At 38.8% G+C, this 144,179-nt stretch overlaps 1 protein-coding gene across 1 annotated transcript; it reads right to left on the minus strand.

The window, feature by feature from the left end:
- Window positions 1-9,191: 9,191 nt before the first annotated feature.
- On the minus strand, window positions 9,192-102,761 carry ZNRF2 (zinc and ring finger 2). The gene is made up of 5 exons (XM_032401853.1): window positions 102,305-102,761; window positions 53,172-53,267; window positions 27,054-27,159; window positions 19,033-19,112; window positions 9,192-15,597 (listed from the first exon to the last, which is right to left on the minus strand). The coding sequence occupies exons 1-4, from the start codon at window positions 102,759-102,761 to the stop codon at window positions 19,055-19,057; spliced, it is 717 nt and encodes a 238-aa protein (XP_032257744.1). The 3' UTR covers window positions 9,192-15,597; window positions 19,033-19,054.
- Window positions 102,762-144,179: the final 41,418 nt, after the last annotated feature.

Consider the following 144,179-nt stretch of genomic DNA (forward strand, 5'->3'; position numbering starts at 1 on the left):
CATAGGGAACTTTCTGTGGGTAATGAACTGATTTCTATCTTGTGTTGACGGGTATGTGAGCACACACATTTATCAAAATTCATACAACGGCACACTAAAAAGGGTGAATTTTACTTTATGTAAATTATATCTCAGTAAACTTTAAAAAATGACAATTATAGTAACCAGTCTATGTAATCTCTGATTTCTGTTGATTCTCATTCACATTCAGGTTGTTTGCATAACTTGCAAGAATCTTTGTTTGCTGCATATTAACCTTGAGAAAGCATTAAAGGCTTGGGATGAGCCTTTGTCCAAAGATTGTTGTGCTTCTGCCAAGCTCAGATCCTGAGAATCTTGGCCCATCCAACTATGCGTATTTAAGGAGCTAATCTTCAGGAAAGCAAATCTGCACAAAACTCCCAGGAAAATTGCCTTTTCTATTTCTTTTCCTCACCTGCTCCAAGAACACCAACACAGCCCTCTTTTACAGATCACAACTCTTGTAGCTTTGTTGTTCCAATGTTCCATTAACCCACTTGGTTACAGACTTTCCTCCAAAAAGTGACCTGGGAGTTTCTATTTTTTCATTTATTTTTTTTAATCAACATTAGTCAGCCATCACCAGAAATTGAAGTCCAAAAATGCTTTTATTACTTAAGTAACTGATGTATATGATAAAAATTCAAATCTTACAGAAGAGTCCAAGAAAAAAGGAAGCCCCTTCACTGCCCCATCCACCCGACTCCAGTCCCACCCAAGCCTACACCTTGGAAGTCCTAACACTCAATGGTCTGATTTGAGTTCTGACGGTCATAACCTCCATCCCTCCAGTGAATATCCTTATATCCCTGCTTCTTGGTTCATAAACTCCAATGTAAAAAGATAATATTCCTTACACTAGATTTGCCTCCGTGTCACACTTCCCCAGTATGTCAGTCTTATCATTTAGCTTCCTGAGAGCCAACTATATGCCAGGTAGTGTTTTAGACCCCATGGATGCAACAGTGAACAAAACTAACGGACTAATCTGACTTCGCAGCACTTATATTCTGGAAGGAGAAAGAGTGACAATAAATAAACAAAGTTTGTCAGGTAGTTGTTCTAGAGCAGGATAAGGAAAATAGGGAACGTGGGGATGAGGGCAGATCAGTGAGCTTTGCCTTTATAACGCTCTACAAACTCCTGCTAGTATACTTTCAAATTTCTGGAGCCAGGAATCCTGATATTTGTATTCATAATTTCAAGTTCAGTTACGTACCACTGGTTTGCTCTGGGGCAAATCACTTAGTCTCCTCAAGTTTCCTCATCTGTGAAGATGAGGATGAAAATCCCTTTCTGATAGGGTTGTTGTAAGGATTAAATGAGATAGTTGTGCTGAGCACAATGGAAGGCACTCAGAGAATGCTCCAAATACAAGCTATCACTTTCATTAGAATATCCTAACACAAAACCTTGAACAAGATCAAAAGGCTGATGTGACTAGCTTAGGTGTGGTCAACCTATGCCCCCAGCGTTAGATGACTGCACAGTTTCATTTTATATTGAATTATATATATTATATATTTTTAATTTCTAATTTCAGAGATATTGGTGGATAATTTTCTTTCACACATCTCAACAAAAGTTAACACATCAAAAAATTACCACAATGATATACTTTAAAACACTGTCACCGACTTAAATATTTATTGAGTGGTTACTATGCACCAGAATCAGTTCTAGGTTCTGGGGATATAGCAATGAACAAAACAGAAAAGATCCCTGCTTTCATGGAATCCACATTCCGGTGGGAGAGTAATAAGCACATATGATGAGGTCAGACAGTGCTAAGTGCTATGAAGAAAATTAAACAGGTTGGTAAGTATAGTCACCAAGTATTAAGGGTGATTATCTATCTACAATGGGATTTGAGATAATATTACATTTCCTTTGACTGTGTAAGTACTTAACGTATTTATTTTTGGAACTTTCTCAAAGAAGGATTTTTAGAAAGCTATATACTAACTTGACAGTCAAATACTTAACAGCAACCATCAACATGGTTTCAGTTTTCACCCCGCTATACAAGGGAAAGGGCAGGAAGGTGTTTGTAAAGATACTGTAAAGCCAAGATTATGATCAACTCGAATAAGGGAAAAATGCCCAGTTGAGAACTTTCCCGTTATTTGTATGACACCATCATTTAGTTTATGCAAAAATGTAAAGCTACCCTAATATTTTACAAACTGGCATTCCCTAATTTTTAGTTCAAGTGACATGAAAAACTTCCATTTCTAAGCCAAAAACACTTCCCCATTCCAAAACATATTACAAATATATAGTTAACAAGATTATAGTTTGGTACTGGCACATAGACAGACAAAGATCAATGGAAGAAAACTAAGAGTTGTGAAATAAATCCATACATTTATAGTCAATTGATTTTCAACAAGGGAGGCAAGATACTTCAATGGGGGAAAGAAGAGTCTTTTCAACAAATGGTGCTGGAACTGGACATCCACATGGAAAAGAATGAAGTCGGACCCCCACACCTCACATTTTACATAAAAATTAATTCCAAATGGATCAAAGACCTAATGTAAGGGCTAACATTATAAAACTCTTAGAAGAAAATAGGTGTAAATCTTCGTACCTTTGGATGAGGCGATGGTTTTTTAGAGACAGCTAAAGCACAAGCTAAGAAAAAAATTTAGATAAATTGGACTTCATCGAGATGAAAACTTCTGTGCTGCAAAGGTCCCTATCAAAAAAAAAAAGTGAAAAGACAATGCACAGAATGGGAGAAAATATTTGCAAATCATGTATCTGACAAAAGTCTAGAGTTCAGAACATATTAAAAAAATTCTTAAGGGGCACCTGGGTGGCTCAGTCAGTTGAGCATCTGACTCTTCATTTCCGCTCAGGTCATGATCTGAGGGTCATGAGATGGAGCCCTGTCAGGCTCTGTGATCGGCGGGGAATCTGCCTCTCTCCCTTTCCCTCTGCCCCTCGCCCTGCTCCCATGTGTGTGAGCACACTCATACTCTCTCTCTCTGGAATAAAGAAATCTTTAAAAAAATTCTTAAAACTCAATAATAAAAAAATAATTTTAAAATGGGGAAAGAATTTGAACCAACACTTCTCCAAAGATAAGACAAATGGCCAATAAGCACATGAAAAGATGCTGAACATAGTTAGTCAGGGAAATGCAAATCAAAGCCACAATGAGATACTACTTCATAGCCACTAGTATAGTTATGTTAAAAAAGACGGACAATACCAAGTGTCAGGTGAGGATGTGGGGAAATTAAAACCTTTACCCACTGGTGGTGGGAATGTAAAATGGTGCAGCCACTTTGGAAAAAGTTTGTCAGTTTCCATGATGTTAAACACAAAGTCGCCATACATCCCACCCAGCAATTCTAACCCAAGGTAATTGGAAGACATTTGTTCACAAAGACTTGTGCACAAATAAATGCTCGTAGCAGTATTATTCAAGATAGCCAAAAAGTGTTAACAACCCAAATGTCCATCAACAAAATGTGATGTATTCATACAGTGGAATAGTAGTCAGCCATTTAAAAAAATGAAGTACTGATATGTGGTATAGCATGGATGAACCTTGAGAATATTACACTAAATCAAAGAAACCAGACACAAAAGGACACATATCGTATGATTCCTTTTTAATGAAATGTCCAGAACAGGCAGATCCAAAGAGAGACAAAGTAGATTAGTGATTCCCAAGAGCAAGGGGAGAACTGAGCATGACTACTGACGGGTATGGGGTTTCCTTTTGGAGTGATGTAAATGTTCTAAAACTAGACAGTGATGACTGCACAGCCTTGTGAACATTCTAAAAACACTGAATTGTACACTTCAAAATGGCAGATTTTATGGCATGTGAATTAAAAAAATTTTTTTAAAAGAATGATGGCAAATTTTTTGCCTAGCAATTCTACTTCTAGGTACTTACCCAAGACAAATGAAAAAAACCTATGTCCACACAAAGACTTGAAGTGGATGTTCATAGCAGTATTATTCATAATGGCCAAAAAGTGGAAACAATCCAAATTTCCATCAACTGATGAATGAAAAAATGCGGTATATCCATATAATAGAAAACTATGCAGCAAAAATAAGTAAAGAATTACGTATGCATGCTAAACATGGGTGAACTCAGAACACTGTAAATGAATGGATTTTATGGTGTGTAAATTATACCCCCACAAAACTTAAACATAATGGGATAAAGATTTCAACAGACCTTCCACCAAAAGAATGACAGGAATGACAAATGTTAAGATGTTAATATCATTAATGGTTAGGTAAATTCAAACTAAATCACGAGATACCACTACATACCCACGAGAATGGCCAAAATTCAAAATACTGACAATAGCAAGTATTGGCAATAATGTGGGAAAACCCTCACACAGCACTGGGGAGAATGGAAAATGGTACGGTCACTTCAGAAAACAGTTAGGCAATATCTTAGAAAGTGAAACAAATATTTACCAGAGGACTCAATTATTCCACTCCTAGGTATTTATTCAAGAGAAATGAAATCACATGTTCACATAAAGATTTATGTATCAGTGTTCGCAGCCACTTTATTCATAATAACCCAAACTGGAAAGAGCCCAGTGTCCCCCAACAGGGGAGTGGCTAACAAACTGTAGGATAGTCATACAATGGGACACTACTCAGCAACAAGAAAGAACTGATTCAAGCAATAACACTGATGCTGCTCACAGATATGCTGAGCAAAACAAGCCTTACACAAATAAAGGACACACTGAATGTTTTCAGCTCATCTACAGTGACACAAGCAGATCAATGGCTGCCTGGGGTGGACGGTGGATGGGTGGGAACGGGGTGTAAAGGGGCTTCGGGCACCTTTTGAGGGGTGATGGAAGTGTTATCTTGATTGTGGTGATGGCTGCATAGGTGTATCTATGTATCCAAACTCATCAGACTACACTTACAAGGAATGTTTTTGTTGTGTGTAAATTGTAACTTACTGGAGTTGCTTTTAAAAAAAGCTGTGAAGAAAAAAATCTGATTAGAAATATATCACCATTCTGATTGAGGAACCAGGCCTCTGAAAAATGGCAATGAGCTAACAAATCTGTCTGCCTCCCCTGCAATCCTAGTGTTTGCAGAACCTTCATCTGTTCTCACCTGTTTGCGCAGCACTGACACATACAAGGCCGGCACCAGCATGAAACTGTCAACAGACGCACAGTCACATAAAGTGTTTTCCAATGACTTTAATAATCTTGCGCCTTGACAGATCTGACACAAATGCTTATTCAAGAACTAGGTTTCACACACCATGTTATTTATATATTTGCTATGCCATGCCTCATCACCAGCCTTTGCTGAAAATACTGAAATCGTAAGCTCCCTAAGGGTAGAACCTGTCTTTTTTCCACATCAGCGTCCAGGCAGTGTCTCACACAGTATTGTACTTCTATCCAATGTTCAATAAATATGTGCTAAATGAATGAACCCACACTTCAGTTCACCCTGCGTTCCAGTTCAAGTAACTCCCACACATTTTCCTTCAGGCTGAAAAGACTTCAAGATTACCAACAGAGCTCCGAGAATGAGCATCACACAACAGCTACTCACATACTCACAGTTACCTCTAGTGGCTTTCTGGTGACTGCGGTAGGTGGAACAGAATGCTATTTCTGAACTAGTAACTGCCGCATTTTTCATGCCTTTTGTTGCTGGTGCTTAGCCACTCACTCAGTGACTCACGGGCAGCTGCTACTTCAGGAGGGACAAACAAGAATCAAAAGCAAGACATCATTGCTCAACTTTGATGTCAAAAGCTTTTTTTTAAAGCCAAAGGAAGAAACATGAACCTGAAAGCTAAAAGGCTTTTGATTTATCAGAGCCGAGTTCTGGAGGCAGAAAGGGCTTTTAGCAATCTACAAACTTCGGCGTGCAAAATGGAAAAAAAAAAATTTTTTTCAAGGACCCCAGCCTGGCTGACACAGGCAGTTTATTCTATGAACCACGGAGCTGGAAGAATAGGTAATGATATAGGCACGGTTTTCGCAGTCAAAAAGAACCGTAAGTTTGAGGAAAGAGAACTGGAGGGCATGTAGCGAGATGTTAGCGGTAAGGTCTAGGACATGCTTGGCGCTCCCCGCCCCCCCTCCCCCGACCCAAGGGCTGACACTCCATTTGGGGTGTGAGAAAACCCCAGATAAAGTCGTAGACTGGCTGTATACACACCACACACACAACAATGAACTCAGAATCTCTGGTGTGGGGTAAAGGCCTTAACATTTTTTAAAAAACTGTCTTCCCTTCCTACCTCCCAAGTTGATCTAATCTTCAGACAAGTTTTAAGGATTACTGACTTGCAGGGATCCCAAAGTTGAAGCGTGCAATATACCTGTTTTCCCATGGTGTAGCCATCCTTGTGGACAAACTCCCTGGCAATTCTACCCCTGACTCCTTTTAACAGGGCGCTTGAGCACAGAACTCCCACACAAACCAGGGAGCAGCTTACTGAAGACAGCTCAAACTTCACCACTGGTGACTCTCAAAGCTAAGGATTTGGAAGAGTCTCGGTTTGTGAATGAGGGTCTGGTGGACAAGTTTAGCAGTTTAAGCATGGATGTGGTACAAAGTTGACTACTGCTAGAAGGCCTGAAAGTCACGCAACTGTTCCCACAGGGCTCTACACAGGGGACACCTCGGACTAGAGCTATTCCTCAGCACTGCTTACAATTCCTGTTGGTCACCACAAACACACCAACTCCTAACTATAACACTGACTCAGTTATTCAGAGCTTGTGCATCTTTACCAAAACTCTGTAGTCATAACAAAGCCAGTGACATTTGTGAAAGCAAATAAAGAGGATTCCTTAAATCATCAACCTTTTCAAGGTATTTCCAGTCTCACTGAAAAAATTAGGGAACTCTGACTCAGTTTAGTAACAAAAGAGGATTAGCTCTGGTCACGCATTGTACCTAATTAACTTTCAGAGACCAAGGTCTTTACCAAGTTTGAATTATAGGACCTTCAAAAATATTTAGGTGAGGATAGATTAGAGTGGAAAACCAACCTCCCAGAGTCATCTAGACCTATCAGCCCCTGGTCACATATGGCTCTCGAGCACTTAAAATGTGGCTATTTCCAAATACAGATGTGCTATAATATACATCAGATTTCAAAAATTGAAAAAACATCTAAAAATATCTCATTGACAATTTTTATACCAATTACATGCTAAAATGACAATAGTTTGGATATTTAAAGACCTAGGAAGGCCTTTAACCTTTGCAATGTTTGAACTCCAACAGTGATGAACTGTATGCTGTTTGACCCCCCTTGATGGATATCCTCTATTTGGATAACAAATATCCTTAACATTTACAGATTTAGTAACACTTTAATTTATAAATGAGCTACCTTAAAATGTTCAGGACATCCAGTTATTTGGTATTTTTCTGAAATATAAATCTGCATTGCTAACAGTATATAGTTTGTTTTCAGTTACCCAGCTACTAAATTATCAAGCCAATCAGAAAGAATTTAAGTCTTATATTGACTTTGTTGGGAAGTTATTTTTTGGTCAGGTACTTTTTAACTCTCATAAAATAATGAACACTGAATTCGTTAAGTTCATGGAAAAGAACCACACGAGTAAGGCACTATATGGCAGAATTTAACAACGGTCTTAAAATTATGGCATCATTAAGGTGTTGCAGAAAAAGTATTCTCACTTTATTTTACATGAGAAGTCAAATCTTAAATCATGCAATTATATTTTTGAATATAAGGTTTTTTTGTTTTTTTACATTGTAGGACAATTCCCTCTAAGGTGTTAAGTTTCTATTATTCTAACAGGCCTTGCTTTGTAGGAATTCCTGGTCTAGGAAGTTCCAAGTTATCTACCGGTGCATCTTTGAACCAATTCGGAGAAACCTGTGAAAGTTTGGTGTCCCCACAGATATGCTGTATTAGATGAGGGAATCTGTGAGGAGAACGGACTACCTGACCTAATATAATACAAGGATATCCCAGGGTTTCTGCTGCTTTTCCAGGAACTAAATATAAGCTTATCAGTCCTCTTTTTCTGTCCTTCACTGAACAAAGATAATCATGAAGCACCCACTGGCAACGCATAGCCTTCCAGAAATTAATAAACCTCTTCTGGTCCTCCTCTTGCTCAGCCTAACTCACCTATCGCAAAGTAGCATCCACCTTTCCTGTATACCAAATTCTACAAATACTCTACTTCCAGTAATACCTTCCTTCTGCTGTGAGTGGCTGAGAAGACGAGCATAATGCAAAGGGTCTGGGACAAAAGGACCAGAGAGAAAACCTCATATTTCAGAATGCATGCATCTTAGCATTTCACCACGCAAACCTGAGAAAACATGGCCCTATTCCAACAGGCATCTGAAGTTAAGGGGGAATGTGAGGGTGGGGTTTTGGGAGAGGTCCAACTCAACCAACCTAGACGTCATTGTACTGGTGCAGCGTACCCCACTTATCAAGCACTTACTGACTCTTCTAACAGTGTTGGCAACGTTTGTGGCTAGACAACTCCTGAACCCTTACAGCACCCCCCCCCCCCCCCCCCCCCCCCCCCCCCCCCCCCCCCGTATATTCTTTTGCCTTCTCACAACTTGCCAACTATTCCTGTCTGGCTTCTTTCTCAAGGCTCTGCCTCCCATTTCAGATCCAATTTCTTTATGTTAGAGTTGGTGTTCTTTATCTCAGGTTCTCCAGGAATATTTCTGACATAATCAGCTTTCCCCAAGTAGAGATATTCTGTCCTTAAGACTCAACCCTTCACGATGTGGAGAAAGTACAGATGGAGTTGTCCTGGTCTGGTCTCTCATCCCCCCACATGTAAATGATTACCAAGCTGAGTTCATTTTCCTCTCTAAATTTTTAAGTTCTTCATCTTTCCTTTCCCTATTGTCATTCCTTTAGTTTTGCCTCTATCTTGCCTGAACTGCTATCCATTTTCTAACAAAGTCTCTCTGCCTCTAGTTTCATTCTTCTCTAATCTGATGAGTAAATGTGACTGTCTTTTTCCTGCTTAAGATCCTCCAATTGTGGGGCGCTTGTGTGGCTCAGTCATTAAGCATCTGCCTTCGGCTCAGGTCATGATCCCAGGGTCCTGGGATCGAGCCCCGCATCGAGCTCCCTGCTCCACAGGAAGCCTGCTTCTCCCTCTCCCACTCCCCCTACTTGTGTTCCCTCTCTCACTGTGTCTCTCTCTGTCAAATAAATAAAACCTTAAAAAAAAAAAAATCCTCCAATTGTAGTTTGGCACATATATCCCTTCGTGCTTTGCTATCTGCTTACCTCTCTAGACATAGCAAGTCTCCTAGAATGTCCTGCTTGTATGCGCTATGCTCTCTGCCTTAGGAATACCCTTCCCAAACCTCCCACTGCACATGTCCTTTTATCCATATCCCCTGGAGTTATGTATGATCTGTTCTTAAAAACTTTGTTTCATCATTCTCTTGCCTAATCCAGTGACCTTCCTCACTACCCCTACTATACCTTGCATACATGTCCATAACAGCAATTACTACTCTTTATTATATGCTTGCTTACTTATTTGCTTCCCCCACTAAAGATTAAGGTCTTAGAGGTTAGCTAGCTTAGATTTCTGTTATTCTTGGTCCCTAACAGTCCACAGAACCAAGTATGCTTAATACAGAATTGCTGGGACAGTAAATCTCTAGATTTTAGCAAGAAGGAAGAACAGAATCCACAATGTCTTCTATTATATACGGAGGTTTCTTAAACGCATCAGCTAAAGTCTAAGACATTGCTACCTCGTGACTGGAGAGAATAACAAAAATTATTTATTCATAGATGGGCACAGATATTTTTATTGTCTATAATAACCCCTAGTATTATTGTTTACTGTGTGTCTGGTGCATACATGTACCTTCCCCATTAAGCCTCACAACAACCTTGAGGTAGGTAGTAGTTTCTTCACCTCTTTTTATAGGTTTATAGGCAGAAGCAAGGCACAGAGAAGTTAAGCATCTCGCCCAATGTCAAAGAGATAGCAAAACCAGGCAGTCTGGCTCCAGAACTGTGTTCTTAACCACTCTGCTACAAAGCTCAATACCTCTTACATCATGAAAACTGCGCTTCAAAAGATTACTCCTCTTTTTAAAACATAATGTAACATTACCAAATACAATCTAAATTTTTAAAAGTTATGATTACATATTGACAGACCATCCCTCCCAAAGCTTAAGAGCTCTACTACAATCATATTTCAATTAAAAAATGTACAAATAGGTTTCACATTAGAAATTTCAAAGTACATTTTTACTTCTGGTTATGGTAATGAAGACCTCTTTGTTCATTACCACCATAGTTGTTTCTCAAGCTATTTTAGACGTTTAACTTAATGGGTATACAAAAATAGATAAAGAAACAGTTAATTCATGGTAACCTTTCAGCAATCAGATAATTCTGTTTTATTGTAATATACTGTCAACTTCTAGACATTACAGCAGATATGACAAATTTCCTCGAAAACATTCTATTTTCTATTTCTAAATAACAGGATAATTTGGCAAGATCATTTGGAAGTTTTATTAAAATGGCAGTAATTAATTGTTCCATTTTAGTTTAGAACATACTAATACAAGTTGTTCCTAATACACTTTCTATATTTCTTGTGATGGATGCTTCTGATACCTTATTTAACAGGAAAGTACTTTCTAATAGAGGAAAGTAAGAGGTATTACAGAAGAGTCACTGTTGAAACCATGAACAAAGCAATGAATATTATTACTGTGATTTTTCTAAGAAACTGATACTCAGTCATTGCAAAGAAATAAAATGTAATGGATTTCTGTAATAAAGACCAATACCATCATCAAATTCCAAAATCTCTTTTTATCTCCCCATAAGGTCTGTTAACTGTATCATATGCACACAGGTGTCCAAAATGCTATTGACTAAAATGTAACCTTTTCAAAATGCTAGCACCAGGTTCACTGGAAAGAGGGCACAGGCAAACTGTAAGCTTATAAACATTAAACCATTGGTACCTATCAATCTCAGCATATCAAATCAAAAAGGAAGGCATGAAAATTTATAATAGGAGAAATCAGTCACATATTCTAAGACGTGGGGTCCTGACAGGTGCCTCACAGTCCAGGGCAGAGCTAAGAAGCACAATGTTGGTTGACAGATACTACAATATCACTTAAAAATTTTTCCTTTATTTCTGGGATGTGAGTTTATGCCATACTGCTCTTTGCTTCTCTATAAACAAGCAACCAACAATTTATCTTATTATTAGCCACTGGTCTAAAATTAATGATGCCTTAAGTATCTGAAAATATACCAACCCCCCTAAGTATAGTAATGTTTCAGCTAAAACTTAATATTAACATATCTGGTTTTCTTCAATGCGTTTAGTTCTTTCCAGAGAATCAGCTGAACTTCAAAGACCAGGTATTTCCCATTCAATTCAGGAGTTCTGTGATTTAAAAAGAACATTCAGCTTCCTAACTTAAACACAGCACTCACAGAACATGGCACTCAAAGTACTGCCTGGGTAAGTTATTACCAAAAGTTGTACCCATTCAGCTGTTCCCCAGTAAGAATCACTAGTAGCAACTTCCACGTAGCAACTTCCTCTAAAGAAAACCAAGGAGCAATTTAGTTTCAGAATGAAAAGATCTGGATAGAGAAGAAAAGTAGACAATAAAACAGATAATTTAACTACTGTTATTCACAATATAGCCAAAGAAAAAATCAGAAGTTACACACTTCAAAAAAGGGGTTGTGGGGTGATAGGCCAAAGACAAAATACCGGCATGCTGGAATTTTTTTTTTTTTAAACTTAGAAAGTATCTGTACAAGAACAAGGGACACTTCACATTTAACACATTGTCAATATGTATTGAGTTCACCTCAGGATAGATCCAACTGCAAGAAAATGGCCCCAATGAACCAGAAGATTTCCCGCAACTAACAAACTGTACTCACAATTAATAAGCAACATTTACCTCTATGCAGTTTTACAAAGTTCTCAATAATCTGATTTATATGGAAACCTGCTCTGTGGAAAAAATTAGATGGTTTGGATATTATTGATGCATAATATGGATTATCAACCAGATACGAAATTCAATTATTCTTGAATTTTTAGAAAGAGTTTCATGCTTTGTTCGAATGTAGTAGCTCATTGTTAGGAAATTTCCTTTCTTCAACTCTCCAAGTTAGTATATAAAATTAGGTAATATTTACATTTAATTTATTGTCTTTTTCATTTAAAGAAATATCTCTTAGTCTTGCTATATAGGAAGTTAATTTAAACGACTGCTCTTAAACTTCATTATACCCAAATTTAGAAAGTAAAATAAGCTTTGAAAAGGAATATGCCATTTTCATGTATACATTTTTAACCTGAAATCTTTTCAAAATACATATTGCAAATATGCTAACAGTGCCACACCCTCAGGCATTTTGGGCTACATTCTAATACAGTGTTTAGTGGGTGAGAACTGAAATAACAGTATAACATTTAAAAGAAATATAAGACTTGCACTAAGAAACCAAAACCCATATAGCATGCAGGTTAACAACATGGCCTTTTAAATGTTGTTCAGCTATCACAAAAAAAATCAGTTATAGAAACCATTATTTATATTTCAATCACAAACACTGCTCTTAAAATACAATCTATATCAGATTTATAACCAGTTCTGAAAAACAGAGATTAAGATGAGGCTTAGTCTAATTTCTCTGGCAAAAAGTCAAGAAGTAAGATAGAATCATCTTACTATCTCTTATACATTCTGGCAACAACAACAAAACCCAAAGAGCCAGATCAAAGTAAAACGAGGAGTCAAAATTGGCAATAAACCCATTATGAAGAGTGGCACTAAAGTGAAATTTCAGAACATATTGCTTTCTAAATATGTAAGTGTGATCTTATTGGAAAATATGTATTTACAAAGATTCTAGAAAGCTACCACCAACTTGGTGTCTAGGTTTTTTATCTTTATTTTGCCTCCATAATATTCAGTTGTCAGTAGTTTCAAGCTACGTACTTAAATATATCTAATGTGATTTTATATCCTACTTACACTATTCCGTGTCCACGTACAGATTTACAAATATTGTAAGCCACATTATGTAGAATATTGTAATATTTTCCAGAGTAGCAACTTTGACTTTGAATAAAAACCAGAGTATCTGGGCTATAAAAACATTTTCTTTTCAATTTCTCTTTTAGGGAATCACTGATGGAGACTGAACTTAAAGTAAAAAAATGCTAACCTCTGTCAATTTTAACAAAAAAGGGATTGCTATAAACAGATTTTAAGTAAATACTGTTCTAGACAAATATAATAATCAAATAGCACTCGGCACAAATGAACACTGAACTTCCTTCTACAGCATGGGCTCCCACCGTAGCAGCTGCCGCACAGGACCCTGTGACAATCAGAGGCTGAGCGAGAGACCGAGAGCACGGTACAGACAAACAAGGAAAAGAACATAAGCTTAGGAAATTAAAAAGTCCATGAGTAAATCGTATCTGAAAATCAACTTCCAGGAGAATATTAATAGGTAATTACCATAGCCAGAGTTAATCTCTGCCTTCAAGAACGGAAGACAACAAAATAATTCTTACCATAACAATATACCAGTAGTAGAAAAAAATGAATCATTCACAGACTATTCTTTGAGGCTTCTCCTGGGGGGGAGTGGGTATGTGTCTATGTGTGAAAGCTTTCAAAATTAAAAATGTGAAACAAAATGGATTCGTATTAAGATTTCATGATAACAGAAAAAAATTTAAGGAAAGAATATTTTCCTTGAGGGAAGAGTATTTCCCATAACTGGTTTAAAAAGCACCTATGAAATCATGCTGTCCGTGGTCACAACTGAGGTTTTGGATGCTTTTGTCAATTGCAGCATAACTAAAGGCATTTCACAGCATAACTTTAGGGAAAATGTTATCTGGTCTAGGATCACACAAAAAGCAATGAAAAATTCTTTTAATTGCTTCTAAAACACCAATTTTTCTGGGTAGCAGCAGTTGCTCCTGTACATGCCCTTTCAAAAAAATATGAAACAGAAGCAGAAATAGGGAAAAAATTTGAGAATAAGAGTAGCAGCATTAAATAGAAAAGCAAATATTTAAATACAGTTTAAAATAAGGAAACAGTACTGTGCAACTTTCAATTATACCAAGTAAAGTGCACTGCTTAAATGTTCACTGATAACATTTTCCCTATATGATGAAAATATGAAATCTACTTATTGGTATCTTTTTATATTAAAAAAAAAAAAAAAAGACATTCACTATTGTAGCCCTGATTGCTCTCTTCCAGTATTTTTTAACCATCCAAATGTATTTTGTGGGAATATTTATTCACATAATTTTGCTTAATACATTTTCCTTCTACACAAGACTGAATTTAAAAGTCTCTATAACATTTTCAATTACAGTAATAACACATTAATAAATTATAAATTAACAAAATCTTCATATTTGCTTTAAAAAATCATTTATCAAACACTAACCTCCAGATTATCTGGAAAATTAAAGATGCAAATTGCTATAAATCTGGCATCCCAATTAAATTGATTTTTAAAAGTATATAAAATGTCCCTCAAATTATTCCAAGTGCCATTCAAGAAAATTATATTTTACCCTTTTCATAAGTTACTAAGTTTACAACCTGCTAAACATTCTACCCAAATGTGGGAAAACTGGAGATGCAAAGCACAATAAAATAATTACATGAAAAGAACAAATAAAAATACCCGTTAAAACAAAGTTATTATAGCTGGCAGCACTTAAAATTGGTAATTTGTATTTTTTTTTTTTTAAAGTTGCATAGCTGCAAGATGATTCATTACTGATTATTGAGCAGTTTTACTTAGGAGGAAATAATACATTTAATAAATCGCAATTCAATTTAGTTCATTAAAATGCAATTATGTAACTTGATTTACTCTTTGGACTGCATTCTGGTACTGTTACACCTCTCATTTCAAATATTAACATACTTTAGCTCTCCTATGTAGAAGTCTATTTTCCACTCTTGGGGGAAAAAAAAATTGAAGAACTTGAGATCGTGGTCTACATTCAGACAATGTTTTACTGCTTGATTACATTTCTTGGTTTCACATTTAAGACTTTAATTTATAAGAAGTATGTTATGTGGTCTTCAGTTTAAGAATAGATGAATGCAGAAACATCGTGTTGGGGAAAATAAAGTGACCCCCAACTAAAAAACAAGTCAAAACACAACTAGTTGCGCGGCTCTACAGAACTTAATAAAATCAACTTCTAAATCAGTTAACTTTGGCGTCTGAATACAAAATGTTTATCAGTGTTACCTATGTAGATGACTATTAAGGGATGTGCAGCATTTTCAAAATCCCTGTGTGTCCTTTATATGCATGTTTGGTACACTGAGTTCTGTGGCAACTGTCCTCTCTTCAGCAGGGTTATCCCCCTGTATGATTGATTGTCCATCTCTCACAGAACTCAGATTTCTGGCTGAATATGCCTGCAGTTTTGTTTTTCTTTTTCCAAAGACAGATCCTCATATCCTCTCAGTTTTTCAAGCATCTTGGAAAGACAAGAAAACCTGTGTAGAAGCAGATGCATAACGTTTAAGCAGTGGTCCATAATACTAATACAAATCAAAATACAACACCCATTTCCCCAGGAACACTGCTTTACATTGCTATACATTTTCATACACTTACTATTCTAAAAACTCCTAAAATTAGTGTTCTGCAAAAGAACAGATTAAGGACAGAAGGACCAATTAAAGCTTAAAACAGTCACAAAAAATAGCCACCACGTAACAGTCATTCTCCCTCCACAATAAAGACCACACCGAAGTACAGAACACACACAACACGTAACACCTACACACCTATTAACCTTCCCCTAAATAACTAACAACCTCCAATAAAAATAGTAAACAATTTCCTAACTAATCAAAACCTTAGATTGTTATGTGTATCTATTTTGGGCTGTCCATTAAATTCTTAGGCTGAAGAACATCAGAAATGCTGTATGTGCTGCTATATGTTGCTTTTTTTTTTTTTTTTTTTAATGTTTTAACAACCGGGACGCCTGGGTGGCTCAGTTGGTTAAGCATCTGCCTTCAGCTCAGATCATGATCCCAGGGTTCTGGGATTGAGTCCCACATCGGGCTCCCTGCTCAGCGAGGAGCCTGCCTCTCCCTCTGCCTGCCGCTCCCCCTGCTTGTGCGCTGACAAATAAATAAAATCTTTAAAAATAAATAAATAAATGTTTTAACAACAATAAATTCTCTTCAAACCCACATGTTTAATCTAAGACAGCAAAAGGGATGGGAGGAATTTATCATTTGACAAATAAGAGCAGTCAGCACAGAAGCAAAAATTTGAGTTAAGATATTCCATGTCTGTACATTTGTAAAAATGACTCTTCAAGACCCATAGAGACAAATTCCATTGATTTTTTTAAAATTTTTTTAAAGATTTTATTTATTTATTTATTTATTTGAGAGAGAGAGAGAGAGAGAGAGAGAGAGAGAGAAACAGCATGAGAGGGGAGAGGGTCAGAGGGAGAAGCAGGCTCTCCACTGAGCCAGGAGCCTGATGTGGGACTCGATCCCAGGATTCCAGGATCATGACCTGAGCTGAAAGCAGTCGCTTAACTAACTGAGCCACCCAGGCGCCCCAGATTCCATTGATTTATAAGATTTGTGAGACCAGCTGCCACCAAACTAAGGTTCTATATATTAAAAAAAAAAAAAAATCAATAAAAAGATAACACTGATACATAAGTAAGGAAACTGAAATGCTGTTTAAGACCAACATGTATATTGACTATGAGATGAAACACATGTTCCTTATACCCCATAAGCTCATTGTAACACTAAAGGAAAAATTTAGCTGATTGGATCATGAAATAAAAACACTTTTATGACCATAAAATCCCATCTCACATAAAAAAGTTTACTGCCTCTAAAAGACATGTTTTATCTATAGGTGAAAACTTTAGACATATTATCTTGGTATGTAAAATACTAAGATAAAAATTTCATTTTATTAGCACGAGTTTTTAGTACTTCTCTTTAAATGCTTCTATAATTTTAGCTATACTTTTAGTTTATTGGCCCAGACATACGGTTACAGTGAAGATATTCCAAAGCATCCTCTTCAAAACACCCATTCACCTTGAAATAAAAACATACCTGCACATATACTCAAAATATCACTCCATCGCCACTCTTCTTTTATACAGAAATCTTATCCCAATTCATACTTCCAGTGTGTCAAGGTCTGCTCTGAATCACCTCATGGGAAAAGGTTCAAAAGCTGACAGTCTGGGGTGCCTGGGTGGCTCAGTCGTTCTGCGTCTGCCTTCAGCTCAGGTCATGGTCCCAGGGTCCTGGGATCGAGCCCCACGTCGAGCTCCCTGCTGCCTTCTTCTCCCTCTCCCACTCCCCCTGCTTGTGTTCCCTCTCTCGCTGTGTCTCTGTCAAATAACTAAATAAAATCTTTAAAAAAAAAAAAAAAAAAGCTGACAGTCTTCTCATACCCTCCAGCTTCCCAAGGAGTTCCCATTTCCCACGAAGAACCCTACTGTAATTGTGACAGAGGTCTCACTTCGTGCTGCATTCTTACTTCGGTTGCTATAACGGCTATTCAGTAATCTCAAATCTCCTCTGTCAATACTCTAATCTGCTGCTATTAAATTATCCTCATTAAGGGCAATGATCCGTTTCAGTTTCCTATCTTTAGTCTTAGCCATTCAGAAAAGACTGTTGGCGGTTACCGTCTTAGGTCTCTGAACACAGAGATTCCAACTCCTGAAACAATTCCTGGATTGGCTAAAATGTTCTGCCTGGATGTAAAAACCCAGTGCTTTATGTCATTTCTGCAAGTCTTCTCATAAAAAGCTTTTCATATATATGAAGATATCAATTAAATTAACTACTTTTTCAAAGCTAAATGATGTCATTTAACTCACTTCATGGAATATGGAAAAAACAATAGTGAGTTTATCATTCAATTCACTGAACATTTTCAGATAATGCAGGATAAGCAGCTAAATCAGCAGAGCAAAACAAATTCTGTATTTGGTTTAAAATTCATCTTTTTTTTCGCTTTTCCTCCTACTGTATAGACTGGCACTATATAACATGTTGAGGATACTAAGGTGCAAGATTAAACTGAATGAATGAGTACATGATGCAACTTTTTGAAGAAAATGCTCCTACCTAATTATAGCAAAATAGATAAGAACACAATCTTTGCAGCCAATACGCCTAGGTTCAAGTCCCAGTTCTACCAAGGAACTAGCTTGACTAGTCAAGTTCTGTAACCTCTAACTTTGTTTCCTCATCTGTATAATGGGAAAAGGAATAGCAAGAGTCCTGAGCTCAAAGGGTTGTTACAACAATTAGATGAGTTATTAGTAGATGTAAAATGCTTAGAACAATGCCTGGCGCATAATAATGCACCATAAATGTTAACTAATTATGATGATTAGAATTATAATATTATGTTGCATTACCTAAGAACATACCTGTCAAGTTTGGAATAAGAGTACAGAATTTGATTCTGTTTACTAAATGCATGCCTTGGACTATTGTGCATACTGCTTCTTAAAGTTATGAAATTAATTACTCTGGCCTTCAGATTTCTTAGTGGTAAAACAGGGTAATATGTACTGATATGTACGTATGTGCAGTACACGTATGAAGTTTATACAAACCATATACTTCATGGGTTTAAGCACTAAACTAAAATTAAATGTGTTTTAAAGTACCAAGAATGGAGAAGTTACTCAATATATGACTTTCTTCTGGAATCAATAAAGTTGCTTTCTATGTATCTTTTCATGTGAGTTTTTTACACAGTAACCTAACACAATGTCTGGGACACATACACACACACACACACACACACACACACACACACACTTCAATAAGTAAATGAATGAATTAAAATGGTGGCTGAGAATGTATAACTCAAGTAACAAGCTTAAAAGCAATTAAAACAGAAAAAGGGAGAATTACCTATAAAACAGGAAGTTGATGCTTAATCTGAAGGGTGCTCAGGGCAAGATCTATTTACTTCAAACCATTCATCTATGCAGCTAGAAAAGAACAAAACCAGAAAAATTGAAACACTTATTGTTTAATTATTGATATCATGACAGCCATAATAAAAATTCTTACTTCTTGACCTTAATATATATTTACAGGAAAAAAATTTCAATATTTTAAATGAGTATATTTGGCATATGTAAATAAAAGATAAGGATCTGTTTATTACATTTTGATTTTTTTTTTTTTTTGTAATCTCTACACCCAACGTGGGGCTAACCTCATGACCCTAAGATCAAGTGGCATGCTCTTCTGACTGAGCCAGCCAGGCATCCCCCATTTTGATTATTCAAAGCAGTTAAGGAAATAACCGTTGCAAAATTATGCTATAAAGTACTTTAAAGTTTAAGTAGAACAACCATTACCAAAAGAGAATCTAAAGAACTAACACTTTACCAATATTCAAAATTACGTGACAAATCTGGACAGATATTTTTCTCTTCAAAATATTCATTCATGCAAATACAATCTGTTCATGTACCTATCAATGTAATCAAAAACAGCTTTTAAATTCTAATTCTTGACAGTACTGCATCTTTTAAATGACTATATTTCAATACTCACATATATAGCCTTTTAATTCTATCCCACTCTACAATACATATACATACACAAATAAAAATACTATCATCCAATTGCATTTATATTTTGTGATTTTATTAGAAGTTAAATATTAGGGTGCGTATAATTATCCTCATTTAGATCTGCACTGTTCAGTGCAGTAGCCACAACCCATATGTGGCTATTTAAATTCATTATGATTAAATAAAAGAAAAATGCAGTTTCTCGGTCACACTATCACATTTCAAGTGCTCAAAAGCCACATGCACGGCTATTGGCTATTCTACTAGACACACAGATATGAAATATTTTCATCACTGCAGAAAGTTTTAGTTCATTGTGATAAATGGTAAGGCCTTGATAAGGTTAAGTAACTTGTCCAACAGCTAGAAAGTTACCCAAGCAGAATTCAAACTGCTCAACATTCTCATTGTTGACAACTGTCAAATCAGAAGGCTTGGCTAATATGCTTACAGGCAAAATTATTATGTATCCTTCTCATATCCTGATAGGATAATTTGGTGGGTAAAAATAATGGATGAAATTAAAAGGAAAAAAGGTAAAGTATCTCATCCACACAATATTCTTTCAAATATCTTAAAATAATTTCTGTTGCTATTAAGACTTTTATTGTCTAAATAATCATGCCCAAATTGGCTTCTCAGCCTGCTCTCTATCCTACTTACTTGGCTCTAGTGGTCCCCTGGTCTACTGAAACATCCCTTAAAATGAAGTACTGAATTGGGGCGCACGGGTGGCTCAGTTGGTTGAGCGTCCAACTCTTGATTTCAGCTCAGGTCATGGTCTCAGGGTTGTGAGACCGAGCCCCCCATGGGGCTCCGCACTAGGTGTGGAGTCTGCTTGGGATTCTCTCTTTTCCCCTCTCCCTCTACCCCTGCCCCCCCCACCAAAAAAAAGAAGTACTGAACAAAATTCTCCAGATATATTAACAATTCACAGTACCTATGGGTATTTATTTTATAAGCCATGTAATTTTGACTCACACTGAGAAATTATCATTGTAATATTCCATAAATACAAACATATTGCAATTTGTGTGTCCATTCCTTTACTGATGGACACTTTCAATGATGCTAGGAACATTCTTATACATGTCTCTTAGAGCTGTGCTACTCGAAGAGTGGCCCACAAACACAGTGCTAATCCATGAGCTGTTTGTTACCAGTTCTCAATGAAATAAGGGGCTTTTGAGCCAGAATACCCATTTATTTTGCTTCTAACTACACTGTTTTAACTTTTTAAAAAAAATTTAAATCACTGCAAGTCAAGCTCCTTTATTTCATCCTGGACCTGCACACTGAGTAGCAGCACCGTCCTAGAGCACAAGATCAAGAATTCCTCCAGGGCTTATATTTTGGAGTGGAATGACTGAATTGTGGAATATATACAGTACACAGCTATGATAGAGCTATTCACTAAGTATACCAATTTACATTTGTATGTTTACTGACCATTTGGGGTTTTTTTCTTCTGAATTGACTTAATAACTTTTGACAAATTTTCTATTTTGTCTTTTTCTTATAGGTTTATAGGAAGTTATTATCCAAATACTTCAGCTATAATATAGTATAGACATTTTTGATGATCCTTGCTTTTTACAAAATCATACACTAAAACTAACAGGGCTTATGGGAAAACCCATGTTAAAGGCAGACCACTCAAACAATACAACCTTGTAACCAGAACAAAGCTGTGTTTGTTCCAGATAAATAAAATACCACTGTAAATACAGGATTTTTTTTTAAAAAGGGTTAAGTTAGCTTGACATAAAGAGGACTAGGGAAGAGGGTGCCTGCTGGCTCAGTCAGTGGAGCAGGGAACTCTTGATCTCTGGGTTGTGAGTTCAAGCCCCATGTTGGGTATAGAGATTACTTAAAAAAGAGGACTAAGGAAGGATTAATATTAATATGGGGACAAAAGCCTAATGCACAAAATTTGAGAACTATGAATGAAGCAAGCAAGAACTTCCAAAATAAAGCCTGTGGTCTAACTAAACTGGGTGTAAGAATGTTCAGTGGATGGGTATTCTTACAGTATCAGGCACACCTCATATCCTGGGGTTCAGTTCTAGACCACAGCAATAAAGTAAATATCACAATAAAATGAGTCAAATAAATTTTTTGGTTTTCCAGTGCATACCAAAGTTATGTTCACACTGTACTACTAAGTGTGCAAAAGCATTATGTCTTAAATATATATACACACACACAATTAAATATAAGAAACAGGGCAGAGGACCATTGGGGAAGGGAGGGAAAACTGAATGGGAAGTCATCAGAAAGGGAGATAAACCATGAGAGACTCTTAACTATAGGAAACAAACTGAGGGTTTGCTGGAGGGGAGGTGAGTGGGGGGATGGGGTAACCAGGTGATGGGCATTAAGGAGCGCACGTGCTGTGATGAGCACTGGGTGTTATACACAACTGATCAATTACTGAACTCTACATCTGAAACTAATGAGGTACTATATGTTGGCTAACTGAATTTAAATTAAAAGAAAAAAAGAAAAAAATATATAATTAAATTACCTATATTTATAATAAATTTATTGATTTAATTAAAAAATACTTTATTGCTAAAATAGGCTAACTACCATCTGAGTTTTTAGTGAGTCATAATCACTGATCAGAGATCACCATAACAAATAACTAATGAAAAAGTTTGAAATATTCTGAGAGTTACCAAAAAGTGACACAGAGACACAAAGTATGCAAACGCTGTTGGGAAAATAGTGCCAATAGACTTGCTCTATGCAGGGTTGTGAGAAACCTTAAATTTGTTTAAAAAGAAAAAAAGGGGGGGGGCTGTATCTGTGAAACACAATAAAATGAAGCACAATGAAACAAGGTATATCTACACTGTATTCTCCCACGGCCTGTTCCCATATATACTTTCATCTGTTTTTATTTGATGGAGCAAACACTAGTGCGCTGAGAAATATTCTTTATGAACCAGTACGAAGATCATCTCATTACATTGTCACTGTTCTTCTACTTACCAACTGCAATGAGCTAACTGCATTACAGAAAGCTGCTGAAGGAGAAGCGTGTTTCAGATACCATACCAACAAACTGTTGTTACGTGTACTGAAAAGAACTCAGCCTGAGGTCTAGTTTTCTTTTACTTTTTCACAAATTCATGATGCAAGAAAGTTTTAAATTTTAATACAGTTAAATTTATCAACTTTTCTTTCGAAGTTGATGGGGGGGGGTATGTTAGCCCTAAAAATATCTCTTACCAAGAGGTCAAGAACATTTCTCTACATTCTTTCCGACACTTGTAAAGATTTTGATTTCCACAGGAACATGATTAGTCAATTGGGAACTGATTCTTATTTCAACTATAACATTTTTCTACATCAATAACCAACTGATCTCAGTACCATTCACTGAATTGTTCATTCTTTCTCTACTACTGTAATACCACCTCTGCCAAATCAATTTTTTTATTTATTCATTTACTTAACAAATATTTACATAGTAACCTTTATGTGCAAGCACTTTCTAAAATTTAACTCATTTAAAACCTCCTAACAACTCTATGAAGTTGGTACTATCGCCTCATTTTAAAGACTGAGGGAGGGAAAAGCTAACTACAACTTGACCAAGATCACACAATGAATTAGTGGAGGGGCTGGGATTTGAATCTTGGAAGGAAGGCTTAACTTCCAAGAATCCATGCTTTTAACAACCCCGTGCTATGCTGTCTCTCATATGCACACGAGTGTTTATGGAATCTATTCCTATGCCCTTTCCACACTTGTCTTAATAATAGTCTTATAATGTGTCTGTACAGGGCAAGTCCCCCAGCAGTTTTCTTCTTTGTGAGTATGATTGTTCTTGCCATATGGGCTCTTTGGTCCATGTGTATTTTAGAATCCACTCATAAAATTACATGAAAAAACTAGCTGAGATTTGAATGGGACAATATTAACTATGTAATCTGGGGTTAAGTGACATCTTTATGACATGGAATCTTTCTATCCCCAAGATGGTATACCTCAAATTTTAGATCTTCTATATCTTTCAGCGAAGTTTTAAAATCTTGAGTATCTTTTGTAGGATGTATTCTTAACACAGCTTACAGCCATTGTAGGTTTTGTGGCTGTTAATGTTATTATTCTATAAAAAAAAAAAGTTATGTTTTCTTTTTTCTTACTGGGATATGAACGCAACTAATTTTCATGTTGAGCTCCTATCTGGCAACCCTGCTAAGTTCTTAATCCCTAAGAAAGAGAGCAAAAGAGAGAGCATGCACGTATGTGCGCAGAGGGGGAGGGACAGAGAGAGAAAATCTTAAGCAGGATCTCAGGGAGGCCTGATCTCATGACCCTGAGATCATGACCTGAGCCGAAATCCAGAGCTGGATGCTTAACTGACTGAGCCACCCAGGTGCCCCAGTTCTTATTAATTTTTTTTCTAAAGATTTTATTTATTTATTTGAGACAGAGAGAGCGAGTGAGCATGAGTCAGGGGAGGGGCAGAGGGAGAGCCCTCTGAGTGGGGAGCCCAACAGGGGTCAGGCCCTGAGATCATGACCTCAGCTGAAGTCAGACACTTAGCCAACCAAGTCACCGAGGCACCCCTCTTATTAATTTTAATAATTTATCTAACATCTACTCTTTGCTTTTGTTTTGAAATCAATTCGTAAGTATAGAGTTATACTGTTTTCTCACATTTATTGAGATAATATGGTCTTTCTCCTTTGTTAATGTGGTGTACTACATATATAAATTTTCTAATCTTACAGTGTCTTTACATTCCTAATAGTCATGAGGCATTACTTCAGATATATATTGATGAATTTGGTTTGCTAATATGTGTTTGGATTTTTTGCATTTATGTTCATAAATAAGAGTGCCTTCTAATTTACTTTCCTATACTTGCCTTGTCTGATTTTATTTATTTTTTTAAAAAATGTTATTTGTCAGGGAGAAAGAGCCAGCGAGCACAAGCAGGGGGATCGTCAGGCAGAGGGAGAAGCAGGCTCCCCGCTGAGCAAGGAGCCCAACATGCAACTCTACCCCAGGACCCCGGGATCATGACCTAGGCCGAAGGCAGACACTTAACCGACTGAGCCACCCAGGCGTCCTACCTTGTCTGATTTTAATATCAAGTTTATACTATTTTCATAAAATAAGTGGGAGAACCTACAATCTTTTCCTACTATTTGGAGTGTTTACAATTGTTAACATGGTGTTCTTTGGATGTCTGGTAGAACCTGCTGTCAAACCATCTTTGTAGGCCTGTTTTTAGGTTTTTGGGTCTTGTTTTAATTTTTAATATTTGTTGTTTTTCAAGGTTTGTCTTAATAACTACTTGTAACAGTTATTAGTCAACTCAGGTTTTCTATTTCTTTTTGAATCATTTTGGTAATTACTACATATAATATACAATTAATAATATATAATAAATATATTTATATATTATATAAAATATAAGATAATATATAATGAATTGGAAAGATAATATTCTTAAAGAAATTGCCTGTTTTGTTTATATTTTTAAATCAAAGAGTGTAAAATTTTTCACAAAATTTTCCAATTATTTTTAATTTCTGTGTCTGAAGTTATGTGTCATTCCTATACTGTTCACTTTTTCCTTCTAGAGACAATCCTGCCAGAGGTCTATCTATTTTATTTGTCTTTAAAGAACCAACTTTTGGCTTTGTTGATCTCTACTCTAGTGGGTAATTTTTTTATTTCATTATTTTCTTCTCTCACCTTTATTATTTTTTTGCTCTATTTTGTGTTTCTTCATTTTTCTAATTTCTTAAGGAAGAACTTGTTTAATGATTTCCAGTCTTTCTTTCCACTCTAACACAAGCCTTCCAAGGATCACTCTAGAAAATGTCAAAAGGGTTTTTCATTATTATTCAGTTTTGAGTATTTCTAAGACCCATTATGATTTCCTTTCTTTTTTGGGGGTGGGTGCGTGGGGAGTGGGCAGAGAATCCTAAGAAGGCTCCACTCTCAGTGTGGAGCCTGACAGGGGGCTTGATCTCAGGACCCTGAGATCCTGACCTGAGCCAAAATCAAGAGTCAGACCCTTAGCCAACTGAGCCACCCAGACACCCCTCCATTATATTTCTTCTTTAATCTACAAATTACTTAAAAGTATGTGTGAAGATTATTCATCTTTTATTACTGACATATAACTGGCCAGAGAACAGCTAGCTTTCTGTATGGCACCAATTTTTTGTAGTTTGCTAAAACTTGCTTTATGGCCCAGTACACCATCAATTTCTGTGTATTTCACATGTGCTTGAAAAGAAAATGTACTAATTGCTAGGCGCAGATACACATACATCCATTAGACAAACCTGTTAACTGTATTGCTTGATTGTTCTAGGTCTTGACTCATTTTGTGTTTATCTGCTTGACTCAATGAGAACTATGTTGAAATTTCCCATTATCATGACATTTTTGTCCATTTCTTTCTGACAGTTCTATAAATATTTTACCTTGAGACTGTTCTTAGGTTCACCAAAAACTGAACTTTATGTACCTTTATCATATCATACTAGTAATATTTTTGTTAAAATTTATTTTGTCTCATATTAATTTAGCTTTGTCAGTTGCTCGTGGTTAATATTTACCCGGACATAATTTTCTATTCCTTCACTTTCACATTTTTCTATATCCTTATGTTTAAGTGTTTGCTAAGCAACAGCATATCTCAATCTTTCAGTCTGCTGTCAACTGATGAGTTTTATTTAGATTTATTAAAATTACTGATATTGTATTTATTTTTGCCTCCTTATTTTGTATTATTTATTGTGTTCTCTATGCTTTTCCCCACACCCACCTTTAAATAAAATTCTGCCTTATTCCTTTTATGGGTTTAAAATGTTATAGTTTTCTATTTTTTTCTGTTCACCTTAAATAATTTTTTTTTTTTTACCTAAAAATTGTCCTGTGTTGCTCTGAAACTAAGAATACTTTATGAGAATCTAGATGGATGTTGGAGTCAAACAGACATGGCTAAAATCTCAGCTCTTCCATTTACTAGCCATGTGACCTTGGAGAGACTTCCTATGGTCCTTCGGCTTATTCCCTCAATTATAGAATGAGATTGTTACAAGGTTTACATGAGATAACCTAGCTAAGCTGTTACGGACAATACCTGGGTAACAGGAGATGTTTAGCAAACGGTAGATTTTTGGATACAAACAGATCTGGGCTTTAATCTTAGTTCCAGCAGGTAAAAAAGGCAATTATTTTTTTAAGAAACAGGGGAAGGGAGTTTCAATTAAGAAGAAAACTTTTCAGCCCTAAGGACAATGTTTGAAATTTTGAGAAGCATCGCTTACTCTACTATCAACTTGGTTAACATAAAAAGAAACTTACCCTTTATGATATATGCATAGACAAGGCAGTCGTGCTATAGTATCTCCCTGCTGCAATTCTTCAAGGCATATTGCACATTCCCCAGCATCTTTACTCAGTACATCCTCTGAGGAAAGAGAAAATGAATTCAGGACAATAAAACTGAAAGACGAATTATAGGAACACTAATTTATAAAGAGTGGTGACTGGCATATTTTGTCAGAAATACATAAAACTCAGCACCCATATTTGAAATACTATTCATAAGTCAGTGAATAATATTTACCTTTACTCACAGACAGCATCTTATTTCCATTTCCATTTCACTGAGGCATTACAGTAAGCAAGAACAGTGCAGAATCCTCCGACTTGCAAAGGATTTTGCTATAAAACTTCATCAGCAAGTCAGTTACTTGCAATTTGGAATTCATATTCCTTCTCTTACTAATCAATATTAATTTGATGCCCAGGATAGTTCAAAAAAATTTAGAGTGTAATGTGGCTGAAAAGACATGAAAGTACTATTATATTTTTAAAATTCTAAAATAACAAAATTGGATAAGTTAAAGAAATCACCCTGAATATGGGGCTTCTTAAAAAGGTCTGCTTAATTCAAGAAAATCCAAAGGTAGATTAAAGTTTTGTGTAGATTCTGAAAGGGACTTTTGGAAACTTGAGGATTTCAGATAGGCAACAATTCTTCTTAATCCTTTTCCAAACAATACCTGGCCGACACTGGGCAGTAATTAATTAGACTGGCTTCCAGAGGGCCCTGCAGACTGTTTAAAATACTGCTATGGTAAAACCCTTTACAAAGTGAAAATTCCTTTCGGGGGGGAAAAAAAAAAGGTTCTTTCAATTCATGTTTTATACTGAATATTTAAATATTTTATTAATGTTAAAGCTTAATTTTTAAAAGGATCTTGCCTAAAACACAGATATTAGCCAGATAAAATGACTAAGAACTAAAACATGCCATTGCTGTAAAGTATGGAGAAACTGCCAAATGTATGAGAATGTATACTCAGTAAGTGTCAAGAATGGAAAACTAAAGCAGGAACATGCAATATGAATTTATACCACAAATAACTAAATTACTGTCTGTAGAAATAAAAATCAAATAGGCTAAAGAGAAAAGACTACACCAATCTCTATCTAAATGCTTAAAGACAGTGCAAAGTAGGGAAGTTCCTAAAATTATTTGCCGGGTACTCCCACACCTCTTATAAAAAACCAACGAATTTAATTGTGCATTTATCTGTAATCGTTCCTTGTAGAAAAATTCATTCTCTAAGAAGTAGTTCGCCCTTCAGTTATTCATATTGAGATAGCACATTAAGAGGAAACACACACTCTATTGGGTCTCTTCCAGCAGACAGATGATTTACCCGTAAGGCTGGAGGGGGTAACAGGGCAACCTCTGCGGAAAAAGGCCTTGGCATGAAAAGTTAATGTGTTCAGAATCTAGGGAATATGGTGGAGATGATTTTAGCTAACTACTGGGAAGTTCACAAGCTGACATATCACAATCAGAGACTTGACCAGGATAAATAAAGCTGCGTAAATGGAAAATGTTCTCATTAACAACCCCCTCTAGTGTCTTATCCCCATTTTTCCCTTCTTCACTCTGGAGGTCCCATCCACTACCTCCACTCCACCCGCCCTGAGCCCGTCTTTCCTTCCTTCTCTTGATCTCCATTTTTTTCTTATTGTTCTGGATAGCTTTCCACAGATGGGAAACCAGTCTAATGTAAAAAAACCTAATTAGTGGTATATATTGGAACCTACAAAAGGAGGCCACTCCAGCGGCCCCACCCATGTCACAAATCTAAACCTAAATCATCCTGCACTTACAGAAAACACCTCACTATCAAGGCAATGTAACACCAGTCACAATCCTCCAACTTGGCTTTAGCTAGCTTATGTTACCCTAGAAAACAGGTCCTTCTAGCCAATCAGGCCCTGCTTTTGGGCTGCCTCTTCGAACATTATATAAAAGTTGCTCTTGAAAAAATACCTTCTGAAGTGCTCGTGAGGCACTGTACTCCCTCAATCTATGGATTATTTTCCCTTGAATAAAATACAGCAAACTCGTTACTGAATTGTTTTAGTTTTGCCATTTGACACTGGGATGACAGGCAGTGAGAGGATGTGAAGGAGACACTAAAAGATCTTAGCAAAGGTCTGTAACTCCAAATAATACAGTATCTTCTCACAGCATCTATTTGATTTCTTTCACCGCAAAGATATACCACATCATAACAATGAGTCTGAGTTCTACAACAAACTTCAAAAAAATCAACCATCACTTTTTACCAAGCCTAAGACATCAATGATTATAACATGTACCATTAGTTTGCACATAAGTAAAACAAACCCCCCCAAACCCCTCAAAAACCCACCATTAAAATGACACAAATCAACTTTAAGATGCATCTCATTTTCCAGAGCTGTTAAAGTATGAAAAGGAAGTGTGTCTTAGAATTGGCGAAACATGGTATCACATTTTCTACCTTTTGGAATACATTAATATTGCATCTAGATTTAAGTCAAAATGAACCATATAATCTCCATTATCTTATATTAAGAAAATGAGATAGGCCAGCTTTTAAAAAATAAGGAAAAAGCACTGCCATTATTTTTTGCCATATACTACTATGTAACAGATTGTCAGCACAAAATGAAAAGAACTAGAATCATTAAGTATAAGCTTCTGAATGCACTGTTCACAGAAAAATAAGTGTCTTAACAATACTTTCATGGTGACCTATGACCAAGTCTCAATTCTTTATTACAAAAGGTTTTTAAAAATCTCTGAGTTGGGAAAATTTTAATATCTTGAAGGCCTTGGTTTTACCCTATTTTTAAGTAAATTTATTTACGGTACAACAAAGACAAATACAATCTGCATATAATTAACATAATGATATTTATTTTAAGAAAATAATGTTATGCTTTGCAAGTACTAAGTTAAAAAAATCATTTTAGTTTAATCTAAAATGCCGTATTAAAGTCAGCCATTTAATCATAAGCTCCCTAAGCCCTAGTAATGAAAAATAATCAGAACTATATATTCTATGTTAAGAAAGGTGCACCTATATACAAGAACATTCCAAGCAAATTGCAATGCAGAAGCAGCCTATATTCACTGTGAATAGCTTCTAGTGAAATGATCTCTGCTCAGAAAATTAAAAGGGCAATGTTAACATGTTATAGACAGACACTACTCAACTGCATTTTGATAAGCAACTCTGAGTCAAAAGACAGTTCATTCACTGCAAAACCCGTTACTGTCTCAAATAGCAAATGCGTAATTTGAAAATTCACTATGCAACACAGTTCCTTTTTGCCTACATGGGGGTTTGCTAGAACGTTCCCCTCTACCACCCCATTATGACAGTGTCCTTCCATTCAAAGGAAAGTTTTGAGCTTGGTAATGGGAAACATTCAGACTTAAACATGGTTGGGAAAAACCACTAAGTCCAGGATACTGAAGCATCTTCAAGACAGCTGGGGGAAAAAATGTTAAAAATCTTTAAAAATGTTGAAAATCTTTAGCCAATCAATTGAAAACATTCACAAAGATACTACTATAAGCAATATGGAGTCAACATTTTAGGACTGCAATACATCGAGGGCAGACTATTAGTAGCCAAAATTGTTATTAGAGAAGCAGAGAAAGGAACACTAAGAGATTAACTTCCATAGTTAGCTAGTCTGACTGGATTCCTGCTCTCCACAAGCACTTATAAATGGAGAGGCACTGAAGATAGTGAACAGAAACTACTATTGCTTTTTCAAGTGTTGCTGATGTCCTACCTAAACATCTGGAACACTACAAGTTAAATCAGTGTACTGTTTATCAGTCTCGTTTTTTTTTTTTTTTGTCTTATTCATATGGTGTATGCATTAATTTAGATGTACTGATACAGGAAAAGAAGAATTAAAGCAGGAAGAGAGCAATGATTTTCTAACCAGAGGTGGGAACCAGGATCACTTGGGTAGGCATTCTGTCTCAATACAGAAAATAAATTACATGTACGTGGGCCCCATCCCTAGAGATGCTGAAATACACACCTGTCTCAGAAACACAACTGCTATCAATTGAACAGCATGTCGAAGTAGAAAGAGTGTTAAGATTTGAAGTTGAAAATAGGAATCTCCATCCTTTCAGTTAGCTATGTAATCTCCAAAATGTTGGTCAACTTTGAGTTTCCTTTTACTCTTCTTTAATATTAGTATAATAAAGGTACCCAAAATATTATAGAGATGAAATTTTAAAGAATTATGTGAAAAACTTTGTAAGTTATCAAAACATTATACAAAATATTCGTTTTTATTACCATTGTTATCAGAAAGCACTTTTTAGACTTCTCCAAAAATAAAGTTGGTCATTTTTCTATCTCTTTTTCTCCTCATTCTGGTATTCTAGCTGTTTCAACTTCACACGGTGTCATAAATAATCCCATGGCCACCAGAAACTTCTACAGAATACTCTTGACCTAATCATTTCTAGAGACCTATTATAGTTTCAAGGGTGTGAACAAGTCCATGCAAACAACATTGCCTAATTTTTAAATGTTTTGGCTTCATTCTATATTTAAAAGTACTATAAATGTCCCCTGTTACATATCTTTACATATAGTTAGTGTTATTTATTTATTAATCCTATGAGGTAAGGTAAGTAATGTTACCTCTTTTTTACAGATAAGGAAACTGAGGCTCAAAAAAGTTAAGTAACTTATCAGAAGTTACTAACCTAAGTTAAGTTCTGGGATCAGGATTCAAATGAAGGCTAAGTCGCTGGCCTGTTTATTACATGAATTTTGCTATAAGAGATGGCTACATATTTAGAGGAAGTATGCTCAAGACTGCTTTATCTTCTGGAGTTGTCAAGCTGCTGTCAAAACTGGTATCAGAAATGAGCTTATACTTTACTGCTTACTTCCTTCTATTGGACAGGGAAATAGCCCTGTCCAATCAGAACTTTCTATGATGACAGAAACAGTCTTTTTATCTGTGCTGCCTGAATTGGTAGCCACTAGCCACATATGGCCTGAAAATATCACTTGAAATGTGGTCAGCACAACTGAGAAACTGAATTTTAAACTGTCCTTCATTTTAGTAAAATGCAAAACCTGAAAATATATGATAGATAAGGAACATACATTTATAAACTAATTAAAAACTTCTGTAGATTGCTATTTCATTTATAGCCTCAAGCTCTTAATTTGCATTGCCCAAAAAAATTATTTAAAATTCAAGCAGCCAAATATGCAAAATTAAAATATTTAGCAAGTACAAGCACATATCCATATAGTTATTGCAGATCAAGACATGAAAAAAAGCAGACAGCCAAAAAAAAAAATCCTTTTGAAAAGAAAGAGAGTAAGACCAAATTTGTTAGAGGCAGCCAAGAAAACTCCATGCGAAAATTTCATAATCATCACAACTTTTCAGATCAAGCATCCAAACAGATATATGATCTTTTCAGCAAAATACAATGCCAAGCACTACTATGGATCAGGCATGTTACCTGAAGACTTATTTTTTGTTCTTGAACCCTCAATGATAGCAGTAGAAAACAAAAGCAGCTGAAATGTGAAATAATCCCTAGAAAAATCAAGAATTAAAAAAATTCATAACATTAGTAAGAAGCAATTACTCAAAGAATGAAAAATAGGGGCTCACAGGGCTTATTAATAAATACTTTCAGAAATAAATTTATCTCTAACGGACTTAAAAGACAAAGTTAACATTATAGATCCGTGAGCTGTTACTGTACTTAAATATCATAAGGGGGACTAGAAATGATACTTAACAGAGGGAAACTGCCATTTTCACTATAAGGCAACTATATCAATAAAAACATGGGAGTGACCTTTATTAGAGTGTCTAAAACTCAAAGTTCATGGTCAACCTCTGCTTTTATCCTTTTTAGACCCTCTGGTTCAACTAGGAATGACTGGCTTCCTCTGCCTTGATGCCACTGACAATTACTGCCTTAATGTTTTCTTTAAATATAACTGAGAACTGACTATACACAGAGCTACTTATCATCTGCAATGTTAGAAACCATTTAATATTAAGACTAATTCTTTAAAAGTGGATAGAACTTGTGACTCTTCTGATGACTTTTAAGAAAAAATGTCTATTCTTGGGAATATTTTTGGAAATACAGATATTTGGCACCTTCTCCAAGAAAATGAAAATGTAAGTGGAATAAAATGGAACCCAAACTAGAAACCCTAAAAGGTAAAAATACACAAAAGGAACACAAACTCAATACTTAATAGATTTAGCTTTCTTGGGCCTTTTGTTCCTAACTTACTGTAAAAGGCTAGCTAGGGTTGCGTATTATATAAAATTAGGTATACAATAAGCTGCCGAAAGTCATAAAGTCACCTAAGAAATTATTAGATTACCGAATTATTCCCCAATCTTCAAGTCAAGATAACTATCCTATGCCCCCTATCACAAATCAACAATAAACCAAAATTCACAACCAATACACAGATTTGCTAAACTCTAAACAAGTCATTTTCTCAGACAAGTTGTCCACACTAAAAAGTATAGGAATATTCTAAAACTGCTGAACATATACAAAAATAGAAAATATAGACTTTTAACTAAATTTAAATTTGGTCCACCTTTGTTTTGAATCATTGCAGAGAGAAAACACGAGTCCTAAAAATACAAAAAAGATGATTTTCAAGCTTAATTTATTATTGTGTATTTTTAAAATTAAGATTAATGTGTTAAATTATAATGTAGGCTATTCATATACAGAGAGTCAAGCAACCTGGGTAACAGGATAAAGCAAAAAAAAAAAAACACTGTTACTTATACAAAGCTCTAGATTCAAATGCCAACTCTTCAACTTATTTAGGAATATAATGAGAATAACAATACCTACGTCATAGGGGAGTAGTAAAAATTAAGGAAGACCTGTGAAATGTCTAGCACTGTAGCCGGCAAGCAGCAGACATGTTCTGAAGATTAGCTATGGCATCACTGGCAAGAAAGGACTCCTCCTCTGAGTTTGTTTTCTCCAATCGAAAGAAATGATGAAACCTGCTCCACCTGTCTCTTAAGATTGTTGTGAAGATCTAATGAGATAGTACAAATGGGAGAAGGCGGTCTCATGGAAAAAAGAACAGGCTTGGACTTTGGACAATGTGCAAACCTCTTTGAGCCTCGTTTTTCTTCAACTAAACTGCAGGTCATAATACCTGTATCTCATATGGTCTTTAATATTGACGATTAAAAAAAAAGAGCTAATAAATATGAAACCACTTAAAAGGTATGAACTAAGTTATCAGCTGAATATAAACAAAATTTTACTACAGCATTATTGAAGTAAACTGAAAAATGTCAACTCAAATGGTATTATAGCATGCAAAAATACGTATTATGTCAGAATTACCAGATTTATGGAACTAGGATTCTATCATTTTGTTAGAATGAATTTGAAAAGGAGTATTACAATGTATATGTCTACTGCTCTTGTTGACTGAAGCTGAAGCATGATGTCTTTCTTTTCTGCTTTTTGCTGAGCCTGTAAGATAATTAGTAGGCTAATAAATATCATACAAAGGTCACAAACTCAAATGCCTGAAGGAGGATAGCCAGAAAACATTCAAGAAGCAACTCACCTTCTTAATCATTTTGTAAGAAAAAAGAACAGCACAGTTGTGACGATGAATGCCAACCGAATTTGGCCTCAGTTTTAAGGGTGAAGAGGTTAACTGCGACAAACTGATGCACACAGTCCTATCTAAAGGGGCAGAATGCCATATAGGAATGAGGGCTCAGGGTGGCCAGATACTATATATTTAAAGCAGCTGCAAATTTAGATTTTTAGGTGAAATTTCTCATTTTTCAAAATACTGACAAAAACCCATTTTGATACTGTGTAAGCCAATTAAGAGAATGTAGTCAGATGTAGTCAATACTCTGCAATCTCTGTAATAAAGACAGTAAATTCCAGGAGGACAGGGAACCTTGTATGCTCTGCTCCCTCTAGCACGCAGCATAGTGTTTTGCACACAGTAAGTACTTGAATAAAGTATTTTTTGAACAACTAATGAAGCAAAAGATCTCAGGAGACCAGAGAAAACACCAAGTGACAAAGAAACTACCAACGAACAGAGAAAATGCCCCAAGGCCGCGGACTGTTGTTTCAGTGGCCTGGGCACTTTGCAGTCTGATGACTCAGATGAGCTCAGACCTATTTTTTGTTAAGTGTACTGACTTCTTTACCCACGAGGTTATCAGCCAATCAACCAGAAAGCACTGGACATATACTGAGTTTGCCAACAAATACTTTTAGGTCGATTAGTATGGATAGGTAAAGTATTAAAAGTATGTATGCACAGGAAAGCTATTTAAAAGGTCCAGTCCTGAAATGATAAAGCAAAGTGTGAGCCAGTAGCTCTGACAGTAACAGCCATGAAACAATAACAACCGAGCCTTCTTTCTTGATCCCCCTTCACTCTGGCTACTAAATTACTAGAATAATGGTGACTAATTGCTGGATCCTGGAGAATCTAAATCAAGATTTAGGTAATGAAAGCATATGAAAATCAAGAAAGAGCAAGTATGAAAAGGGTTTTTAACACGTATTTCTAAGGACAGAGAAAATACACTCATTTGTAAGGTTTATTTCTTTTCAATGGGCCTGCTCAAAGTCTATCAATCCTCAAGCTTCCCAGCCAGTCAGCAGTATCTGAGTGACTCTCCTGGGGACAAGGGAGCAAGGCTGCTTCGACACTGAGAAACCAAAAAAAGCCACCAAATTGGGCTGAGGACAGAACCCTCCCTGCACCAAAGAGGAGGGAAACTTCTTTCCTAACACCTTCAAACAAACAGGGTTTAGTGTGTGGCCAAGTTAATGATCACTAGGCTCTTCTTCTATCAGAGAAAGAAATAACACTATGATCTACATGTGTGTCAAGAGATTCTACAACTGCTGACATTATGTAACACAGAAAGGTCATGAGCTAAGTACACACAGCAACGTGATCGAAGGTGAACCAAGATAAAGAATCGAAATCGATGCCTAATGTAGTGTCAGAAAGAATGAATGGAAGGAAGGAAGCCAGGAGGGGATGGAGAGATGAGGAAGGTGCGACAACTTTATAAAGTAGAACTTCCTAGAACCACAACCCATAATTTTTTAATTTAATATTTCAGAGAAAGGATAAAAGAAACGTCATTGCAGAAAACTAAACTCGTAATCTAGAATAAATGTCATGTAAGTAACTCCAAAAAAAAAAAAACAAAAAACCAAAATCATGAATGAAAAAAGACACAGAGGACAAATCCAACTCTAATATTGAAAATACAGATATTATAGAAAGAGAAAAAGGAACACAGAAAGAAATACTAATCAAAGAAATACTAGAAGAAAATAATCCTTGAGCTGACTAAAGACCTGAGTTTTAAACTGAAAGGGCTCACGAAGCTTTAAGCAGGATTAATTAGAGATGGTACTGAGTAGGGTAGAAAAACACTAAAACAGACACATCCTGGGAAAAAAATAGAATTTCCAACCTTCAAAACACAAAATCGACCTGTACGCTTCCAAATGTAAAGAACAGGTAACTTATAATGAAAAATAATGAGACCTAGCCAGACTTCTCATCTATAATACTAGTAGTTAGAACAATTTTATAGACTTAAAAAAAAAAAAACCCTCAAATAACAATATCCTGTATTCTATATGAAGGCAAACCAAAAACATTTGCGCATGCAACAGCTCATTAAGTATATAATCCATGAAAGGTTGTCTAAGGAAATTATTCATAGAAATGCTTCTAAGAAAAGAAAATTAGAAGAACAAAAATCTCAATAAACACAAAAATGAAGAGTATAAAAAACCGCAGTGAGCAATTAAACATGTGTAAGTGAAATGTAAATAGATAATACTGTGACTGAAACTGTATTATAACCACAGGTTTTTTGAAATGAAAACAGTATTTCACCAATGCAAACTTAATGATGTAGAATGCAAACTCTGTTTCATAACATCCAGGAGCTGCAGATAGTAGGGGAGGAGGTGAGGGAAAAGAGCACAAAAAACCCCTTAATTCTGATAGAATATGACAGAAAAATATGTTTAAAGATACACATTAAAGTAAGGTAATCAACCAGGAATAGCAAGATGCATAGTAAAAGTTGTGGATTAATTTAGAGGGAAGGGAAAGCAACTTGATCAATCCAGAGAAGCTGGACAAGAACAAAGTAAAATAAAAAATACAAAATAAGTGACAGAATAATACCAAATTTGTCAGCTTTAATATAAAATATGTGTATCGAATAGTGTAATCTATTCAGTCTCAACAAATCAACTTACTTGCCATGAGTTCAAACAAACAAACAACTTAGGGAAACACAGGGAAGCAACTATCCTAGAGCACATGCAAAGATATAACAGCTCAGGAGTGAAGATGAAAAAGAGAAGGAAAAACGACTTACAAAATTAAGGTGAATCTAGAAGCACAAGAAAGAGCAGACATTCCTGAAATCACAGGGACAAAAGGAGTCAGAAACAAGAAAAATAAATTGGAAATGAAGAAAGTGTTAAAAACAAAGAAAAAAAATGCTATCTATTGAAAACAAAAGAGATCCAATGGCATATCTATAGCCAAAAATAAAATTCAAGGGGCGCCTGGTTGGCTCAGTTGGAAGAGCATTCCACTCTGGATCTCGGGGTCATGAGTTTGAGCCCCATGTTGGTTGCAGGGATTACTTAAAATAAAATTCCAGAAAACATTATAGAAATGAAAATATAACTAAAGCTGCGTATTTGAAGGGGACACTGAGTCCTAGAAAAAAAACCTAGCCTAGCCATGAAAACCCAAATCTATTTCCAAAATATCCTACTGGTGTCAGACTCCTTGCCAGTAGCATTTTAATACTACAAGATTGGAAGAATGTTTATAATACCCTCTAGGAAAGTAAGTGTAACCCAAAGATTTCACACCTAAACAAGAAGTCTAGAAAAGTATTTCCCATGAACCCTTCTCAAAAGATTTACATGAGGATGAACTTCAGCTAATCAAGAGATGCCTAGGAAAACCAAAGCAAAAGGACCTGCAGTGAGAACTGAATCTACTTAACTCTTAGATCAAAATAAAAATGGCAATTATGATTAGGGACTGTATAAATTAAAAACCTAAATAAAGGCAAAAGAGCTAATTATTATCTTTAATAAGTATCATTTAAAGCTGACAAAGCAAATAACAGAAGTATAAATATGTTTAATACTATTAAAAAGTAAACAAGAGATAATGCAATAACCAAAATCAGGATATAGAAGAAGGAAAGGAATTGGGGCGCCTGAGTGGCTCAGTTGTTTAGGCATTTGACTTTGGCTCAGGTCGTGATCTCAGGGTCCTGGAATCAAGCCCTACATGGGGCTCCCCACTCAGTGGGGAGTCTGTTTCGTCCTCTCCCTATGCTCCTCCCCCTGCTCATTCTCTCTCTCAAATAAAATCTTAAAAAAAAAAAAGGGAAAAAATTTTATCATTCATCATTTTGTATTCATCATTGCTCATAGAAATTAACAGTGTGTAAAAATATGAGCATCAAGGTTATTATACAGTTACAGTTACACTTATGAAATTGATCTCTAAAAAAAGAAATACAGTTCTTCCTAACTAAAAGAAGAAATATGGAGCAAAGAAAAACTGGCTACTTGGTGAAATGTTTTTAAAAAGCTATAAAAACAGGAAGTATAATATAAAATGACAGAATTAAAACTAGCTGCATTACTAAATGTAAATGGGCTAATCCAACACAGTAAAAAAAAAAAAAAAAAAAGAAAAAAGATTAGATTGGATTCCAAATAAAATTAACCCTGTATTGTACACAAGAAGCATATCTGAAACAAAAAGACGAAAGATGAAAATAAAAGGAAAACACTTATCAGGAAAATACAAACAAAAAAAAAAAGAGAGAAAGAATTACACTCTTAATATCAGACAAGGTCACAGTGCAAAAAGCATTAAAGGAGACACAGGACCCTTTAAATACTAAAAAATGCAATTTGCACCTAAGTTATAATGATTATGAATAACAAAATCATAGCAACTATAAAGCAAAAAAGTCAGGCAATACAAATAAAAATAGAAACGTCAGCAGTAGGACACTTTAATTCACCTCAGTCCATGACAAATCAAGTAAAAACAAGATGGATATAGAAGACCTTAAATTGAACATGAATATGGAACGTTTGCCAAAAATGACGTTAAACCACAAAAACTTAGTAAATTAAAATACAAAAATAGTACAGATAGCATCCTCTGATCATAATACAGTAAAACTAGAAAACAAATAGCAAAACTGGAGGAAAAAGGCACCTAACACCTGGGAATTTAAAGACTCTCCCTTAACTTTTGAGTTAAAGAAGAGATTCCCCCCCCAAATATAAAATATCTAAACAACAAAAAGAAAGTAATAGTGATAAAATACTATATAACAGAATCTATGGAACAGAGCTAAAATATAAGAGAAAAACTCATACCCTTGCATATTTATGCTGAAAAAGGAAGGAAGGAAAAGAAGAAAGAAAGGATGAAAGAAAACGCATTAATGCTCCCAACACAACAGACAAGGAAAAGCACATCTAAGGAATCAGAAGAAATAAAAAATATTTTTAAAAGCCTAAGAAATTAATTTTAAAACAGGAAAAAATGATAGACCCAAAGGCATCTAAGGTCAACAATAAAAAGGGTGAAAGAAAGCAAATCAGAAGAAATAAAAAATATTTTTAAAAGCCTAAGAAATTAATTTTTAAAACAGGAAAAAATGATAGACCCAAAGGTATCTAAGGTCAACAATAAAAAGGGTGAAAGAAAGCAAAAACTGATACATAAGTTAGGAAAAAATTGGGAAAACAATCACATTTAGGCAGAAAATAAAAAACCATAAGAGACTAATTTGCTAACAATATGCAGCAATGAAATAGATAACTTTCTACTTTACTTTTAAGAAGCAAAGCAGACTGAAGGCAGAAATCCAAACAGATCAATTTCTATAGTAATCAGAGAGAGCTCTTAGAGCCATCCTCAAAAAGCATGAGGCCCAGGCACTTCCGCAGGGAGTTACACCAAACCTTTGAAGTTCAGAGGATCTGAATGCTATTTATACAGCTGCAGAGCATACAAAAAGGAAATCTAAATGATTTCTTCTGAAGCAAGCATAACATTGATTCTAAGACTCAAAAAAAGATTACCCCCAAACCAGTCCAATCTCAGTTTTGCAAAAATCCTAACTGAAATACTAGCAAATACACTCCAGCACCACACTAAAGGTAAAACTCCAAGTATTATCAGAAATAACAAATTTGCATACATCGCAGACCAAGCAAGGCTTCCAGGACTGTGTCTCATAGACCTACTCATAAACATACAAAACACCAGGAACAATTTAACATCCATCAACAAGGGACTGGTTAATCACCTGTGGCTCGCCCACCTATAAAATATAAGGTAATTGTAAAGAACAATGAAACTCATTTGGAATAATTTCCAGGATATATTATGGAAAAAACTTAAGGTTCAGAACCATCTACAGCATGGTATCACTATGTAAAAAGTGTGGGGGCAGATTATGTGTATACCTTTACATATGCATTAAGTATCTCTGGAAGGATCACAAGAACTGGTAGTATTGCCTGCCTCTGGAAAGGGTGACTGAGGGAATGAGGTTAGAGGGAGACTTCACTGGATATCCTTTGTGTCTCTTTGCATTGGAACCACTGCAAACATGTTACCTATTCAAACACAAAATTAAAATCAATTACAAGAAAGGGGTGAGCAAAAAGACAGCAGGTGAATGTAAACAAAAAGAAATCGTTGGGAGACAATTCTCCCTAGGTCTCTCATGTTTCAGCATGTCTTAGACTCTCTTTTCAATGATTTTTGTAGAGCAAACAGCCTTGGAAGACAGAGGCAGTATCTTCTCCAGAGCCAAGGGCAGACCTGCTTACTTCCCACAATAAAACATTCAGGTTCCCTAACTAAGCTCAGGGTTCCTCTTCTGCAATGCAACTCACTGAGTGTGCAGATACCACCTGGCCCTTCTCACATCACCCTGTGGGAATTGAGGCTGGAGGAAGGGGCACAAGAAAATGCTGATACTCAATGTCCACAATAGCCAAACTGTGGAAAGAGCCAAGATGTCCATCAACAGATGAATGGATAAAGAAGATGTGGTATATATATACAATGGAATATTATGCAGCCATCAAAAGGAATGAGATCTTGCCATTTGCAACGATGTGGTTGGAACTGGAGGGTATTATGCTGAGCGAAATAAGTCAAACAGAGAAAGACATGTATCATATGACCCTCACTGATATGAGGAATTCTTAATCTCAGGAAACAAACTGAGGGTTGCTGGAGTGGGGGATGGGGTGGGAGGGATGGGGTGACTGGGTGATAGACACTGGGGAGGGTATGTGCTCTGGTAAGTGCTGTGAATTGTGCAAGACTGTTGAATCTCAGATCTGTACCTCTGAAACAAATAATGCAATATATGTTAAGAAAAAAAAAAAAAAAGAAGAAGAAAATAGCAGGAGGGGAAGAATGAAGGGGGGGAAATCGGAGGGGTAGACGAACCATGAGAGACGATGGACTCTGAAAAACAAACTGAGGGTTCTAGAGGGGAGGGGGGTGGGAGGATGGGTTAGCCTGGTGATGGGTATTGAGGAGGGCACGTTCTGCATGGAGCACTGGGTGTTATACGCAAATAACGAATCATGGAACACTACATCTAAAACTAATGATGTAATGTATGGGGATTAACATAACAATAAAAAATAATTAAAAAAAAAGAAAATGCTGATACTGTTATGATTAATAACAATGAAAAGTCCTTTGATTCTGGTTTCTGCCAGAATTCATGAAACTGTGGCAGGCTAACTTGTCAGCTTGCAGGAAGGGTAAAATCTCAGGTCCCTCACAGTTTTTGCATTAGTCAAAATAATATTAGATAAAACAGACTATTAGGTAAAGCAGAAGAGAGAAGCGTATAATATAAAAACATTCAATCCAAAAGGAAAATAAATCATAAATATTTGGGCAAATAACATAGCTATGAAATATATAAAGCCAGGAAAAAATGTGCTGCAAGGCAAATATCACCAAAAGAAATTTAAAAGACTTTAGGGGCGCCTGGGTGGCTCAGTCGTTAAGCGTCTGCCTTCGGCTCAGGTCATGGTCCCAGGGTCCTGGGATCGAGCCCTGCATCGGTCTCCTTGCTGAGCGGGAAGGCTGCTTCTCCCTCTCCCACTCCCCCCTGCTTGTGTTCCCTCTCTCTGTCAAATAAATAATAAAAAATCTTAAAAAAATAAATAAATAAGACTTTTAAAAAGAAAAAATTGGTAAAATTATAGTCAGGGGGATACCGTAACAAACTCCTTCCTAAATCTGTCAGACTATGTAGACCAGACATAAGCAAGGATACAGACTATTTCAATAATGTAATCAAACTCAATTTTTTTTTTTTTAAGATTTTATTTATTTATTTGATAGAGAATGAGAGACAGAGAGCATGAGAGGGAGGAGGGTCAGAGGGAGAAGCAGACTCCCTGCCGAGCAGGGAGCCCGATGCGGGACTCGATCCCGGGACTCCAGGATCACGACCTGAGCCGAAGGCAGTTGCTTAACCAACTGAGCCACCCAGGCGCCCCTCAAACTCAATTTTTTAGAAATATATATACATATGTATTTCTTTAAAAAAGTAAATTGAATATCTACATCAAAATGACTTCTCATTACACATATCCCTCCCCCCAAAAATGTATCTTTTGAAATGCAGCCTTTTTTTTCTAGCTAACCCCTGAATCAAGCAGATTAAAAACTGAAATGAGTAGTTATCTAGTAAATAACAAGAATGTTTTCTTATAAAACTCTTTCTTTATAGATATATACTAAATCTCAGACTGAGGTAAATGCTAAGGAGTACAGTTTAAAGAGATTAAGGTATAAAGGACACCCAAGTAACAATAATCTAGGAGGTGCTGAGAGGTCAAGAAGCCTGGAGATCCCAAATCAGTCTAGCAGAAAATGGAAGAAACCAAGCAAATCATAAATCTTATAAATATTTAGATGGCAAAGGAATAGGACTATCTAGAATATATCCGTTATGGCTTTTATTGTTATATTACCTTAATACACTTAAAATGTTGAGAGTTGGGGCACCTGGGTGGCTCAGGCGGTTAAGCGTCTGCCTTCAGCTCAGGTCATGATCCCAGCGTCCTGGGATCGAGCCCCGCATCGGGCTCCCTGCTCAGCTGGAAGCCTGCTTCTCCCTCTCCTACTCCCCCTGCTTGTGTTCCCTCTCTCTCTGTCTCTATGTCAAATAAATAAAATTAAAAAAAAAAAAAAATCTTTAAAGTGTTGAGAGTTAACTACAATCCCCCCAAAATGCAGAGCCACTGGGCTAATATTGCCTTCCCTGAAACCAAACCACTCAGTGGCTGGGGAGATGCTACTCAAGGCCATCTCAGAGGCAAATCCAGGGAAGTATTCTGAATTATCAGGGCTACTGTGACTTAAAGAGGGGGAGAAAAAGCATTAAAAAAAAAAAAAAACAGTTATTTAAGTAATAAATGGTCACTGAAAAACTATTCACAAGCATTTCTTTAATAGTCCTCCCTAAAATCTTTCTTGAACTCAACAAAATATTCAGTGACTCTGCAAAATCCTTACTCCTCCCTTGTGGGGCGGGGGGGGGAATCACATTTCATAATTTTCACATTTTGCAAAGATTCAACAGCCCTGGCATTTTGTTTAGAGGAACCAGGTACTCTCTTAACTATCTCTTTACCCCAAATTGAGTCACTCTACTGCTAACCCTCAAGTCACCTGAGACTCCTTGTTGGAGAAGCTTATTATAACTTCAGGCTGACTCACTAGCTGGACCCAGGCAATCTGGAGGCTCCTCACCCCGTCCTCTGTCCTTAAAATTCGCATTCTGCTTCCTTTCCCCACTCCCAGAAGCTGCCTCAAGGATACAGCCTTGAGACAGTTATGTGGTATTGAGAACATCTGGACAATATATGCGACTAAACCTAGTTAGGGCTCTATATAATCTTAAGATTTGGCAGGCAGGGATCTACCAGTATTGCTGCTGCCCAAGATAAGCCTCGTATGTAAATTCCCTTGCTTATAAAAACTGTCACCAACCAGAGTGCCTGGCTGGCTCAGTTGAAGGAGCTTGCGACTTTTGATCTCGTGGTTGTGATTTCGAGCCCCACTTTGGGTGGAGAGATTACTTAAGTAAATATTAAAAAAAAAAAAAAGCTGTCACCTACCAATTTGGACTGGTCTGTCTCTTCCTTTGGTCTCTGGCCTCTCCCTGGTCTCTTCCTGCCCTATGCATAGCAGAGCACTTTCATATCACAGCTGGGAAACTCTGGGGAGCTTTGGAACCAATACTCCTCCCGCTCCCCTTTCTAGACTCACTAAGCCCAACTCATCCTCTCTTTGTAATGCCTCTGACATGGCTCTCTTTCTCCTCCAAGTGCTTCATCTAACAACTTCCACGTCAAGTACCACACCATTCTCTAAACTGGTCTTTAAAGAAATTATTTTCTTTACAAATATTTTTGCATATGAAAGATCCAAGTTTGAAACAATTCATTTTAAAAACTTCTTTATAAGGCCTCATCTTCGATTCTCTTATTGTTTTCCCTTGCTCCAAACCGGCCTAGTTGTTAATCCTCAACAGGCCCTCCGTTTCTCTCCAAACCTTATTAATCCTTTCAAGGTCTAGAACAGATCATCTTTTACTATACACTTTTCTATACACATAAAATATTTTGTGCAAGGGCAAAACTGTTGACAGACGTGGGCTGAACCCTAGCTTTGCTCTTATAGAGGGAAAACACAAAAAAATGAGAGAACTTTGGAAATGCACTGTATTCGTATTCGTATTAGAATTCCTTGAAAATAAGACTTTGTCAATACCACACATCTTAACCAAAACAAGAACAGTGACCAGGGAACAAAACCTTTTTCCCTTTGAGGACAAATATTGTCGGTTCACTTGGTCTTTTTAGGGTCTCTGTTGTGTTTCTTTGGATTTCTTAAAAATCAGGAAACCTTACTTTGAATGTTAGAATGATTTAAAAAAAAATGAACATTATGAAAGTGATGCAAGGATAAGGAGAACACAAAAGAGCCAAGACTGATAAATGATATGAAAGATCTACAAAATGAGACAAATCAGGAATTGGTAAATAAAGAAATGTCCTCATCCTGAAATTTTATTAATGAAATCAGAAATGGAACCTGAAACCTACCTCATGCTTTAGAAATCTATCAGAACTTCCTTCTCACTGAACTATGTATTTTAGTTCAATTTCTATTCTACATATCTCCTTTGAAAGGATGCTATAAAGAAAGAATGTATCTCCAGAGAAACAGTTATCCACGTGTAGTCACTGTACTTTCCACAGTACTTCTATTAATAGGGAGGATGAAAGGATCTAGGCTTCCACAAGATTAAGCAATCTGCCTGTCAAAATCAGACTTCAGATTTTAGCCGTGTAGGCCACCAAGTTGCTCGTCAAAAGCAGGAAGTATTTTTTTAATTAAATTGCAGCTTTAAGTTGTCCTATCATATGAGAGCGGATAGTCGAATTACCCCCCCACACACACTGCTTCTCCATATCTTATACAACTATTACTGCTGTGCAAGACCTTCAGACATCTAATTTGAAATTAAATAACTATGGGCTCTTAAAATAAAGTATCAAAGGAATTGCAGATTTGTTAGCATGTTAGGCGCCTACTCCAAGTCAAAGGTAGTATCTCTTAGTAAGAACAAGTCTTGTTTACTTAGCACTCACTACTACAAAGACTATGCATGATTTCTCACTTAATTCTTGTAATAAAGCTATTAGAGGCACTACTTCTAGTCCTAAGTTTCGGGGGGAGAAAAACAAGACCAAGGTGGCATAGCTATTAAGTGGTAAAATAAGGATCTGAACTCAGCAAGCTGAACTCAAAGTTAGTACTTTGTTCAAAGTACTGCTGTTCTTTATAATATTTTAAATGCAAACTGGTGCTGCTTTTGAGCAGCTACATATTAAAAGTAGGGCAGTAAAACCGAATTTAGTGTCTTATAGGCATACAATTTTCATAATGGCATATAATGGATAAGACTGTAACAATGTTTAAGTTTCTTGTATGACCATGACTGATCCATTGCCTTTATAACGTGAACACAAACTAAATTTTAAATTACTACACAAAACAAAAAGCATTTTAGAAATGCTAACACAAGTGGAACAAGGTAAAATATTTTTCAGGTTACTTTAACATTTTTCTCTTTTCATTCGGTACTTGGTTTATGGTGTCCTTCGGTATGATTTTATTTTTATTTATACCACTTGGCATTATAATGCTCCTGAAAATCGGAGAATTCCTGTCTTTCAGCAATTCTAGAAGGTTCTCTGCCATTTCCCTTCAAACATTGCCTCTGCCAATTCCATCCCCCATCATACATATGTTGTACCTTTTGTCCCACAGTCTTTTAGTGAGCCTATGCCTTTGGACTGTAAACTTGATAAATATTTCTCAGGTTTTTTCCTCCCTCACTAGGTGGACCAGGATGGCTAGAGTGGGCTGGAGTTGAGTATTTCCCTTCTCCCAGGTCAGACAGGCTCTGGTTAACTAGTTTCTCTGAAGCAGGCCCTGTTAAGAACAGAGTCCTCTGGTATATTTCAAAATGGTCCCTCTCCCCCTCCCCTTACCAGAAGCAGCCATATTTATAATGGGAACCTGGTCAAACTCCTAGAGGACAATCTTACAAAACTGTGGGGGCCCCAGTGTGACTAGGTTTCCCTGGAGTTTTAAACCCTCAGACTTGTCTGCACTGAGCCTCCAGCAACTCATCAATTACAGTTCAGGTTTATCTACCCTGGCACTGGTTTCCTGCAGTGGTTCCCACTCCTGAATCTCTGCTAAACCTGAGACTCTGGTCTCTGCAGTCACCAAGGGAGAGGGGGCAGTTTGCCCTGTGTCCTCCCATCTCTTATGAATTCAAGAAAAGTTATTGGTTTCTCAGTCTGTTCAGCTTTTTACTTGTTGTTAGGACAGAGTGGCTACTTCCAAATTTCTTACATGTGGAGCTAGAAACCAGAAGTCAACTCCATCTCTTTTTCTGAGATTATTTTATATATGGTAGATGCTCTTGTCCCAAGCTCCATACCATGTACCTCTCTCATATTCTCCACCGTTGTTGCACTCTGCTTAATTTCCTCAGACCCATCTTATACCTAATTCTCCTTACGTTCTATCTAATTTGCTGTTTAATCTATTTGTTGCGATTTTAATTTCAATGGCAGAAGTCTAAAGGGTTCAATTTCTAATTCACCATGTCTTCTTTTTTTTTTTTTTTACTTATTTCCTCTTCATCCTCTTACCACTGTAATGATTTGAAAATAAATCTATAGTTCCAAAGTTCTTGGGGGTGGTAATTCTAATCACATCTGCTCTCACTCCTTGTATATTTTTAATTTTTCATCTCAGATTCACCTTTAATAGATGGTGACTGTATTTTTCTATAGGAATCCCATTTGAGTTTTAGAACAGTTGTGCTTTTGTTTTGCCAGCCTCTTCTAGGATTTGAAATTTCTGTAATACAGTATACAGTATAAGGGATCTGATACTTTCTACTGCCTTCAATTTCACTGCATTGCCTGACAATTTATGGGACAAAATAATGACTTTACTTCAATGCTGTCCTATAATAATGTAATCTTTACAAAGTCATTTAAAACTATTAGGAATCCACATTTAAGTTAAAACTCAACCACAGTAACCATCAAGGCAAATAAATGAACAGAGATGTCAAATCACATATAACAGAAACTCCACAAAAGGCAAAGTTTACACAAACTCAGACAATGATAACTACCTCCTTATTTAAAATCCTGCTTCATGGCTGGCAAATTTTTTTTAACCTCAATTATAAGAGATATGCCATGTTCAGAAAGCATCTTGTATTCAGAAAGATTAAAACATGTGGAGGGGGTCTTAAAACCAAGAAAATGCAGTACATAAGGCAAAGAGCAAGTTTATAACTTAAAATGAGAACCACAACCATCTGGAAAGCCACAATATCTATAGAAGGAAAAAGTACATTTTTTCTCACATGGAAAGCCAGGCCACTAGAAGGCTGCTTGTACACACGGGAATCCAAGTCTAACTGCCTGGTGCAATGTATCTTCAACATTTGAGTGAGTCTGTACATTACATTCTCCGGCAGACTGCACAGAAGGTGGGAGCCTTTTTCCTCACTTCCATTACAAAATGAGTTCCCTTCCAAGTGACTCAATCTTTCTTCAAATTTGTTTACTTTGACAGAGTAATAGTCACATCTTACTCTGTCCACAGAGTCAGGTTTATTCCCAATGATTCTGAAAAGCTCTGCTTTGATTCACTGATAAGTATAATAAACAACTCTTAAGTCACATGTCCTCCAGGTACACATGCACACACACAGTACCAATTGCCAATGAAGCAAAGATTTCTTTAAATACGAACCTGACCGCCCTCAATTGCACTCCTGCGAACTAAAATAAAAACTGAAATTTATAGGACACAAAACAAGCTATCATCTAGTGAACTTTAAAGACCAATAAAATGAAGAGTAAGAATTTGCTAACAATATTTATTTCATCTTTTGGTTTTGGATCTGAAACACTTTAGAAAATGAGGAACAAAAGAAATGAAGAAAGACTCTATGCCCACAAAATTTATATTAAGTTCACAGACTATACAACAATTATTAGGTCCATAAACTAAACAATGAAGCACACAGAAAAGGGCAAAGTATATGAAATAGGCAGTGATGACAGAAAGAAGCAGAAAAATGTTCACCTTTAGCCCACAAGGCTGGTCTACAGCCTGCATAGTTCCGATAAGGATCAAATATGGACTGGTTGCTACATTCTTAAAGGGTCTCATGACTGCTTGTATATGTCACACATAGTTAATATCAAGCCGAATGATAAGCACCAGAGAAATCTTGTGAAAGTAGTTTTATGAGCAGAAATTTGAAGAGAACATTTACGATCTAATACTCCCTGCAAGCCCCCTCCCCCTTGAGCACTAAGCATCTGCCCACCAGCTTCACACTGCAGAGTGCAGCTCTTTCTGCCCGCGGGTCCTGTCCCCGTGCTACTTAAATAACCTTACTCTAAGTTGCATAGTAAAATGTCTCATGTGTTCTTTCTTAACCCGCACGGCACACTCAGTGATCATGCAACAGACAGGCCCTGACTTAAGGGCAATCATATAGATGAACACTCACTGTGGCACTATGAATTTTTTCCTATCCTGCCAAAACACCACCTGCAGTAGATAACCACTCACATCATTCTGAATCATTCCCTGCCAGACTGCCTTGGGCCTCCTACCTGAACCTCTGCCGAGCCAGCTGCCTCAACCCTGAGAGCTTCCACCTAGCCAATTTTCTTCTTCAGTTACCAAGACTTGAGTATTTGCATATAGTATTACAGGTTAAAGGAAAAAAAAAAAAAAAAAAAATCACTGTGAGCTAGTCTGGAAACCAAAGCAACATTTAGAGTAACATCTCTGTGAGTATAAATCTGAAACTCTGAATCACCAGTTTATATTTAAATTTCTGAAATTCATCCTATTCTAGAGTTTGACTATACGCAAACAATGAATCATGGAACACCACATCAAAAACTAATGATGTAATGTAAGGTGATTAACATAACATAATAAAATAAAATAAAATAGAGTTTGACTATAAATATATCCAGCCTGAAAAACAAGCCCAACTAATCTCCTTGCTGTGAATATTTACCCAGTTAAATTAATATACATTTAACAAATAAACTTCAAAATTTCAGTTCTAGCTAGTTTAGGAAAGGCTGTAAAAGGTAAAATGAGCACCATGCTTAATAAAATTCTCATCTGACTATCAACACAATTTAGAGGCCTCATCTCTCTGATGCGTCTCTCTCTCTATAGAATCAATTTTTAGGAATTCAAATATGAAGTTATAAGAAGTCCAGGTGACTGAAACGATTCCGTTTCAGAGATTCTCTGACTCAACTTGCTCTAAACTTTATAGTACTGATTGATGAGATTTGGGAGACTGAAGGGTAACAGAATATGCTACCACAAAATAAGCCTCTTTGGTATAAGGATTATTTTAAGAGAATGAAAAACAACAGAGCCAGGAGAAGCTCTGAAAACACAGTAAACGTTATCCTTTTGTAAGGGTAATTTACATTTATGAAGGAAATCTCGTTTGTAAGAGTGTCTCCCTTTCAGCACCAGGAAGAAAAGGATGACTCTAAATCATAAGAGAATATTACAAGAGAATCTTATCAGTGGAGAAGGCACCTGGACTTAAATATGCATAACAAACCCCTTGTTTACCATGATTTTCCTGGTAACCTCCCATAACTAGCCGCTCCCAACACCACCCTCACTTTCTTTGTCTTTAGCCGAAGAAGGTATTTAAACCCACATTCTAAACCATCTCAGAGATTTGCTCCCTTCTCCCAGGGTATCACCCATGTATACAAGACTTAAGCATGTTGAACTTTTGTTGGTTTTTCTCTTATTAATCTGTCTTTTATTAGAGGTCTCAGCCAAGAACTCAGAAGGATAGAACGATTATTTTTTCCCTCCCTACAGGGTTCTGCCCTCAAAACAGCCTGGTATAAGAATTCCCAGACTGTAATGGGGAGGCATACTGCCCATCAGCCACCACTCTCTAACCTAAATCAGCCCATCGAAACAACCCCTTCTTTTACCACAGCTGGCCACTGTGGCATTTTTAATTTATTTTTTTTAAAGATTTTATTTATTTATTTGACAGAGAGATACACAGCGAGAGAAGGAACACAAGCAGGGGGAGTGGGAGACGGAGAAGCAGGCCTCCCGCGGAGCAGGGAGCCCGATGCAGGGCTCGATCCCAGGACCCTGGGATCATGACCTGGGCCAAAGGCAGACGCTTAACGACTGAGCCACCCAGGCGCCCCGCCACTGTCCCATTTTTAAAATTTCAAGAGCCACATACAATTTTTATGAAGAAGCTGTTTTGGCTGCTTGTTTCGAATGTTTATAGTTAATATATATTTAACAAATTAAAAAGTTTCAGATCTACCTACCATAAAGTAGGTAGCCATTCTTAAAAATATTTGCAACTTTATTTGCTTTTCTCATTAAGTTTACTACTGAATTGGAAGACTATTAAATATTTAAGACCTAAATTCTTGGTTTACAGTGTTCAATAACAAAAATTCAACGGAGTAAATTTTAAAGATCTAACTGCCTTTATTAATCAATTCATGAATTAGGCAGCATCCTATCTAGCAAGTAGATGGGAGCTCCAAAGGGCTACAAGAAAGGAAAGGTTTTTAAAGGTAGAGAGGGGGTGGAAAAAAGAAAATTATTAGCGAAGAATCCATTGTTTTAGGCAAGGTCACCCTTCTAAGGGGAGCTGAAGGGATCTATCAGATTTCCTAGTGCTGACCAGGAAATTCTCATGTTGACTGGTTAAAGGTTACATTTTGGGGTGGGGGAGGAGGGCTAAAACTGCAGTTAGGTTAGGTATTAAGTCTTGGTTTACTGACTTGGTGCCTTGACCTAAGTGACACCATTTTGGGCCTGTGGGTTCCTTTTTAAGAACACTATCCCCAAGCAGAAGGTTACATATTGGTTCCTGAAGATATCTTCAAGACACCAAATATGTGAGCTAGTAAAAAAACTTTGACTTGAGCCCAGTTAAATCAGGAAATTAAAAACTGCTAAATATCAACATTCATAAAGACTGCAGCATACATATATCACACAAAAAGTAAATGTACAGAATACTAAGGTTATGTGCAAATATAGAGTCAAGGAATTAACATTTGTGCTTTCAAAATTCAAGGCTAGACTCTTAACATTTAAGGGTTTTTATTTTTAAGACACTTGCAATAAACATAATAATTATGGAGAGTAGTAAGATAATGGAATACAAATGAGAAACAAGCCCCATCACTTTTACCTCAAATTTTGAGCCTGAGAATGTTTTTTTATTTTTTAAGTAATTGAATTTCAATTATATTATGCAAAGTACCCAATTCAATTTCACAATGCAAAAAGGTTTGGATTTAATCAACAGGTACATTTGCTATTCAAAGGAATTGCTACAATCTCCTTTTACTTATTCATTGGGAAATAAATGGGAAAAAAAAGTTCTACTGTCACTACTATGACAGTGTGGCTAAAGCACTACTCTATTAGAGAGAGATTCCTAAATCAGTTTGCAAAAAAGCTAGTCAGGGTAAAATGTTTATGTCAATATTAAAGCTACTCCCCACCCCAGCATTTTTGTAATCCGGGGAGAAATCTCAAATTCTTAACTGAGTGCTACTACATTGATTAATCTCTGGCTGATGCTCGGCTGTAGGATCCATCTGTTTTATTCACTGCTGTATCCCAAGTTCCTAACACTACACCTCATACTCCACAGGTTCTCAAAAGACATTTATTGAGGGGTGCCTGGGTGGTTCTGTGGGTTAAGTGACCAACTCTTGGTTTTGCGGGAGTCATGATCTCCCGGCATGGGGCTCCACGCTCAGCTTGGAGTCTGCCTGTCCCTCTCACCGCCCTCTGCCCCTTCCCTAAATCATGCACTCTCAAATAAATAAAATCTTTAAAGAAAAAAAAGACATTTGTTGAATGAAGTCAACCTTTCAATTGGCTTCACTGTTTACTGGTCTCTTCCTGCTCCTATTCCTACTTCCTATTTCAAACCAAATATTACATTTGAAAAATCCCTGAAATTCCTTGTAGACTTTTGAAATTTGTCTATTTATGAAATTTTGAAAAAAGCCAGGAATGAACTGTATGATTTTTTTTCAATCTATTTCAAAATGTACCAAGGCTACACTGAAAAATCTGCCCTAAGTTTTTAAATGTCTGGAGATTGTGGTCAGGAAAGAATGGTAAAGCCAAAGCACCAGACCTAACTAAAACACCAGTTAGCTCCAGGGTTCCTTGCCTTTTGAATTTTACCTGAAACATAAAATTCATAAAATCTAAGGTAATTCTAATTTAAAACAGCATTTTAAAGCACTGGACTTACCATTATAGGTTATTCTTGGCTTTGTTAAACACATCACAAGATGCAAATCCATTTCATCTGAAGGTACAAATTTTGAGCATACGGGGCACTTAAATCCTAAAAAGTAAAAGAAACCCATTTTACTCAATTATTCTGAATACCCAATTCCATTTTTTAAAAAAGCATCAAAGACAAGAAGCATTTCAAATTTCAACATTATACTTACAGTAATACACTACTTAATTGCAAGTTAGGTTGCCAAAAGAGTTTTTTAACTATAATAAGTGACTTCAATCAATTTACAAAGACCAGCCCATTTCAAATGAAACAAGTACAAATGAGAAGAATTAGGCTCACTACAAAACTCCCATATCTTTTTCTAACGTATGGGTCCCATCATTCTTCTAATTTTTTACATTAACCTGAACTTCTGAATTTGTGGAAATTACCCTTCCCAGCTTAGTAGGGCACAATTTGAGTCACAAGGTTTTACAGCTAGACAGTACCTTAGAAACTATTCTACTCCATTGATCTTTTAAAAATTATTCTGAAATTGGCAAAATCAGGTCTAAAAGCTAAGACTCCTGTCTTCCAGTAGTGATCTTTCTCTCACACTATACTACGAAAGTCACAATGCAAACCAAAAATGGCATCAAATAGGGCAGATTTCCCAGTCAACTCTGACACTTAAATTTAGTTTCCTACAATATTCAATCTGTACTATTTGCCTCATGTAGTCTATTAAAAATGAAGTGGTATAGTGAAGGAGAGAATAGGCTATATATTCAGCTCTATCCTACTCCCTCACTTACCAGGGGACCTGTCCTATCTATGGTTCCTTGCGGTTGCCCTGCTGCCCTACTTCTCCCTCTCTGATATCCCGAAGCAGATGGAGCAGCACTGCACACCTGATTCAAGATAGCCAATTTATAGTTTGGCTAGGAACAACAAACCAGAAGTGGCACAAAAAGATGGTCTGGGCCAATCTGTTTTTCTTGGAAATATGACAAAAAACGGCAAGAGAGTACACTTGTCAGCTGTAAAGAGCTGAGGCAGAAAGGGCACCTGTAGGTTAGAGAGAGACCAGCGGCTCTGCAAGCTGAACTTGGAAACTAATGGCCAGCAGAGGAAAATGGTTTGCATGGAGATCAAGGAGCAGATGTGCAGAGAGGAGCGGAAGTGCCGTGAGAGACAAAAGCTAGTAAGAAGGTTAGTGAAAGAAACCAGTCCCTAACGCTGCCTCTGAGTCTGACAGCTCTATACTTCCAGCACACATGTGTTCTTAAAGGCGCTCTCCTCCATTCACTGGGACTTGAAACTCACTGTGACCAAATGTGTCAGACTAGAATCACACTTCATGCAGAACTTTATACAAATCAGGAAAAGGTTCTGGCATGGGTACTTAATCCAGGTATGATTTTGAACACTGTTTTGACATTGTAGTAAATGCATTTTAAAAGAAAGGAAAAAAGGTATGTTTACTTCCCCTTCTTGAAAACCACCTCAAAATGAAAACAAAGAAAGAGGAAATTCATTTAAAATGAAACTATAAACTAGCTATAATCCCCAAATACCAATATAAGGAAATTTAAGTCAAATGGGGAGAAGACTGAGACTCTCAAGTAGCATTCATATTTCAAGGACCAACCAACAATCTTTTGCTTGGAATTGTAAAAAAAAATTCTTCCCTTGAAGTTAAAAAGGACATAAAAGAGGGAAAGAGGCAACCAATTTTCTAACTATTGATCAGAATCATCTGAGTACAGGCACATAAACTCTAAATTATCCAAGTACAATACTGTGAACTACTGAGAGCTATCCACTGCTCACAAAGCAGAGCCAAATGAGAGAAAACTTTGTACAAAGAACCACCTGGATTTCTAGTTAAATACAATAAATTAATGTGTTTCTTTCTCCCCCCATCTAAAATCCACTGAAATGAGAATAAAATAAAAATAAGATAAAGAAGAACTTGAAAGGAGACAGCCGATGAGAAAACAGACATCCCAAGTGCCTGCGGAAGTCAATCAATTCTCACTACCTAATTCTCAAAGGACTCCAAAATCTATACCTCCAAATGACTTCCCAAGACAATGGTGAGGCATGAGGTTAAAATCTAGATTGATTCAGACTGGAAAAAAAAAAAAAAAATCCCTAGATCCTCAATCCATGACATATAGCAACTACAAGAAACTACAGTTCCCCAACTATAGCAGGAGAATGAAGGCTAACTATAAAATAAAAGACCCAAAATAGAGTAACTTGAGGACCCCAGGCACAGCAATGGGAAGGGAAGAAAACACAGGAATAAAAGATCTATGTACAGGGGCGCCTGGTTGGCTCAGTCGTTAAGCATCTGCCTTTGGCTCGGGTCACGGTCCCGGGGTCCTGGGATTGACTCCCACATTGCGCTCCCTGCTCGGCGGGAAGCCTGCTTGTCCCTCTCCCACTCCCCCTGCTTGTGTTCCCTCTCTTACTGTCTCTCTTGCTGTCTCTGTCAAATAAATAAATCTTAAAAAAAACAAAAACAAAAACAAACTATGTACAGAAAAGGCCCTGTCTGCCAATTTCCTTTACTCTCTTTACCAAGAAACTGGTAGATTCTTCTCTTAAATCAAAAGGTCCCACAGAATAAAACATCAAGACCCTTGTCTGTGGATAAGCCCCAGCCTTAAACAAAAAGCTTCCAATCAGCTTTTCAGGGCCTCGCTCATAAACATAATGCAATAAAAGAAAAAATTTTGCATGGTTAAAACACAACACAGCAGAAGCAAATCCAAAAGACAAAAATATTTACAACATGTATTACAAAAGGACAATATCCTTAATACGTAAAGCCAATCTAAAAAGGCTACACACTATACGATTCCAACTATATGACATTCTGGAAAAAAAAAAAACTATGAAGAAAAAGATCAGTGGTTGTCAGGGGTTGGAGGAAAGGGAAGGATAAATAGGTGAAGTATAGAGTATTTTTATAGCAGTGAAACTATTATGTATTGTAGATATATACCATTACACATTTTTCCAAACCAATAGAATGTACTACAGCAAGATGAACCCTAACATAAACTATGGACCTTGGGTATTAATGATGGGTCAATCTAGGCTCATTAATTGTAGCAAATGTATCACTCTGATGCAGGATGTTGATAGTTGGGGAGGTTGCATATGTGTAGGGATAAGGGTTATATGTGAACTCCTATACTTTCCTTTTAAATTTTGTTGTAAACTAAAAGTGCTCTAAAAATTTATCAGTAAAAAGTTAAAAAAAAAAAAAGAATTCTTAAAAAACTGTGGAAAATCAAATACCAGTTAGAAAAATGGGCAAAAGTTTTAAACCAGTATTTCACCAAAAGGATATTCAACTGACCTTTAAACAAACGAAAAACTGCACAGTGTCAGAACTGAAGAAGCACCTTCCTCTTAAGTTCTTTTTTTTTATTCCCATTTTAGTGGGTTTTAGGAGGGAAGAGAAACACGTATTTAATTCACTTTATTTAACTAGAAAGCCAGGTCAGTTCTTTGTACATACTGTTTTCTCTCCTTAGGCTTTACTTTATTTCTACATTAAGATATCACTACTTACCCCAGATTGGCAAAAACTCAAAAGCTTGACAACATACTGTCGGTGAAGCTGTGAGGAAACAGGTACTTTTCATACATTGCTAGTAAGAATGCAAAATTTTACAAGCTCCACGGAGGGCAATTCGGCAATATCTAACTCGATTATGTATGTCTTTATCTTCTGATCCAGCAATCCCATTTCTAGCTTCTCACCCTGAAGGTATGTCCCCAAAGCACAAAAAACCCATGCACAGATAGAGGATTCTGAGGAGACAGTAGAGCAGGAAGCACTGGCAGAACTGGCCTCCCCACTGAAATAATGGCACTGGTGGCGTCTGAGGGAACTCTTTTGGAACTCTGGAGGCTACTGAAGGCTTGCAACTTCCAGGGGGAAGACCTGGACAGTACACTGTGGTTAACTTCAGCTCTGAGCACAGTGACAGCCACCCTTCCCACCACATTCCACCCCCAGCCACATGGCAGGCAGCAGTTCAGCCACCCTTCCCACCACACTCCACCCCCAGCCACATGGCAGGCAGCAGTTACTTCTTCTTTGAGCAGCTTAAACATAGCTTGCAGGAACCAGGCTGGGCTAGAGGACTCTGTCCTCCAAATGCTGGGACCTTGCACTCTGATTGCTGCTTCCGATCCAAGAGGTACAGACACAAAGAAGGGTAGTCATTGCTGTCAGATCTTCTCCATTGTAAGCCCTCCCACTCTAGCTGAAGAAACCTCAAGGGGATTTAAAGGGCCTATGCCCTCCCCCCCCTTTATTTCTCACTTTTCCCCCTTTTGGGAGCCCAACATTAAAAGACTAGGAGATTAAAAAACAACTATACATACGGGGGAAATTAGAAAGACTGTGTATACCCAGTAAGTCTCAGAGAAGACCATACGTTTTTACTTCAGGCTGATGATCCTCATCAGAGACAGCCTATAATACCCCCCCAAAAAACAGTAATAAAAAATAGCAGACACTGGGGAAGGGGGAAAATCTGATTTCCAAAATTGCCACATTATTAGATTCGAATAACCAGTTTTCAGCAAAAAAAACAAACAAAACACACCCTAAGCATACCGAAACATAACATACAGAAAAAAAAACCCTAAGCATACAGAGAAGTATGGCCTTTAAAGGAGAAATAAAAAAATGAAACAGAAACTGTCCTTGAAAAAGCTCTGATGGCAGATATGCTAGCCAAAGATTTTTAAATGCCTAGCTTAAAGATGCTCAAAAAAATAAAGGAAGATGTAGAGAAAGTCAAGAAAATATGATCAAAACAGAAATATCAATAAATAGAAAACCTAAATAGAAACCTAAACAGAAACCATAATAAACCTAAATAGAAACTAAAAAAATTCTGAACCTGAAAAGTATAATAACTGAAATGACAAATTCACTAGAGTAATTCAAAGGCAGATTTGAGCAGGAAGAAATAATCCATGAACTTGAAGATAGGACAATGGAAATTATCATGTCTGAGGAACAGAAAGAAAAAAAAGATTGAAGAAAAGGACCATAGCTTAAGGGACCCATGGGACACCAATATGCAGAGCAACATATGCACTGTGGGAGTCCCAGAAGGAGAGAAAGGGGGAGAGAATATCTGAAGAAATAATGGCTGAAAACTTCCCATATTTGATGAAAGACATGAATATAAACACCTAAGAAGCTCAACAACCTCCATGTAAGATGAACTCAAGGGCACCCACACCAGGATACATTATAATCAAACTTTCAAAAGAACAGCAAAACAAAGGTGATCATCAAGGGATCCTAATATTCTAAACAGATTTCTCATGAGAAACTTTGGAGTCCAGAAGGCAGTGGGCTGATGTATTTAAAGTGCTCAAAGGAAAAAAGCCCTGTCAAGTAAGAATCCTATATCCAGCAACACTCCTTCAAAAGTAAGGGAGAAACTGTAAAATTCTCAGATAAACAAAAGCTAAGGAAGTTCATCACCACTAGACCTGTCCTAGAGGAAATGGAGGAAATAAAAAAACACTAGACAGTAAACTCAAAGCCATAAGGAGAAATAAAGGTCTCAATAAAGGTCTTCAGGTCAAGGGGAATTGTCTTCCAGGAACTGTATTAAAGGAACTGCACCTGAGAAGCTTTATCCATTTATATCTGGACCTGATTGCAATAACAAGATCCTGGACTTCAAACTGACGCCTTAATGGGATGAGACTGTGTGATTGCTGGAAAGAAAGTGCATACATCTTACATATGGAAGGGATGTGAATTGTGATTGCTAGAAGGCAGACTACATATACAGTCTCCAAATACAGTCACTTTCAATTTCATGCACCCTGTTCCTCACGTTAAGAGAAGACGACTAATTCTCCTCTCCTTAAATCTGGGCCAGCCTAAATGCTTTGGTTGATCAAGAGTGCAGAAGTGATGTTCTGGGATTTCTGAGACAAATCTTAAAAGCCTTGCAGCTCCCACTTGACTTCTTGGGATGCTCACTTTTGGGATACTCCCTTTCAGAACCCAGCTGACATGCTCTAGGGAGTTCTGACCACATGGAGAGGTCACAGATAGGCATTTCAGCTGGAATGTCAGCTACAGCTTGCAGTGAGCCCTGAGCTGACAACCAGCATCAATTGCCAGGTATACTGGGTGAGCTACCTTGGATGTTGAGTTACTTTGAACTTTCAGATGACTCAAGCCCCAACTTCCATCTGCAACTGCTTGAGAGACTCACCAAGTAAGAGCTTCAACAACTGATTCCATTCTACTCGTAGAACCTCAAGAGATAATAAATTTATGTTTTAATTAAAGCACACACATACCCAGTAAGTTATGATGGCATTCTTTGGAATCGCACAATACTGTAAACATATAAGAGACATAGTGAAGAAACCATTAGGCATCTACACAATGGAATACATGCAGTTATAAAAAGGAAATGAGGAAGGTTCTCTATGAACTGGGAGAGATGTCAAGGCTATCTTAAGTAAAAAAAAGCAATGTGAAAAAAGAATGCAATGTTATGCAAACTACTGTGCAACAAAGAAGAGTAACTAATACATGTACATGTATGTATCTGCAAACAGAAAAACAAGGAAGGAAAACCTAAAACTAAGGTTTATATACATGTTGCCTGTAGGTAGTTAAAATGTGGTTAAAAAAAAAGGGAAAAGGATACTCAAATGTACCTTTTAATAAAGGTTTTGACTTTCAAACAATGTTACTGAATACATATCCAAAAATAAACAAGAATTCAGGGGAAATCCCTACTAAAATTAAATATAAATGGAAACAAACAAATGTTAACTATATATCAGATACAAAGAAAATACACATATGCCTGTGCATGTGCAGGTACACACGTACGTATGTACACACACACACACACACAGTTCAGTCACTAAAAGGACCTAGAAGCAATGACACCTCTATAGCAAAAAGCAGACTCAGGTTTTGGGTTTCTTAATATCATTCCTCCATGAAGAGAAACAAGAGCTCCTTGGAGAAAAATCTGAGTTATAGGTCTGGGGCAGGGCAAGTACAAGGTGAACCTAGACTATTTTGTCATGCCAGACTGAGGAAGTGCTCAAAAACTGATATGAACACATAAAAAGATAAAGAAACCAGCTTGAAAGGGCTTCTCCTGGTCAGATTTGGATCTGAGAATCAAAATGGATAATAACATAACAGATCATATTATCTTACATTTAAAAAGAATGCAAAAGTATATATAATTACATTTGGAAAATACCAACCCAAGATCACTTAATTAACACATATAAAAAGGTACTCTTAAAATGGAGAAACTACCTGACCTCACGTTAAATGTTCAAACTTAGTATCACCGACAAAAGGACAAGCTGACATCTCTGCTTCCTGATGTGACTCACTGAGGACACAATACTTAGGTATACTTCTACCAAATATAACTAGAACCTCATTACAAGGAAATTTAGAAAAAGCCTCCAACATACAAGATGTACACCAAAACAAATTCACAGAAAATTAGAAGTATGATAAAACTACCAACACAGGAAACAAAGAAAACCTTAGCACTGCCAAACCCTCAGAATCTTATAAGATTTCGATTTATTTTTGTTTCTGTGTATTTATTTGATTTTGTTTCTACTTGTTTTGGGGTCCATCTTATACGTTGGAGGTTTTTCCCAAATTTCCTCAAATGTCCCAATAATTCAAGATGATATTGCATCCACAAAACAAGAGACTATAAGAACAGAGAAGCAAACAAAAGCTCCTGAAATAAACTTTTGATGAAATCAAGAATTAAGAATTCTTAACTAAGAATTCAAATAGACAGCTGAATATTAACCTGAGGTAATAATGATGCCAAATGATAATAACAATGAACATTTACTATGTACCAGGAAATTATCTAAGCGCTTTGGGTGAATTAACTCATTTATTCCCACATCCTTGAGTGAGGTACTAATACAAACCCTATTTTATACATGAAAAACAAAGAATAAGTAACTTCACACAGCTAGAAACTGGCAATGCCAGAAATCAAACTGGGCTTCTGGCTTCAGAGCCTAAGTCCTCAACCATCACTCTGCACATCTTTTTTAATCTCTCAGGAAGTAGAACCAAAAGTCAAACAGGAGATATAATAAATAATAATAATCAGAAGATCAATCCAGGTGGTCTAACATCCAACCAACTAGAAACAGACTTGAGAAAAAAGGAAGAAACTACCAAATACATAATTTCCCAAACTGAAGTTCATGACTATGCAGACTAAAAGAATGTACCCCATATAACAAATGAAAATAAACAGCCATACCAAGGTAGGGTATTGTGAAATAACAGAGCATTAGGGATAGAATAAAGTCTAAACGCTTTCAAAAAGAAAAAAGATGAAAAATATCTAGAACAGTTTCCCAGACTTTTAAATTTCTTTGCCTTTGCATGATATATTTTTGGAGAGTCTAGTTAACTGCTTTTCAGAATCAGAATGGCATTAGTCTTCTCAATAGCAACACCTAAAAGGAGATAAATGAAGCAGTAACTTTAAAATTCTGAAAATTATTTCACTTAGACTATATTCCCAAACTATTACATAGTCACACACATTTTCTCAAAGCATAGGCAAAGTATCAAAAACTTTCTTTCCTATGCACCCTCCAGAAATTTCTAGAACCATGGTCCACTGAAACAAAGGAGCAAATAGAAAAGAAAAACCAAAAACAGAAAGACACCAAGATAAAGGAAATAAGCTCTTTCACAGGAGAGAAGTGAAGGGAAATTCTTGGATAATGCGTAACAGGTCTAGAAGATATTTGGTCCAGATTGGAAGAGGGGAGTAGAGGATCCCAGAAGGAGAGGAAGAGGGTGGAAAGTGGTAGGGAGTGAACAGATAAAGTTTCTTGATGTGTTTTATCAGGAGGAAAACAGTATTGTGTTCAGACAGTTTTGGGAATTCTTTACAAGTTTGGGAAGAACTGATAGGAACTTAGAAAATCAAGTAAGCAAATAGATGGAGGCAATTTTTAACTACGAGACAAATACACAACAGGAAATGTAATCCACAGTCATAAACAATGAGTATCAAGCAGATCATCATTTAAAAAGACGTTCAAAAGGTAGGAGGATAAAAATGAAGACAGGTGATGTATATATATCCTCATCTTTCATAATAAGCAGTTAACAGTCAACATCTAAAAAAATTAAAAAGAATATAAGCATATTATTTATAAATATGGAAGTAAATGTAGTAAGTGACAGCTACAAGTATTGAAAACGGTTGTCTCAGGAAAATAAAAACTGGGAGTTGGGAAGAGTTGAGGCAAGAGAATGATGATTTTTATTATAAGACGAAGTACTTTTTTTCAAAATATATACATATTACCTTAATTTAATTTTACTTAATTTTTTAATTTTACTTAAATTGTAATTAAAAAACGATTTTAAAGGAAGACATGTCTTCAGAGCACAGGACACATGAGCCTAGTGAAAAAGTATTCTGTGAGAACATATCCCAACTGAAGCTGCTGCCTCCCCTAGATCACTTTCTCTGCCCTTTCCCCACACTGTTCTTCCCTTGACAACAGTCTCAACTAGAAGTGACTCCATTCTTTGATGAATAACAACAAAAAAGGATTCAGTATGGGACCTATGCACTGTATGAATCCACCATATAAGGAAGACGAAAGCACTAAAAAGGCAGACAACTGAGACAATTTAGAGAACTCTGGAAACAGCTGTTATATTTCAGCAAATAAATATGACAATAAACCTGTAATGGAAATAAAAACCACAGAAGAACCGAAGAAAAATAGAAATAGCTAGTGACAACACCACTGACACAGAAAGCAGAGAGTAATGGAAAACAAAACAGAAATGAGAGTGATCAGAAAAAAGACAAATTCATGGAAAACAAAGGCTAACTGCTTTTCCCATACAAGAGAATAGAATAAAAAAAAAGATCAAAATTATCAAAGATAGTAAAAAAAAAAAAAAAAAAGAATCCTAGTGACTATCTAAACAGAAAATATAAAAATAAAAATATAAGATGTCTACAATAATTGAGGACCAAGGGTGGCAGAAATCTTACTGGTCTCAGAATTATCCACAGATTATCCAGATATTACTTTGGACACTTTTTTGTGCATGCCTGGGGGGCAGGGTGTCTTCAGAACACTTAGAAGGGGGAAAGAGTGGGACTCAAGAAATGTATATCCTCAAATATTCAGACTCAAGACCCAACCAAGGGATTAATAAAAAAATTCAGGAATTTTTATTTTTATACACACACACACACAGGTAGTATGTACACTACATACAATATTATTTAATTGAAGAAATAAGTGAAAACAACTGTAGAAATTATTGCTATGGTACGGTATATAAATATTAGAAATGTCGACAATGTGAAAATGATATAACCACCCAAATCTGGGATGAGAATGTCATGATCATGTTTGTGTATAAAAAGGACAAGGGATGGGCACCTGGATGGCTCAGCTGGTTAAGCGTCTGCCTTTGACTCAGGTCATGATCCCAGGGTCCTAGGATCAAGCCCTGCATCCGGCTCCCTGCTCAACAGGGAATCTGCTTCTCCCTCTGCCCCTCCCCCCCACTCATGCTCACATGTATGCACGCTCTAATAAATAAATAAAATCTTAAAAAAAATAAAAAAGGACAAGGGAGACTGATGGAAGAGAATGGACAGTAGAAATGAGCCAGATAACCCTGGTCTTTTAAAGCGAAGTACAGAGGTACTGAAACATGATTGTTATTATTCCCTGCCTTTTACCCTACACAACTTTTAGATTGTTATCAAGGCCCTATTCAGGTATCATCCTTCTCCAGGAATCTTTCTCTAAATGCTCCATCTCAAAGCTGATTTAATCATTCCTCTCTCTGTATTTCTTCTATGCTTTGATGATACTTCCAATACTAGAATGTAGCACATGGCACTGTAATTACTTATTTGTGTCTATCTTCCTTATTAGCTTAAATAGTTCAGTGAAAATGCAAACCCAGTTCTACCACATACAAACTATGTGACCCCGGGGATGGCACTTAAGGCCCTCCCCCAGATGCTATCAACCTATTATCCCCACTGATTACCAATGTTCTCTACTCAAAGCTGGTACTCCAAGTTTTTCCATTAAAACTATTCCTCTACATTTTCCCTTAAACAAAGCTCTATTCCTTCTGATCTCAATTAGGTAATTTAATTGACTAATATAATTTAGAAGGAAATGACCAAAAAGCTTAAAACTTAGGTATACATGTACTGAATGGGACAATGGAATGAAACAATAACAGAGGAATGTGTTTAGGAGATATTTACAGCAGGTGACCTCCATCTGCTACACCAAACCCCCCAGGTAATACAAAACAGTGGCTGCCACTTCCTATCTTCAATAATGGAATTAAATAATATTAAAGCAAAAGGAATCCACAGACTCTCTTGGTTGAAATTGCTCACTTACAGAGAACAGCAAACTAAGTGCAAAAAAATCATAAGTGACAGAACTCCCCTCTTCCAATTCCTAAGCTATCAAGGTTTTTACCACAGCTCCTGTCTCTTGATCATCTTTTATATTACTGCGTGCACGTGTGCACACGCACACACACACGCATGCACGCCCACACACACTGTTTCCTCCTACACTGGCCTTTTCACATAATAGCTATTACCCTAATACAAATTTGGTGTCGCCAATGTAATCTTTCCTCCAACAGAAGATACCCATTCACACCTTTATGCCCTTGCTCTTAAGCCAATATGCCTTGCTTTTTCTCTTATTTTATCAACAATCTGCTCCTAACTGTTTAAGCCCAGATCAAGTCTCAGCATTGCAATGAAACCTTTTAAGAGAACTCAAAACCACAATGTCCCTCTCTGTTCTACTACATTCCGTTCATTGGTAACGGTCATTTGATATATATCATCTACATTTCTTCCATGTAGATTTTATCTCCCAAACTGGAGTAACATCTGTGGGGCAGAAATTGTATATTCTTCTAAGTATTTTATTCAACCACCCTACCCCAGCATCCAGCTAGACCTAGAGCTGACTTAATAAATACCTAAATGCATGCATGAATGGACTGTATAGTTGGCCTTAGTTCTACAGAGGCAAGAGTTGTACAATTAAAAGCAGATTAGGGAATTCTAACTGCAGTTTATAATAGAGTCCTAACCATCACTTGCAGGAATGAACAGCATTAAAAAAAAAAAAAAATCAGTTTAAAGGTAAAATTGTTCTCAACATGTCAGTAAAAATAGGTAAAAACATGCCAATAAAAAGAAAAGTAAATAAATCAACATCCATAAGCAAAGTTTTATAGTATATACAATATATGCCATACAACAAAAGGTCTGGAGTGTAAACTGAGGAGAAGGTATTTTATTTGCCAGTAGGACCTGCTCAGAGTTTGGCAAATATAGGATTATGTTATGAAAAATTTCCTCAGAAAATTTAAGCCAAGTAACTTAAATAACCACCAGCAAGATGAGTTGCAGGCTGCCTATTTTCTATCATGTCTGTCTAATAAGTAAAATTTCTGCTTTATGAAAAAAGGTGCTCAAGAAGCCAAAAGGAAACACTTAAGTAAAGCCTACATTGTTCACTAATCACAGCTACTTAATAAAGGACAAAAACATCTCTAACAAAATAAAAACAGGACAGCAAATGTTCCCACAACACAATATAGAATAAGTTTTAACCCTGCTTAACAAGCGTATTTACTAGATTAAATATTTAAATATTGAATTCTATAAATCATCAAAAACCATCCTTGATGAACCTACAAAATGAGTATCACTATACATCAATTTGCACAATAAACATTCCTGAAAAGCTTATATATCAAGATCATATTTTAAGTATATTAGGGAAAGTAATTATTTTCTACTATCACCTATTTGTGGCAATTCTATCACTTTATTCTTTTTTCATATACTTTTTTTTTTTAAGATTAATTAAGAGAGAGCACGAGCAAGGGGGCTGCATGGGGGAGTGGCAGAGGGACAGGGAGAAGTAGACTCCCCACTGAGCAGGGATCCCAGGACCCGGGAATCATAACCTGAACCCAAGGCAGGCAATTAACCAACTGAGCCACCCAGGTGCCCCACAAAGTGTAATTTTTTTTTTTGTTAAATATCAGCACACTGAAATGATTCATAAAATGTACTACAAGAGTTCTTTAAATATGCCCTAAAGGTTTCTTTGTAGTTTAAAACCGGGGGTGGGGGGGTGGGGGGTGGGAGGGGTGTAACTTCTTTTCCCTCTTTTGATAAGATACTTACAGGACATTTTTATATGCTTTATACTAGGTACACCAAACAACGACCTCAGTGTTATTTAAAAAGAGCTACTTCTCCATGTTTACCGGAATTATTCCCACACCATTTAGGACCCTAAGGGAACATCTACTCTCATCTTTTACAGATAAGAAAAGTGAAGTGAAATTGTGTGCCTAACGCTGTAAAACAAATTAGCAGTATGCCCAGAACTAGGTCTCTTTTCATTACACTCTGCAGGCCACTCATCTACCAGACCTCTCTCATAAGCATTTATAACCAATTAAACTAACAATTTACAATTCTTTATACATAAAAATGTTATAACCATGAAACCATTAGAGGGGATCTATTTTGACCTTGTTTATTTTCAAAGAGCAGTGATATTCCTTGTGAACAGTGGCAAAATTCTACAAAATAAATGGCTAGGATTAAGAACATACGCTAGGAACCACAAGCAAATCAAAATCCATACTGGGACCAATCCTGGATATCTTAACAAATGTACTTCACATATTTGGGAAACTATTCAGAAACCGAGAGAGATAAAGATTCAATAACTTTCCTACACCCAAGTGGAAAAATTTTTGCAGCCATTGTTAAAGTCTTAAAATGCAAGCACAACAGGCATAAATGTTCATGTCTTTGACATATTCATAATCTTAAAAAAAAAAATACTGCAAAGATGCCCACCTTTTGGCTTTTGTTTCCTACTCATTATTTTACTCTTTTCCATTATTTTAGTATTCCTTTTATTGTTCTATAGCCTATCAACCAACTTTCTATCAACATTTTATTCATCTCTCCAACTCCACTCCCAAAAATACACCATTAGCTTGATTTCTCATTCTATATTTTGGCTTTTTTATTGTCTAGATTATTTTAAATACATACATCCCACATATCTGATCAATTAACTATAAAAGATCTTAATGGTGGGCTACAACTGACAAAGAACACTTCTCTGTCCCTATAATTTGTGTAAACCTTTTATTATATATGGAAAATAATTCTGATACTGTAACTCACAGTTTTATTAGAAAATAAAGATCTTCAGCACCATGGGTATTTCCCTGCGAAAACAAATATTTTGTTTAAATCTGTTTAAATGAATTAAGAAGTTAACCCATCCTACGTAAGAATGCTAAATAGGATATGATGTGATTGCTCATATTAAACAGCTAGAAAAGGGGAACAGAAGAAGCAAACAGCTATTCAGAATGGTGAAAAAGTAAATTTAAACTATGGTAGTACAGTGTAGGTGAGCTCCCAAGCAAAACTAAATAAATTCCACGTGGCGATATAAACAAGGTATCTTGATAATTTATAATATGAGTATGCCAATAATAGTACAAGGACCTAGGGATCAGTGGTTTAACTAGTATAAATGAGTCTTATAAAATTCAATATATTGAGTATCTTCTATCATCAATGAACCTCAAAATGGCCGCACATTCCCACTGGGGTTGTAAGGTAGTGAAGCAGAGTACAGAATGACTAAAACACAGACGAAGGGAGGTAAGCAGTTTTCATCACTATCAGGAAAGGAGGAGGCCGCCTCAGTGCCAAGGGTAATGTCTCCACATTCTTGGGAGCAATTGTAGAGACTTGACTATATATGTGTTTCAGTCTATTTGTGTAACCAAATACCAGAGACTAGGTAGCTTATAAACAACAGAAATATATTTCTCACAGTTCTGGAGATGAGGGTGCCACAACCACTGGGTGAGGTCTTCCTGGTCACAGAATTCTCTCTAACTTCACAGGGTGAAAGGGGCTGGAAGCTCTCTGGAGCGTCTTGTATAATGGCACCAATCCCACCCTTGAGGGTCCTACCCTCATGACCTAACTGCCTCCCAAAAGCCCCATCTCCTAATATCATCCTCTGGGGCATCAGGTTTTCAACACAAACTGGGGAGGAACACAAACATTCAGACCACAACAGTACGCAAGGCACTTCTGGAACAGAGCCTGAACTTCAACAGTAGTCAGAGTCTATTTGTTTATTTTCATATATAGGACAATAGCCTCTGCTCTAGAATTTTCTCTCTGTTGGAGATGGGGATGGGAGGCAGAGGATGGAATAATGGTATTTGCTCTAGGAATTCACACACTCGATGGAGAAATGCACCTCTAAGCCACAGCTTTTTATCCGAGACATAGTTCAGCTGTACAATGCCCACCAGCCTATGGGGTCATATGTAACATATGAGCTGTATGTTTTGCAATGGCCCTAGATAAACATGTAAGTCAAATGAAGAGAAAAAAATTTAAACTACAGATCTCAGAATAATTATTACAATGAACTCTAACCACTACAGTTATTAACTGTTTACACTTGTTGGCTTACAACAAAACATGATAAATCTACATAGGCCACAGCTAAAATTCTCAATAACCTTAATGTCCTAAAATAGCTGGCTTCTAAATATACATATTTCCAAGTCCCCTGACTTGGAGAATATGACCAAAGTTTGATGATGAGCTCTAGAAACAGTATCAACGTGGGTACGCCCGCATGGCTTATAACTGTTTATCAGTTTCCTTTCAGGTTCTGTAAGATCTACATATTGTTCCTATCAAATTTATTGTTGTCTCACCATGTTTTAGCTATTCCAGAAACTATTTATCAAAGGTTCAGCTGAATTTTACTGAAGTCCTTAAGTCTCTTTAAAATGTAAACGAAAACAAAATTACTGCTCTTATTGTGCAGTAACCAGACTTCATTAGACTAAAAATGTATTCAAGAACTAGATATTAGTTATAGTCTTAATGAAACCACTGTCACATGACTTTAGAACTTTCAAATAAAAGTATGAAATATTCAAAATATTGCACTGAACTTGAAAACCTAGGGAATGATTTTAAAACAGATCTCCAAAAAAAAATTAAACATATCTTCATGTTTCACATCAAGATATCCATTTACTTCACAGAACCATGCCAAAGTAGAGCAGATACTCAATACTTAATGAATGAATAACTATATCCTCCTAATATATCCTTCCTCTTGCCCAAATTTGGGGATAAAGTATAGAGTTTTTTCTCTTTCCACAATTCTCTTACTGTTCAAACTAACAATGGCAGCTCTGAGCAGGTAGCTAAATGTTATTTTTGAAGCAAGGCTCACTATGTTTCTCCACCTCTCCACCTCTCCCCCTCTCCCTTTCACATATGTACCTGTAACACATGCATGCGTGCACATAGACCCACCCACCACGGAGGTTTTATTATGCTGTCAGCTATCAGAATTAAAGACAACAAAATATATAAAATTTAATTCTCTAAAAAGTAGAAAATGGGGTGGGGACCACAAAGTTGAGAAAACAAATTCTCCTGATAATCACAGTATAAATTCTCCCTCACTGACCAAAAAAAAAAAAAAGTTTTTTTTAAAGAGCAGAAAACGGTACGTATGTTGTATTCTTAAAGGATTTACTTTTTAATAAAATGCTAAAATTTTTAGGGGCACCTGATTCTTGGTTTTGGATCAGGCCATGATCTCGGGGTCCTGGCATAGAGCCCAGTGTTGGCTCTGCACTCAATGGGGAATCTGCTCGAGGATTCTCTCTCCATCTCCCTCCGCCCCTTCCCCAACTTGCGTGGGCCCAACTCTCTAAAATAAATAAATCTTTTTTAAAAATGCTAAAATTCTTAGTGTGTACTTTGTTTCTAAAGGAGGTAATCTTTTATCACTCATCCTGATCAACTACATCTTAAAATCTTACTGATACCATTCATTTGCATGGAATTAGAGACTTAAAGAAAGGATTCCTCAAGAATAGCTACTTAGAACAAAGAAGCAAAAGAAAAGTTAAGACCCAACTGGTAAGGCTTAAAGAGCAAGAGAACGTACAGAGCCTTGATGTACTGGCTAAAACAGAGCTGTTAGAATATAGGTGGGAAAACAGGAAGACAGAGCAAAGAACGAAAAGATATATCCTCTTTCCTACAGTTGCAACTTCCTGCTCAGTGTGCTCTATGCTCTCCAAAAAAGAAAAAAACATTTTAAATGGAAACGCAAAACAATACTGAAAGAAAAAGCACTGGGTCACAGATAATACACGAGGACAAGGATGCAAAACATCTACATTTCTTAAGTTTTAAAAATTAGGTTTATAGCATATTCATGCCATCCTAGTTGTATCTTACACTTATGTGAATAAAACTACTTTTCCCCACATACTAACATACTATAATTTGAAATGAGACAAAAATAATTAAAACAAAAAACCGTAATTTAAATAGCCAGATATAACTTTTTAAAATATTAACTATTCTATTGTTTTCCACTATAAGTAATGTCTTTCATGTTGTAGAGATTTCTTATCAACAATTAATGTTAATACAGCAATTCTCATGTGTGCATTTAACATAAATCTACTTATCACAAATACTACATTCTTTACCAAATAACTTTTAGGTATCTAATCAAATGCAAAATGCACCTAACGAAATTTGATTGGATTTTTAGAAATGCTCTTTGGACAACTGGAGCTTTAAAATATTAAATATACTGGCTAAAAATATTTTGTTATTGTCAATAATTAATTTTTTTATGGCCACCATGACAAATGAGGAGGTAAATGAAGGCAAAACACCCATTAACAGTTTAGTATCACAATAAAAATCAAATGTTAACTGAAACAGTTGAGCACATGACTGTAATCAGTATTGCTTATCCGTAGATAAAACTTTGCCCACTCTGTTTGCACTCAAATAAGCAGGCTCAATGTTGCCAGTATCTCCAGTATGCCATGCATACATAATTTAATCCTTATGACTTATCCTATCAAATCTGATTTAGAATTAAGGGGCTGGTTCTATAAAGGTTTTCAAGTTTAACAGATGTGAAATCACTAGTGTATGATATTCCAAGAAGAGCAAAGAAATGCCAAACTCCCAAGTACACATCAAGATCTCTTCACTGTATTGGAGCGCCTGGGTGGCTCAGTCGTTGAGTGTCTGTCTGCCTTCGGCTCAGGTCATGATCCCAGGGCCCAGAGATCCAGCCCCATGTCCGGCTCCCTGCTCAGTGGGAGGCCTGCTTCTCCCTCCCCCACTCCCCCTGCTTGTGTTCCCTCTCTCGCTGTCTCTGTCAAATAAATAAATAAAATCTTAAAAAAAAAAAAAAAGATCTCTACACTATAACCCAACTCCACTTTCTTAACACCTTTGTATGTATTTAGTCTAACAAAAGTTATTGACTTTCTTTCCCATAGGGGCTGACCTCTGGAAACTACTTCTCATTGCTACCGTGTTAATTACCTTCTTAAAGTTACAGTTCTTCAGGGAATTCATTCTGCATTAAACATTTCCCTAGCAATACTGAGTTTGCTGGTAGTTCCTTTTTTTATGGGTATTCCTGTCTCTTGGGGCCCCCCAAACTCACAAAAGGAAGGATCAAATGACAGCATTACAGACTTAAGACTTTATAACTCCTTAGGAATGAAAGGAATTAACATCGGAACAGCCTATTTGCTATTTATCTTAAAAGTTTCTTGCAAAGAAACCGCACTTGGAGTAATTCTGGCAAACAACTGGGCCCATGGGCTAAATGCAGCCTAACCACCTGCTTTTGTATAGCCCCTTGAGTCAAGAATGATTTTTTAAATGGCTGGGTAAAAAAAGAAAAATAATACTTTGTGACACATGAAAATTCTGTGTAATTCAAATTTGAGTTCCACTAATAAAATTTTATTGGAACACCACTACATGCGTGCACTTATATGTTTTATGTATTTTTCTGTGGCTGGCTTCACACTATAAAAATGGTGACAGAAATCAAATGGCCTGCAAAGCCTAAAATATTTACTATCTGGCCCTTTACTGAAAGTTCGCTAATCTCTGAAGTCATTAAAAATTGTTCAAAATGTCTAAATACTTGTTTCAAAACGGGGGGAAGTATGAAAACCCCTTTGAAAAATTTTGGTCATGATAAAAACTCTGTAAGCTGCCAGTGAACTTGATTAAGTTTTACCTACAAGAGTTGAAGAATGATGATGATGTTCCCCAGTCCAGTATTATCGCTGCTTCCCTGCAGCTGCCCTATCTGTTTATTCTCAACCCACCACCAACCTGGTGGATTTCACCTCCCAAGGACCTGTCAAATCCCCTACACCTCTTCAGACATCCATCACCACCTTTTATCTAACTTCTATCTTTTTTTCCTGGACTACTGCAGTAACTTCTATACACATCTGCTCTAGCCCTTCCATATCCCAAACTATTTTTACAGGCCATCTTCAAGATACAAATTTGATCTTGTTACTCTGCTTAAAACACACACCCAGACACACCGAGACACACACACACACACACACACACACACACCCTTTTTACTCATTATACAAACCCCGGCATTATGTCTTCGCTCCCAACTCCAGCTTCAGTTATCTTCCAACCACTGACTTTTTAAAAAATAATGTATATTACATACCATGTAGCTCTAGTTTCCCATCAACATGATTTAGTATTTAATTGAATCACAAATGCAAAAATCAACCAGAGTATTGTATATCTTTTGTATTGCATAATTATATGCAGTGTTACTTAATTTTTGCCTTCCTAACTACTCTAAAAGTTACCTCTACTTTCACTTTTATCCAACAATGCAACATAGTAGTCCCACTCAAAAACTACTCACTACTTGATTCATTATAAAACCATGAATGTACTCTTAATTCTACTGGAAGGTGACACTAGGATGTGCTGATTCAAGGCATTGAACTCAGCACAACTCACAGCAAGCCAGTGGCAGATGTGGAAGACTGTATGTCTGTGAGGGTTGCTTCTAAGAATAAAGAGTCAGAATAAAGTCTCTTAACAGTCTACTCAAATCATCAACTAGGACGGTCATCATTAACACATGTTAATTTTATTAGAGAAGTAATAAATTTCTAAGCACTCAAAATATTTCCTTATCCCTAAGAGCAAAACCTTGGATAATCCATCATTTTAAGAAACCTGAATTTTTGACTCTGCTCGTGAAATAGAAAGCATTCAGTATGATTACTTAACTGAATACATTAGAGGAGCGCAGAGAATGTTCAAAGACTATAAGTTCATTCAAAATCTCTCATGATATCCCAAATGATAACAGTTTATAAACTGTGCTTTGTCATTATTTCAGAGTTTTTACGTGTTTTTAATGATGTTGCTCTTTTTAAAATAAAAAAGGCCCTCATTAAGAAAGACATTATCATCAAGTAAAGAAATGGCATATATTTCAAATATGCACAACTAAATATACGAGATAAAGTGATATGGTATCTGGGATCTGGCTTAAAATATTTCAGAGAAAAGGGATAGATGAAGCAAATATGGCAAAAGATAATTAACTGGTAAGTGTGAATGATGGCTATATGAAGTTTAAGAGTTCATTGTACTACTTCTAAGCTCAGCATATATGAAAACTTTTCTAATATTTTTTAAAAAGTCTCCAGTAAATCTAAGAAGTCCATTTTTGCAATAAATCTGAAAAGGCAAAATTCAACTGTGGTTAAAAGTGAACTCAGAAAATACTAAAATTCTACTGGAAAAAAAAAAAAACTTTGCCAATACTAATTGTATGGATGCAGAGCAACAATGGACTCTCAAACACCACCAGCCTAAGTAAAAATTGATACAACTATATTGGAAAACAGTTGAAATAAAGCTGAAGGTATGCATAACCTATGATTCAGCAATTCCACTTTGAGGTACATCTCCCAGAGCAGTGATTCTCAAACTTTAACGTGCATAAGATTCATCCAGAGAGCTTGTTTTCTGGACCCCTGAAACTGATTCAGTACGTGAGGGTGGAGCCCATGAATTTGCATTTCTAACAAGTTCATGGTTGACACCACCAGTGCTGCTGGTCAGAGGATCACACTATTGAGTTAATACTGTCCCAAAGAAATCTATGCACATGTTCACCAGAATACGTGTTTAACAAAATATTCAGAGCAGCAGTGTTCATAATAGTAAAATGGAAAAAATATCCAATAATGGAATGGCTTAATAAACTATGGCATATTCATAGAATGGAACGATGGATGTGGATGACGACAGCTACTGAAGGGCAGAATATGCCACTCCAAAAGAGGCCTCTTTGGTATACTGATTATTTTGAGCTGAAAGCACTTTAAAAAACAACAAATACAAGGAGAGGCTTACTCTGAACTCCCTTATCTATCTAAAGAGATTATCTCCCATTTCCATAAATCCCCTCCCTAGCAGTTTCATCAACCAGGAACGGTTGACTCTTATCACAGGAGAGGAGACTAGAAGTTGACACCACATCCCCACCAACTGTGTCATGTATGATCATCTATTCTATTCTCATCTATTCTAAAGGCCCATTCAGCTTTCCTAAAAAATCATTTACTCTCCCCTGGGGGACTACATCTCCTCTCCCATCTCCCTATTAAGATGATACTTAGGCCTGAATTCTAAGTCATCTAAGCCATGAGAGAGCTACTCTTTTTGCCCTGGCTATCTCCCATGCATTAATGAAGCATACGTGTTAATAAACTTGTTTGTCCTTGTCTTTTTTTCTTTTTTTTTAAGTAGGCTCCACCCCCAGTGTGGAGCCCAAAATGGGCTCAAACTCACAACTCTGAGATCAAGACCTGAGTAGAGATCCAGAGTCAGATGCTCAACTGACTGAGTCACCCAGGTGCCCGTTTTTTGTTTTGTTAATCTGTCTTTTATTACAGGAGTCTCAGCTAAGAACTCAGAAGGGTAGAAGGAAAATTCTTCCTCCTCCCCTATCCTACACACATATAAATCAATCTTACAATACTGGCGGAAAAGAAGACCCAAAACAAGAGTATGATCCAACTTATATCGAGGTGACATAATAAAACAAAGCAAGGAAATGATTATTATAAAAATTATGGTTATTCTAAAAGAAAGAAAAGGTTTTATAATCAGGAAGACACATGGGATGGTTTCTGAGGTACTATCTACTTCTAGACATAGGTGACAGTTGCATTGTAAAACTGTACGCTTCTGTTTTACTCATTTTTCTTATGTATAAACAAGAAAAAAATTTTAAGAGATCTCTGATGACAGAATGTTATGAAAGTGACTTTCTAAGTTTACTATTTGAATCTTAGTGCTCTAAACTTAGCCTCGGGGCACCTGGGTGGCTCAGTCGGTTAAGTGTCCGCCTTCCGCTCAGGTCATGATCCCAGGGTCCTGGGATTGAGCCCCACATCAGGCTCCGTGCTCAGCGGGGAGTCTGCTTCTCCCTCTCCCACTCCCCCTGCTCATGCTCTCTCTCTCAAATAAACAAATAAAATCTTTAAAAATAAAAAAATAAACTTAGCCTCACCCTTTTAATCAATTAAATTGTATTTCATAAGCTGAGTTAAAAAAAAAAAATTAGGCTTGGTGGTAAATGCAAATTTCATTAAATTAAAATACAAAGTTTTGAGGCAACAGCATGATGAATAGATATTGCTATGATAAATCCTAAAAGTCATATCTGTACCTTTTAAAAATACTTGAAAGGCTCAAACATCTTGAAATTTTAAACTAGAAGTAAAGCAACAGAGTCTGACAGAAAATTTAGCAGTTAAGAGTCAATGGAGGACACCAATATCATTTAATAGACTTGGACTCAATCTATAATTCTGCCCAAAGATAACAGTAATTATGCTTTTAATGAATACAGAACAGACATCTTACATATATCTAACTGGCAAAATTTGGAAAGATTCCAAATACTGCAGGAAAAATAAAAGTGATGTGAGAAAGATTTTTTTTCTCACCCCAAACCCACCCACAAAAAAAAAAACAAAAATCAAAAACAAAAACCAGCAGTAAGAAGGGAAATAAGAATGCAAGCTCCAGGAAAAACATCACTATGAAACACACAAACAATGGATGCCATTTGACACAGCATGCAAGGACAGGAGTACCTCAAAACTAAAGTTTTGTCAGTCTACACACAAACAAGGCAACAATGAAAACCTGGGAAACCACAGAGACCATCTGGAGTCTACAAAGTTTTCAGCAAGACAGGTGAGGGCAAAAAATTCCTCACTAGGTCAAAAACTTTGTAAAGCTTATTTAAATACTTACCATTAAACTACTGGTTCCAGAAGGAATAGAGGTAGCAGAGTAGAAAAAAAAGGGAAAACCCAATCAATACTAAGAATAAAAAGTGGCAAAACAATATCAACTCTAGGTAACTAGAATAAAATAGCAAATAAATACAAAATATAAGGTTAGACAGCTAGCTTCCTAGTAGTATTGAGAGGTGGGTTATCAATGCCCCCTTCTGCCTCTTATTCCTGTTTTACTTATTACTTGGACACAGGGCTACTTAACAGCTAGCTATTCTGAAAAGCAGACTTGGGAAGGCAAAGAAGGTAAAGTCTGTAACTTTTATTATGGCCAACAAGTCAATATACAACTTAAATTGCTAAGGGAACCCAGAATCCTATTTTGACTTAAATTCCGTTCTTTAGCAATTGGGCTATCCAGTATTTTAGGAAAATCATCTACATTTATCCAAAAATATATTTATAGAACTAAAGTAGTTGTTTAGCATTTCAGTGAACAAAATACATGGTGTTATTATTTGCTGGTATGGCTATCAAACCATTATCCTGAACAAATAAATGAAAGGTGACAACATTTAATCACCTTACTCATATGCATCTAATATGCCATAAAAGATTGAATTTTACTCTTCATGACTTTGTTTCAATAGCTTTTATTATTTTAAGTATTTCATGTAATCTTTTACTTACTACTGGCTTTCATATCCACCTTTTAGGGCAACTCATAGATAGAATTTATCATTTTGATAAGGATGTTAGCTCACATTTGCAGAGCACTTTACCATGAAAATGTACCATTTACCAATCTGCTAAATGCTACATTATCTCATCTAATCTTCAAAACCACTATATGAGGTAGGTGTGTTATCACCACTTTAATACTGAGGAAATAGAGGCTGAGAGACTTTAAATGATTTGGCCAAAGTCACAAAGGTCCAACTATAGATCCAAGAATTTAAACCACTATACTATATAGATGGTAATAAATAAGCAACTTAGAATAATATGTTCACAACATTTCAGTCTTATTTTCTTATTCCTGTAAGTGCTGAAATTATGTATGACAGATAAAGTGAATCACAGTCTCATGGAAAATTTCCCAATTCATTGATTTTCTAACATACCAGAACATAAAGACACCAAATATACAAGTAGAAAATAATTTAAAAAACAAAAAAAAACTGTAATCTTACCAAAAAAATCAAATTAGAAGTAGAAATACTAGAAAAGTAGTGTTTCTTAGCGTTAACTGATCAACCTCATCTATAAAACTGAATAAGAAGCCACGCACACACACAACACATGCAAACACGTCCATGTTAAAAGGAACAAAAAAAGTATATTCCTTCTTGTTACAACAAACTCAAGAAATGAGACTAATGGCTTTGAAGACAGATAAATTCTGTATGGCTGTTATAAAGAAAGATTTTTCAAGGATACCTTTAAATAACATTGTTTTAAAAAGACTTGGAGAACAAATTTGCATAATACAGTCTACATTATTTAGTAAAAGCTAAATAAGCTTAAGATATTTTTTTAAAAACACTTGAGTAGAACTAGTATAAATAGTTCCCCTTTCCCTAAGAACAATTAACACTACATACAGGAGAGAGGAAGGCCCAAAACTTCAGAAAACAAGTATACGTACAAAGATGAAAGGCAATTGGAGTCTCGAACAGCAAAATGTTATTTATACCCACTGGTATTCTGGGAGATGTTTAACAACTACTCTGCAGAAGAGAAAAAATCCTGGCTTTTAGTATTTATTGATTTCCATGGTATAAACTACGACTGATTTCAAGTTTTCAAAGCATCATCATTGAATACAGCACGGGGAAGTAACCTCAAGAACACAAATAGTAAAACATAATAAAATAACGAGGAAGTGATGAGTTGAGAATTTACTATGTTTTAAATATAGTTTATTTGTAAATTTATATAATTTCATTTTAACAATGATTGCCAAAATCCTGGATTTAACCATCAACTCCAGGAAGAGCTCATTCCAGCATACCACTGACATACAGTTCCCTTTTTAATTTGCCCAGTCCTTTGTTTCTTTCTCATTTTTCTTTTTTTTTTTTTTTTTTTTTAAAGATTTTATTTATTTATTCATGAGAGACAGAGAGAGAGAGAGAGAGAGACAGAGGGAGAAGCAGGCTCCCCGCGGAGCAGGGAGCCCGATGCGGGACTCGATCCCAGGACCCTGGGATCACGACCTGAGCCGAAGGCAGACGCTCAACCGACTGAGCCACCCAGGCGTCCCTCTTTGTTTCTTTCTCATTTTTCTGTTACACCTTTTTCTGGTGGATTAGCAAGGAAGAAAGCTGCAATATTTTAATCAATCAAGCTCTCTCAATCATTTCTTCTAGGCCTATGTGAATGTCCCCTAAGTCCACTTATTCCTGCGGTTTAGTTAAGCAAGCCCCACCCCTCGTCCCCTAAACATGAGAGGCTGGTAACATTCACTCATATTTTTCTCGTCTTCACCACAGAAAAATGAAAGCAATGGCAAGTTGCATTTGCCGCCAACATACTTCCCCAAAGCTGCTCCTTTGACGTGACAATTTTTGCCTGCATATAAGCTGTTTTTAAGTTTCCTGAAAGACCAGCACAATTTACATTTCTACCAGTATCACTTAAAACCCATGTCACCTGCAGTGCTATGTTATTACTTTCCTCTCTGCCAATCTAACTGGCATAAAGTGCTATTGTATTATTACTTCAGTTTGCATTTCCCTAAAAAGCAGTCTAGGATGCCCTCAATGGGCTATGACTTCACTATTAGAAGTTAACTCTCCTCGCCACCACCCCCAGGCAACTTCAAGGAAAATCCACTGAACCCTGACATTGGGTGAGGAAGGCGTGGAAAAGTCACCACTGAACATTTGGAAACACAAACAGAGCACCTGCTGCTTTTGCTATCTGAATTTGTAATTCCAAGGTGGTCTCAAACCCCTAAACTGGCATTCCCACACCCCACCTGTGTCAGAATCCCTGAAGAGCCTATTTAAACGTGGAATGCCGCTGCTCCACCCCCTTCCAAGGTCACAGTAAGTGGGTGGGCCCAATAATCTGTACAACCCGTTCCCAGGCAACGGCGATGCCGCACTGCTGGCCTGGGGCCACTGATGTGCTGTCAGGCTCCCAGAAAGAAGCAAACACTTTATGACAAGGGTGGCAATGCAGAAAGCAGGATTCCTAGACAGTGCTGGGACAAATGAGTGTCCATATGGGTATCCAAAAACTGGACCCTTACCTTATATACAAAAATCAATTCCTGGAGGATTGACGTCCTAATACAAAAGGCAAAGCTATTATATTTTTTAAAACCTGGGAGAAGGGGAGAGTTTAGAAAATAGGAAAAAAATGATAAATGTAACATTAAATAAGTGACTTCTGTTTACCAAGTCTTCGTTAGAAATGAATGTCTGGAATTTGCTTTAAAATATTTCAGGGGAAAAAAGGGGGGGGAAGAGAGATGATAAAGTATGACAACAATGTTGATAAATGTTAAATCTGAGAAATGATGGTTTATTATACTATTTTTCTCAACCTTTCTGTATAGTTTTCCTTTTACTCTCACAAAGCATTAAGGTGGGAGAAGAAATTTAGAACTTACTCAACTGACAAAAAAGTAGAATACAGAATATATGAAGAGCTCCTACATATCACTAAGAAGACAAATGACAGAAAAATAAGCAAAAGACACAGGCACTTGAAAATGTTTATGAACAGTAAGTCAGCAACATGGAAAAGAAAATTATGATCTCACTGAAATATCATTTCTTACCCACCAAAATGGCAAAAATTAGGAAGTCTGACAGAAGGTAGGGAGGATACAGAATAACTGAACTATAAATTCACCGCTAGTGGGTACTGAAACTGGTTTAATCACTTCAGGAAACACTATGGTACTCTTCTCCACTAAGGCAAAGATTTCTCTCCTACCTGAGAGCAGTGGTCTTAAAATAGAGGGTACCCCAAGGCTTTCCAAAGCATCAATTTTCACATAGTCAACTTCAGAATGTGCCTTTTCTTATACTTACTTGAAAGTGGTATAGGTTCTCCTTCCCTCTATCTCCCATTTCACGTGCCTTTCTTACACTTTATTTTTATGCTATGACATTTTTATGTCAGTGTTATTTTTGATCAACTGTTGGAAACTGCAATATTTAACATCTAGAGCTTGATGGCAATGTAAAATTTTTAATGAAATTAAAATATATTTAAAATGTATGAAACCATAAATACATTTTATACATATATACACATGCATACATGAAGAAGAGTATGACAAAGTGATTAATGAAGACTTTTAAATACAAAAATGTGCTCCTCTGGGATAAAATTCTATGGGGGAAATTGAATAGAAATAGGATTTCAAGATGGAAAAGGAACAATGCAAAATTTCTAACATTTATAAACTAGCCTGTTCATGGATGTTTTAAAAGATACCAGCAAATCTCAAAACACTGGAGTATTTTATATTTATATTCTACTGGATACATTTAAAAGAGCAATATACCCCATGTTTATGGCAGCATTATCTATTAATAGCTGAACTATGGAAACAGCCCAAGCATCTACTGACTGATGAACGGATAAAGATGTGACGCACACACAGACACACACACACACACGAATATTACTCAGCCATCAAAAAGAAATTTTGCCATTTGCAATGACATGGATGGAGCAAGAGAGTACAATGCTAAGAAAAATAAGTCAGAGAAAGACAAATGCCATAAGATTTCCCTCATGTGGAATTTAAGAAACAAAACAAGCAAAGGGGGTTAAAAAAAAAAAAAGAGAGAGAGGCAAACCAAGAACAGTTTTACTATAGAGAACAAGCTGATGGTTACCAAAGGGGAGGGAGGCGGGGGTGACTTAAATAGGTGATGGGGATTAAGGAGTGTACTTGTGATGAGCACAGGGTATAGTACAATATAGTAATTTAACCCTTTCATATACTGTACACCTAAAACTAATATAACACTGTATGTTAACTAGTTGGAATTAGAATAAAAACTTAAAAAAAAAAAACTATAGTGCGATATCACCTCACACCTGTAAAAATGGCTAAAATCAAACATACAAGTAAGTGTTGGCAAGGATGTGGAGAAAAAGGAACCCTTGTGCACTGTTGGTGAGAAAGTTAACTGGTGCAGCCAATGTGAAAAACAGTATGAGGTTCCTCAAAAACTTAAAAATAGCATTACTATATGATCCAGTAATTCTACTACTGGGTATTTGCCGAAAGAATATAAAAACACTAATTTGAAAAGATATTTGCACCCCTATGTTTACTGCAGCATTATTTACAACAGTCAAATTATGGAAGCAGCCCAGGCATCCATTGATAGATGAATGGATAAAGAAGTCATGGTATGTATATACACAATGGAATATATTATTCAGCCATAAAAAAGAATGAAATCTTGCCATTTGCAACAACATGGATGGATCTAGAGGGTATAATGCTAAGTGAAATAAGCCAGTCAGAGAAAGACAAATACCATATGATTTCACTCATATATGGAATTTTAAGAAACAAAAGGGGGACACCTGGGTGGCGCAGTCAGTTAAGCAGCAGACTCTTGGTTTTGGCTCAGGTCACGATCTCACAGCAGTCATGGGATGGAGCCCCACGTCAGGTTCCGTGCTCAGTGCAGAGTCAGCTTCACATTCTTTCTTCCTCCCTTTTACCCCTCCCTGCTCGCACTTGTTCTCTCACAAAAGAAATAAATCTTAAGAAAAAAAAAAAGAAACGAGAACAAGGGAAAAAAAGAGACAAACCAAAAAATGGACTCTTAACTATAGAGAACAAACTGATGGTTACCAGAGGGAGGTGTGGGGCGGTGGGAATGAGTGCAACAGGTGAAGGGATTAAGAGTACACTTATTGTGACGAGCACTGAGTATAGAATTGTTATATCACTCTATTGTACACCTGAAACTAATATAACACTGTATGTTAATTATATTGGAATTAAAATTATATAACAAAAAAGAGGCATATATTTTAAAACATCATATTTTTAATATTTCTGAGATTACATACTTGAAACTATTTAAACATGATAAAAAAATGTCAACTTAAAAATGTGCAAGGAGGTAGATAGCTTAACAAAATTATTTTGGGGATAAAAAAGCAAAAATGATTGAAGCCCACTGCCCCAGAATACTTGTGTACACATACACCAGGAGTCATGAATAAAAATGTTCATGGCAGCATTGTTGTTGTTTTTTTTTTAAAGATTTTATTTATTTATTTGACAGAGAGAGCACAAGGAGGGGGAGCAGCAGGAAGAGGAAGAAGCAGGCTCCCTGCTGAGCAAGGAGCCCGATGCGGGCCTCCATCCCACCCAGGACCCTGAGATCATGACCTGAGCCGAAGGCAGATACTTGACCAACTGAGCCACCCAGGCACCCCTCATGGCAGCATTGTTTACAATAATAAAAAACTGGAAACACGACCAATTCTATCAACAATAAAAATGGATAAATTGTGGTATTCATTCAATGGAATGAATAAAAATAAAGAGGAATACGCTATAGCTACAGACAGTAACATAAGTGAAATATACAAATAATGTAACATATTTGCAATGACTCCATTAATATAATGTTGAAAACCAAGCCTATTGCCTGAGCATATTAACTGTTTAGGGATGCATAACTGAGTGGTAAAGCTATAGAAGTAGGGAAAATATTAAGTAAGGAGAATACAATAGAAGGGCATAGAGGGAGATTTTAAGAAACCATGGATGTTCTATTTTAGCATCGATGGTGGTACACGAAAATTCACTTTATTAGTCTTTAAGATGTATATGTGTTTTATATACTATTCTGTATGTAAAATATATTTCATAACAAAAACAATTTTTAAGAATTACCCTTTGATCCAGCAATCCTCACTTGGTAATTTATCCTAGCAATAATGCTATCAGTATACAAAGAATAGACAAAGATTTTTACTTCTGTTTGTAGTAGCAAAAACTGACCATCAATAAAAACAGCTGAATTTGTCCAATATCCCTATCACGGCCTATCAAGCCGTTATTAAAAAGAATTTGTACACTTCTTGAGGAATTTTTACAGTATTTCAAGTAAGAAAAGATGCAGACAAGCACTCATAATATAATCCCATTTTTGTAAAACAGTGACCACAAAATCCCTCTCTGTGTGTATATATTGTATTCCTGCACAGCACAAAGGTTCAGAAGATAAATACTGGGTTAGTTTATCTGGCAGGTAAAGGTGTGGGTGGGGGGATAAAAAGGGAAAGAAAGTCCCCCCAAAATTAGGTGAGAACATATATACATGTATAAAGACATGCACTGACTAGTGTGCCAAAGTGCCATGATTTATTTATCTATCACAGGGAGCGGATTTTCAAGTAGTTTTTTTATTTTGTTACACTTTTATGTGTTATTTCAAGATTTAATAATAGTATACATTATTTTATAGTCAGGAAGCACCAAGGTAGATATTGTCATTTTAGGCAAAGTATTTCTGGGCTCTGGAATAACAATATGCCAATTGGTAACATCTATACAGAAAGAGCCGTGGGTGGTCAGTTTACAAAGCAGAGACTAAGTCACATACTGCACCAGGAAAGCTTTTCCCAAGGTGTATGCTATAATCAGTGCTTCTCACGTAGCAATGTGCATACAAATCACCTGGACATTTTTAAAATGCAGAATCTGTTTCCATAAATCTGGGGTGGGGCCTGAAATCGTTCTCTAAGAAGCTCCTAAGTGAAGTTAATACCATTGGTCCAGAGACTGAACTTCGATTAGCAAGGTGGTAAGCACTTGGAATGCACCAGGCCCTGTACTAGGCACTTTTGGAACTATTATATCATTTAATCTTTATTACAATCTTCTGAAGCAGGTTTAATCACTTCCATCTACAATAGGTTTTGCTCCTTGGGGCTAAAGGGCTAATGGCATATACCCAGAGTCAGACAGACTTGCGTCGTAAATCTGAGCTCTGGAATTATGAGTAATGGTAGCACAAGAATTTTAATAGTAGCCGTGATGATGAAACCACTACCAATTCTTTTCTGTTTATAGAAGTTACCTGTGTATTACTGCAAATACAATACTTGAGAAAACAGAAAGCAGTATTCCTACCTGCCAGAGACAACCAACTTTTAGTATATGGATGAATACCTCCTGGTCTTTTTTCTCATTACACATATATACACTCAATTTGGTAACAAAATACCAAAACAAATCCCCTATCACTTTTATAATCATTTGTTTCCAAGCTATCTCTCCACTAGACTATGTGCTTTTTGGGAACAAATATTGTTTTTCACCTTTGCATTCTCAGTACCAGAAAGCCTACCTAGCCTACCGCAGCAGGCATTAAGTATTTAATGACCAAGTAAAGCAACAAAGAAAAATCAGAGAGACTATATATGATGGTAAGAGAACAAGTTTCCGCCATGCTCACTTTTAAAGTCAGTTAAAACACAAAAGAATATCTAGGCTTTGTTGTGCTGCCTTTGCTTGTAAAGTCCATTATCACATTTTCATATATAGTATAAGGAATATTCTTCTCTAGTCCCTGCTATAGATAACACCACCTTTTAAAATGTCTTAAGACAAAAAAAAAAAAAAAAATCTAAAATGTCTTAAGACATTAAGTATGTTCATACAAAGCAAAAGCAAGAATAATGTCAGTGGGATGGTAGACAATTTGATACTCAACAGATCTCAAATTTTGGTGGAGTAAGCTTGTCAAATTTCCCAAATTCCTCTATAGCTCCTGACTCTCAGAGGAAAATTGTTTTCAGAACACCAAGGAAATGATGCTGAGAGCACAAGTTCACCACCACCCCTGAAAAAAGTGAAACCACCTCCTTCTTTGAACAAGCAACAGCAGGTACCTTTCTACAAGAACCATTATGACTCCCTTTAGTGCACTAGCCTACAAAAGGACACTCTCTAGGCTGCTGACCTAATCATTTGTTCTTATACAGTAAATTTAATTACCTTTTTGGAATCTGTAATAATGGAATTTGCCTGTACTAGTATATTCAAATCAAAAACATGGACATGTTTGGTTTTTTTAAAGCCTTATTATTCTATAGTTTATCTTGGAAACTGAAGTCCAAGAAAATGAAAGATGAAGGTCATAAAGCTAGTTTTCTTGACTTCTAAGTAGAACTTGGTCTTACCATTACCAGTGAGTCTTCCAAAAATATTTAATATATCAAAAGTGAATGCAGCTAACTGTGCCCCAGACTGCTTTTAGGAATTTTTACTAGCTTTTTAAAAGCACTCTTCCCCAAAGTGGTGCATACACATACATATGTATGTGTGCACACATGTACATACACACATACACACAAATGGAATATTACTCAGCCATAAAAAAGGATAAGATCTTGCCGTTTGCAACATGGATGGACTTGGGTATTATGCTAAGTGAAATAAGTCAGACAGAAAAAGACAAATACCATATGATTTCATTTACATGTGGAATCTAAAAAACAAAACAAACGAGCAGAAAAACAAAAAAATAGACTTTTAAATGCAGAGAGTTGGTGGCTGCCAAAGGGAAGGTGGATAGGGGGATGGATGAAATAGATAAAAGGGATTAAGAGGTACCAACTTCCAGTTATAAAATAAAGTTGTGGTGAGGCGCCTGGTTTGGCTCGGTCGGTAGAGCGTGTGACTTGTGATCTCGGGGTCACGAATTTGAGTCCCACGTCAGGGGCAGAGTTTACTTAAAAATAAAAAAAATAGTCATGGGATGAAAAGTACAACACAGGATATATAGTCAACGATATTGTAATAGTGTTGTACGGTAACAGATGGTGACTATGTTTTCCGTGGTGAGCACTGAATAATGTACAGAACTGCTGAATCCTTATGCTGTACACCTGAAACTAATACAACACTGGACATGACTGCTGACTCATTTATACTTCTTAGACTTGTATGAAAACAAAAACATGTTATAGGCAAAAAGAAAATTATGCCTGGCCATTATCTATTTAATTTTTAAAAAGATTTAGACTAAAGCAAAAGTTCCAACTCTTGAATTTTTGTTCAACCACTTATCTATATTCCATGGACAAGTAAAAATTTCCCTCATACTTGGAAATACTGATCCTAAAAATAAACTTCTCGGAACTTTGTCCTTCTCCTGACAATTGACAATTTGCAAATAAATCAACCACTATATCCCACTTTGCTATAGTGAATACCGTCTAAAACATTTAATATCATCTAAAAACTTTCCCAGATAATTTAAAAATTAAAGAACAAAGTAGGAATTAATTTAAGCATTAATTTTTAAATAAAGGTTTATCTTGTATCTGAGATATTCACACAATCACACCTTCTACTACGTATCCATCATTAAACACTTTGTATATTCTTAGTTTCAGTGTGCACACATTAACAGTATTGTATGGTAATCGAGAGGGAGTAGCATGAAAGGACAGAGCAGAGAAATGGGAGCAGCAAGAAAAAATTTCATTAATCTTTCCAATGTCTCCCATTTCTAACTTACTTTACAATTACCCCAAATATGAAAGAGTACATGTTGTATGACTCCATTTATATAAAGTTCAAGAACAGGCAAAACTAATGATAATAGAAACAGCTAATACTAAGCAGCCTCTTGAAAGTAGGGTGGGAATAACTGTAAAGAAGCATAAGAAAACTTTTTGGGGTGAAGAAAATGTTCTCTATTTTGATAGTATATTACACAGTGTATTGTCAAATGCATTTGCCAAAACTCTTCAAACTGTATGCTTAGGATCTGTGCATTCCAATGTATGAAAATTAATCCTCAACTTCTACAAAAAGGAAAAAAGCAGTTACTTCCTTTCCACAAAGCGGTCAGTTCTCAATGATGATAATTAGAGAAGGCTCAGGAAAAAAAATTTTAAATGGTTTAAAAAAAAAGATTAGAAAAGAATGTGACAATTACCCTGCTTGACGAAAACAGGGTCCATGTCTGTTACATTCACTACTTATCAGCACCTAGCATGTGGCAGAAGCTTAATACTTTTACAAGTTAAATCTAAAGTATAAAAGAACTATACAAAAACATCAGAGAACTGTACCAAAAAAAATAATTTAACTGGACATGAAAAAAATTGTAGACCAATGGTTGTTAATTTAAGGTGATGGAATCTGATGAAAACCATATATTATTCCTCTAAAAAAAATTAACATTAACCACAAAATTTTGTATGTAATTTCAAAAGCTTTATGAACTACCTGAAGTTTATCCTATGAACTCAATGACCAAAACACTGTAAGTGAAGAACGTTTTTCTATAACTAGACTTGACTTTAGTGTTTAAAATGAATAAATATGACAACTCTGCTTTGAATTATTTAAGAGACTATATCAGATTATTACTGCGTTTTTTGTTTACTGTTTTTTTTTTTTTTCCAATTCTACCAGTTCATTCATTTTTATTGCTTCATAGAAGATTTGGGAAATATTTATTTAACCATCTTTTAGAAAAAGAATTTTTTCTTTTTTTTTTTTTTTTAAGTAAACTCTACCCCCATGTGGGGTTTGAACTCATGGCTCTGACATCAAGAGTTGCATGCTCTACCAACTGAGCCAGCCAGGTGCCCGGAAAAAGAATTTCTAACTTTCTTTTAGAAACAATAGCCAATACATAACACTTACTCTATTTTTTTCCAGTTTGATATCATTTTTTCCCTCTCATAATGATAACTCATTATGAATGCAAAACCACTTCATTTTCCTTAAAAAATGGGATACTGAAGAGTTATCATGGTGTGGTAGGCAGAATAATGGCCCTCCAAACATGTCTATAGCCTATTTCCTGGAACCACATTAGGTTACATGGCAAAGTGGAATTAAGGTTGCTAGTCACTCATCTTAAAATAGAGAGATTATCCTAGATTACCTGGGTAGGCCCAACTCAATCACAAGGGTCCTTAAAATGTGGAAGTGGGGCAGAAGAGTTAAAACTAGAGAGAGGTCAGTGTGAGAAAACTTGGCCCAATGTTGCTCCCCCTTTGAAGACAGAGGAAGGGGTGCAGGTGGTCTCTGGATGCTGGAAAAAGACAAGGAAACAGGTACTCCCTTAGAACCTCCAGAAGCAGCCTATAAACACCTTGATTTCAGCCCAGTGAGACCCATTTTTGTACTGCTGACCTCCATAACTATACTACATATGCCCTGTTTTAAGTCACTAGATTGGGGGGCACCTGGGTGCTCAGTCATTAAGCGTCTGCCTTCAGCTCAGGTCATGATCCGAAGGTCCTGGGATCAAGCCCCACGGTGGCCTCCCAGCTCCGCGGGAAGCCTGCTTCTCCCTCTCCCACTCCCCCTGCTTGTGTTCCCTCTCTTGCTGTGTTTCTGTCAAATAAATAAAATCTTAAAAAAAAAAAAAAAGTCACTAGATTGGTAGTACTTTGTCACAACATCCATAGGAAACTAATACACATGGTGAAATGAAAACAAAACATTGATGTGATTCAGAGTCATAATGATTTATACAGCTTAAAAAAGCCAAATTTCTTAACATTTCAGAGGCTCAGTTTTCTCATTTAGAAAATGAAAATTATGTTCTCTGTGTATTGCAAAGTGTTACCTGAAAATACAGAGTATGTAAATATGCTTTTATAAACTGTAAAATATCTACAGATGTGAACCAGTAATATTATCACACAAGATAACATTCATGCTGGGATATTAAGATTTATTTAATACATATATATATATATAACTAAGAGTTCTATAAACAAGGCTTCATTGATATTTATTGAAACTATGTATTTCTGAAATTTTTAGGCCAAAAAAAATTAATATTTAAATTTCTAAGAAATCACTTCAATGGTTAAAAAAAAAAATTTAAGTAAGCTCTACACCCAATGTGGGGCTTGAACTCACAACCCCAAGATCAAGAGTTGAACTCTACCCACTGAGCCAGCCAGGAGACACTTCAACGGTAAAATTTTAAATACAAGAACTAAATCTTCTACTACAAACTTCTATATTCCATGAAGAACACATCATATATCAATTTATAAAGATACTAAACATATAATAAGTTATTAGAATAGAGAATTTAATATTTATAGAATTATGTCACTTGGAGTTATGGTCAATTTTAAATCACCTTTAATAAAACAGAAGAGGAATGATCTGGATAAATCCATTCACAGAATTTTTTTTTAATTAGTTATTACTTTTGGACTTCTCCCACCATACTGCCACAATAAATATTCTCTTCTTCCCATTCTTCATTACTCTGAAAGAGTTCAAATGTTCCCCCAAAATGGGACAGACACAACTGGGGGCTTGTATAATTTAAATCCCTCTGAAACTAGATCCAATATATCTGAGACAGCTAAAAATCACCTTAAAAAATCTTGCCATTAATAAAGGCCCCTTTTTTTTTTTTAAAGATTTTATTTATTCATTTGACAGAGAGAGCAGAAGTAAGGGGAGCAGCAGGCAGAGGGAGAGGAAGAAGCAGGCTTCCCCACTGAGCAGGGAGCCTGATGATGTGGGGCTTGATCCCAGGACCCCAGGATCGTGAACTGAGCCGAAGGCAGACGCTTAACCGACTGAGCTACCCAGGTTCCCAAAAGGCCCTTTCTTCTTTATAGGAAGCAACAGACTTTTAAATAGCATTTTAATAATTTAAATTCATAACCCTGCACCATTAGAATTGACACAATCTAATTCATAAAAATTTAATCTTGTAAGTCAATAACCTGGGAGGAAATATTTAAAATACATAAACAACCAAAGACTAATCTGTAGAATATATAATGAACTACAAATCAATATAAAATAGATAACCAAAAAATAGACAAATTCAACGAGTAGGCAATTCAAAAAAGAAATATACACAGCTAATAATAAACACATGGAAAGATGCTTATTTTCACTAGCAATCATGAAATGCAAATCAAAATTTTTCATCAAGTGAAATGGAGGAAAAAATAACATCTAACAGCAAAGTTATGGAAAATTTAGTATTGTCATATAATGGTGCAAAATAGATTAGCAGTGCCTCTGAGGTGGATATCTATTAAAATCAGTTATCTATTCAATATCTATTAAAAATTAAAGTGTTGATACCATTCAACCAGAAAATCCTACTTCTAGGTTATCTGTTGTATAATAAAGAATTTGTCTGGTCTTTGTTGCTGGGTTCCTGGCACAGAGCTTCTAAAACCCTTGGAATTTCCTGAGTGATAAGAATGTCTTCACTATTCATGAGCCCCCTGGGATCACATGTGACTTTATGCTACTAAAACAATTCAGAATAGAGGCTAGTCACCAGAAAGACCAGTCCTAAGAGTAAAAAAGCTTGAGGGGTGATGAGACAGGCCAACCTCCAGGAAGGAGAGGGAGTCAGAGACTGAGTCCAACCATATGGCCAATTTTTAACCAACCATATCTACGTAATAAAACCCAAATAAAAAGTCTGGACACCTAGGCTTTGGGAAGCTTTCTAGTTCGTGAACACACGGTTGTGCCAGGAGGGTGACACAGCCTGATTCCATAAGGAGAAGGCAGGAAAGCACTGTGTTCAGGATCCTCTCAGACCTCACACTGTGTCTCTTCATTTGGCTGGTCCTACTTTATATCCGTTATAATAAAACTATAATCCCGAGTACACCATTTTCTTGAGTCCTATGAGTTATTCTAGTGAATTATCAAACCTGAGAAGTCATGGGACCTTTCCTCACACCCCCATTCCTCCAAATTTGTAGTCATTTGATCAGAAATTCAGGCAGCCAAGGAACCCCAAAATGTAGCTAAAGCTGAAATGAGGACAGTCTTCTCAGGACAGTGCCCTTAAACCTGTGGAATCTGACACTAATTCCAGATGGCTGGTGTCATAGTAGTGCCTATATGAGAAAATCTGTACATATGCATATATTGATAAAGATGTTTTTTACAACACTGAAAAGTGTAAACATCCTAAATGCTTACCAACAGAAGAATGGTTAAATAAACTACAGTACATGCATATTATGGAATAGTAAGTAAGCAGTTAAAGAGAAGAGTTACACTTATATGTCCTTCCACATTAAAAACTCCTAAACCCATTGAAGAGAAAAAAGCAGATTTTAGAAGAATATAGTACGACCATGTTCTTGTCAACAATAAGTATCGCAAAATCTCATAAAAATCAAACTGCTTTTCTCTGTAAGTATGTAAATCAATTTATCAAAAAATTACAAAGTACACATACATAAAAATGATAATAGTGACATCTGGGAGTGAATGGGATCATCAGAGAAGGAGTGAAAGTGACTTTCATTTATCTGAATTGTTGAAATTTCGTAGAAATGGATTCATATTTCTTAGGCAATTAGGGGAAAAAAAGAGGACTTCCAGTTAAAGACAATTGCTTGAATACATTTATCAGACTCCCCTCAGTTCAAACATCTTACTAAAAGCATTAAAAATGTTTTTTTTTTTAAGGAATTAAGCCTATAACCCCAACCCCGCCACCGCCCTGCCTCATGGTTGTCCTTTTGTGTCCGTTGCCCCCCCAACCCCGCCACCGCCCTGCCTCAAGGAATTAAGCCTATAAAAGTATAGATGGGGAAAAAGGGATATCGTTAGACTACGGAAAGAAAATGAGTGGTAACTTTCATTGCAGAATTAGGAAAGCAGAAAAGCAAGCTGATTTACGTGAGGCACAAGAGAGAAAAATTCACTGCAAGTCTCTTTCCAGTTATCCTCCCTGATTCCCAGCAACTAGGCAGCTGTTCCGCCCCCAGGCTGGCATTAGACTGGAGGCTTGTTATTCGGAGAAAGCAAGTTTCTGGACTTGGGGATAACAGGAATAAAGACAGAAGTACCTATTGATAATGAATATGGGAATTAAATGAAAGTACCACATTGAGTGTTAACACTCCTGGCTTTCTTCTCACTCTGCTCCTAGAATAGAGGTATAAAATAGTACATCCTCCAGGCAAAAAAAAAAAAAAGAGAGAGAGAGAAAAGCCACTCTGGAAAATATGACCAATCCAAAAAAAAAAAAAAAAAGACAATAAAATTCTTAGGAATTTCCCAATTCCTAAGAAAAGGGGCCCAGACAGATAACCCTGCATGCACACACAGCTTCCAATGAGAATGAGTGAGTGGTGACCAGCCAACGATCACCAAACATTTGAAGAGAGAACCTAATGAAAGACTGAAGCCAAGCAAAGAGAAAAAGCAACTGGGAAGAAACTGAGTAATTGGGAGGGGGAAATAAAGCATACGCATACACAAAAACACATATCATTAATATTCTTAGAAAAAGATGTACCCACAAAAGAACAAAACGTATGAAAAAATTCACAATTAAAAAAAAAGCTCTTGGAAATTAGATTACAGAAATAAACAAAAGTCAAGTAAAGAGAAGATAAAAGTTGGGGAAAAAACTCCCATAAAAAGAACCAAAAACAAAGATAAAAAAAGAGAAAAAAGATAAAGCAAAGGATCACTCTAAGTATCCAACACTGAAATGAGAAAAGAAAATGGCAGAAAAAATAATCACAGAAATAATTCCAAAAAACTACCCAAAATGAAAGAGTTAGCAAGTTGAAAGGGCCTATCAAATATGCAGTGCAGAGTGGATGAACACAGATCCATCCCAAGATCTATAATATTGTTTTTCCATTGTATTTCTATCATTTGCAACTGAAAAAAGTCTTAAGACTCTATGACCACAATGCAATACTTCTAGGTTACACTAGAAATAACAAGAGGGTAGCAAAACAATGGTAAATTTACCAAAGATGTTAAAGTCACTTTAATGTAACTCCTAGGTTTAAAAAAAAAAATCTTAGCTAACAAAATTATTCCTCAAGAGTGTTCGTTTACTTAATGACAATACAAATACTAAGTATCGAAAGCTATAGGAAATGACTATATGTACCAAGGAGTAATCATCGCCTTAATGCTTTTATCATTAAAAAAGAACAAAAGAAAAATAAAATGAACTAAGAAGCTAAGAGAGGGGCCCCTCTCGCTAGCTCAGTCAATACAGCATGCAACTCTTGATCTCAAGGCCGTGAGTTCAAGCCCCCCATTAGGTGTAGAGCTTACTTTAAAAAAAAAAAAAAAAAAAGGAAAAAAAAGCTAGAAGGGCACAATTAACTTTACAAAATGAGAAAGAAAATAAGAGATAAGAGCAGTACTGATGAAATTTAAAAAAAATAAAGTGGTAAAATTTATCATTCAAACCAAAAGCTGGCTCTCTGAAATGAATTACATGTAACAACTCATTATGTATAGTACATGGTTTCTTTGTTCTATTTTTCTCAGCTCACATGTATACAAATAAATTTATTATCAGACTAATCATAATTTCAACAAAAATTAGGATATACAAGATGGTCAGAATTTATTAAATTCAAATGATGGAATATACTTATTCTTTTTTGATACACTAAATTTACTATAAAAAAAAAAGCACTAAATAATGACTGATAGATATTACTCAAAATGCATCTACCAACCTGCTTTGTATTTGTTTTTAAGTATTAAAAACCTCACTAGAGTTTTCATGGGGAGAAAAAAAAATTTAAATACTCCTGAAATTATACTTTGCTTGAAGAAGTTGCCCTTTCTAAAGGGCAATTCAGCAATAAAGATCAAATGCCTTGAACAATGCATATCTTTGGTTCTAACAATCCCACACCTCTGATAAATTTTTAAGAACTGGAGAAACATAAACATTTGCATGCCAGGATTTTGACAGCACTAGTACATAATAGCACCCAACTGCAAATAAACCATATAAAGCCCGCCTCCCCTTTCACTCTCACTCCTCCGACAGCTCATCCAGTTGGCTCCATCTTCCAAGAACAGGACATCCAGAGTGTGGCCACTCCTCACCACCTTCAGTGCCACCACCCTGGTCCAAGCCACTGTTATCTTTTGCCCTGATTTTTAACTCCTTGCTTGACTCTTGCCCTCTAGTGTCCACTCTCACACTGTGGCCAGAGTAATCCTTTAAAGGCCCAAGGCCGGTTACGTCAATCTTCTGCTCAAAAAACTCTCAAATGCTGGGATGCCTGGGTGGCTCACTCAGTTAATCGTCTGCCTTCGGCTCAGGTCATGATCCCAGGGTCCTGGGATCCCGCATCGGGCTCCTTGCTCAGCAGGGAGCCTGCTTCTCCCTCTGCCTGCCCCTTCCCCTGCTTGCGCGCGCGCATGCACGCACAGACTCTTTCTCTCTCTCTGACAAATAAATAAAATCTTTAAAAAACAAAACTCTCAAATGCCTCTCCATCTCTCTCTAAAACAAAAGTCAAAAAACCAGGTCAGTGGTTACAAGGCATTTTATGATTCTGCCCCATCCCACTCCTCTCTCCCCTCATCTACAACCCTCTGCGTTCCAACTACACTGGTTTCACAGCTTTTCTCACCAAAACACGTCAGGTACATTCATTCCTCAGGGCCTTTCTAGTTAACCATTCCTTCTGCCTGGGTTATGTTTTTCCTTTAGAGATCCCTCATGGCTTGCTCCCTTCCCTCTGCTTGTATGTCAACCTTGTCAGTGAAGTTATCTCCAAAACACTATTTAACATAGGGACAAGTCTCCACCCCACAATCTCTACCCACCTTTCCACTCCATTTTTCCCTGTCACATTCAACACCCACTGACACACTATTTTTACTTGTTTACTTTCTTCCTCAAGTAGGATAGAAGGTCCATGAAAGCAGGGATATGTGTTTTATTTCTTCAGTTCTGTATCCTTAGGACCGTACATGGCAAAGTGGGTCCTCATTAAATACTTACTGAGTGAATTTTGGAACACTGAGCAGTCATTAAAAACCATGTCATAAAAAAATTCAATGTCATGGAAGAAACTAATGAAGTGGAAAGAGCATGTCATCAAAGAATATCTAACCCATGGATAAAAGAAGAGCTCACAAGAGAAATTAGATAGTATTTTTAACTGCATGTTAACAAAACCACTTCAAAATTTGTGGGATTCAGCTAAAGCAATTCTCAGAGGGAAATCTGTAGCTTTAAAATTTTACATTAGAACATCACAAAAGTTTAAAATGAAAAGAATATATAGGATGAATGTTCCAAATTTTATTTCTGGCAGTAAGATTACAAGTGATTTGGGGTGCCTGGGTGGCTCAGATGGTTAAGCATCTGCCTTCGGCTCAGGTCATGATTCCAGGGTCCTGGGATCGAGCCCCACATCGGGCTCCTGGCTCAGCAGGGAGCCTGCTTCTCCTTCTCCCTCTGCCTCTCTCCCTGCTCATGCTCTCTCTCTATCTCTGTGTCTCAAACGAATAAATAAAATCTTTAAAAAAAAAAAAAAAGATTACAAGTGATTTGTTATTTGTGTGTGTGTGTGTTTTTCAGTATTTTCTGCATTTTAGTTTTCTCTAATGAACATGTATTATTTTTATGATTTAAAAAAAAAAACATTTCCATCAACTTTTCCTTGGGTTCAATTCTAATCACTGTTCTCCTACTCTGCTTGTCTCTTAAAATTCTTGCTCCCCAGGATTCCATGCCTGCTCCTCAATTTATATTCATCCCTTATTAATCCTATCTATTTTTTGGCTTCACTTAAAATCTGCTAATTGACTATTTCTCAGTTTTTGGTAATGTCCTAAATTACTGATGTATATTTCCAACTGCTTAAAGGATGCTTCTAGATGGAAGCCCCATAGCCACTCAAAATTTAACAGGCTTGAAGGAACTCATTTCCTAAAATTTTTTCTTTCCTTTTTTATTTTTTAATATTGGTTAATGACATCACTGTGCACCCAGGTTCTTAATCCTATCAGTTTTACCTTAGAAATCTCACTCAAGTCCAACTTTTCCTCTCCTCCACCAAAGCTATAATTTCAATTTAGGCACCTTCCATCAATTATAGTCTAAAAGAATCCTAGCTTATCTTCCTGCTATCTCTCCCCTCCTAACAAGCAATTTAATCATGAGTAGCAGTGCTCTAACAGTGTCACAGGCCGAGCACTGCACTCCTCAGGAAGGCTGCCACCCATATCAACTATGACCATAGGGGTGCCTACTTTAAAACTTGGTTAAGTAAAACAAAGGTACATCACCATAAAATCCTCAACAAATGGTCCAAATCGATTTTTCTAGTTTCATGTTCTCATCAGTGGTCCTTACACCCTACAACCCAGACATTTAACTTTTCAATATGCCCTATCAAAATCCAAGGCTTTTGTGGATTCTTCCTTAGTCTGCAGTGTCCTCCCCCCAAAAGACTGCTAAATCCTTACAGTTCACACGTTACCTGCCTCTATGAAGTATTCCTTACTTGAAACAAGGATACCTTACAAAGCATTTTGTTAAGAGTCCTATTATAGCACTTGTTACAATGTATAATAATCTTAAATTCAACTGAGACCTGAGCAAGCACAGGAGAAGCCTTGTTTGTACCCCTGAAAACTACAATGCCAGTCCCTTAAAAAAAAAATTCATGTTTACTAAAGCAACATTTACCACATACATTATTACAACTTTTCTAAAGTAAATGAAAAATGAGTTTAAAAATAAAGTTAGAACAGTTGCATGTTTAACTGGTCAACCTAAGTCTACAATCAATGTGGTAAACTTTAGGATGGCCACACATGATCCCTGCCTTCTGAAATTTACACCTGTCATTCCCTCCCCTTGAGTCTAACAGACCTGTGACTTGCTTCCAACCAGTGCCAGCAGCAAAGCAATGAGCTGTATGTGATTACATGTACATATTTATGTAAGAGCGTATGTAGCACCAGCTCACCTCGCTAGACTGTCTCCTTTGCTGGCTCTGAAGCAGCAAGATATCATGTGCTTAGCAACTATGAGGAAACGAATTCTGCCAACAACTTGAGGCGGCTTGAAAATAGACCCTTCCCCAATTGAGTCTCTAAATAACAACCCAGTCCTGGCATACTTTTATTGCAGTCTCGCAGAGGACCCAAGCTAAAATGAACCCAGACTCCTTACCCATAAAAACTGAGATAATAGATATGTTTTGTTTTGGACAGCAAAATGTATAGTAATTTGTTAATAAGGAGAATAGAAAACTTATAAAATCAGAACCTACGGTATTTCTGAACCCTTTACTGTTTACACAAAAGACATGTCTTCCCCAATTTCTAAACACTTAAACAAGGGTAGAACAAACTTAACTCATTAGTTAATACCAGTCAAATACATGCACAATTAAAACATTTAAGAAGTACTCTGCTACATAAAACTGTTCCTATACTTTTTAAAACCCATTTGCTAATATACTCAATCATACATATACCCAGCATATGCAGTAAGTATAACGTTAAGGGAATTCTCCTTATAAACCCAGAATAATCAATATTTTAAAAGCTCGTACCTAATTAACAGTACTGGTAACCAAAAAACAAATAAGAACCCACTTACTGGTTACCAGGCTAAGCAATCAAATTGGAGGGGGCTGGGGACTTGCTGGAGGCACTATCCTTAGGACAAGGACTGGCTTTTCAACTAGCAAAGCATCAGAAGTACTCAGGTCAGGCACCTTTCATATCAGATGATGCCCAGTGCAACACAAACCAATCCTTCCTCCAGCCCACCTTCTACCCTGCAGACAAGAGAACTTTCAGGGAAAAAAAATTGTAAAATAAAGCTGGAGGTGGAAGAAGGGGGGAAAAGAGAATTTTCAAAATATTCCCAAAGCAGAAACTTCCAGGACAGAGCCCACTCTTTAGCATAACAAAGCATACAACACCAAGTATCTCCTATAGTGTTTAAAGATATGTGGGATTACAAGTGAGAAACATTAACCGCCAGAGTTGTTCTTTTGGGCAGTGACAAGGGTGGTAGCTAGAAGTGTAATTTTTCTTAGGAAGAGGCAGGTATTTCTCTTCTGCCATACCGCATAAAGGTTTTCAAATGAATAAAAGAAAATTCAGAAACAGGAAATAGATTAATCACAATAACCCAAATTCAAATATTTTGGCACTAGATACTGGTAAGAAGGGATGACTGAGAATGATTCAGTAACAATTAATGGAGATAATTCACTACCTTAAAAACCTGCATCTTTCCTGAAAATTAGGAGAAATAAATCTGTCTAGAAATACAGATTTCATTTAACATATTCCATTTTAAGAGATAACCCACACTCCTTCAACATAAGGAATCATGTTTCCTAAGTAACAGAAGGCGCCTGAATTGGAGTCAGACTACTGAAACCTCAAGGACACAACAGACCCAAACAAACTCAAGCCAATTAGGAGAAGAACGAAAGCAACTGAGTACCACCAGTTAACTGTCTAGATTAACTCATTTTACATTTTCACTTCTAGGCTCATGGATAGGTTATAAGGGAAGCCCACACTATATTTCCAGAAATAATCTCCATTCACTGGTATATTTTATAGTCCTTTTTCAAATATCTTCCCTATCCTTGCTGGATCATTAAAGACTATTCTACCACCCATAATAACTGATTTTATGAACATTAGCAACTTGGTAGTGGAAAAAATGTACACATAAAATAAAGCCAAAAAAAATCCTAAAATACCACCAAGGCTTTTAAATATTAGCCTATATATATCACTAAAGGCCTGTTTTAAAACAAAGGTGATAGACAAGAGAAGGCTTCTGTTCACTTTAATAGTATTAGACTCAGCAGTCCAAAAGAAGTAACAAAAATAAGAAAAACCGTTCAGTTCTAGGAAATTTCTGTAAACTAAAATATTCTGGATTAAGCACCTCTCTTCTGGTTCTCTCCAGAGAGAAGTGAATAAGAATGTATTTAGCTAAAATACATACTCAAAACATAAAACTAACACAGAAAACCTCATTCAATTTGGTAATTCATTATGATGAAACTACTAACAATTCAATTTGCTAGACTACTATTTAAAAAAAGAAAGAAGTGGTATATTGTTTAGGTTTTTTATAAATTACATGACAGCCCAAAAGAGAATGACAATTTTGCATCTTATTAGTACCATATTTTCTTATTACAAAATAGTAACACAAATATCAATTAAAGTAAGTTTTACAAAATTACAGCAAAACTTCCCACTAATTCAAAAATAATTCCTTTTCTCAATTTTCAGAGGGAATTACTTCATATATGCCCAAACATTTACACAATTTGTAACTGAAGAAATACTATAATACATACTAAGAAATTAAATCAATGCAAAGTATAATCAAGTGTAATTTTTTACAGTAAGATTCATCATCTGAAAATAAATATAAAGTAAGATTCATCATCTGGCTTCCTAAATCTCAGGATGAGGAGAAATATGCTCTATTAAGTTCCCCTGATAAACCTACCCACTGAAACAGAAGTAAAAATCTCAGTAAAGCAAATGCCAGTAGAAAGATGTGTTTTTACGTTAAGTGTACTCCATCTCCCCGTGTCAACTAGGATTTAAGGTACTGGCATATTGATTTGTTCCTATCATATAATGGGAACAAGTAATTTCTCTGATCCCCTTCCACGCTCTCTCCAGTTTTTTACCTGAACTACCAAACACAGACTATTTGACTGTTTTCTCAAATTTCAGAAAAATGATACATAACTAGAATCATTCTAAGAGCATATGAGAAAAAAGTTAATCAGCTGGCCTACAATAGCTGCCTTAGGACATTAGGGCTCTATTCTCTGCAGAGACCTGGTTAAGAAAGGCTGCCCCAAGTTCCATAGTATCACTGTGCTATTAGGCCCCAATCATCCTAACCCTGAAAGTACAAAAAGAACTAAGCGCACAGAACTAGGAACTTAAGTAAAAAAAAAAAGATAAATTTGCTTTGCTTCTACTTTTATGAACCAGGTCTTTGTTATTTGCTAATTTACTATGAATTAAAAACCTAAGTGTCAACTACTTGCCCCCTGCTCTGAATGGAAGGTATTTATTTTCAGAAAATAAACCCATACAGATATACTAACTCTTTGTTAAAGGAAATTATTAGCCCTTTAAGTAATCAGTATATTTGAAATAAGATATTAATTTGACAAACTTCTTCTTACTCCTTTAGCGAACTTTTAAATACATCTTTTGACAATTGCTAAATGCAAATTTTCACTTTAAAAACCAGCTTATCCTTTATTCTTGCACTAATCTCCCATTCTCAAGAAAGTGTCTTTCATGGGGGCACCTGGGTGGCTCAGTCGTTAAGCGTCTGCCTTCAGCTCAGGTCATGATCCCAGCGTCCTGGGATCAAGCCCCGCGTCTGGCTCCCTGCTCTGCAGGAAGCCTGCTTCTCCCTCTCCCACTCTCCCTGTTTGTGTTCCCTCTCTCGCTGTCTCTTTCTCTGTCAAATAAATAAAATAATCTCAAAAAAAAAAAAAAAAACTGTCTTTCATTATTCCTCAGTGTAGTGGCTACAGCTGTGTTAACTAAGATCAAACGAACCTTCAACTGTGTTAATTATGATCAAATCACAGTAAGGAAAGCACTAGTTCTTTTTCTCAAAAATTAAAGTTTTTTAGTGGCCCAATTTTAGTAAATACCAATATTGCTATTTCCGTAGCAAAATTATAACTAAAGTAGTTAAGAGTTGTTCTATACTGAATGTGCAAAGCAGCATTAAAAACATAAAAAAAACTAAACATGACATTCCCATTCTCAATATGCTAACATGAATATTGATAGTACAGAATATTAGAACAGATAAATTACATTACTGAACATTCCACTTCACCAACTCAAATTTCTCGCATATATAAACATATGAAAAAAAGGGCCACAAAAATGGAGGGAATGGTTTCCTCAGTTTCAGCTGTGCTCACTTGTGAATTTATGTAATATAATGCAGTGACATGGGAATGTTTATCTTCTATAAGTCGGCCTCTCTAACCAGATTAAACTTCCAATTTCTTCTCATGAACTGCGAAGGAAGAGGTGTCTTGATTCGTTTAGGATATTAACCGTTTTGAGGTAAAGTAAATCACTACTGAACATAACTGAAGAGGCCAAATTCAGTTTCCTCAGATCAAGTGCACCCTTCCTGTTTCTACATAAAAGCACATCATATTGCTATTAAAAATTTCCACTTATCACAAGTGACTTTTCCTGAACTCGTAGTCAACACTGCTTTTCAAAAGCACCTATGCTTTTACTGCATCTTTTAGGCAGAGTTCCCGTAAGAAACTGCTTTCAATTTTTAAAATGCCCTGTCCAAATTAAGAGGGGCTCACATTCACCATTTTTCTAAAGTAGCAGTTCACTGGGGTCAAAAATACATTTTTCCATCACACATTCAACCAATTAAACTGTATGCAGTAGGTGGGGCTGTTTACATAGACTTAAGGATTACAGTTTTATATTAACAGTCCAACAGAGATAACTCCCTCCTTTTTCAAATACTCATATGTTCCTTTGAGACCCTCTGACTCTTGGCCTTCAAAAAACGCTCACCACTTGAGTCCCCAGTTAGAACTACGTTTGGCCACCGGTCTCCTGACTTCCTGATACTAAAAGCTACAAGCACGAGGGCTGTTGCATCGGTTTGTTGCAGAAACAATCTTCCCTCCATTCACCCCAAGGGGAAAACAAGGGCTTCCTCTACTGGGCCCCCACTGTGAGGCGGGGGGTACCCCCGGTGTCTAAAAACCAAAGCCCAGGGAGTAGCGGGAGCGGCGCGGCCGGGGTTAAGTGGCGGCTTTCCTCCCCAGAGGGGCGAGCCGGCCGGGCCGCGCGGCAGAGCCGCGGCGCTCAGGCTGAAGGAGAAAAGGAGAAGGGTAAACCCCAGCGCGGCCCTGGCGCACGTGCGGCCCGCGAGAGGCAGGGAACCGGGGAGCCGGGGAGGGGAGGGAGCCGTACCTCCAAACATGTGCGGCGAGAGGTGAGCTGGTAAAGAGCCGATCACCAGGCGCGGCCCGCCGGAGCCCCCGCCCGCCGGCCGGTCTCTGCTGCCGCCGCCGTCCTCGGGGCTGCTGTGCACCGAGTCCTGCGAGCCGTACGGGCCGCTGCTGCTATTGGGGATGCTGAAGGAGGACTGCGCCGCGCGGGCCGCCGACGCCACGCTCCCCACGGCCCCGCCGAGGGAGCGACTCCGCGGGGCCGCCGAGGCCGCCGCGGCGCCGCCGGAGGCGCTGGGCTGGTGCGCGCCGGGCACCTGAGCCGGAAACCTCCCCGCGGCCGCGGCCCGCGCCCCGGTGCCGCCGCCGCCGCCCGCGGTCCCATTGGTCCCTCCGCTGCTGCTGGAAGGTAGATCCGAGCCCGAGTAGGCGCGGGTGCGGCCGTTAGCAGCGGCCGGGCCGCTCTGCTTGGCGCCCATGGCCGCCCTGCCCCGGGCCGGGCCCGCGCGCGGCGCCCCGAGCGCCGGGAGGGCGGGAGCGAGCGCACGAGCGAGCGGGCAGGGCCGAGGCGCCGCGGCCGGCGCAAGGAGAAGCCCGCACGTCCAGGGCCGCCGCCCGGCGCCCCTAAGGGCGGTCGGCGCCCGGCGCGCTCTTGTGTTGGGGGCGGCGGGCGCGACCGGCGGCCTGCGGGAGGTCGCGGGAAACGAGGAGAGGAGAGGAAGGAGGTCGGGCTGCGGCGGACGCCACTCGCTAGCTCCGGCGGGAGGGGCGGCTCAGGTGGTTGTGCGGCTGCCGCTGGTTTCGGTTCTGGTGCGCCGCGACGGGTCGCTGCCGCTCTCTGCCGTCGTCGCCGCTCTCTGCGCCCCGGGCCTCGGTACCGCCTCCTCCCGGGCGGCCGCAGCTACCGCCGCCATCCTCCGGCTCCCACGGCGGCTCGTGGGTGAGTGGGAGGCACCCGCCCAGACTCCGCCGGGGCCACCTTCCCTCCTCCCCCAGCCACCCAGCTGTTATTAACGGAGAAAGTGGAAAAACGGGTGGCGCGTGAGGGGAGGATAGAGGAGGGGAGGGAGGGGCGGCGCGCGCTTCCCGGCAACCGTCGCCCCACTCCCCCCTGCGAAGGAGGGGCGGGGGGGAGGTTCTGGGCCACGAAGGTGGGGGTGCCCAGTAGGGGAGGAGGTTCCCCGGCCCTCGCACCGGAAGGCCGAGGAGCAGCACGGCTCCAAAGTGCACCCGGACTCGGGTGTTTGGGTCGCAGGCGGTTGCCCCACCCCCCCCCCTCGCGCCGCCCGGCGGATTGGCTTCCGCCGGCCCGGCCCCGCCTCCCCCGGCCGCGGCCTTCCCGCCCCGGCCCCGCCTCGCCAAGGTACAGCGGTGTGGTAGGTGCCGCCACCCGTGGACTCGGTGATGGACAGGTCGTCGGCCCCGCCCCCTCCTCCTGGACGCGCCCCCTCCTCCACCGCGGGGCCTAAGCGGATTGGAGGGACGGAGCCCCTCGGGGCGCCAACCAGAAGGCGGCCTCTCCTCTCGCACGTGGCCCTGGGACCCTGGATTAGACCGTGTCTCCCAACTTCACGTTTTCCCAGCTAGGGCTGGGAATGGCTGTGTCCTGAGCCTCCAGTTTGGGTGGGTGTTAACCTCCTCGTTGGTGTTACTCAGAGTGTGTCTTTTAAATAAAACAGAAGCTCAGCAATGTTGATGATAAAAGACTAAGAACCGCAAAAACATAAGAAATAACCAAGAAGGCAGAAGTCAACTCGATCTTAATTAGATTTATCCCATAAAACTGACCGCGGAGGAAGCGCAGTTGGAAGAACTAAAGATAATCCAGCCTGACCTTCAGTTTTAAGGCAAAAACCGTGGTGCGGAGAAAGCTGCGTCTGATTTAGGAGATCTGGGGTCTAGGTCTGGGATCAGAAGTAAACTACGTGTAGTGAGCAAACTTTACCTTTTTGGACTTTAGTTTCCTGATCTGGGATGTTTGTATTAAATCCCTAGGGCACTGACAGCTTTAAAATCCTGCAATTGCTCTAGGGGCACCTGGCTGGCTCAGTCACTAGAGCCTGAGACTCGATCTCTTGGTTGGTGAGTTCAAGCCCCACTTAAATAAACTTTAGCAAAATTCTCCTCAGTTCATTTCTAACTGTGATGTAGTATCTTGGTGGCAGAGCATGGTCTGGATATCCATTTTGAAAATTCCTGAAGTGTCCACTATGTGAAAATAATAGCAACTGGTATTTTTGTACGAACTGCCAAAATAAATACCTTTTTTCCACATTTGTAATGTCATTTATGTAAAGATTTTCATCATTCAAGTATGAAAATTAAGTTTTCAAACAAAAGTGAAGAATATATAAAACATCTGAAGATGTGAATGTATGCATATATTTATCAATATATATGTATCAGTGTGTGCATATATATATATAGGGAAATGGAAAAATAAAGCTACTCAATGGAAATCTAAAATTATTTCATCCTGTGTAGGAGCTTACTGAAACCATTGGTTACTTGGTAAGCAGAGAAAAATTTGAAAGGCTAAAGTGGTAACCAGAATGACAAGTTCTAATTCAAGAAGGTATTCAGTGATTTGATCTGATTTAACATTTACTGAATGAGGCCTTTGGTGTAAAACTCTGGTTCAGCAGGAATATAGAAAAGTAACACACTATGATTTAAAAAAGGAGTAAAGGACTTCTACAAGTCTCTGAGGAGCTAACAACTGGTAAGTTAAAGAATTTCACATTCATCATTATATATGCATTTTAAAAGTTTAGGTAACTATAATATGGAGCAAATGCCATTCAGTAGTTAAAACTATTAAATGAAAAGATTTAATGATAAAACTGTATGACTCTTAGTCATATTCAGATTTAATTATATTTTGCTTCATCACATCCAAACTTAGGTTTATTTTTAAATCATTTTTACTCAGATGGTAATTACACCTGAAAGCACTCAACATTTATTCCTAACTAGGAAAAAAAAAAAAAAAAAAATCCCCTGATAGCACCAGGTTTCTAACATTCACATCATCCACAACAGCTGGAATTTTACATATGTCTGAACAATTGTTTGATTTATGTCCCTTCCTCACAAGACTAAATTCCCTGAGAGCATGGAAGGCATGTGGGTTTTTTGCTCACCATCGGCAGTGCTTGGCACACAGTAGCCTCTAGGTAAGTATTTGTTGAATAAATGAGTGGCTAGAAAGTCATTTACAGGCTGAATGTTGGACATAAGAGAATGGAAATTGAAGCGGATCATGAAGCTCATAAATATGTTTTTTGTGTTAGTCATGCCAGGCAGAACATCAGTCAGGACAGGCTAAGCTACACAGCAGAATCAAACCGCTAAACTTGAGGGTCATAATGCCCGGAAAGCACATTGTGAGTTCACCTGGTCAGCCCTCTCATCTCTCTTCAGACGGTTCCCCACCTGAGTGGCAATCTTGGGTTTCTCTTCAAGTGGTGGCTCAGGGACCCAGGCTCTTACGCAGTGGCTAAGCAGGCCCCCAGACTCCTCACAGAGCCCTTCTCTGAATCCTGTGTACCTGGCTGGCCAAAGAAAAAGGGCAGATATTGAAAGACGTTTCAGCCAAGCCTGGAAGGGTTTGCGTCCCTCCTACCCACTCTCCATGCTGGCAGAAATCGGTCACATGTTCTAACCCAACTGCAAAGGGGTCAGGAAGTGCAGTCTTAGGTGTGTGCCCAGGAAAAAAAAAATAATTTTGGCAAGCACATAGCAGGCATGTCTTTGCCACACACACAAGAACAGTTGCCTGACTGGCAAATATCTAAGCTAAATATTAAATCTTAGTAAAACTTTATACAATAAAAGTTAAGTTAAATGAAAAATTTCTCGTGATAGTTACTGTTATTAAGACATCAAAATGTAATAAAGAAAAACTAATTTTTTGTGTGCATGCAGATCAACTAAATCCTATCTACTTTAAATTGTGTTTCTAGAAATACCATCTAACAGAACTCTTAATTTAGTCATGTAGATCAGTGATCCTCGAAGAACAGTCTCCAGATTAACAGTATCTGTGTTGCCAGGGAACTTGTCAGAAAGGCAGATTGTCAGACCCCCCACCCCAGACCTACTGAATCAAAAAGTGCTTGAATAAGCACTCTAAAGGGTTCTGATGCACATTAATGTTTGAGAAACACTGATCTAGAGAATCACTGGTTAGTTTAAAAAAAGAATACCGTGTTAAGATGTGATCATCATTTTGATTAAATGCCCTCTCCATATGGATGTCCCCTGTGACCCCACTGCAACCACATCATCACAGACTGACTTCAGTATTCCCACTACATGCTATATTAATGCTTCCCTTCACAGCACTGATTATGCTGTTGATCTTGCTTGCTTGTCACTAAACAGTGCGGTCCGTGAGAGGCCTCACATCTATTCTATACCTCCCACACCTAACACAGTGCCTAGCACCTCTGATGGACAATAAATGATCTGTGAATGAATATTCTTACTTACATGATTGTTTCTTAAAGGTCACACATGACCTTATACTTATCCTCCTTGACATCTCCTCTGTGGTATATGCCCCCACCTCCGTTTCTCTCTGGGTAGGCCTTTTTGATTCTTTCCCCACGAGGATTCTGGAGTTAGAAAACCTTCGTTTGCTATGTTCTTTCCTTGGCCCTCTTCCTTCCCTCCTCACTCTTTCTCAAAACGGGAATCCACATTAAGCTGTCAGTGTGTTTTATCGTCAAACAGTTCTGGCTTCATATAAAATTTGTCTCTTATTATACCCTACCAGTTCTTCAAAAATTAAAAGTGCTGCTTCATTTAGATCAGTACACTTGGGTGTACATACATATCTAGAACTGAAACAAGTTTTATGAGCTCATACCCATGCAACATGGGATGCACTCCATTTTCTATTGTATTCCATTTCACTTTTGTAAAATGCTGGTCACTGCCTACAAAATTGATTTTACAACCCACTAATGGGTTGTAATCTGCAGTTTGACTAACGATGGTCTCAATCCGTGCTTTGCAAGCTTTAGTGCACTGAAGAATCATCTGGAGATCTTGTTAAAGCAGACAACCAGGCCCCACCCTCCATGATTATCATTCCCTAGATCAGGGTCGGGCCTTGAACATTTGCGTTCTCACAAGCAGCCCAGCGACACTGGTGCCACAAGACCTCAGACTATACCTGGAGAAGCACTGGTCTACATGATGCTTTCCTCTACATAATCAGAACTATTCTTTTTCACCTCCTCATGACTCTTAAGTAACAGAGCCCCAGCTCTTTAAAATTCCTAATCTTTTAAGCTTTTTCATATGCTCTATTTTTCCTCTTCCTCCCATGATTGAATGGTGATAGTTTGACCCATGACTTTTGGGGTTTGAAATTAGCTTGAATTGTTAAAGCACTGCACGTGGACAACATGGGTGGCCGGAAGCCCACACTGGAGCAGAGAAGCTGGTGGTAGGCTTGTCAGTAAAAATACCTGACTGATGGGGCACCTAGCAGAGCATGTGGTATAGTTGGTAGAGCATGTGGTATAGAGATTACTTAGAAAAATAAAAATCTCAAAAAAAAAAAGACAAAAAAAACTTGACTGATGGGTTTGCTATTACCCAGTTTGGATTTCAGTTGAAGTGAGTCTCTTCTCTTTGGCACTTACTCTTTTGTGTGCTTCTCTTCCCTCTCTAGCCCACTCTTTTATTTTAATTGATTAATTTTAATTAATTAAAACTTCTTTAAAATTTTAATTCCCATATAGTTAACATACAGTGTTGTGTTAGTTTCAGGTGTACAACATAATGATTCCACAATTCCGTATATTACTCAGTGCTCATCAAGGCAAGTGCCCTCCTTAATCCCCATCACCTATTTCACCCATCCCCCGCCCACCTCCCCTCTGGTGCCCATCAGCTTGTTCTCTATAGTTAAGAGTCTGTTTCTTGGCTTATCTCTCTCTCTCTCTCTCTGTCTCTCTCTCTCTCTTTTTTTTTCCTTTGCTCATTTGTTTTGCTGCTTAAATTCCCACATATGAATGAAATCATATGGTATTTGTCTTTCTCTGACTGACTTATTTCACTTAGCGTTATACTCTCTAGCTCCATCCAGGTTGCTGCAAATGTCTTGTCCACTCTTTTATTTTTTTAGTAAGTAAATTATGCACCCAAGGTGGGGCTTGAAACTCACAACCCCAAAATCAAGAGTTGCATGCTCCACCAACTGAGCCAGCCAGGTGCCCCTGTCTTGCCCACTCTTTTTAAAGGTGGCAGGGCAGAAGGCCTGCCGCTCATTCATCCTCTCGGTACGGCCCACAGCCTCCCAATAGGGCTCTCCTGCAGCCAGCACCAGACCTGCACTTTTTGTTAAAGTCTCTGCCATCCCATGTTTCCTCTCATTATAGTATGTAAAAGATGGCCGTGGTTTTGCGCCCCCCCCCCACGTTTTTTTAGTGTTATACACTACCCAGTCTCTTTACCAAACTATAGGACTATCTATATAATCACCTATCTTTAAATAGGCCTTTTTCCTCTTAGTATATATCATTTCTTTAAAGAAATAAATGGACCATCTAAAATTTACCTTTTTTAAAAAAAGATTTTATTTATTTATTTGAGAGACAAACAGAGAGAGCACAAGCAGGAGGAGGAGCAGAGGGAGAGAGAGAAGCAGACTCCCCACTGAGTGGGGAGCCTGAGGTAGGGCTCGATCCCAGGACCCTGAGATCATGACCTGAAGTCAGACGCTTAACCAACTAAGCAAGGTACCCCCCAAATTTATCTTAATATATCCTACAGAAAACACTGTTTAGGATTTTAGTGGTGATTAGAAACTTGTATCTTACATTCTAAAACTAAAGTTAGTTTAGAGAAATATTTAGGGATCACATTGTTGGGTAATTTTTCAGAGAACGTCCATAATTTACATAATGCCTTTAACACACTTTTACTTTTCTATCATGAGTCAGCCAAATTCTTTCTTCCCTTTACTCTTATTGATCTTTTAATCGACGATGCCTATCTTACAAAGGAGGGAGCCAATTGTTACCAGATTATAAGCACATGCCATGAAGTGGGTGAGCTCAGGCCAGGGTACGGCCCTGGCTCTGTCTAGCGCTAGCTGTGGGATTTAGGGCAAACTACTTAACCTGGCTAAACCTGTTTCCTCTGTAAAATGCAGAGGATCATAAGACCAGTCTCACAGAGGAGTTGTGAGTCTCAAATGACTCAGTCTATTTGAAAATACTTTGGAATGTGTTAATAGATACACGAATTTTTATCTCACTGTCATTATCTCTAGTAGGTTGTACTAATTTGCATACGATCTCTAGCAGGTTGAGATATTGTAATGTATGCTAATACTCACTGGAATTGATTTTACTACTTCGCATAATTTTAATGCATTATTGACACTTAACGCTTAATGGTAATAACTGTTTAGTAGTAATTTACTAATAAGTACGTACATCACTAATCTTGACACTATGACATGTCATGATGACAGACCTACATCTTTCTACCATGGGCTGGATGGTTGTACATGCATATATATCTCTATGAAATTTGAAAAGAAATTGTCATTGAGAGACCAGGATTAGCTATTTGAAATCTCTAATACTTAAAGCTTCTTCTTCTTTTTTAAAAAAAAATATCTTTTGATTCTAGAGGGCAGTTAAATTCCACTTTCACTAAGGAGACTTTGGGGTTCTGATTAGATCCAAATGTGTTGTAAAAGCATTTCATGTTAATCAATCGGTGACCAGATTCCTAAGCTATGTTAAACATAGGTTCTGAATCATTTTCCTTTCTAAATACAGCTTGAGACACAATGTCAGCACCTATTTTTATTATCTAAAAATAACTTAATTCTTCCTTATCAAAATGGCATAGAGTAGTAATCAGAGCTTAAATATTTATATTATGCTCTACTCTCAATCTACTTTGGCTTGCAAATGATATTAAAAAAAAATTCGTTAAAAGCCCTTATTTTAAAACCCTTAACACAAAACAACCACAACCCATGCTGCTTTTCCTCCATTATGAAGAAATCGCTCAGATTCCATACATAGTGTTTTAAAAGGAATCCCTGATCTTTATTAGGATCTACTGTTGAAACGATATAACATTGAGTGGCAAGGTGTGACATGGGGTCAGTACCAAGGGAATTTTCCCGGCCTACTGAAGTGAAGAATAGCTTGGAGAAAAAAATAGCTCTCTGCTACATACTGCATGCAGCTCCGCCTCCAATGCATATGCACTCTCATCCCTGCCCTGCTTCCTACCACTGCTCTAAATCACTATGGTTATCCATGAATGATTAAGAAGTCTTATAAGACATTTTCCCTTACCACCTCCTCCCACCAAAGGTAGCCAAAGCCCCAGTAAAGGCAAGCTCCTTATTTTGGGCCCAGATTGCATAAGGCACCCAAGTACGGAAACTCTGTTTCTGTTTTATTTTTAATTCTCTACAGTGCCTGCGTGTAGAGCTCCCAGACAATCTGCACACAGAAGACATTCAGTAACTGCTGGGGATCGCCAGGGACAGCAGTGATAGTGCATGTCCTGAATTACTACCCACTTAACAGGCTGTCGTTACCATAGTCGTTACCAAGTTTGTGTGTATCACATTTGCTGTCTTCTACACTCTTTGGCTGGGGCAGTCCATGCCCTGGGTGGCCAGTTGCCCTGGAGTTGCTACCGATTGACATACGCTCCCAGGTTAGGCCAGGTTGGGAATGGAGGCTCATAATTGCAGGTCTAACTTTCCTGGGCAACAAGCGAAAAACCATAGCAACAAGAGCTACTGTTCAGCCTGCCCCACCCTCTATTTCCCAGAAGCCAGACGGGCTCTCTGGCGGTCCTCTAGGGATACAGGTCGTCCTCTAGGGATACAGGTCTAAACTGGGTAGGCATTAGAACGTAGCCTGAACTGGGTCGTCCCTAGTGCCTGGAGACATCAGGATACCTTGGGACCCATACTAGAGATGTCTTCATTCCTTAAACCAAAAGTGACTGGACATCAGTAATGTGCTGGTTCTTGTGTTTAGCACTAGGGATGCAAAGTTAAACCAAACAGCGTCCCTGCCTCCAGAAACCTTACAGCTTATAGTCAGGGGACGCAGATATAAATAATGAGATGATTCGAGTGCAGTGTGGTAAATGCATGCTGGAGCTGAGTGCTGGGATGGGGGCTGGGTGAAGGACAAGGATGCATTCCCAGAAGTGGTTCTGAGCTGAGTCTTGAGAGAGAGACAGTTGGCTTACGCAGCCACAGGCATTCTAGGCTGAGGGAGCATGAAGCAAGGGAGAGCTTTGAGCATCAGAAGCACTGCAAGCAGTTCATTAGAGCTGGAATGAAGAGTAGGAGGCCATGAGGTGAGCTAATAACCTGGAAAAGTAGGTTGAGGCAGACTCTGTTAGAGTCTAATAGGCTTGGTATGCTGGGCTAAGAGGTTGGAATGATTCCAGAAGGCAAAAGGGAACCACCTCACAAACAGGGAAGTAACATGATTGTATTTACAGTTTAGAAAGATAACTCAGGAAGTATTTTGGAGGATTTATTGGTAGGAGGGAGGAAAACAGAGTACCGTAGAAGACTGATTAAGAGGCTGATGTAGGGCAGATTCAAATGCTATTAAGAGACTAGCCTCCACCAGTCTTGCAGACCAATTGGATGTTGTGCATGACTGAGAAGGAACAGTCAGGATGACAGTGAAGCTTTCTGGTCCCTGGTAGCACTAGGTGGGAAATATGGGGGAAGGATCAAGCTTGAGAAGTAGGGAGCACAAGTCAGCTTTGCAAGGCAGAACGAAACCAGCCTTGAGGTTGTGGCAAGGCATGGGGTTAAGCTCTGTTGGCTTTAGACACCCAATCCTATGTGGAATTTGCCTGGGGGTATAAATGGGTTATTTTAGTCAGGTTTCTCAGAATCCTGGATTTCATCTTGCACAATGCTTGTCAGTGCTGGAGCCCTGTCTCCTGCCCTCCCTGCTAACTGGGTGCCATTCTCAGGAGAGACAGCCTGAAAGTGGGGGGTCACCAGGGGCAGCAGAGCTGGTGCTTTGCAGTCAGACTGGAGGGTGACCAAATATTAATGCTGGGTGTGGCAAATTTATTTTTCTTCATTGTTAACATTCCACGAGCAAAGGAAATTTAGGGCTCGTTATTTTCCAACACAGTCTACCGTACAAACAGCAGTTTCCTATTACACTAAATTAAGCTATTAAAAAGTTCATCACCTCAAACATCGCATCGTATATTATTTTTAAAAAGATGACTATGTTAGGCAGAAAAATGCCCACCTAAAGATGTCCATGCCCTCCTCCCTGGAGCCTGTGGGTATGTTACCTTACATGGCAAGAGAGACTTTGCAGGTGTAAATAAATGAAGGAGCCTGAGATAGGGAGACTGTCCTGGATTATCTGGGTGGGCCTGATGTAAATACTTATAAGTGAAAGAGGAAGGAGGAGAGGCAGAGGTGGAGGAGGTGGAATACAGTAGGAGGACCTGATTGGCCATTGTTACCTTTGAAGACAGAAAGGGGCTGCAAGCCAAGGAATGCCCGTGGCTTCTAGAACCGGGAAAAGGCAAGGAAATGGATCCTCTCCAAGAGCTCCCAAGAGGAGCGCAGGCCTGCTGACACCTTGATTTAAACCCGGTTAGACCCACTGTGGATTTCCGACCTCCATCTAGAACTGAAGAGAAAAGATTTGCGTTGTTGCAGGCAACCGAGCTTGTGGCAATTTGCGAGGGCTGCACAAGGAACCTGATACAATGACTCTTCTTTAAGATTTCAGAAGCCCCCTGACTACAGGCTGCCTCAAAACCAGAAAAAAATCGAATAAACGTGACCCTGAAATCCTTAAATCCTTATGTGGCTAATCATACAAATTTGTCCCTTGGCTCCCTGCCCGCTCTTAGCCATGGTGGCATAGGCTGTTGTGGTCTCCTGGGGCCGGGCACTACAGGGATCTGTGGTAGCATGCTGCTTTTATTTATTTTATTGGTGTTTTTTTTTTTAAGATTTTATTTTTATTTATGGGGGGGTGGGTAGGAGAAGCGGAAGGAGAGGGACAAGCACATTCCGGAGTGAACCGGGAGCCTGACGCCGGGCTCGATCTCACGACCCTGAGATCACGACCCTGAGGTCATGACCTGAGCCGAAAACCAAGAGTCGGCCGCTTAACTGACTAGAGCCACCCAGGCGCCCCCAGCATGCTGCTTTTCAATGACCCTATGTGGCACACAGCCCTGACTTCCCATTACCCGCCTCAAAACAGCCTCGCCGACCGCCGCCTAAATGCAAGCATTGAGATTAGAAGGTCACGGTATTAAAAAGAGCAGCCTTGGATTCGGGGTTTTTGTGTTTTAAAAGATGCAGGTAGCCGATATCTTTGGTGAAATTAGGGTTCTGAAGAGAGGCCCTTGTTTGCCAGGATTTGCGGAAGGCCCCTGGGTGAGGTCTGGTCCATCTCCGGCAGAGGAAAGAAGGTGGCAGCTGGAAAAGTCCACACTGACATCTAGTGATACAAAACTGCACTGCCAAGGCTTGAAACCTGAAGCAGTTTGCATCAATGGGCTCCTCATTTCTGAGGTGCGTCACCCCCCCCACCCCCAGGGCTCAAGACCCAGTGTGGACCAGGGGATTCCAGCTGCCTGGGGTGGGGGTGGGGTTACTAAGGCAGGTTGGGCTTCCTTACACTTATGTGCACGGGTGCAACGTTTAGCCCCCTGACAATTTTAGCTCTTTATTTTTTGAAATGATTATTTCCACACATTGTAAAGCTAAAGATTTTACCTCAAAACGGCTATCTGTGCTTCTGGCGGCTAGACATTTTAATGCCAAAATGAGTTTCTAAGAGCATTTACATTTTCTACGTTCACTGAACAATTCCTTTGGCTGTGATGTCCTGAGCAAGAAACAACCTGCATCAGGGACGGAACAAGTAGAGCAGGTATGCTCTTCTTTGCCCTGAGAACTTTGTCTTAAGCATTTGGTTTTCATCAACTATGAAGCCGAAAGCACAGAAGAAACAGCAAAGAATGCTCCATCCATTTTCCCATTTTTCTCTGATGCACATGGTGAAAATAAGTCAACAGAGATAAGATTTCTATTTCTTTCCTTAATGGGGGCAAAATTAGAAGCAAGGCTGGATTTTGAAGACTGGTGCAGTAATAACCCAGGTGAAAAATGATGAGGGATTTGCACAACAAACGTGAATGTACTTAATGAGCTTTACACGTAAAAATGCTCAAAATGATAAATTTTATGTTATGTACATTTTACTAGAACAACAACAACAACAAAATAACGAGAGGCTTCCCTGCGTCAGTAACAGTGGGAATGGAAGAAGATTCAACAGGTCGAATCAAATGATTAGATGCAGATACATTTGCATATCATTCTCATGCACATTAAGGGCAGATGAACAAATGTTAACCTCCAGCACACTAGTGTCCGAAACACTCTTACAACTTTCTCATCAAAACAAACAGAGCTAAACATTATGAAATAATCAGGTTTTACAACATGTGTTTTTTCATACATGATAGAGTATTTTCTCTTATGACATGTCAATATCAAGCTTCAAGCAAATCATGCAGATGGGAAAATAAAATGTACTGCACTAAAACACACACATTTAGCAGAGAAAAGGCAAAAAAAAAAAAAAAAATCCAGAGGCATCTTCTGATTCAGTTTTGACTGTCAAAAATATGAGAGGTAAAAGCATTACCAGAATTCAGTCGCTTCCGTGAGGCAAGGAACAAAGGAAAAGATAAGGAGGAAGGAACCTCAGATACGACTTGTGCAAACAACAGATTCATAGGTTCATAGGTTTGGAAAAGATGATTTGTTACTTTTTAGAATTTGCAGTACACTGATATTGTGATTCACTGAAATTCTAGGGAGGAATTAGAAAAGGTCTTGAATTCCTTCAGTAAAACATAACATTTCCATTAAATGTTCAGATGTGCATCTATCTGGTTTCTCCAGTGTATCTTTTTAACAGATGGCATATTACTAATAAATGTTGTTATTTCTTCATCCTCATCCCCTACCAATGATTGGGTTAAGAAGTGAAAAATACTGCCAAGACCAGTATTAATGAGGAGAATGACAGCCATGATTAGGATTTCATTTTAATACAGTAGGATTTTTTCTACTGAATTAAAATTATTTGATAATAACTCATGAGTTTCAGTAGGAGAAGAGTTTCCTCTGTAGATCACAAAGAACTTAAAATCTACCACTCCTAAAAAAATTTTTAAAGCCCCACCATACAGAAAATTTACTTAGTTTGATACACACAGACTTTAGAGAAATAAGAGTTTTGGAAAGCCAGGCCATCTCCTCTAAGATTTTGTAAACTCATTATCAGGCAGGGGAAGAAGTGTCTATTATCTTCAATGACCAGTATTAGAATGAATGTGACTTACAGTCAAATTTGAAATGGTGATGGCTTGATAAATTGAATAATAGAAATTGTCTTGTTTTTCACATTTAGTGTAATCAAGTTAATGGCTTTTGTATAATTTTCCAAACTACTTAATGGATATTTTTTTAAAAGATTTTATTTATTTATTTATTTATTTATTTATTTATTTATTTGAGAGAGAGAGAGCATGAGCAGTGGGAGGGGCAGAAGGAGATGGAGAGGGACAAGCAGACTCCCCGCCCAGTGGAGCTTGATCCCAAGACCCCAAGGTCATGACTGAGCTGAAGTCAGACATCAACCAACTGAGCCACCCAGGCGCCCCCTTAATGGATATTTTATGATTTAAAATAATTTGTCAGACAAAATATAAAGAATCTAGAGTATCAATTTGTATCTGTTAGAGCAGGAAGAAATTTGTATGTGTTGGAGCAGTAATTCTAGGCATTGATCTACAGACCAAAGCCTGTCTGTGATGAAATATTCATAGTGGTATAAGAAAAATTAGGACAATGCCGTAGTTGCTTTTCCAAAAATCTCTATAAAGCTAAATGTCTTCAAACAGTATGGTGATCCCTAAAAAAATTAAACATACAATTACTATATGACCCAGCAATCCCCACCTCTGGGTATATACCCAAAAGAATTGAAAGCAGGGATTCAAACAGATATTGTATACCCATGCTCATAGCACCATTATTCACAATAGTTAAAAGATGGAAGCAACCTGTGTCCATCCATGGATGATATATTAACATTGTATAGACATACACTGGAATATTATTCAGACTTCAAAAGGAAAGAAATTCTGATACATGCTACAACAAGAATGAAATTTGAGAACATTATACTAAGTGAAATAAGCCAGTCGCAGAAAGACAAATACAGTATGATTCCACTTGTATGAGGTTAACTAAAGTAGCCAAATTCATAGAGACAGAAAGTAGAATGATGGTTGCCAGGGGCTGTGGGTAGGGGAGATGGTGAGTTGCTAATGGATAGAGTTTCAGTTTTGCAAGATGAAGAGTTCTAGAGATTGCACAACAATTGAATGCAGTTAACCCTATATAGTATATATTTAAAATGGCTAAGTGATACATTTTATGTTATGTATATTTACCATAATTAAAAATTTCTTTAAAGTTTCTTAAAGCTAAATGGATTCAATTTCCAAGACTTTCCCTTGAAGATTATACCCTTTCTAGCCTTAAGATAGTTGTAGATGTCAGTAGTTTGGGGGTATTTGTTTTTTTGTTGTTTTTGTTGTTTATTTGGGTGGTTTTTTTTACTTCCTTACTTGATACAATAAACATTTACACACTGATATTGATTCTTAAACTCAGGTTGAATTTTTTTTTTAAGATTTTATTTATTTATTTGACAGAGAGAGACACAGCAAGAGAGGGAACACAAGCAGGGGGAGTGGGAGAGGGAGAAGCAGGCTTCCCACCAAGCAGGCAGCCCAATATTGGGCTCAATCCCAGGACCCTGGGACCATGACCTGAGCCGAAGGCAGACACTTAATGACTGAGCCACCCAGGCGCCCATCAGTTTGAATTTTTATTGGCCAATGAAACCTAAAAGATGGGGAACCATTGCTCAAGAGATCCATGGTTCTTACCCTTGTTTTTTCCTGCCTGCCCCAATGCACTGGAGTGAATCATATACCTCCATCAACCAGAGCCTCCAAAGGGCTTATTGTCAGGGGGAATTTTGGCCCCAAATGGGCAGTGGGCATATCAGAATGGCTGGGAGTCGTGTATACTAGACAAAGGCCCCAGCTGGTTCTAATAGGGCTCTCTCCCCGCTTTCAGGTTGCATTGACTCCTCCCCAAACCTCGCTAAACTGAGAGTTCTTGCTCAGTAATATTCATACATCCAGAATATTTTAGTGGGGCTAGAAAGTACTTGGATTCTTCATTTGCCTTCTCTACAGGGCTGCTTTAACCTCCCAGAAAATGGGTAGGACTTCCAGGGAAGGCAAGTCCTTCTGAAATCTCCAACAACCAATACTATATAGAAGGCTTTCTTTATTTCTAACACTAGTCCTTCACACTGGAATTTGAATACATTTTTTCTTTACTCTTCCAGGCTAAGTTGTCTAGGTATTGTGGCTCATTGTTTGCTCAAGGAAAAACTGAAGCGATTAAGTCAGGTCTTTCAAACTGTAGGTTATAACCCATTAGTGGGGCAGGAGACCAATTCAGTTAGGCATGACCAATATATAAATATATATATATATATACATATATTTTTTTTTTTTGTCTAATGAGAGAGAAGTGTATTGAAAGACTAGAAAATATCAAAGTGCATCACACACAGTGAAGGTAAATACTGTTTGATGAAACTTTATATATATATTTTGGGCTGAGACATAAAACGTTTCTCCTAAATTGAGCCATAGTCAGAAAAGTTAGAAAACCACTGGATTCATTCAATGATCTCTATAATCTACTACAGCTTAAAATTCTATAAATCTCACTTTCATAGTAAACACAGAATTCTTCCTTCATCCTCACACCAGCTCACCACTACCTTCAACAAATCCCAGAGCTCCTATTTGTCCTTGAGACTAATGTGGTGTCCTGTGAGCACTTTGCCTTGATTCCTTCATGCACACTTAGATGCTGGGCCCTCCTCTGGATCTCTCCAGGCCCTGGAATAATGATTTTCATAGTGCTTATTCTACGATATTGTAACTGTTTGCCCATCTCCCCAGCAAGCTGTGCCTGTGTTTAGCAAGGTCTGTTGCACAGAAGAGAAATGAGTGAAGGAAGGAACCAACAGCTGTATTTGCTTAAAAGAGTGATTCTCAGACCCAGCATCACATCAGAATCCCCTGGGAAGCTTTTTAAAAGCCCAATACTCACACCACACCCAGACAATTAAACAGAATCACTGTCGGTGGAGACTGGGCATCAGGACTCTTTAAAGCTCCCCAGGGAGTCCAGCATGCAGACAAGGCTGAGACCCACTGGTGTAGACAAGGACCTGGGGATCTTGTTATAATGCAGATTCTGATTCCTTACGTCTGGAGTAGGGTTCAACGTTCTTTCTTTCTTTCTTTCTTTTTTATTAAAGATTTATTTATTTATTTAGAGAGAGCAAGCAGGGGGTGAGGGGAAGGGCAGAGGGAAAGGGAGAGTCCTGAAGCAGAACCACACTGAGCACAGAGCCCAGACGCAGGGCTCGATCCCAGGACCCTGAGATCACGACCTGTGGAAATCAGAAGTCTGCCACTTAACCAACTGAGCCACCCAAGTGCCCCCAAGATTCTTTCTAATGTACTTCCAGGTGATATTGATGCTGCTGGTCTGCAGACTACATTTTGAGGAACAAGAGAAGAGTATCTGATGGACGCTGGCTATATAGAATAAACCTATAGACCTGAGCCGAAGGCAGACGCTTAACCGATTGAGCCACCCAGGCATGCAGTCCATTGTATTTCTGAGAAAACCTATTCCTAGACATCTCTCCATCCCCACTGCCTTCCTAGCTATCTGCTTGACTGTAGACACCCCTTCTCCTTTCCAGCATGCATTGCTGCCAGAATCCCCTCTGATATACACAAATCTGAACAGTGTCAGGCCTTCCAGGTTTTCCAAAGCTGGGGTGACTGGATGTCCCTGTTAGCCTGAAACAGGGCAGTCTTGTGTTGGGTCTTCTGTGATTTTATCTGGTTAGCATGCCCTTCTGTTCTCAAAAGTGACCTATTTGGGTGATGAAATATGTGGTCATCCTATGACAGCTAACAGGATAAAATTCCAGCTCTTTTATCTGGCTTACAATCCTGCCCAGGCTAACTTTCTAGCTCTATCTTCTTCCACTCTGCCCACCTGCCATTCCCAAACATACTTACCGTCCCAAGCAGTTTCCCACCTTGTCCCCACTGTCCATGCTCTTCTCTCTTCCTGAACACCTTTTCCATTTCCCACTTATCAACTCCTCCTTAACCTTCACTGCCAGCCAAAATAGCACCTCTTCCATGAAACTTCATATGCTGTCTGCCCCCATCTCCACCTGTCAGAACCTGCCCCTCCCCACCCCCCAGGCCCCTGCCTGGGATCCTGCAGCAATCTCTGCTTCAAACCTCTGCTATGGGTTCTACTTTGAATTTGGTGCAACCTGGCCCATCGCAGGTCTTCCAAGTGTTTTGAAAGAGAGGATTTAAAGAATCATAAAGCCAGGAGCATTTTCTCTGGCTCTGATTAGAATGAAGAGCTTTTTTCCTCCATAGGGGACTTGCTAGAGAAAATCCAACATGTCAGAGCCAAGTCTATTTCTTCATCTATAAAGTAATACGGAGAATAATTGCTGCCGCCCAAACCTACCCATGTGAACTCAGTAGGGATATAAAAACAAGTCCTGCTGTTGAAGTATAACATGTTGAAATAAAGATGGAGATGAGCCTTCCATCTCCTGTCATCTGGCCCTCAGCCTAGGGCCTGTGGAGGGTGGGGGCAGGAGAAGATTCTGAGATCTGGCAGATGGTTAAATAGAGAATGTGCCTATGGGAGCTCAGAATGATTCATCCCAACTTGAATTAAACTAATTTGGAGAATAACCATTTATTGATCATGTACACAGGTCATTACTGTGCTACGAATTTTCCATGCCATTTCTTTATGGAAAGCCACTCTTGTAAGATGGATATTATGATTTCCCATTTTACATTTGAGGAAGCTGAAGCTCAGCAAGGTTATTTGCCAAGGGCACAAAGCTAGTAAGTGGAGCTGGGATACATAATCATAATACTAATAATGCACATGTATGTGCCTGGGTCTTTATGAAGCATGCTGTTTGGCCCTTACAACCACCTTATGAGTTAACATACTCCATTATCAGATGGGAAAACCTTTAAGTAAATAGCCCAAGGTCACATAGCTAGTAAGAAATGGTGCCAGGCAATTTGCTCCAAAACCACATGCCTGGCCGCTACCTTTGCTGTCTTTCAGGTCTGTTTGATTTTGCTATCTCGGCTTATCTGCTATCTGCTTCCCCCTCTCCTTCTACTGTTCCCCCTGCTTGTGCGCTGTCAAATAAATAAATAAATAAAATCTTAAAAAATATATAATTAATTAATTAAAAATTGAGATACAGTTCACAACCACAAAATTCGCCCTTTTAAAGTATCGTTTAAAAAAGGGCTTTTGGTACATTCACAAAGTTGTAAAACCATCACCACTATCTAATTCCAGAACATTTTCAGTACCCCAAAAGGCAGGCTGTACTCATCAGTAGTCCCCCCCCCCGCTTTTTCCTTCCTCCTGGCCTGCTTCTGGAAAACACTCAGCCACTTTCTGTCTCTGTCAATTTGCCTATTCTGGACACTTTATATAAATGAGCATCATAGAATATGTGGCTTTTTGCATCTAGCTTCTTTTACTGAGCATAATGTCTTCAAGTTTCATCCATTTTGTAGCATGTAACGCTACTTTAGTCCTTTTTATGGTTGAATAATATCCCATTGTATGGAGATACATACACACACACACACACACACACACACACACACACACACACATTTTGTTAATCAGTTGATGGACATCTGGGCTGTTTTCACCTTTTGGCTCCTATAAATAATGCTGCTATGAGCTACACCCTTTTGTGTGACACATGTTTTCAATTCTCTTAAGTATATATCTAGAAATAGAATTTCTGGGTCTCACAATTACTCTAATTTTTTTTGTTTGTTTAGTTTTTATTTCATAATCATGAACTTTACTCTGCAGTCCAGCTAGACATGAGAGGAGGAAGGAAAATATGGAGCCCAAAGAACTGCAGTGAGGTCACAAATATTTGGAGCAGATGGGGGTGCAGGGGTGCTCTCCTGAGCTACAGAAGGAATGGTCTGGTAGTTAAGATAAAACACAAGTCAAGTTTATTGGATTTGTCCACAGTCAGCAATGGTGATCTTCTTGCTGGTCTTGCCATTCCTGGACCCAAACCAATCCATGCTTCCACAATATTCATGCCCTCTTTCACTTTGCCAAAGACCACAGGCTTGCCATCCAACCGCTCAGTGTTGGCAGTGTGGATGAAAAACTGGGAAGCATTTGCATTAGGCCCAGCATTTGCCATGGACAAGATGCTAGACCCGTGTGCTTCAGGATGAAATTCTCATCATTAGATTTGTCCCCATACATGGACTTGCCACTGGTGCTACTGGCGTGTGAAGTCACCACCCTGGCACAGAAATCCTGAAGTAATCCTGGGAAAGCAGGGAGCTTTACAGCCAAATCCTTTCTCCCCAGTGTTCAGAGCACAAAATTCTCTGCTGTCTTTGGAACTTTGTCTGCAAATAGCTTGAAGGAGATGCAGACCGAAGGCTCGCTATCCACAATGACGTGGAAGAACGTGGCAGGGTTGACTGTGGGTGGACAGTGTAGGTGGCTCGGAGTGGCAGCATCTGCAAGGCCCATGTTTAACTTTTTGAGGGAATATTAAGTTGTTTTTCAGAGAGTTCATGCCATTTTACGTTTCTGTGAGCAACCACAGGGGTTTCAATTTCTCTACATCCTTACCAACACGTGTTATTTCTTTTTTATTCTACCCATCCTCATGGTTGTGAAGGGACCGCTCATTGTGGTTTTGATTTGCATTTCCTTGATGATTAGTGATGTTGAGCATCTCTTCATGTGTGTCTTGGCTTTTGTAAATATTCTTTTGCAATGTATATCCAAATCCTTTGCCCATTTTTCAATTGATGAAAACATCATAAAATTTACAAACCTTTAGTTGGACTGACAAAGAGAAAGAAGAAGAAAGTTACTAAAATCAGGACATTACTACCAGTCTTACAGGGAATGCTATGAACAATGGTATGCCAACAAATAGATCAATTGGATCTTATCAATATGCTTCAAAGAACACGATTACAGTGGAAAGAGAACCCACGGAATGGGAGAAAATATTTGGAGATCGTGTGTCTTGGGAGACCTGCTCTCCAGGATACAAAAAGAACTTTTACAACTCAATAATAAGGCAAATAATCCAATTGCTCTCGGGGCCCAAGATTCATCCATCTATGGTCTTACACACAGAATCATGAATATTCACTAAGTAAACTTCTTTTAATTGATTTTTTTCACTGTTTATAACAGCTAAGCCATAGAGGCCTACAACACTGATGTACAGAAGTTTTAGACACTGTGATGTCCTAACTGGGCCACGACCAAGTTACATCCGAATACAAGCCAAGACATCAAGATTTGGGGCTGGAAAACACATCCTCAACACAATCGCTTAAAGCCGCCATCACTCTGGACAAGGAAAAGCACTTCAAGTTCTGCTCCCATGACTGTGAAAGTGAGACCCTGGGGACCAGGGGTAAATTCAGGTTCTTTGTCTCTAGTTTGCTAACCCCGTGTTCACACCAGACTCAGAAGTAAACAGCGCAAAGAAAGTGAAAGCAGGGAAACTGCCTCCCGGGGGAGCTGCTGTAGCCTCTTCTCCTCCCAGTCATGGTTTGCCCCCCAGGAAAGCGCGGTCTAGAGTTGCCATCTAGGACTCAGGCCCTGGCAGCCCAGCTTCCACCTTCACCACTCCAGAAAGTTTGACAATGATTGATGCCCTCCTGTCCAGAATGATGTCAGTCTTCATCGCACTCTACCTGTTTGAGGGTCTTGAGTGAGCACCTTGGTCCTCATTGCCCAAATCTGCTCCTTCTATCACTTCTGGGCACTCTCTCTCCTAGTTTTCCTTCTACCGCACTGACTCCATCTTCCTTCCCCGGCTCCTCTTCTCCCACCAGCCCCTTGCAAGTGTACCCTAGGTCTCATATTTCATATTTTCTCCCTCTTTACCTCCTCTCCCTTGGTGATTTTCAGCAACTTCCTCCTAGTATCATTCTCTATAATGACCCAGTTTCTGCCTCCAATCTCCACCTGTGAGCTCCACACCTGGAGCCCTAACTGCCCACCGTGGGACACTGACATTGACAGCAATATCTAGCAAGTATCTTCAACTCAACATGCCTCCCCAAACCTACTCCTCTTCTTGTCTTCCTTAGTCCTCATATCACCTCGCCTGGAAATGCCAAGTCATTAAATATTCTCTCTCCCCCTTTTTCTGTCCCCATACATCCAGTCCATTGTATTTTTTAAAATATTTTATTTATTTATTTGTCAGAGAGAACACAAGCAGGGGGAGCAGCAGGTAGAGGGAGAAGCAGGCTCCCCTCTGAGCAGGGAGCCCGATGTGGGGCTGGATCCCAGGACCCTGGGATCATGACCTGAGCCAAAGGCAGACGCTTAACCATCTGAGCCACCCAGGCGCCCCAGTATCTCAATTTTTTTAAAAAAGACTTCATTAACACCATTAGACTCTTGACCCCACCATTTTCTCCCAATTTATCTTATCAACTCACTGCCTTCCCCATACAGATTGGTTGTCTATGCCTTTAGCTCTAGTATTCCCTCTCTCTGCACCAACATCCTTTTCCCACCTTGTTTGCAAGACTAACTCCTATTCATCCTGCAAAACCACAGGCACTGCTTTCCTGCAGAAAGCCTTCCTGAACACTCCAGAGTTCATTACTTCCTCCTCTGTACCCTCTCTGTCCCTCCTACACCCTTCTAGTATTTATCACACAGCTCTAATTTCTTTGTTTAGGAAATGAGCTCTTTGAGAGCAGGAATTGTATCTTAAAGATCGTTGCCTCTCCGAGCCTAGAACAAATAGTTGAAATTAAGTAAAGGTTTGTTGAATTGTAGTTCAAGTCCAAATTCTATTTCATGCTGCATATTGCATTAGGTAATGGGTTTTTTGTTTTGTTTTGTTTCAAAAAGCAAGGAAGAGATTGGTCCTTCATCAGACAGTCTTTGGATTTATTGCTACAAAACGATTCCAACTAATTTTTCCCCACGGATTTCAAAAGGACTAAAATACCTCAGCACTGAATCTCAACATTCCTGGCATGCAAAGCACCATCTTACTAAGGGACACTTCTTTCTGGCAGAGCTGTCTCTATGCTGGGCCAGCAGGCATAGGCCTCACAGGTGAAGCTTCTTCATAGAGGCAGTGACCAAAGAAAAATTAATTGCTGCTTTCAGATTGCGCTTGTGTGATCTAGATGACTCTACAGAGCTGCTGCTAACACTCCGGCTCTTGTCAACCGGCCTATGAGAAATGCATTGAAGTTGATCCACACCAGCCCTCGGACCCATGTGTATAGGTCACAGCAAAGATGAATTCTTGCCAAAATAAATGAGTGAAGCGCACGTGCCTACTGAGCTGCATCCAAGATATAGTAATCTTGTTTGTCTGAGAAGTCCTCCCCGTTTCTGGATAAAAACAGGGCAAATCTTAAAGATTTTATTTATTTGTTTGACAGGGAGAGACAGAGCGAGAGAGGGAACACAAGCAGGGGGAGAGGGAGAGGGAGAAGCAGGCTTCCCTCGGAGCAGGGAGCCCAATGCAGGACTCGATCCCAGGACCCCGGGATCATGACCTGAGCTGAAGGCAGACGCTTAACGACTGAGCCACCGAGGCGCCCCAAAAAACAGGGCAAATCTTAAAGCCCTGTCTCACTAGTAAGTAGCCGGGCCCCTCCTGAGGTTGCGCACAGAATACCAAACGTCACAGATCCCCTCTGTCAGCGTGACCCTCAGCCCCTTTTCCCCTAGCCATTTTGGCCATGAAAACACCTGGCTATTGGGACTTCTCAGCAAATGCAAAGCTTACAAAGCTTACAGAAGCTTGGAAATACCGCCTGTCTGCAGGCACTGAGAGAGTAGGTGGGCACTGAGCATAGAGGATAAAACAGGTTTGGGTTTTGAATGAGGGGAAACCACCTTGTAGCAAGACACAACAAAGACTCTGTGGAAGCCTAGTAAAAGATCCTCTGGTGAACAGATCTGCGTCAGGTGGCAGGAGAATGTGTGTGTGTGTGTGTGTGTATGTGTGTGTGTGTGCATGTGCTCGTGTGCGCTTACACACGTAAGTGGGGTGGAAGGGAGTAGCAGTGTGAAGTGGGGTGAGCAAGATAGGGGAAAAGGAAGTGGGGGTGGCGACGAGAGAGAATGCTCCCGCCACCTTAGGGAGCCGAGCTGACTTCCCGCCATGTCAGGGGCCGTGCCTGCTGCCCACGGTACTTTATGTCTCCTCCTCCCCACACGTGACCATGTGAAAGGGAGCGAGCGGGCGGAGACAGCCCCAGGCGATCTCTAAAATGGAGGCTGTTGGGCCTGAACTTGCCTCCTCACTACCCTTGAACCAACTGGCAGTCATGGGAAAGCAGAAACAACAAAATGGGTGCACTCCAATGGATTTGACTTCAAATGGAGTCCTCAGCCTATGAGGATCTTACTGTGGTGCAATGTCATTGTTCTCCCTGACAAGCAACAGGGCACTGGGGAACCTGGCAGGCCTGGCTGGCCAACTAGATGCAGTGATTCTCTAGTGAGCAGCCTTAATAGGCTGCCCTTTCAGAGGGACTGATTGCCTTAGGGTGGTGAAGAGCAAGAGAAGCAGACCAGATGAGAGGCCTCTTAAAATTTCCTTGAACTCCCAATTTTAGGCTCATTATTGCACATGAGAATGTCTAAAAAACCATCTCTGGCAAACCACAAACCCCAAGCCGGGATTATTAAAAATGAGGTTTAGAAAGGAACCAGGTACAGTTAGGGCCAGTGTGAGGACCAGGTCCAAGCAACTGGACATAACCTGATAGAAGGCCCATTTATAAGACAAATCTCCCTACCATGAAAACCTTGATTTCTTTTTCTTTTTTTTTTTTTAAAGATTTATTTGAGAGAAAAAGTGCAGGAGTAGAGGGGAGGGTCAGAGGGAGAGGGAGAAGCAGACTCTCCACTGAGCAAGGAGCCGGATGTGGGACTTGATCCCAGACCCTGGGATCATGACCTGAGCTGAAGGCAGACGCTTAACCAACTGAGCCACCCAGGCCCCCCCAACACTCTGACTTCTCTGTCCAGGTCATAAAAATGCCATGTGCTTAAAAAAAAAAAGAAAGAAAGAAAGTCGTGCTCTTCAACCTTGTCCTTTTGGAACCGTAGTCACCATGCTGTGAGGAGGTCCATGCAGAGGACCACGTGGAGAAGAACGGAGGCCCCCGGCTCACAGCGAGGAGCCAGCCCAAATGTGCCAGCCATGTGAGTGAGCCATACTGAAACGGGACCCTCTGGCCCCAGCTGAACTTCCCTCGATGACTCTTCTCATGAAACAGAAACTAACTGTCCCCACTCAGCCCTGACAAAATTATAGATCTGTGAGCAAGGTAAATTTTTATTGCTGTTTCAAGACACCAAGTTTGGGGATGGTGCGTTATAAAGCAATAGATAATGGATACACAGCTTCATCACTACCATGAGGGAGACTCAGTGCCTTTTTAACCTCTCCCTGGCATCCAGCTGCTTTTCTCTCTCTGGGCTTCAGCTTTAGGTCCTGCCAAGGAAAGTTCTGCATGATTCAGTTAATCACTATCTTCCCTGCTTGCCCTTCTGTAGATAAACTGGCTTTCCCTGGGCAGCTTTCTGCCCCTGGCCCAGCTGTGGTCAGCTGGAAAGGTCACTAGGTAGGAGACCTGCAGAAGAGAACCATAGGAATGGCTGGCATTCGAAGGCCTATCCTAGGCAGTTTAGGTCCTGCTTAATATACATGTTTAGATACTGTGTTTTTTTTTTCTCATTTAACTTTACTACAAGTCTTTGCAATGTTAATAAACACTTCATGAACACAGTTTTTAAAAACTACTTTATAGATTACTTCATAGATACATCATAATCCATTGAATCATTACCTTGGTGAACATTTAAGCTGCTTTTAGCAATTTTCTTTTTCTTTTCTTCTTCTTTTTTTCTTTTTTACTGTTCTAAGCAATGATGCAGTGAACATTTTTTCATATAAAGCTTTGTCTCCCTAAGAAAAATATTTCTCTAAGAATGAAAATGTAGGGGCGCCTGGGTGGCTCAGTCGTTAAGCGTCTGCCTTCAGCTCAGGTCATGATCCCAGGGTCCTGGGATCGAGCCCCGCATCGGGCTCCCTGCTCGGCGGGAAGCCTGCTTCTCCCTCTCCCACTCCCCCTGCTTGTGCGCTCTCTCTCGCTGTGTCTCTCTCTGTCAAATAAATAAATAAAATCTTTAAAAAAAAAAAAAAGAAAATGTAGCATCAAAAGGATGAGCATTTTTCAAGCCTCTTAAAATGTCCTGACAAATTATGTCTAGAAAGTTCATATCCATTTATCTGCCTGCTAATGGTGTATAATATAAACTATATATACCACATCCTGGCCAGGAGTGAGATTTAACATTGTTAAAAACAAAACAAAACAAAACAAAACATTGTTATTTCAGTGCTTTGAAAATGGCATCCAGTCTTAACTTTGATCTGCATTTCTATCATTAATGAGGTTGAACATTTTTTTCAAATGTGTATGTATCTCTTATATTTCCTTTTTAGTGAGCTGTCAATATATATACATGGAGTTTTCTTCTATGGGACCTAGGAATGTTAATATAAGAGGAAGTTTCATTTAAACATATTTGCCCCAAGATTTTGTCTCTTCTCGTCCTTCTATGGTGCTCCTCATTCTTCTTTTCCTTAATGTTTCATTGTGGTGTTTTTAACTATGATCTTTCTTGTTTTAGTTTTCTGTAGCCCATCTTTAGAGATTCTAAGAAGAAACATTTTGTTCAAACTAGTTGGAATTTAGAGATTTCAGTTTAAAACTTTAAGCATCAGCAAAGTGAAATCTCAGCATTCAGATATGCCTGTCTCTCCTTGGATTGCATAATCAAATCCAACACTGTGTCAGTTTTGATTATTTCAGGTTGCATGTACATAAGAGTCCAAGATTTTATTTATTATTTTTTCTTTCCTTTTGTATTAGTCAGGGTTGTCTAGAGAAACAGAACCAATAACAGGTATCTTCCTTCCTTCCTTCCTTCCTTCCTTCCTTCCTTCCTTCCTTCCTTCCTTCCTCTCTCTCTCTTTCTCTCTCATCTACCTACCTACCTACCTATCTGTTGAGAGATTTATCATAAGGAATTGGCTCACATGATTATGGAGACTGAAAAGTCCCAAGATCTGCATTTGGCAAGCTGGAGACTCAGGGCTGCTGATGGTAGTTCCAGTCCAAGTCTGAAGGCCTGAGAACCAGAAGAGCTAAGGGCGTAGTTCCAGCCTGAAAGCCGGTAGGCTTCAAGAGCCAGGAAAAGCCAATGTTTCCTTTTGAGTCCAAAGGCAGCAAAAGACCGACGTCCCAGCTCAAAGTCAGTTAGATCAAGCATAGTTAGGCAGGAAGAGTTTCCTCTTACTTGGGGGAGGGTCAGCCTTTTTGTTCTAGTCAGTCCTTCAACTGATTGGATTAGGCCTACCGACATTAGGGAGAGCCATCTGCTTTATTCAGTCTACTGATTTAAATGTTAATCTCATCCAGAAACACCCTCAAAGGCAAATGGAGAATAACATTTGACCAAATCCTTGGGCACCCCAAGGCCTAGTCAAGTTGACACATAAAGTTAGCTATCATACCTTTAAAAAAAACCCAGTAAGATAGCTATTATCAAAAAAGGAAGAAGGAGGAAAAGGAGAAGGAGGAGGAGGGGGAGAAAGAAAATAGTAACCTGTCTTTGAAGAGAGATCGCTGGAGGGAATGCAAAGTGGCGCAGCTGTGGGCTCAATAATATTGTGGTTCCTCAAAAAGTTAAACACAGAATGACCATAGGATCCAGCAATCCCACTTGTGGGTGTATACCCAAAAGAATTGAACGCAGGGACTCAAACGGATACTTGTATACCCATATTCATAGCAGCACTATTCTCAATAGCTAGAAAGTGAAAACAAGCCAAGTGTCCATCAACAGATGAATTAAGTTTATTTTATTTTAATATTTTATGAAATCTCTACACCCAACGGGGGGCTCGAACTCACCACCTGGAGATAAAGAGTTGTATGCTCTACTGACCGAACCAGCCAGGGGCCCCAACAGATGGATGAATTTTTTAAAAGTCCTAAAAAGGAATGAAATTCTGATACATGCTACGCCACAGATGAACATTAGAAATATGCTAAGCGAAGTAAGCCAGACACAAAAGGGTAAATACTTAATCTCTCTGTGACCCAGTTTCTTCAATGATAAGTTAGGGATGATAATAGCACTAGTACCTTCCTCATAGGGTGGTTGTTGTAGTTGAATGCCTGTTAGGGACCTGGGATATGTGTTTGCTACTACTGTTGTTGCCATAATTATTCATTTAAGTAAGTAATTGAGGAAAGGACTCCTGCTTCCTAGTGCTGATAATAAATGACATTAATAATGGCTAGCACTTAATGAACACTTACCATGTTCCAGACACCGTGCTAGGTAGGAATTATTACCCCCATTTCACAGCTGGCAAAACTGAGGCTTAGAGAGATTACAAAACTAGGCCAAGATCACACTGCTAATAAGTGGTGGGTTAGGATTTGAGGTCTACATTACATTGATAACTCGACAAGCAGAACTGTCTCTTAACATCACTTAACAGGACACAGGTTAAATGACCCAAACTATCTTCCCCCATCCTACTGCTGTTTCCTCTCTGTATTTCCCCACAGAGTTTCTCAATGGCATTTTTCTATAATTAGCATTAGCAATCAAACAACTCACTGCTTTTTTTCAAACTGGAAAAATACCATTAGTTCTCATAATGATTTTTAAGATCTTTGCTCTCAACCCATATGATGGTTAATTTTATGTGTCAACTTGACTGAGCTAAGGGATGCCCAGATAGCTGGTAAAACATGATTTCCCCATGTGTCTATGAGGGTGTTTCTGGAAGAGATTAGTATTTGAATCAGTAGACTGAGTAAAGAAGATTGCCATCACCATGCCGGTGGGCGTTCTCCAACCCACTGAGGAACCGAATTGGACAGAAAAGTCAAGGAAGGGAGGATTTGCTGTCTTTGCTCGAGCTGGGACATCCATCTTCCCCTGCCCTGGCATATCAGTGCTCCTGGTTCTCGAGCTTTCAGACCTGGACTGAGTTATACCACTATCTTTCCTGGTTCTCCAGCTTGCAGACGTAGATTGTGGGACTTCTCAGCCTTCATATTCACTAATTCTTAGAATAGGTTCCCTCATATATATCCTATTGATTCTGTTTCTCTGGAGAATCCTGACTCAACCAGCCCAGTACCACAAGCACACCAAAAAATCTCAAAAAAGCCCAAAGCACAAAACTCTGAGATCAAACTGTAAAGCAAACTCATTGGTGTTAGAAACTTTGGTTACATTATCAAAGACTGGTGTTTTCCAATGAAAACACACCTTCTAGAAATCTTGTAACAAGATTATTTAATATTTAAGGGTATTTTATTTTTAATTAAAAAAAAATGGCTAAAAGCGAGGCTGTGGAGTATGATAAGGAAGTGAGATGAATACTTTATCAGTACCATTTCCTATCCATTCAGCAGGACACAACTGGGAACATCAACACCATCAAGTGGTGCAGATGTTTCCAGAGAGCTCAGTTGTGGCGGAAAGCGCTGCTGGACTCACAGTCATAATTCATTCATAATTCATAATCTACCATGTCTTCTGTGTGAAGCCCAGTGACAGATGTCATAAATCCTACCACAGTCATGATCCACTCCAGGGGATCTGAGGGTGACAGTTGGTTCCAGGGCATGAGAGAACCTGATGCGTTGGACATCTGTTGCAAGGAGAGTAAGTGACTACACAGGGAAAGCCATCTTATAGGGATTTCCTTGTTCATAGTTTTTAGAGACATATGCTGAGTGGCATTTACTGCTCATTAGCCCGGATACCTCTGAGAGAGTCTGCCTAAGCTACTATAAATCTCATATTCGAGCAGCATGCTGATGGCTATGTATATTCATGAGGACAAGGAAAAATCTCGTATGTGTTTCTGAAGGGAGACATCAGCAAAAAACCAGGGAGTTCAAAACGTAGCTCCACGTTAACGAGAGCCCGGCTAACGAGCATGCCACATGCACACCGCCCTTCTTGAGCCCTTGGCAGACATCGGTAATCAGTCACTGGAGATGATCACTGCTGAGACCATGATCTCCAGGAGCCACTCCTCTGCTTCAGCCATGACTCTCCTAAAGAGATTGACAGCCCGGTTAGCAGGGGACAGCGAGCTAAGTATTTTTAACTGCATTCCCTGCTCCTCCTCCTCCTCCCACCACCTTGCCTCAGGTTCTAGCTCTCCTTTCTCAAGGCACCCTTTATGCCCCTCACTCTTGGTGACCCTCCATGGTCACAACTTTCCCAAGAGGCATTAGCACAGTTGTGGAGACATTTAGTATATTTAACAACTGGTTTGGCTCAGGTGCTGGTCAACCAAAAGGGCTCCCTGCCCATAAACAACCATGAGGATAGCCCTACACGTGGTACGCATCACCTTGGAGAAGCATGGCAGGCAGCCAGAGTGTTGGCATTTTCAGGCAGCTTTTGAAAGATATGCTGACTTGTATACTCGGTAAAAACAGAACTGTCTGGAAATTCCAAAGGACTTTTGAATTGGTGTGACTGCTTAGTCCAGATTTATGGCCTTCATGCTGATTGGTCCCAGCACATTCCTTGTCCTTATGAAGGGTATGCGTGAGGGCGTCCTCTTCTTGGATCTTTAGCATTCCTTGGTTACCACCCCTCCCCCACCTCAGCCCTCCATAATTCTCCCCACAGCCAAGGATTCTTCTCTTTGGCCCATTTTTTATGTTAAAACATGCCCAGAAAATGAGGTGTTTTGTGGAGGTTCGTGTAGTCCCCTCTCAGCATTTAGGGAAAAGAGGTGCTGTCCTTCATCTCTGTCAGTTGAGAAGAAAAATAATAAAGAAGAAACCTCCATCTAGTAAGTGAATAATTATAACCCCCTTGGATGAGATGTACCTTAGAACTGTTTCTCAATGTGTGTTCCTTGAATCTTTTGCCTGTACTCAGTCCCCTGGTTTGTTCGTTAAAATGTTGGTTCCAGGACCCCACTTCAGATCTACTGAATGAGAACCTTCAGGCAGGAGAGCCAGGACTCTACATTTTTAACTAAGGTTTGCAGACCTGAGGCTTAGAGATTTTTGGTCATTCGGCCCAAAGACTTGGCCTTTTCTTGAACTGATTTCTTCACAATGAAGTCTTTAAAATTCAGAACATTTGGCTTTGTCATCTTCATAGTAGAATTTAACCATGGATAAAATAAGGTATCAGATATCGAGATCAACACTGGCCCATGTATCACTGAATATAAGGCCAATTGCTGGTTATGACCCTGGAGGGCAAATGAATCATCTGTCTTTAATGTCATGAAATCCAGCCTACATTGGTAATTCTTACGGATAGAGGGAGAATCAAGGATAGATGGTACCGAAGAAAAGATAGTCCAGAATGCACCTAGTGCTGGAGTACACTCAAGAGCACACTGTGACTTGGGCACTTGGTCTTACCCGGTGCCTGGCCTTGGGACCCCTTTAGATTCTGTCACACACTCCACAGACAGGAAATAGCCTTCAATTGACATCCAAAGTATATCCACCCAAAACAGACTCCTAACTACAGAGAACAAACTAACAGCAGAGGGGAGGTGAGTGAGGGGGTAAGTGAAATAGGTGAAGGGGATTAAGGGTACACTTATCTTTTTTTTTTTTTTTAAGATTTTATTTATTTGAGAAAGAGCGAGCACAAGTGGGGGCGGGGGAGAAGGGCAGAGGGAGAGGGAGAAGCATACTCCCCGCTGAGCAAGGAGCTGGACTTGGCTCCATCCCAGGACCCTGGGATCATGACCTGAGCCAAAGGCAGACACTTAATGGATGAGCCACCCAGGCACTCCAAGAGTACACTTATCTTGATGAGCACTATACTCTGATGAGTACAGAATTGTTGGATCACTATATTGTACACCTGAAACTAATATAACATTGCACATTAACTATACTGCAATTAAGAACAAGCATATTCTAGATTAAAATATGTATCTTGTGGTTTTATTTTGGGAATTAAGCTAGTGAGGTGAAAAGACAATGGACTTTGGGCTCAGACGAACTAAGTTCAAATTCAGATTTTGCTGGTTAACAACTTGGGGCCCTGATCAAGGGACTTGCCTTCTCTGAGCTTCAGATGTCACCTATTTTAAATGGGCACAATACTTCCTCATAGAGTTACTAAGAAGATTTAATGCAATAATGGAAATGGAAGCACCAAACGCAGTTCCTGACACACAGTTTACGTTCAGTAAATGCTACTGTCCTTCCACTGAAGAAGCTAGGTAAATTTCCAAAGCTTAGCATTATCTCTGCTAGCCAAAGTAAGTTAATCATTGATGGACAAAACCAGGTCACAGAAGATCCAAGAAACAGTAACAGGGTTGTCCTTCAGCTCAGTTTTTCTAAGCAGACTTTGGAATCTATGGGTGAGTACATTTTATGGATGTTAAAAACACCAATTTAATGCAAAAAATAAGAAGGAAATTACCTCCGAAGAAAGAACAGCTGGCAATAATATACGCACTCACCCTCGCACACAGACGCATACAATAGGCTCATCCGTATTGTTCTCATTGGCTGTAGGTCAGACCCAATGGGACTTGGTTCTTTGGGGAGCCACCATTCCAGAAGTAACACCAAATCTGTCTTCTCATGACACAGCACTCTGTGAGTTAGCACCTCACTCTAGAAATCCTCTGTGGCACCCAGTAACAGAAGTGCCACAAATCCCTGGCAAGCCCGTGTCATTGTGCTGCCCTGAGGTCAGACCTCTCCACGGAATCGGCATGACCACAGCCATGAATTCCAACAGCCTTTGCCAGATTTCTTGGGACATAAGTAGAGACAGGCACTCTTTCCATTTCACATGTGAAAAAGCTAAGACATAAAGGGGTTCCATGATTTTTCGAATTCACATTGATTTGGTGGTGAAAACAGGATGCAAAACCATATTTTAAAGCTGGAACAAATGTCCAAAGATCTGAGGGCAATCCCTCAGTCCTATCCATTCCGCAGGCAGGACAAATTGAACAAGTGGGGCAGTTGTAAATCTGCTAGCATCAATCTGGGCAGCAAAAATGGCACTAATGCCTTTTTGTATCCCCAAAAATATGTGTACTCTATAAGCCAATTGTTGAAAGAAAAGTTCACATGTGAGTGATTTTTTTAGTTATAAGCATGAATATTTATTTAGAGAATATAACAAATTTTTAAGAGCTGACAAAATCACAAACATCACAAAATTTAAAAAAATATTCTATGTGTATTATTTAATACTTGACATACTTCTATACTCCTTTTTTTTTTTTTTTTTTTTTACAAGGGAGGGGTTTGGGCATTACTGCTTTCAGAAGAGTTGCATTTAAATCAAGGTGTTCCTGTGTCCATTGAGGAGTGACATGGGGGAAGGGAGGAAATTTGTCTATAGAGGAAGAAAACCAAGGCCCAGAGAGGCACAGTGACTTGCGGGGTCGGGAGCAAAACTTCTGGTCCTCATTCTGCTAATAGTTTGCCATAAGATGGGAGAAAGTCTCGATCTGATGTTCCTACCATTGTGCTTCATATTCTAAGGGCTAGAGTCACCAATCTGTTTGACCAAACGAAAAGTAAAATGCTTTGGATTTATGTAAAGAAAGGTTTCACAGTGAGTCAAAGCCTTTCTGTTGACAAATAGTTGCAGGCTAAGCTGGTACATTTGAGAGTGATGATATTTGCTCTGCTGGTATCTGTTCAGCAAGGGCCAGGCGAGTGCCGCAGATAGACGTGAGAGGCAAGTCTTACCTGTTCAAAAATGTCTCTCCCCCATCAGCATGTGCCAGGGCCCAGAAATTTCCACCCTTTGTCTCATCTTTGGGTTAAGACAGAGCTTTCATTCATTTGCTCGTCCCTGCACTGAAGCCCCGTGTGGGCCGGGCACTGGGTCTTTGGTGGTGCAGTGCCCCTCATGGAGTTTATCATCGACTGGGGGAGATGGACAGGAAAGGCTTACAAACTGGTTGTCCTCGGTGGGAATGATCTAAGAAGGAAAAGAGGAGAGCAAAAGCTCAGTTGGGGAAGAGGGACTCTGAAGTGAGCCCGAAGGGTGGGAAGGAGTTAACTGAGGGCTGAGTGCAGGAGGAGCTCTTCTGGGCCATGGCAGCAGCACTGGCCATAGGCCAAGGCCCGGGGCAGTTGAGAGCTTGGTGAGTTCCAGGAATTGTCCTTGAGGCTAAAGCAAAGCATGTGAGAGACCAAGTTGTAGGAACTGAACTGGAAACTAGCAGGGTCTGGGATCTTCATAATTAAAGACTGTTGCCTTGCAGGTCACAAATGAAGCCACTGGATAAGTTGGGGTGAATGAATGTATCAGGTTGACTAGCTCAGTGGGGGAGTGACAAAGGACAGTCGGATCTGATGAAAGCCAGAGAAGGTCTGCTCTGGGAGGGACCCTCCGGAAGGAGCTCCATCCCACCATGTAGGCCAAGGCATTGGGTAGAGATGGGTACAACAGGGGGCAGGAAGACTGATGGGGTGTCAGACCTCACCCAACGGCACAGCTGAGTCACTCCCTGGCCCGTGGGCCTTGCTAAGGCTGCCTAATCAACCACGCACCTCCATCAGACCTGGCTCTGAAGCTGAATGATAGCCACGGCGTCTTGGAGCTAAAAGGACAAGGGTGATGGTGTAATTCAGGTTGTTCATTTTACGGTTACAATTCTACAGCCCAATTCAGTCAAAGTGAAAGCCCAGAGCAGGTGGTGAAATCCGAGGGCAGCTTCCTGGCTCTCACACCCTGTGCCGCCCCACCAGCCTTCATGTTGTTCCTGAGCTTCTCCATGCCGTCGGGATCAGCTCTCGGTGGAACTGGGTCATATACAGTCAGAGGGTAGGGGCCCAAGACATACTTGCTGGAATAAATTACTTCTCTGCATCAGAGCTTCCTGTAGTTTCTTTTCTAGTTGACACAGATTGAAAACTAAAGCAGACAACCTCAGCCCCGCACTCATATGAACTGGTGATTCATCAACAGTCTTCCGAAGAATTGCTGGTTTGCCAGTTAAAAACAATATTTTGGGTAGAGAATACTTATGGCAATGAAGTACACAAAATGCATCATTTGCCCATCAGAGAAGTTGAGTAAGATCTAAAATAGGTTTCTTTTTGAACTGATAAACTAAATGTATTGAGATCGACAGCATGTTCGTTTAAGTAGAATAGTTGGAGGTAGATGAAGGGGCAAATAAGAGATTATTCCACACCCAGGAGAGATTATGTTGAAGAAAAACCTAACGTTAGAATTTTTAACGTTGGGATGCCTGGGTGGCTCCGTCGGTTAAGTGTCCTGGGGTCCTGGGATCGAGTGCCGCATCGGGCTCCTTGCTCAGCAGAGAGCCTGCTTCTCCCTCTCCCTCTGCCTGCCGCTCTCCCTGCTTGTGTTCTCTCTCTCTCTGTGTCAAATAAATAAATAAAATCTTAAAAAAAAAAAAAGAAATTTTAATGTCAGGGATGCCTGGGTGGCTCAATCAGTTGAACGTCCAACTCTTGGTTTTGGCTCAGGTCGTGATCCCAGAGTCATGGGATTGAGCCCCGCGTCCAGCTCCAGGGTCTGCTGGAGATTCTCTCTCTCCCTCTCCCTCTGCCCCTCCCCCCAGAATAAATAAATAAATAAATCTTTTTAAAAAAGAATTTTTAATGTCAAAACAAAGGAGATGATCAATAACAACAGGATGGCAAGAATTAGTAAAATTAAAATTTTTGGCTCTGAATGTATCTTTTCGAATTATAAAGAACACCAGAAGGAGAAGGCATAAAAAGCATTTCCCTGAGAATATATGAATATACTGTGTGTGTGTGTGTGTTTGTGTGTGTGCGTGCACGCATGCTGCCAATACACGAGCGCAGTGCCGTTTCCATGGCAACGGGGGGAAAAGTATGCCTTGCCAGGAAGCAATCTTCTTAGATTCAGACACACTTAGAAAGATCCATGTACTGAAAGCTGTGAAGGAGATATTTTGAAACCAAAAGAAACATTATGCTAATATTCTTTGAGATAACCCCCAGGAGGTCAGGCTAGCATCCCTGCCTCCCCAGCCATTGTCGTGTGCTGGACCTGTCTGCCACCTCCAGCAGAATTTGGGATACATTTTTAAACACATGGCTCTCCGTTTCCCCAAATCCAGCTTAGCTACAACGTCAATCATTGCCACCATCTACTGTATCCCTTTTGAGTTTCTTAAACCTGGCTGTGGGATAGGACGAAGATCTTATAGTCATTGTTGCTGAGAACAAACTCACAGGTTCCTCTCTTATTAAAGGTTTATCACTAATTCCTCTGTGTGTGTGTGTGTGTGTGTGTGTGTGTTGTGTATAGTAATAGGGAGAGGGATACAAAGAATCATTATGGAGGTTTTGTGGGTTTTTTTTAAATCTCTTTTGTTTTTTAAGATTTTATTTATTTATTTGAGAGAGAGAGAGCATGAGTGGGGTGAGGGGCAGAGGGAGAAGCAGGCTTCCTGACAAGCAGGGAGCCCTACATGAGGCTCTATCCTGGGACTCTGGGATCATGACCTGAGCCAAAGGCAGATGCTCAACCAACTGAGCCACCCAGGTGCCCTGGTCATGGAGTTTTTAAAAATGTGAGAAATTTGGCTGTATATCCAAAGTTCTTATAGCCATAGTCCTTGGTCTGGAATGTCTGACTTCCTTTCGAGATGATTAAAAAGTAAGGGAACCTTAGTTTTTAGCCCTCCATTTTTATTCTTGGACATAGGGTTCGCACATTTTCTTTTTCTTCTGATCTCAACTTTGAGTGCAGACAAAGTTCAATATAAGAAAAAATGTCCATTTGCCTTAAGTGAGCAAGCTGATGTCTGAGGCTCTGCCCAGCCAGGGGTGAGCTCTTAGCTTTCCCTCACAGAGGATTTCTAGCAATGGCTCCTTACTGAACTTTTTTTTTTTTTCTGATTAATCCTCACAAAGAATAATCATGTTGTTTACTTATTTCATTTTCTTGTCTGTTGGTGGCTAGAACTTCCAAAAATAGTGATCCTGATTAATAAGAATGCTCTGAATACTTAAACATATCTGGAAGAGAATATGTTTAGACATTTATCCATAGTAGTTTCCTGATGGGAAACCTGAATCATGCTTTCTTAACCCACAGTCTGATATTGGTTGTACAGTTCGCCCCCTGGCAAAGCAGGAACATATGGATCTTCCAGTCTAGTTCCTGATGCTCAGAATTGAATCCAGCATCAGAGCCCACTTTCTGGAGTGAGCTCCACTAAGAGTAATATTCCCTTAATAGGAGACCATTAAAGCATATAGTTGAGCAGAAAGCAAGATCTTCGTTCAGCTGTGACTATTAAAGATGGTGTGCACCTCAAAAAAGAACAACATCAGGCTGAATTAAAAGACCGATTGCTGGGTACACAAAGGTGAATGAGACAGCAACGTGCTGACACAGAGGAGTCAACCAGAAAATATTGCTGGTGCCCATCCCCCACCCCCACTCACTCGTGACACAGAGATCAAGTGATGATCCAATCTGTGTTAACAGCAAAACACTTCCTCTGCCACATTCACAGGGGATAAAAACACCAAGCTGTGGATGACTGCCTTCCTCACTATGTACAACTCACCTTCCTCTCATGAGATAGGGATGTTCGGTCCATCTGGCCACTTTTGTTTTCCAAATTAGAATCTTAGCGATGAAACCTGTAAGAAAAGAAACCCAATCTCCTTTGAATTCTCAAAATCACAAGATGTTCTAGTCCTAGGGATCAGGAGCAGTTCAATAATACATGCATTCTTTAGCTTCCTATTCTCCTTTTATTTGCATTTCCCAGTGGATTAAAATAGTTAAGAGTTCAGTTTGGGAAACAAAGGAGTGATGGTTCCTAAAATACCGTCACTCTTTCTATGACTGCACTCATGGCACCATCACGAGGAGAAAGTCATAAATGACGTGGTTTTGCTAGCCAGGCTTGCTAATTTGCATGAACACATTGACTTTAATGATATAAAGAATAAAAACAAAGACTTTATTATGTTCTCTAGTTTTACCATTTGGCACTTTCTGTTGGGTCATTATGAGTATAGTTCATTCCTAGCTGGCTCTGTCGCTCAGTGTTTTTTGTTTTTTTCAAAGATTTTATTTATTTATTTGTCAGAGATAGAGAGCGAGAGCGAGCACACAAGGAGGGGGAGCAGCAGGTGATGTGGGGCTCGATCCCAGGACCCTGGGATCATGAACTGAGCTGAAGGCAGATGCTTAACGACTGAGCCACCCAGGCACCCCAAGTTGCTCATTGTTTTTAAGTTACCACTCAGGATCCCTATGTTCTATTCCTCTTTTATGAAAACAACTCTCTTTTCACCAGGTTCCAGCTGGTCTAACAACTTGGTAGCCCTGCAGTGGGGCTCCCTGTTCAAACCACATGCGGAATCAGACCTCACCATCGCGGGCCGAATCAGCATTCCCTCTTATCTGGATCACTGCAGTAGCCTCCTGGCTGGCCTCCCTGCCTCTACCCTTGCCCCCGTAGAGTCCATTCTCAAACAGCAACCAGGGTGGTCCAGAAGTCAGAACAGGCTGTTCTTCTGCTCAGAGCTTAGCAGAGCTTTCCATTTCACTCAGAGCGAAAGTCAGTCTGTACGATAGCTTGGGAGGCCCGCCATGACCTGGTTCCTCATTACACTGGGACACAGCTCCTTTTGCTTTCCACTGTGCTCAGTGTTGTGGCCACACTGCCTTCTTGCTGTTCGTTGAACACACCACACGTTTCCTGTTCCCTCCGCCTGAATTGCTCTTCCTTATGTGAGGGCACGATTACTTCCCTCACTTTCGTCAGTGTTTATACTTGAATGTCACCTTCTCAAGGACACCTCCCCCACCACCTTATTTACAAGTATATCCTGTCTCTTTACCCCCACTCCAGCATTCCTGGTCCCCGTTCCTGTGCCCTGAAGTTTCTTTTTTTTTCCATAGAGCTTATCACTTTTAATATATCACATTATCTCCTCGAACATATCTTGTTTAGTGTCTGCCTGCCCCACCAGGATATAAGCTCCAGGAAGGCAGAGAACTCTGTTCAGTGATGTGCCCCAAGCACAAAAAAGTTGCCTGGCACACAGTGGGAACTCAGGAAATCTCTGTTGAATAGTGTCTAGAGCTATTTTTGACACACAGTAGGCCCTTAATGCTTGTGGAAGCTTGCTCCCTGGGAGAGGAACAGGACTGAGTGTCAAAATGGGGAGGAGGGGACCCAGGCAGCCTCGCACAGGGACTCCCGCAGCTGGCCTGGCTGGAAGCCTCATTCTGCCACTTCCTAGTGGTAGGAGCTGTATATTCACTTCTCATCTGCAAGTTAGAGATGATAATAGTCCTTCCCTGATGAGGTGCTTGTGGAAATTAAATGTGAAAATTCAGAAGATAACTCCCGCAGTGCTTAATACACCTGAGTTAGTAGTATTATGAAGTCTGATTCTTTTATTCCTCTTCCCCGGGACATAACTTCCAAATCCCTTCTTTTACCCCGTATGATTACTGGGAAGCAAAAACATACAACTCCTCAAGTGAAAAACACTTTGTGTAAGCCACACACCGTTCTGCAGAAGATAGGGATTATGATGATGGCTTCTGAATCCCCCAGAAGAACTAGCACCTAGCTGGACAGGCAAGCAGTGGCCAGTGAACACCACCAACTCTCTGAAGTTTGTCAGCAACTGGAGAACGGTCTAGAAAAAAAATTACCCTGGCTCTCATCAGTAGCTGGGATCCTTTCCGTGGCAGAGCCCCTTCCTTGCGGCATCACAGAGCAGAGGACCACCAGGGCTGTATTTCAAAGCCCTCCTCCTTCTCATCCCTCCTCCTCCCCAGGCCGCCAGAACTTCTGCTTGCAGCGAAAGCACATCCGGATTGCTAGAAGTGAAATTTGCAGTCTGCCCTATCGGGTGGTTTCTGCCCATGGGCTGTTACTATTCTCAAAGCATTAAACTGTCTGCAAGCAGGTTATTTACAGAGCTTCTCTCTCCCCAGAGCTGCTGATATGTGGCAACTCCAAACCTCTTCGCCCTAATGCACACTTTGTCTCATCTGTCCCACCGAGACCCTTTGTTTGCTGACAGCAGCTGGCTCTACTGGGTTCTTACCTCGCCTGGCACAATCCTCTCCAAGCCCTAGAAGAAACAGCCCTCACCGACACACCAGGGATGAAAGATTTCTGCTCAGAGCTAGCAACCTCCCTCTGAGGTGGCATCCTACCGAGACAGAAAAACAAATGCGCTGTTTCTTTTCTAAATGGCTTTGTCTGAGGAGAAGTCAGTCTTTCAGACAGACTCTGGACACATGGAGGATCAGGTATGATTGCCACGGAGTATTCCTCACAGAGAAAGCACCTCCTCATTGGACAGAAGCAAGAAAGGAGCCAGTTGCTACTCTCATGATCATTTAAATACCTATCCGCAGTCAAAGACGTCTCTTTGTTTCATTACCATAGAAATTTGATTGCCATTACATTTTCTACTCCAAGCTAGCTGGGGGCGGGGGGGAGAAAGAAACTCGTAAGGCGCCCATTTGGTTTCTACATGTATTGTTTGCATATAGACATCAGCAGCCTGGAAAGATCCCAGCCAGGAATGTCAAACTGACAACGCTGTCTGTTTTTCTCCCTGAAAATATCATTTTGAACACATCCATAAAGGCAAGCCAGATTGTGTGGGACCCATGTCTCAGTAAAAAGACGGGAGGCTTGGTGGTTCAGTGGTGGGCATTGGCCATTAACGGAAACTGCTTCTAGGAGGGTTCAGTTTATAAAAGAGTAAAAGAATTCATGAACTTGAAAAAAATTTTGCTCTAACCCTCTCTGCGGACAGCTGATGCTTGTGCTGGGGGCTGAGTATTATATACAATGATCTGTGCAGCACTTCATAGTTTTCAAACATTTCTGCCCCCCGTATATCGCAGGACACTCCCACGGACCCTGTGAGGGAGGTGAGGGCAGTCGTCTTATCCTCATTCTACAGATGAACCTGGGTGTCCTAACGAAGGAAACTCACAGATGGTCACAGAACAAGCCCCCCCCCCCCCCCCCCCCCCCTTCCCCCCCTCCCCGGTACTCCCCGCCCAGCGCCTCTTTCTACCTTGCCTTGCTGGCAGATTTCTTCTTATCCCTTGAAGCCTGAATAAAACATCTCCCCTTCTCTGCAGCTTTTCCTGTTCCCTTCTGCCTGCCCCCCCAAACTGTGAATTGATGTAACCAGTATCAGTGAGCAACCATCATGCGTGTCCCAGGCAGAGACGCAGCTCTGTCAACCCACCCGTGGGTCCTGTGGCAAGGAGCTTGCGGTCCTCCTAGTGATATGTAATGCCTCACTCCTGGGGTCCCTGAGGGGTGCGAGGAATAACATCCCTCTGTCTTGACCAAATTCCACACTTACTGAGAAATAAATCAAAGAGTAATGGCAGATGATGCCCAACATGTATCATCTTTTCTTACTGACAAAAGTGAAGTAGGAGGATGTGACTCCGTGGGAGGGCTCAGGGGGCGGTCCGTGAACTGAAACCCCAAATTGGCTGACCTTCCGCCCATTCGCAGGCAGAGCTGGCCCGGGAGGGTCTCTCCTGAGAGCCTGAGGATGGGCAGGAGCCCGCCCCTGAAGCTTGACTTCTTGCAAGAGGAGGCTCCCAAGGGGCAACAGGAACTAAGCAGAGTATCCAGCACCCAGTTGTTCTCCCAGATTTCCCACTCCAGATCAGATTGGGAAGGGGCTTAAAGAGCATAACTTAAGGCAAAATCTCTCCTCAAGGGAGGCAGAGAAGGGGAAGTTGTCCCCTTCTAGCTCGACTCTAACTCCTGCTCACTCTGTGGGCTTGAACCCAGAACCAGCGGATGGAGAGGCTCCTGCTCTCGCACCAGAGCCCGTTCCTTTGTGTGGGATTGCCACCTCTAGGACGACACCTACTCTGTGCTATCAATGTGTCTGTCTCCTCCGTAACGTGAGAGGTTCCAGGTCGGAGACCGTTTCTCAGCCAGCACCCAGGGCAAGGCCTGGCACCACACAAGGCCCCATTAATGCTTATTGAATGCACATAACCATGGTGACCCATCCCAGGCCACCGGAGAACGGGGCCAGAAGCCACACCTCGGACTCCTGGCCTGGTTCCCTTTTTGCGCTATGCTTTCTCAATGGTAGCTACATGGTGACATATAACCTGGGTCTCCTCCCCAGCCCAGACGGTAGGTGTTGATGCACAACTCTCTCAGGAGCCTCCCTGGTGTAATCTAAAATCAGCCCCCACACATGGAGGGCAGGGAGGGACCAAAGAAAGAGGCGGGCCACTCTAGGTTGTAGGTGGCACTTTTAATAAGCAAAGGAACTTACATGGAAGGCTTGTCCTGGGCGGCAGTAAGGCGAATAGCCCCCCACACCTGCCCTCGCCCGATCTTAGATGTTTATATAGAGGCTTTAATTAGGTGCAATCACGTGGACGGGGCAGGTGTTCTCAACACCACATCATGATCTCAACTCTGTGTTCTTGGAGCAGCCTCTGG

This window comes from Phoca vitulina, unplaced genomic scaffold (genome assembly GCF_004348235.1).
Source record: "Phoca vitulina isolate PV1807 unplaced genomic scaffold, GSC_HSeal_1.0 scaffold4, whole genome shotgun sequence".
In the NCBI taxonomy this organism is placed as follows: domain Eukaryota; kingdom Metazoa; phylum Chordata; class Mammalia; order Carnivora; family Phocidae; genus Phoca; species Phoca vitulina.

Excerpts from the sequence above, each read along its gene's own strand:
- ZNRF2 (XM_032401853.1), bottom strand. The coding sequence starts at position 102,761 with ATGGGCGCCAAGCAGAGCGGCCCGGCCGCTGCTAACGGCCGCACCCGC. Across the intron at positions 53,268-102,304 it reads CTCGCCGCACATGTTTGGAG|GATTTAAGTGCCCCGTATGC; the intron begins GTACGGCTCCCT and ends TTTACTTTTTAG. Across the intron at positions 19,113-27,053 it reads CTATGCATATATCATAAAGG|CTGCATAGATGAATGGTTTG; the intron begins GTAAGTTTCTTT and ends GTTCTTTTCTAG.